At 43.6% G+C, this 144,179-nt stretch overlaps 2 protein-coding genes across 3 annotated transcripts in view; one reads left to right on the forward strand and one right to left on the reverse strand.

Moving 5' to 3' along the window:
* Nucleotides 1–5,071: 5,071 nt before the first annotated feature.
* BRMS1L (BRMS1 like transcriptional repressor) lies at nt 5,072–120,461 on the reverse strand. Its single transcript, XM_030214616.1, has 10 exons — nt 120,254–120,461; nt 92,467–92,557; nt 77,878–78,005; nt 63,169–63,248; nt 36,450–36,546; nt 23,842–23,928; nt 15,436–15,500; nt 11,997–12,036; nt 9,600–9,726; nt 5,072–5,803 (listed from the first exon to the last, which is right to left on the reverse strand). Exons 1-10 carry the CDS (start codon nt 120,387–120,389, stop codon nt 5,686–5,688), a joined length of 969 nt encoding a protein of 322 aa, XP_030070476.1. The 5' UTR covers nt 120,390–120,461; the 3' UTR covers nt 5,072–5,685.
* A 20,566-nt stretch (nt 120,462–141,027) lies between these two features.
* RALGAPA1 (Ral GTPase activating protein catalytic alpha subunit 1) overlaps nt 141,028–144,179 on the forward strand; it is an 882,008-nt gene continuing 878,856 nt past the window's right edge. For both annotated transcript variants that reach the window (XM_030214290.1, XM_030214291.1), the window contains exon 1: nt 141,028–141,401. In XM_030214290.1, the coding sequence (XP_030070150.1) occupies nt 141,296–141,401 (106 nt within the window). In that variant the 5' untranslated portion in view covers nt 141,028–141,295. The remainder of the gene's footprint in view (nt 141,402–144,179) is intronic.

Here is a 144,179-nt window from a genome sequence, read left to right on the forward strand (position 1 = left end):
CTCACAGCCAGCAGTTGAAAGCCTTTTTATTTATAATCAGCTTTTGCACTTTAATGTCCCATGTTTTGTTATTGTCCATTATGTGTTTGGTATATCATTTTATGTTTATTTGTGTATCTTTGTTTACTTTTTATGATTTTATTAGGTGACTGTACTACTCTTGCTATTCTCAGAACTGTAAAGACGGGTGGGTTATAAATGCTGTAATAAATAGAAAAATAAGGAGATCTATTACTCTTAAATGGAAATATATTATTAGAATTAGTTCTTTTTAGAGGGCCACCAGAGAAAAATAACATTTTTTTCATCAAGGGAAATTTGAAACTCTGCAAACCATTATCATCCTCTTATATAGAGGGCTTCTGATTTTAGATTTTAACTGAATACTAATAAACCACTTCCAAAAAGTAAAATAGGTGTAACCTCACTTTTCTAATGCTTCTGTATATTTGTCTTTTCCAGGCTGCTGATTTTTTTTTAACTGCATAAACATATACATGAGCTTCCACTGGAAAAGATTCAGCAATGGCACCTGTTACACAAAAAAAAAAACCCCAACAACAAACACACCACTGATTTCCTTCTGTACAAAGAACCATCAGTTAGCTGAAAAATAAACACTTTTTACCATTTATAAACACCGAAGAACAGAAGCCCTAATTATATAGAACCCATAAGAACAGCAGCACTTAAGGTGAAACTGTGCATTATCCCACTCTGTTATATCAAGTAGGGTGATAACTGGCACATGATTTCCATAGGGCACATTTCATACTGGCTGGTGATGCCTCCAACATTGGTCCCTGATGTTTAGTATTTATATTTTAGTGAGCTCTTCAAGCTACCTGCAATATTTTTAATGTTTTGTGCTGATGGTACAATTTTCCAGGATATTCTTAATCCATGTCAGCACTGGCAACTCAGTAGCCATTGCCAGCTTCCCTCACACACTGCCTACAAATGTGCCTCAGCCCTGCTCTGGAGGGAGCATCTCTAAAGGTGAGATTATTAACTGCTGGATTCTGTACAGGTCCGCTAAAGATGGGTGTGCAAATTTAAGCACGGATCACAGATATCCATGTAAACTAATTAACTACATAGGAATTAATAATCAATAATTGGGGTTAACAAGCACTTAATTGGCAGTAATTAGGAGCTAAACATGCAGAGCTGCCCTACGCCCTATTCTATAACATGTGCGCCTTAATTTCATAGCAAGCAACTCCATGGGCCTGCATGAGCAGGTCAGGGGCGTTCCCAGAATTTAAGTGCGATATTATAGAATACTGTGATTTACAAGCTTAACTGCCACTAGTTGGGCGCTAGCACTTAACATCAACCTCTGACAGGTGTAAATGCTCCCGCCCAAAGTTAGGTGCTAAATGCATGCTAAAAGTATTCTGTAAAGGTTTTTATCTGCAGGCGCCCTTTGCAGAATTCTAGCTTGGTGCACTCTCAAAGCCTGCTTAGCGTTCCAATTAGTACTAAAATGTGATGGTAGGATTATATAGCAGGCACCTGTCTACTGGGAAGAACTAATTGGACCATAACAAAATCCCATATAAAATGAATTACTTTCCTGAGGAGAGAAAAGGAATAGGGCAAATGAGAATATGACAGAAACATCAAAATATGTCAGTGGCACAAAGGAAGGCCTAAACCACGAGAATACATTAAGAGCTCCAAAATAGTAGACCTTCGTCATGGAAACGGTGGAGGACACATTGAACAGGCCCTCAGTGGAGAAGACAAAAAGAATTTAAAAAAAATATGGCCTAAGCAGAGGATGCCTAGCTCCAAATGAATCAATTGGGGACTCTCATGCTTGGATTTGGATTTTGTTCACACCTTTTCTGTAGTAGCTCAAGGTGAGTTACAATCAGGTACACTGTGTATTTTGTGTATTTCTCTGTCCCTGGAGGGCTCACAATCTAATGATATTAATAGGCAGTAAAACAGGATAGGACTGGTGACCCCCCCCCGTCCTTATCTGCCATCCTATTTGATGTTTCTGTAGCTATCCGATAGCTGATTTGGGCTTCTGATAAGCATGCTGACATCAGCCAAACTCACAAACACTTTTTTTTCTGAAAGCAGACCTGTCTGAAAATACCTCTTCCTTTTCATTCACAGTATAATGGTCACTTTTAAAAGCTGCAGCTGCCAGTTTCATTATTCTGTGTGTAGCTTTGTAAGTTTGATGCTGAGAAGCTCAGAGGGCTTCACTTCTAGCTGTTCTGGAGAAAATCAGCACCAGCTCACACCACTTACTCCCCGATGAGTTTAGGAATGTGGCCGGGGGTTAACTTCTTTGATTAAACAGTACTCTTTATACCTTATGGAAGTGTTCAGTCACCGTTTAAAAAAGAAAACATGGCTCTATTCAACTCTGCCCATCTGGGGAAGGTGTGATGGTACAGTGCAATATCATTTCTCCAGAGAACCCTTATCTAAAACACCCATCGTTGTGAAAAAGTATCTCCAGACAGTTCTTATCTTAGTTGCTCCTCTGTGTTTGAGCCACACCTGCTGCTCTAAAGATTTAATCTGTGGTGTGCCCCATAGTTCAAACCCTTGCTCTGTGCTGTAAATCATATGGGAAGGGAAAGTGCCAGCCAGAGGAGAAGGTAAGAAAAGAGCTGGACTAGAAGAGGGAGACAGAAGAGGCCTAGGCCTGGGGAACTGGAAAATATTAACCATAATAATCTTTGACCTGGGCACTCTGGATAAATAGTATCCAAATGTATGATTACTTAAGGGGTTTTCAATCCAGCCTTTGAGACATACACAGCCAGTCAGGTTTTCAGGATGTCCACAATGAATAAGTATGAGATAATTTGCATACAATGAAGGTATTGCATGCAAATCTGTTTCATGCATATTCATTGTGAGTATCCTGAAAACCTGAAGATTTCGCCCATTAATTCAGACCTATCCGGCAAAAACGCTACATCTAGGTCCATGCGATTCCCAGCCTTTCTAAAATATAATATTTGGCACAAAGATTTGGACTTACTTTAATCAGATAAGTCAAATATCTTCTAGAGTCTATTTTTGAGCAGTTATCCATTTTCACTGTGCAAGAGCTGTGGGCCAAAATATTAGCTTAGTGTACTGCCTGTGCCAGATGATCTAATCACTGGACCAGTCTCTAGATCGGCTGATACGAAAAAGTGTTTACCAGGTAAATTGACTTACATACTCTCTTACATACTCTCAATGTTTTATTCAATCAGACCCTAATGGGCCATTTTACTAAAGCTTAGTACGCACTAAATGCCAAGCAGCCCATAGATATAAAATGGACTTCTTAGCACTTAGTGCCCCCAGTGTTTAAAAGCTAGTAACCTCTAGTAAACTGTTCAGATACAACCAAGATGAATCATAAAACAGCTATGTAGTGACCTGAGAGTTAAAGCTTCATAAAAATGACACTATAATGAGGCATCGCGGCGTGGCATAGTCCAAGACTCAGGCGGGCTGAACTGCTACATACAAGCATCTAATGTGAAAACGATAGCACTATACAAGAGCAGGTGGTGACATAAGTTCAAAGCAAGGTCCACAAACCACAATTTGAGAAAGGGACAATGGAGAAGGGAAAAGGAGGCTCATCACAGAAGACATTAGATTAGCTGGAAGCTGTCTGGCCAGAATGTAAGCCCTTACAGTAATGCTTTGAATCCTGTTAGGGTACTGCACCTTTCTGTACTGACTTCCTGAGGGGATTGGCCAGAAGTCTGTGAGCAGGAGATGGGAAAGCTACAAAAAAACTTCCACTGGCAAGATCATTTTTAAAATGCAGCGTGTTGCAAATTGTCAAACATGTCTCTAAGTCACTGGGCTCACTTTTTCTCTCTCTCCATGGTGACCTTTGACAACAGCAAGGACAAAACCCTCTCTCTCTAAACAGCTTTCCATAATCAAATAAACACACAGTTGTCTAATGAAGAAAGGTATTTTTTCAGCTCTTAAAGCTATGTGTTCTGCTTCAGATAGCAGAGATATTAAGAGCTCTACTGCTAATGCACTGAAATGAAAAACTGCACAGCAGCTAAGGTCTACCCTTGTGTGCAAAAACCAGAGGAGCAACTTAGGCCAAACACAGCATGACTCTGTTTGAAGCAGCAACTGTTTCTGCCTAAATTTTCAGGTAAAGCCCTTGCATCCCTAAACAAAAATCATACTTCAAGTGGAGTCCAACTAGAACTTCAAAGTGAACAGTTATGTCTGAGATCATGTAATAAAATAAACCGGGGGTGTGTGTGTGTCTGTGTGTGTGTGTGTTGAATACTGCACTATGCAAAACTAAATATACTAAAAGATTAAATGAATTTAACTGCAGGATTTCCTAAATCTGTTTTGCAATTTTCAGCATATCTAGGTACCAATCCTGCCTGTAACACTGTAACATCACTTACTTAAGATTCAGCCAATAATACAGCTACCATAGCCATCTTGGGCTACATTAAGACATAGGATATTTTACGACTGTCCATCTACAGGCCTTAGCAATGTCTTATTTCAAAGAGCTTTGGCAGGATTTACTTCAGATTTCTAGAGAATGAGATGGAGCGTTAGGTGCCAGGAAGTTGCGTCTGTCAAATAGGGGGCCAAAGGCACAGGGCCACATGTGACAACTTTGAGCAAGGAATGATAAACCCTGATATTAGCTTTGAGGCTTATCAACATCACACATTTGTTTACAAGACAGAATGAAACATCAAGGTAATTGTTCACTGAAGATTATAAAGTTCTGTTTAACATACAGAACATAAGAGGGAATAAAACTTTACAAAGGCAAAAAGAACACTGAATCACCATGTGCTTATTTTCACTGGGGGAGAACACTGATATATGGAGATATGGTTTCTCTTCCACAAAATGTTCATAAAAATAACACATGTACACTTATATACATGAACAAATAATATCAAAGAGTATTTTTTTCTTTTTTTCTGCATATTTTACAAATAAAATGTTTTTAAATATAATCTAATTTGTTGTTTTTAAAGCAGCAGTGCTAGATTTCTTTTTACTCAAAAGTTAAAATAAAATCGAATAATGAAGTACTCTTATTTCTAGCTCCTATTTTATTCCTGAAATGAAGGACATATTGGGAAGTGGTTGCAACCTAATCACTTAAGATCAAGTGAACTGGAGATGCTGATGTGCTGTTTGTCATCAAGATACTGCACGTTACATCGCCCATGAACAACTAACACTGATTAGAGAGAAGAACACGGCCTAACGCCATGGGGTGAGAGCAAATGAAAGACACATCTGATTCCAAAAGATTTGAAAATATAAGAGGAAAAACCCTGATCCAAGAAAAGGATAGGAGAACTAGGAATAAGAGAAAAAGCAAAACCAAAAGACAGGCCAGCTGATCCTTTAAGGACATGATCTACTGCTGCTTTAAAAGCTATGCCTCATTAGGGAGGAACTGTACTCAGCTGACGAGTCAAAAGGCCTTTTGAAATCATGATTACTATTATCAGCTATATACATAACAATATACAACAATAATTTGTTTACAGTACCAGTTACTTACACAGGGCAGATAGCTCCATAAACATAACACAGTATCATACAAAAAGTGTTTTAAATATATTTTCCATCAGATGGCACATTTATCATAGTAACAGCTAGTAATCCCGCACTGATTAGCAGCTGGGGTCCGTGCTATATATGTTTTATTGTGTATTTTCCTTTCTGCAGCTGGGAAATGTAGAGTTTGGATTTGCTCCCATCCTGCCTCTTAAACCAAACTTCATCGTGGTTAATTGTTGTAATTATGGCACTAAAAAGTAAAAGCAAAACAAAGAAAACAAAACACACAGTTAAAAACAACCAAATTAGCCATGCAGAGGGATGAACAGTCTCGCTGTGTAATTTTAATTACACAGAATGGTTTTAGCCAAATTAAGTGTAGGAATGCACATAATTATGAAATTATCAGGACAGTGTTTATTAATAATTGCCAATATTCACATTCCTGCATTCCAAATCCCTTGCAAACACGTCCATCCCTCAAGCACCACAAGGGCTTTCCAGAACAGCTTTTCTTGTAACCTTAATTCAATGTTGTAGGTTTGGGGATCTATTTAGTCTAAATACAGATATCACACACACACACACACACCCAACTCCCCCCCCCCCCCCCCCATTGTAAATTGTGATCTTTCTGCTCACCTCAGTAAAGATCTTTGGTGGCAGGCAGTTTGTGGGTTGCAGCAACAAGAACCATGGCACCACTGATAAGTACAGTACATTTAGAAACTAGAACAGTACATTAAAGCCCTGTCTGCAGTGGGATTACAATATACATTTCAAATAAACCAAAGGAGGTTACAGCTGTGGGAGATAGAACCTAGGGCCCTTCAGGTCCAAATCCCATTCCTATATAATCCAGAGCCATAAACACTCAAAACTAGTAAAACAGGAATCCAAAAATTGCTTAACCAAAGGTTTCTAACTTTTGGTTGCACGGATTCCTTATTATCCTCCAAAAAGTACAAGGACTCTCAATTCATCCCCACCACTCTTCCTAGCCCCCTCTCCCTTTGGCATCAAATCTGTCTGTAGTAGCCCTCCATCTCCCTTCCCCTTTCTCTCTCAACCAGTCTCTCCCCCCCCCCCCCAAACAATCCCCATAGGTCTCTATTTCTTCAACTTCTGTCAATCTGTTCTCCCCCATCCATTCTCCCTCCCTCTTGCTCCACCTAACCAGTCTATTTCTCCTTCCCTCTAAGTCAGTCCTTACTTGTCTGTTCTTCTCTCCCTCCCCCAGACATTTTTCTTGAGGCTCTCTCCCTTGCCAGTAGCTACCAGTCTCTCTTTCTCCCCACTCAATAATAATAAGGGGTTAGGTCAAGATAGATCAGGAGTTAGGGACACCTTTTGTATTCAGGAAATATACAAAGTTTTATTAAGGAGTGTGGGAAAGGGAAGGTTTTCAATGGTGATTTAATTTGTTTTCATTAACATGTAGGTGGTATATAAAAACTTGTATAAATAACTTAAATAAATAAATCTAGGGCCGGATCAATGCATGGACCAGGTGAGGTACTGGCTCAGGGTGACAAGCATCAATGGCGCCAAAAGCATGCCTCATCTTCCCCCCTGCACCAGCCATAAACTTGCTCCTCTGACTAGTAGCAGTGCGTCCCACATCATCAGCATATTTCTCTGTCCCCAGGTCTGGCAAACCCCCACCTCAGGCCAGTCTTCCCCTCCATCTACCTTTGAAGGCATTCCCCCCCCCCCCCCCCCAGCACTGGCAGCGCTTCACCTAAAGCTACCCACACCAGCCCAAGTGACTTCCTTCTGCTGCGCTCCTGCAAAAACAGGAAGTTACATCAAAAAGGGGGCGGGCGAGGTGCCGGAGATGGAAGACACCAGGGCTGGTGTGAGTAGTGTCAGGTGAAATGCTGCTGGTGCTTGTGAGAAAACTGCCTTTAAAGAACAACTGGTGGGGGGGTGGCCTGAGAGATAGGGGGTGCACCGAACAAAAGTTGGCTCAGGGCTTCACAGTCTCTTGACCCAGCACTGAATAAATCTTACTTGCTTCTATTTAAAGTCAATCTCTTGCTGCATCCCAGGGTGAAGTACTTATGCCTCCTTTAAATCTGGCAAGCTTATGGGCAGCAAGAGTCCTTTTAGAGACAGCTTGTCCCAAAGAGTGAACTGTAAATGGCACAGGTACTGAATGGTGGAAATGCAGGGGTGGGTCACTATTTTCAAGAAACAGTTGTAAACCTGGTCTCTCTCCTGCTTTCCCTCCCATTGTTTCCTTCTTTTGTTCATTTCTTTGGTTTTCAATTTATAACTTTCTCTTTTATTCTCATCACTTCTATGATTTGAATTATACTCTCTACTTGACTTATCTTATTTCTTTCTGCTGTACTTTAAGGCCTTGGCCTTTGCTCAAAAGGCAGTATATCAACAAAATAATTTACCCCTTAGATGATACAGTAATAGAATGAAGGGAGTTGTTTCACAGTGCACAGAAGGTTATCAATAGAAATCAAACAAAATAAAACATGGAAAAGAAAATAAGATGATACCTTTTTCATTGGACATAACTTAATACATTTCTTGATTAGCTTTCGAAGGTTGCCCTTCTTCGTCAGATCGGAAAGTGCACAGAACAAATTGTTCCCAAGACAGAAGGAATTTTTGATAATATCTGTATTTTTTCACATTTATAAAGTCACTAGTAAGAAAGGCCCGTTTCTGAGGCCAATGAAACGGGCGCTAGCAAGGCGCTTTCGTTCCCATCCCCCTCCCCTTGTTGCTGGACTTACCCTCCGTGCTTCACGGTGGTCGTGGGCACCCTGCCCCGCCCGGTGACCCGCCCCGCGATGTAGAGAGTGGCTAGCTGGCTCCCTCGCTGCCTGTGACCTACAGCCTGCCTGGCTCACTCCCTCCGTTCGTCGTCGCGTGGTAGATCGATGTATGCCCCGCCCTCGCGTCAAACGTGATGACGTTCAGGGCTTAGCGATGCGATTGGTCAAGTGTCATAGCTCCGCTCTCGACGTCATCACGTTTGACGCGAGGGCGGGGCAAACAGTAATGGGGCTAAATTCCGATCTCTGGCACCTCACAAACCGGAAGTTGCAGCTTCATTAGAACGTTGAGGTAGCAAATTATGTGCGGAAGGGGCGTGGCTGTGGGTGGGTCTATCAGTGAGAGTGAGTGGTGCATGAGTGACAGTGAGTGGTGAGAGCCTAAGTGCAGGGCTCCAGGGTTTCCCTGCCATAGAGTGAGCTTCAGAATGTTTGAGGTGAGAATTATTAATATAGATAACTTAGCAAATTTCAGGTTTTTCTATCTTCACTACTGGCTTGAAAAATTAGCGTCTCAAATTTTCTCTTTTAGTGCCTGATGCTTTGAGGTCTCTTCCAATGTGGCACCGTAACATCCCCTGCAATGCAGTTTTCAAGAGCCTCAACCTCTCAAGATGCTATGGCTGCATTCATGTCCACTTCATTCCTATTAACTGCACCTTTTTTTTTGTCAAAGGTGCTATGAGAAAATTATCAAAATATCTCAGAAGCCTTAACCAGGTGGTAAAGGCCTACCCTTTGATATTCTGCTGCTGTGCTACAGTTATAAACAAATTTCAGATACTGCTGTCTGATAGCCCTATAACTTTTAACATTTTCATTATAAAAAAATCACGCCAATTTTTTTTTAGGAGTAATATAAAGAATCTAGTCCTTAGTGCCCAAATTTTTGGCAGCTAACTTTTGATGCATTTTCTTGATTTCACTCCTAAATGTAAAGCTCAACAAATTAAAATAAGAAGATAAAAACATTTCACAGAAAATAAATATTACTTATGTCTTCAAATTGTGATTTCTTTTTGGTCTTTTTTTTTTAATAATTAACAGTTACGTCTTATAAATTGCCTTGGGAGAATTTCTTCAAAAAAGTGATAAATAAATCCTAATCAATCAAGTGTAAATAAGGCATAAGAATGAGAATAGTAACAGTTTACAAGGATTTTCTTAAAGGATAGAGTTCCATAAGGATGTTTTATGGAGCAGCTTTCTCAGAACAGACCTTTCCAATATCTACAGTGCAGTCTTTACCTGGTAGGGTATTCATCTTTCTTGTCTATGCATATTGTCTGCCCCCGGCCGTACCACTCGCCATCATAGTGTAACCGCCCCTCTTCAGAACGTGCATTATGTGGATATTTCTCCAGTTTTATAGGTGCTGAAGGAATTAACAATGAAAGCATTTTATATTCAAATTAGAAAAAAAAAAAAAAAGATATTTCCCATTAGGGTTTCTTATCCCAGGTGTTCAGGTCATTAGTTAACACAGACTCAAAAGTTGCCCTCATGTGATAGGAGGCTTCACACTTAAGCGCATGATGGTCCTATCACTGGCAGAGGCTTGTCACAATACCACTTTGTGCATTCTCATTTACCTTTTGTTTGAAACTAAGTTCAATAGTACACTGAGTTCCTGGCTAAGATAACAGCCTTATATTTCAAATGCTGGCCAGGTGATTTCACTGTTAGCATTTCTTGGCTCTGCCTTTACTTTTGACCCAAAACTTTCCTCACACCAACTTCACCTGGCCTACAGTCTCATCAGCCTTTGTTCAGAACCTCCCAGGGTTTTCTCTCTACTTATATATATATCCCTCTCTTAGCTCAGTTAAGCCATTTTAGCAAAGTACTGAGCCAGACACCACAAACTATGGCTCTCTCTCTCTCTCTCTCTCTCTCTAGAACTTGGTTAACACTGATCCTAGGTAAAGCTGGTAGGTGTTACCCCTGAAGGATGGGATGACCTCCTTCCCTTCATGGGCCTTGAACACTGCCACCACAGCATCACCAGCCTCTACTGGCCTGGGGAACAGAAGCCTGAACTAGAAACTGAATCCAGATCCCCTCATGGCAGTATACAACTCTCTTGTGAACTAGCCCCTCTAGGCTCAGGCCCGGTAGGGTTACCATATGGCTCCAGAAAAAGGAGGACAGATTGAGCCAGTCTGGGTTTTACTTCCATTGGTTTCAATGGAAGCAAAACCCGGACTGGCTCAATGTGTCCTCCTTTTTCTGGAGCCATATTTTTATTTATTTATTACATTTGTACCCCGCGCTTTCCCATACAAGGCAGGCTAGCCTTGTAACCCTAGCAGGGTTCCGCTTCAGAAGAAGTGCAAGCTACTTCAGTCCTACTCTGAGTCACTTCGAACAGCAGAAGCCAGACCTCAAACACGTATTTGGGTTCTCCGTTAAGCAGTGATTACATAATAATTACTAGCAACACACAACTGGACATATACTGTTCTTTCATATTGTGCTTTGCCTCTTGTTTCTGCATATAAACCCTCCAATCCTAATCAGGACTCGCTCAAGTTTCACACACTGTCATTTCAACTGAAATCTGTCTTTCTATAATATTTGTTTGTCATAGAGCAGCAGGCCAAGGGTGGGGAAATGAGAGAATCTGTGTGTGGTTCTACTCTTCCAGTGCCTTTATGTAGAATCCTTGGGCTTTTCTTCCGTTAGCACCATCTCTCTTCTCTTAAATCTCTCACAAAGCTACCATGGCTTAGAAGCAGAATAAAGCTGTGTTACTCCATTGGTTTAATCAAGTATTGACAATGAATGTGACTATGTGGCATCAAAATTATAAAACCACTCTTCCATGGATTGTGTGACTGCCCCATTTGTGATGTCAGTATTTGATCATAACGGAGTATAAGTGGTAGTTGTTCTGGCCGCCTTATTGGGCAGACTAGATGGACCATGTGGGTCTTTATCTGCCACCATATACTATGTTACTTACACCACAAACCAGCTGCAAGTATTGTATCTATCTTGTATCTCTAAGGCTGCATCTGTAAGATGGACCAGAGAAGCAGGAATGGCAGCTTGGGTGGCTTTTATTCATCCTGCAATGCTATATCTAAACCAATGAATCACATTACTACCAATTTTTTGTTTGGTTTTTGTTTTGGGTGGGGGGGGGGGGGGGAATGGTCTGGAAATTTCCTCCTTCTTTCGGTTTCTAGTTCAATTGGAACTAGAACTGGGGAATTCTCCCTTGTTTCCCGCCATTTCCTAAATCAACTATTCCAGTCACTGTAGTAATAATCAGTGGGTTGAGAACCAGAAAATTCAGGGTTCAAAATTCAGTGTCTCCCACTGACATATCTTGTGATTTTGGCCAAGTGCTTTAACCCTCCATTACCTCAGGTACAAAACAATTGCAAGCCCTATTAAGTAGGGAACTACATATGGAACATGTATAACATGCCTTGACTTGGATTTGGAAAAGGCAAATCAAATTTAAAAATCAAAATCCTTATCCGGGACCGAAACCTGAAATCTTAGGGCCTAAATCTGATCACTAGGTGTTGCTGTTGCATGATAACTATGATCCCCTTTCTCTGTGAAGCTTAATGCATTTGACTTTCGAGTTGACAACATCATTCAACTACTAATCAACAAACAAACATGACTTACCTTCTGGCTTTACTCTATGTGGGCCTAGTGTAGCCATTGCCTGGAACAAATGCAAACAAAAGTCACACAAAGCTGTTAAAGAGAGCAAAGGACACCTATTCTCCTTCCATACATACAGAAGGTGTTCAAGAAGGTGGAACTAACTTACAACCTCAAGATCAGATTTATAAGGGTGCTTGGCTGATTTTGATTATTAATCTAATTTAATCTCAGCTTTATATTCCACCAACTACCTTAGGGTCCAAAGCAGATTGCTACCTAAAACTGCAGGATAATGAAGTAAGCCATTCAATTACTTGAGAGGCAGGATTAAGATAGAAAGGGCAACTATCTATGAAATAGAAAACAAATCAATGATAACACCTCTTTCACTTACAGAAAAAAATTGTTCTCATGATCTGTCAGATGGAATCTCACTCTGTTGTGAGACAAAAAGTAATCTCTTCCTACGAGTAAACTATTTGTTTACTTTTTTCTATTTTGTCTGAGAAATGCAGAGCTAAAGGCTGGATGGTGAGAAGTGGAGAAGACCCACAAAGTTGATTTAAATATGAAACTTGTGAGAACTTAAGAGGTAACGCATTCTCACATCTGTTTAAGTGAGGATAAAAACCATGTATTCTTTTAGGGCCCTGTTTACAAATGCAGGCTAGCATTTTTAGCGCATGCTAAAAATTAGCGTGTGCTAACCATATAGATACCCATAATATTTCTATGGGCATCTACATGGTTAGCATGCGCTAAAAATGCTAGTGCACCTTTATAAACAGGGCCATTAGTGTTTATTTGGATTGTTTTAATTGTTTATATTGTTTTGTTGACTGTTTTTAATTAAGGATGTTATGTTTGTAATCTGTTTAGTTTAAATACATGAATAATTAAAGAAATAAAGAGATAAATGATAACTGCTGGAGTGCTATACCAATGGTGGTAGAGGTGGAGGCCAGAGCTGTAATGAAATGTATCTATATCTGAGATAGATTAGAGAACAGTGGTAGAGTAATGTGCAATGTTTAAGTGGGCCACACAAAGAACAGGTATAACTTGAAATGTCTAATTTGAATTTTCCAAATTATATGTGTTTATCCAGCAGAGCTGCTTAAACAGATAGTTTCAAATTATACATGTAGTCAGTGGCGCTGTTTAAGTTAGGTGCTTCAAATTATAAATTATACATTAATTGTGTGGCTACTATATTGACCTTCTCATGTCCAGTGGAAATGAATTCCACAAAACTGTGCCTATACAAGAATAAGCTTTCTTGGGAGATGTTCTAACAGAAGGAACTGATCAGGGCTGTGGAATCGGAGTCAATTTTGGGTGGAGTTGGAGTCAGTCAGTCAATAAAAAATGTACCGACTCCAGATACTAAAAAAAAAAAAAATTATAATATATGGTAAAATTTATCATTTTATACTTTAATCTTTAAATAAATATATTTTGTGGTTTATAGTCCTAATTTTGTACATACAGAAATATCTTATCTTATGTTTCTATAAGTAATCAAATTTCTCTTACATGTACAGTGGTGGAAATAAGTATTTGATCCCTTGCTGATTTTGTAAGTTTGCCCACTGACAAAGACATGAGCAGCCCATAATTGAAGGGTAGGTTATTGGTAACAGTGAGAGATAGCACATCACAAATTAAATCCGGAAAATCACATTGTGGAAAGTATATGAATTTATTTGCATTCTGCAGAGGGAAATAAGTATTTGATCCCCCACCAACCAGTAAGAGATCTGGCCCCTACAGACCAGGTAGATGCTCCAAATCAACTCGTTACCTGCATGACAGACAGCTGTCGGCAATGGTCACCTGTATGAAAGACACCTGTCCACAGACTCAGTGAATCAGTCAGACTCTAACCTCTACAAAATGGCCAAGAGCAAGGAGCTGTCTAAGGATGTCAGGGACAAGATCATACACCTGCACAAGGCTGGAATGGGCTACAAAACCATCAGTAAGACGCTGGGCGAGAAGGAGACAACTGTTGGTGCCATAGTAAGAAAATGGAAGAAGTACAAAATGACTGTCAATCGACAAAGATCTGGGGCTCCACGCAAAATCTCACCTCGTGGGGTATCCTTGATCATGAGGAAGGTTAGAAATCAGCCTACAACTACAAGGGGGGAACTTGTCAATGATCTCAAGGCAGCTGGGACCACTGTCACCACGAAAACCATTGGTAACACATTACGACATAACGGATTGCAATCCTGCAGTGCCCGCAAGGTCCCCCTGCTCCGGAAGGCACATGTGACGGCCCGTCTGAAGTTTGCCAGTGAACACCTGGATGATGCCGAGAGTGATTGGGAGAAGGTGCTGTGGTCAGATGAGACAAAAATTGAGCTCTTTGGCATGAACTCAACTCGCCGTGTTTGGAGGAAGAGAAATGCTGCCTATGACCCAAAGAACACCGTCCCCACTGTCAAGCATGGAGGTGGAAATGTTATGTTTTGGGGGTGTTTCTCTGCTAAGGGTACAGGACTACTTCACCGCATCAATGGGAGAATGGATGGGGCCATGTACCGTACAATTCTGAGTGACAACCTCCTTCCCTCCGCCAGGGCCTTAAAAATGGGTCGTGGCTGGGTCTTCCAGCACGACAATGACCCAAAACATACAGCCAAGGCAACAAAGGAGTGGCTCAGGAAGAAGCACATTAGGGTCATGGAGTGGCCTAGCCAGTCACCAGACCTTAATTCCATTGAAAACTTATGGAGGGAGCTGAAGCTGCGAGTTGCCAAGCGACAGCCCAGAACTCTTAATGATTTAGAGATGATCTGCAAAGAGGAGTGGACCAAAATTCCTCCTGACATGTGTGCAAACCTCATCATCAACTACAGAAGACGTCTGACCGCTGTGCTTGCCAACAAGGGTTTTGCCACCAAGTATTAGGTCTTGTTTGCCAGAGGGATTAAATACTTATTTCCCTCTGCAGAATGCAAATAAATTCATATACTTTCCACAATGTGATTTTCCGGATTTAATTTGTGATGTGCTATCTCTCACTGTTACCAATAACCTACCCTTCAATTATGGGCTGCTCATGTCTTTGTCAGTGGGCAAACTTACAAAATCAGCAAGGGATCAAATACTTATGTCCACCACTGTATAATACATAGTAGGAATTGGAGTCAGAGTCAAAGGTTTGATGTACCGACTCCACAGCACTGGTACTAAGAAGGCTGCTCACTGGTTCATATGCATGAAATCAACATGTGAGATAGTCTGGGCCAACTGTTAAAGCTGCCATTTGGCTATACCTGAGACTTGCATTTACATAGTGCATAGGGGAATCTATTTCTTGCACCTTCTATAACTACTTAAAGCAGCCAAGGTATAGAAGAAACAATTCACCATTAGGATACAGCCTAACAGCAATGGGTCAATGACTACAAACTCATGAGTACCACTACTCCTACTTCAATCATACCTTTCTGATTGTAGTCCAGTCTTCAAGTATGTCCAGGTCTTGTAACATGTAAACTATATAGGGTCGTTAAACAGTTAAGGAAAAACTGATTTTACAATGAAGCAGCTACATTTTGACTATGTACTTTCAAAAGCAAACTTAAAGAGAAAGAAAACTCAGGACTTGAATGGGGGGAAAAAATGGTCAGCATTCAGCCTGTGGCAGCCAGAATGAGTTCATCTGCCTTAAGTAGACAAGAAATGTTGTCTTTGCTGCTTCCACTTGTAAACTGCCCACAAATAAGTTCAATTCAAAACAGTGAAGAAAACTGGGTGGTGAGAGGGGGGAGGGGAGTGACTGCGACTCCTCTGAGTAATTATCCATTTAAAAGTCTAAATTCTTTCCAACATAAATTTTTCTTTTTTTAATTTCAGACCCACGTGCAACTGGGGACCCAGTTCTCCAACTAGCCCAGCAGCTGGCTTCCTTGATGTTCAAGTTTGCCTGTCACATCTGATGGAGATAGAGAGATAATGAGGCGCTAACACTGCATGGTGCTCTTACAGGGCAAAGTGCTCAGGACTTTCTTTGTCTCCATCTGCTGGTTGACAGGCGTAATTTATGGACTAAACTGGTGAGGACGATAAGGAATGAGCTTTAATTAAATCTGGAAAATTATGTGGGCTCCCACTGGTGACTAATCTGAAGTTTTGTGGGCCTATTAACTGTCTACATAGCACTATAACACAAACACAGAAGAGACAGACTTTCCTCGATAGAGCTTACTGTCTAGCGCAAACCTGCAAAGAAGGCATGTACAGTAAAAGGAACTTTGTTTAACATAAAATGATTAAATCAAGGTGGCTATAATCAGGGAAAGCTGGTGTTTTAGTTTTTAAGAGTAGGCTCAGAAAGGTGATTTTTAAAATTTAAATACAGAATGTGAATATGGCAAGAAAGGAAGCATGGCATATTGATTCAGAAAGGCTATCTAAATGCCCTGGTCAACAGGGCTGAACCTGTGCCTCTAGGGAACTGAGGCTGGACAGCTCAGCAGAGCTATGGAGATTGTTGATCCAAGAAATCTGAGAATAGTTATCTAGTGAAAACTAACAGATGCAGATAAGCCTTTGGAAGTTCCTCTTTGGGGCAGCACAAGGTGTGCATTAAACTGAAACTAAGATACAAGAAAGTACAGGAAGACATCTCTGCTTGTCCAACAGTCTCTTTGGAGTTTGTGACATGGAAATTCTGTTCATCTGGCTTCTGCTCCTGACCAATGCTGGTTCTACACAAGTGTTTCCTGATTCTTGTCCAATGCCTGCTCTACATTGCTGTCTCCTGGCCCTTAGTCTCTCCGTGTACATAGTGCAAGAGTATTCTCTCACCAAGATATTCAATACAGCAAGGCAGAAAAGGCAAGGGGCACAGATGAAAGCATTCTGCATGAGGAATAAAGTGTGTGGAGCAGGAGGAAGAGTATCTGGGAGATAAAGGATAGACCATAAAAAAATTGCAGAGTGAATGCACTTGGAGGTGACTACCAGACCCTTGAATTGCATATGGAAGCTGAGAATAGGGGTTATATGGAAAATACATTGCACACCACAATTTTTAAAAGATACAATGCAAAAATGGCTCAGTGGCAGACCTAGGAGCAGCAGGCTGCAAAAGACTAAGAGGCAGTGGGTAAGGTTATTAGCAGCATATTCAGAAAGAATACGCCAGGCCCCCTCCCTGCCCTTCTTCAAATCCTTGCTCAAAGCCCACCTCTTCAATTTCGCCTTCGGCACCTAACCACTATACCTCTATTCAGGAAATCTAGACTGCCCCAACTTGACACTTCGTCCTTTAGATTGTAAGCTCCTATGAGCAGGGACTGTCTTTCTTTGTTAAACTGTACAGCGCTGCGTAACCCTAGTAGCGCTCTAGAAATGTTAAGTAGTAGTAGTAGAAATAATCTGATAATGTTACAGAGTAATGAACGGTATAATTTAGCAGTGTTTTGGATGTGTGCTGAGAATGAGAGAGTGAGGTGGTCTACTGATTAGAGCAGTATGCTGAAAACCAGAGAAGGCTAAGATTCAAATCCTGCTTCTCCAACTGATACTCTTTGTTACTCTGGGAAAATCAGTTTACCTTCACTTGCCTCAGGCACAAACTTAGATTGTAAGGACTCCGGGGTAGAGAAATACAGTGCCTGAAATGCAATTTGCCTTTAGATTGGAATTGGAAAAGGTAAGTAATTAAATCTAAAATCCAAATTCACAAAAGACAACTCAGACTGTAGGATGAAAGTCTTATCCAAAGACAGAAAAAGAGGGAAGTGTGGTAGTGGTGGTGGGACATCCAGGAGACAATATCAGACAAGAGGGCTGAAATTTAGAATTAGATTCTTTGAGCATATCAGATAGCATAAATAACATCTTGAAAAATATGAGTGGAGAGTCAATAAGAGGGCCAAAGCTTTTGCTGCAGACATAAAGGAAGTAAGTTTATAACCAAGACATTTTTCAGAATGAAAACATGCATATTACATTTTGAAAACCACCCTAGTGTGAACACAAATTCCTCACCAACTTCACTCTTGAGAACACTTCCACTCACTCAGTTTATGCATGTACTAGCTGTATACAGAATTTTATATGCCCCTATTTTGATATATAACACACCACTCTTTGCGAAGAAATGACTTTAAGGGTCCTGTTTATTAAGGTGTGCTAGCATTTTTAGAGTATGCTAAAAATTACCATGCGCTAACCGTGTAGACACCCAGGAATATTGTGGGCATCTACACAGTTAGAGTGCACTAAAAACGCTAGTGCACCTCTAGCACACTTTAGTAAACAGGGCCCTAAAAGTTTTCCTCAAAATGAGCAAGACCAATGAAAAGATCTTTCGACCCCTACATCTAACTCAAACCAGCCACACTCCCCAGCACCCACGGCCAAAATCTCTTAGCAGGTACAGGTTTAGATACAGCTTGAAGTATGATTTCAGAGGTACAGGCCCACTATTAAAAGAAAATGATCACCTTTTCCATAATCATCACATATGAAACTTCTTGTTCTATTTCAAATATGATTTTTTAAATCTAGCTATACATTTGTGTTTTTATTTTGTGGTAAGTTTATGATATGGTGAGGGCAATATTCAAAACAATTTGCCTAGGTCAAATTAACTGTCTGGAAATTCTCCTTCAATCTGGCAAAGATAATGTGTGATGTTTCTTAGTGCATGCACTTTCAGCTGCACTGAAGAGGTTCTCCAAAAAATGAGTTGAGTTTAGATCAGAAGGTAAAATTAGTCCTTACCCGATAATTTTCTTTCCATTATTCCTAACAGATCAATCCAGAGACTTGTGGGTTATGTCCCTCTGCCAGCAGCTGGCGATAGAGAGAACATCTGAGGTTTGCTTCATCAGGTCACGTGCAGCCTGCTTAACCTCAGTATTATTGATACCAAAGCAGTGGAACCACCAGAAAACCAACCGAGAAGATCTTTCCTGCCTCTACAATGATCATGCAAGTCCCTCATTACCGCATCGCAGACAGCATGCAATAATGAACATAGTACATACAGACTGTGGTTTTGTTTCTACTTCCTCTTCTAAACTCAAGACAAAGAAAACTCTAAATTAACGCTCCTCGATGCTCCAAGGGGCTTGGCATGCTCTTTTGGGCACGCCCTGTGGCCGTACATCGCAATAGTAGCAGCCTCTTATAGAGAGCAGGAAAACCCCCGTTGACATCAACAGGTATCCTCCACAGTACTTGCTGGAATTGGCACCAACGCTCTCCAACGAGAGAGCAGTGCTCAGTATAAGCTGGATGGTACCCCGAACAAGCAAGATCCCTGCAAAAGCAACCAGGTAATAACCTCTTCCCAGCTTTGATATTTTACCTACTTTCAGTTTGTTTTCATCAGTTAATTAAGATCAACAGAATATATGTAGGACATACTAAATGTATTAGCAATTTTCAATGATTAATTCAAGATCACAGAACCAAATATGCAATTCTATTGCTTAGGCATCAATTCATACATCAAAGTCAAGATACCATCTAGCTCTTATTTCTATAGTCTTCAGAAATGCATCCTAGGCTATGCACACTCCATTTACCCACAAACAGGAAAACTATTGGCCTCCTGTAATGAAATCATGACCTCTACCAACAATGAGCCTCTGTCTCTACACCCTCCCTTGTGGGTCAATATTTGCAACTATTAATAAGAACACAAGAATTGTCATACTGGGTCAGAACAGAAGTCCACCTAGCCTAACATCCTGTTTCACTGCCAATACAGGTCACAAGTACCTGGCAGGATCCCAAAAACTAGCAAGATTCCATGCTATGCAACCTGAAAAAGGTCAAGAGAAGGGCGACAAAGATGATACAGGGGATGGGACAACTTCCCTATGAGGAAAGGCTGAAGAGGCTGAAGAGGTGGGCTCTTCAGCTTGGAGAAAAGGCGGCTGAGGTGAGATATGATAGAGGTCTATAAGATGAGTGGAATGGAACGGGTAGATGTGGAGCGTCTGTTTACGCTTTCCAAAAACACTAGGACAAGGGGACATGCGATGAAGATGCAGTGTGGTAAATTTAAAACGAATCGGAGGAAAATTTTCTTCACTCAACGCGTAGTTAAACTTTGGAATTCACTGCCGGAAAAAGTGGTTAAGACGGTTAACTTAGCGGACTTCAAAAAAAGGTTGGACAGCTTCCTGGAGGAAAAGGCCATAAAATGTTACTGAATGGACAAGGGAATAATACACTATTTCTAGGATGGGTGGGACAAATTACTTGTTCTTTTGGCCACTGTCGGTGACAGGGTGCTGGGCTCGATGGACCCTTGGTCTGTCCCAGCATGGCGATGCTTAGGTGAACCTTCAGACATGCACCACTCCCCATCACAGGGTGGCTCAAGGCTCTCCTCTCCCACTTCCAATATCTCCCATTCCCTTCCCCACCATTCCACAGTGCAACATTACACTCATCTCCCCCTCCCCTTAAGACGTCCAGCATCTCTCTCCTTTCCTACCTCCATACTCTCCTCCCCCGTAGTCTCCAGCAGCTTTGTCCTTTCTTCCAACACCATGAAATCTAGCATCTCCCTCCTCTCTCCCCCCATGGTCTCTAGCATGTGTCCCTCCTTCTTTGCCTTCCTCAACCCTCATAAGGTGTTCAGGGGCTTACATCCCCTTCCTCCTGGGTGGCGATGCAGTAGTCACCATTTGTAGAATATTCACTGGGGTTAGCACAGGCCCTTGAACATCTGTGCATGCTCAAGGCCTGCCAGCTTCTGCCCCCTCCAAACAAGCCTTGAAAATGCGTAGATGCTCAAGGCCCCATGTCAGCCACAAAGATTTTCTATAGATGCTGTCACATTGGCGCTGGTGTTGCCCTCTAAATTGCGACACCTTAGGTGGATGCCTAGCTTAAGTGGAGGGGCATTTTCAATGACGTCTAAATCCAACTTTGGACGTTTTGCTGAACACATCCAAAAACCAAGTAGTGAAAATGACCATTTTCAAACCAGAAAAACGTCTATCTTTTTTTTTTTTTAAATGACTTATCTCCTAGATGATGTTGTGCTTAGTATGTCTATCTTTTCAGTCTATAAAAAAAAAAGATCTAAGTGAAAAACGCACAATATCAAGCCATTAGGACATTGGAGGAGCCAGCTTTCCTAGTAGACTGGCCACAAAGGCATCCCAGCAGAGCGGTGGGGAACCCTAGGTGGCACTGCAGTAGACTTCACATAAAAGATCCTAGGCATACATCTCACTATTACCCTCTTATATTGTAAGGTGAGCACTTCAAAACCCACAAAGAGCCTTCTGTACCCAACTATACACTACTAAAATAACCCTTATGGCTGAAGGTACCACCTATATGTGGGTACAGTAGGTTTTTTTTTTTTTGGGGGGGGGGGGAGGGCTGACACTTTCCACCACAACTGTAATAGTTAAGAGTGGATTATGGGCCTGGGTCACCTTCTGTACAGTGCACTGCACCAACCACTACGCTATTCCAGGAACTTGCTTGCTGCTCTAATAGAACTGGCCATAACATCTGAAGCAGTCATAAAGGCTGGTATGTACTGTTTCATTTACATCTTTGCAGGGTGGGAGGGGGTCAGTGAACACTGAAGGAGTAAGGTGGTGTCATTCCTTTATTCCTGCTTTGCTCATCTTGTCATTTAGGGCATTTAGGGCATTTTTGTTGTGGCTTATTCGTTAATAAAACAGGTATAGACAAAACTGTCCAAGTGTTAGGAACTCCCAGATCCCACCCCCCTTGTGATTTCTGATGGATTTCATAGAAAAATGTCTAAAAATTGGTTTTGAAGAAAAATGTCTAAATGCAGATTTATGCCACTTTTCGGACATTTTTCTCTTTTGAAAATGAGCCCCTTAGTGGACAGGCCATCTGGCCCTGTAGTTATCCCTAGGGCAGGGGTTCTTAACCAGTGGTGCCCACACCCCTAAGGATTACAGGAAAAGATCAAACAGGGTGCGGAGAAAGGTCTTGAAATCTGAGGCAATTTACTGAAACTTTTTGGAGAAAGTGAAGGTAATTATTAGGACAGTTACTGGTAATATAATTGTGTACTATCGTAATTTTAGAAATATGTCAGCAGCTAACAGTGACATATGTAGCTGTCATCAATCACTAGTGGACACGTGGTTTAGGAAAGAGGTGTGAGGGTTTAGGAAAGAGGTGTGAGGGTTTCACTTATCAGTTAAAGGGATGCGGGAACCAAAAAACATTAAGAACCCCTGCCCTAGGAATAAGCAATGGCTTTCCCCAGATCTATCTCAATAATGGTTTATGGAGGGTTTTTTTCAAAAGAATTTGTCCAAACCTTTTTTTTAAACCCAACTATGCAGCTCCTTTTACTACATCTGTTGGTAATGAATTGCAAAGCTGAACTATACATTGAAAGAAAAAATTCTCTTCAATTTGTTTTAAAGGTACTACCTTACACGTCCTTTTACTAAGATGTGTAAAACAGATTTGGTGTGCGTTAAGTGCCATGCAGCTCTATAGGTATACGAGTTGTACAGCATTTAGCTCACCCTAATTGTTAGTGTGCCCTAAATCCGTTAGCACGCCTTAGTAAAAGGACCCCTTAGCAACTTCATATTGTGTCCTCACATCTTAGTACTTTTTGAAACAGCAACCAATTGAGTCACATTTACCCATTCCATTTCACATGGAGGGGCATTTTCGATATGACGTCCAAATCGGACTTTGGACATTTTGTGCTAAACGTCCCAAATACGAATAGAAAACATGACCATTTTTGAAACCGCAAAAGTCTATCTTTTTTTTCAAAAATACCGTTTGTAACAAGTTTTTGTTATCTTTTCAGGCCATTTTCGGAAAAAGAAACCCATACAAGTGAAAAAAGTAGAAAATCAAGCCATTGGGATGTAGGAGGGACCAGCATTTTTAGCAGACTGGTCCCCCAGACATCCCAGGAGCGCAATGGAGCACCCCAGGGGACACTGCTGTGGACATCATATAAATGCTCCCGAGTACACATTTCACAGTTGCTGCCCTATCTTGTCTGCTGAGTCCTTCAACACCCAGCCAACTGTATACCACTACAGTAGACCTTATGGGTGAAGGGGGCACCTACATGAGGGTACACTGGGATTCTGGAGAGCTCACCGTTTCTTCAGAAGAGTAATAGGTAGGGATAGGTATGGGCCTGGGTCTATCTACAGTGCACTGCACAGACCAGTAGACTACTCCAGGGACCTGCATGCTGCTCTAATAGACCTAGCTATAATATCCAAGGCTGTCATAGAGGCTGGTAAGTAATATTTGTATTCACATTTTTGGGGGGTGGGAGGAGGATCATCCCAGATTCCCTCCAGTGGTCATCTGGTCATTTAGGGCACCTTTTTGTGCCTTATACATTCTAAAAACAGGTCTAGTCCAAGCATTTAGATTTTCACTCTGATGTTTTCATTTTGTTCCATTATGGCTGTAAAACATCCAAGTGTTAGGAACACCCTAAGCCCGTCCTAATCCTGCCTTCGAAACATCGCCTTGTGGTTTGGAAGCACTGGAGATGAATTGCATAGAATTGAAGAACCCCAAACTCCTTTGCCTTTCTTCACATAAGAGTCATTCCATTCCTTTAATCATTTTGGTTGTCCTTCTCTGTACCTTTTCTAATTCCATTATATCTTTCTTCTCAACCCACAGAGGTATCATATATGGTTCCATCTTGCTTTTCCTGTGACCTTGAATAATAGCAGTAATCCATAGAATATAAGACTAATTTAAACACAAAGCTTAACTAAGTCTTCAACCAACAAATTTTTGTACTGGGGCCAACATGGGTTATCATCAGACATGTGCAAACTTGCCGCATTGTTCCGTTGTGAGATCAACAAGAAAAGGATATCTGATACAACAACTGGCTTCTTCTTCTTATCTGGGCTGAAAGGATCCTTTCGCTTTTTTCTTGACTGTAGTTCATCATTCCATAGTTCTGAAACACAAACCAACCCAAACAGTACCATTATTAGGATAAATCATGTAGTGAGTCACAAATCCAAGACAAATATCTCTACTAGTACAGGCATAGAAGGTAGTGGTTTTCAGGGACACTGAATGAAACACTAACCAGCACATAGTCGGCTGCTGGGTTCATGGCCTTTGGCCAGGATGTCTACATTTGGTGCAACTAAATTATGGGTCTAGTACAAGACCAACTAGTAGGATACAAGGAAAGTACAGCAAAGTTGCTCACCTCTAACTAGGTGTTCCCACGGATGGCAGAATAAATCAGACACACAGGCATAGAAGCCAACTTTTCAAAATGATTGGAGGTGCTGAATTTTTTCACAGGTGGTGCATTCCCCCCTCCCTCCCCTCTGCTCCCCCCCCCTCTGAGTTCCAGGCCCCCCTCCTCCCTTGCCTCCAAGTTCCAGACCCCCCTCCCTCTCCTCCAAGTTCCAGGCCCTCCTCCCTACCTCTGAGTTCCAGGCCCCCCTCCCTCCCTCTCCTCCGAGTTCCAGCCCGACCTCTTCTCCCACAACAGTCCTTCGCCTGTCCCTCGCCTTCCTGCGTGCCGCACAGAATTAAAAAAAGTCATCTTACCTCTGGGTCCTGGTGGCAGCAGTGAAAGGCGAGCAGGCTCGGCACTTCAGCCTGCCTTCCTTCTCTCTCAGCTCTGCCTCTGGTCCCGCCCTCATTTACTGTTTTCCCAAGGGCAGGACCAGAGGCAGAGCTGAGAGAGAAGGGAAGGCAGGCTGAAGCGCCGCCCCGAGCCTGCTCGCCTTTCACTGCTGCCACCAGGACCCAGAAGTAAGATGACTTTTAAAGGAGTGGCTTAGTGGTTAGGGTGGTGGACTTTGGTCCTGGGGAACTGAGTTTGATTCCCACTTCAGGCACAGGCAGCTCCTTGTGACTCTGGGCAAGTCACTTAACCCTCCATTGCCCCAGGTACAAATAAGTACCTGTATACAATATGTAAGCCGCATTGAGCCTGTCATGAGTTGGAAAGCGCGGGGTACAAATGTAACAAAAACAAGTTCTGGGCAGAACGCAAAAAGGAAAGGGCAGGCGGAGGACTGTTTTGAGGGAGAAGAGGGCGGGCAGCGCAGGTCGGGCTGGCTCCTGGCTGTGAACTTCCGGTTCCAGCAGATCAAATATTGGGGGTGCTCCAGCTCCCACAGCACCCACGGAGTCGGCGCCTATGCACACAGGTGATCAGAGCTCAGAAATTACTAGAAAAGCTTCAGAGCATGCATGTCCCTTCTTGTGCATCACACTCCTGCAAAAATATCTTAGAATATAGTTTAATGCCAACTCTTACAGGCTGAAGGGATTATGTGTCCAATTTATCCTGCTCTCTAAGGAGAACACTTTCCATCGACAAGAAGTATGACTCAGCCATTCAAATTGGGTTCCCCCAAGCTGTATACTGCATAGGGCATCTCTATGCCTGACCAGGGTGTCTCTGCAGATTAAGAGGTTCTGCTTATGGACAGCATTCTTATTTCATGTTTTAAGGAAACCAGTTTGCTTGATGGTCCTAGAAGAGCTGATGCAACTTAGCTTGTCTTTCTTCACTGTAATGAGGCTCAAGTGGCAGCTTTGCAGATCTCTTGTAGAGAGGCGTTTCTTAAATAAGCTATAGATGCTGACATGGCTCTTCTTTGCTGGGCCTTTACTTTTATCTTAGACAGTAAAGAAGTAATTCTACAAAGAAGGCACCAACATTTATGTGGCACCTATATGAGTAAATGCCAAAGATCTGGCAACACATATGTAGTTTTTGATAATGGTATGCTATCGCTTGTCTTTTTATCTTTATCAATACAGATTTTCCCAGGAGATGGTCTGCAAGAGTTTAAGTATTATATATCGCTCTTTATTCAGGTGGATTGATGTCAAGTAACTTCTTTTTTGACAACTAGAAACTCTGTGTGCATTATGCAACCTATGCTGGAGGCATCTGTTCTCAGAACATACTGAGGTTGTATTGTGTTATACAGTTTATATTCGACCTTTAACCATAAGGATGCAAGGCAGACTACATATAAAGAGCAGCTTAACATGAGAAGGAATATAAAATAACCATACAAAAATATAATATCAAAAATGGACATTAATCTCCCACAATCTAAATAATTTGGGGGCTCATTTTCAAAGCACTTAGACTTACAAAGTTTGATAGGTTATTATGTAACTTTGTAAGACTAAGTGCTTTGAAAATACACCTCTTAATCTACAATCATTGTCTTGCAAACAAATGTTTTGAGTGCCTTATTAAAGTGAATCTGAACAGGAATATCATTCCATATTTTAGCACTTTGATAAGTAAATGAATGTTCCCAAATAGAATCATAATTTACATTTTTCATTGAAGGAAAATCAAGAGTTAATCTTTGAGCGCTTCTCAAATTTGACCTATTTACAGAAAATACCAGATGTTGTGTGGGAGGCGGGGCTAGTGCTGGGCAGACTTATATGGTCTGTGCCCTGAAAAAGACAGATACAAATCAAGGTAAGGTATACACAAAAAGTAGCACATATGAGTTATCTTGTTGGGCAGACTGGATGGACTGTGCAGGTCTTTTTCTGCCGTCATCTACTATGTTACTATATATATTTTCAGAGCACAATCCGTAAAAACATTGAAAAACCAAGCAGGCTATCTTAATATAAGGTTGAGGATAAAAAGTCCTTTCAGAAGCATGGATTGAATGGTCCATTAGCAAAATGACCAAAGAAGGCAATGAGAACAACTGACTTTTTAAGCAAGGTTGTGTAGACTGATTCAAATGGAAATTCAGGTCCCACTGAACTCTTCTCGTATAGCAACATCAGGGCCGGCTTAACCACTGGACCAGGTGAGGCTCTGGCCCAGGGAACCGGCAACTAAGGGCACCAAAATATCCAGCCTCTGGCCTCACCTGGACTACATAAGCCCTTTCTTCCCACCCCTCATCCTCGGTATGGTCTCTTTCCTTCTCTCTTCCCCCTCCCTGCAGATCTGCCATTGTTCCCTCACTTCTCTCAGTCCCCAGAGCTAAAAACGCTAGTGCACCTTAGTAAAAGACCTCTATAATTAGCTCTTGGAATCAAGCCTAAAATCCTCAACATATGTCAACTTGGGAGATTTTTTTTTTAAGAATATATTTATTGAATTTTATAATAACTAAAGTTACAAACCCAGATCCCATTTTATGCAGTGTGACCTATTTACTAATAACTGGAATTAACAATAAAATAACATGTTTTATGTTTCAATCATTTTGATTAATAGTAGGTAAATGAACGGTGTACAATGTTGCTCAGTTCTTTTAAGGAATTGACATATGAATAACTCTTCTAACAAAGAATGTGCTTCCAACATTTCTAACCCAACCCCCTTCCCATACCCCCTCTTCCCCCCCCCCCCCTCAAACCCTTTCTCCACCCCTCTCCCGCCCCTATAAACCTATTACACAAAACACAGGTATTCAAGTCTTCTCATCTTCCTACACAGTCTCTCAATTTAGAATTCTACTTCTTGCTGCTGGTTGTAAGGTATCCCAAAAATTCACCCAGGTTTTTTCCAGCTTTCTGCCCTCCATAGAGGAAAGATCTGTGATTCCACATCGTTCCAATTTCAAAAGCTCAATCATGTGTGTCCTCCAGGCCCCCAAGGAGGGGCCCCCGCTCTCTCTCCAGTTCAGCAGGATGGTCTTTTTTCCAACCAGCACTGCTCTATGAAGAAAGGAGTTTAGACCTGGAGGAGCAGACCCTGCACACTCATATCTTCCAAACAGCAGCAGTGGTTGTCTCTGTATAGTGCTGCAGCCCCAATACCGTTTGGTTTCAGCTAATATTTGAGACCAAAATCTCACAGCCCGAGGGCAAGACCAGAACATGTGCCCAAGTCCGGCTGAGGTCTTGTCTAACATGTTTTAATATAGTCCACACTGATGGCTTCCCTCTTGAATATCTGAAATTGTGCTATTAAGTTGCTTTACTTCAAGTGATTAATAGGGAATGAATGAGAACATCAAATAAATTTCATGAGATCATCAACCTCTCAAATCCTGATCTTCACATATAGCTTTGATAAAACTGATCTGAAGTTGGCTATTTAAGTTTTTTGGGCTTATTTGGTTTTCAATGTGTGTTATACAGGTGATACATACTGCCTTGCAAATACCACAGCAACACCTATTTTATGATGACATGTGGGTGGCCTACTGGTTACCTGATTTGACCTGGGTTCAAATCTTACTTTTGCCACTGACATTGGCAATGATTTTGGAGAAGTTGCTGGGAGGGCAATTTTCAAAAACAATATTTATCTGGGAAAGAGGCTGTCCAAAAATTGCTTACTTTTCCTTAGGTAAAAAGTATAAAAGTGAGGGGGGGGGGGGGGGGGAACAGCGAGTTTTTGTACTAGATTAGATGGCAATCTCTGTATTAAACAGTTTGCATTCAAGCAACAAACCAGTGGTTGAGAGATGTTACCAATATTGTACTATTCAAATTTTCAATAAAAACTTAAAGTACAAAAAAAAAAAGTATAAACGTGAATCAAGAGGCGGAATGAGAAGGCGGGCTCAGGGAAGCAATAGGTCAATGGAGGCAATAATGCATGTAGTTTTGCATTTTCTACACTACGCATATTATTTTTCACACAAAACAGACCCACAGAGAAAGCAGGTACAACTCTTTGTAGTTACTGTTTCCTGAGCAATTTTCAAATTGAAAGTTTTTCCTTTTGAAAATGGATGCAAATCTGCAGGGAAAATCTACCTGTAAACTTTGCAGTTCCCTGCAAAGATTTGAAAACTTCCCCCTTTATCTCAAATACTCGTGTGCAGGATAATTTTATAGAAGGCTGCTAACTTGTGTGGCGGATATGTGCATAAGTTACATCTAATTTATCAAGGGAGCTTACACCTGTATCTGCCTTCATAAAATTATCGCTCAGCAAGCTTTTGTACACCTCACCTTATGCATAAATTTTATAAAACGCGAAGATACTTACCTGTAGCAGGTATTCTCCGAGGACAGCAGGCTTCACATTCTCACAAGTGGGTAGACGCACCCCGCATCATCCAGGTTGGGAAAATGCCAAGAAAAAAAGAACAAGAGCTTTTGGAGTGTGAGGTGTGCTCCAATGCGAATGCTCAAGTGCCTTCCCGCCAGCAGCTTGGCCGCGCCTTTCAGTTTAATACAAAAGCAAAATACGAAATAAAATATGAAAGGGGGGGGGGGGCAGGATTGTGAGAATGTGAAGCCTGCTGTCCTCGGAGAATACCTGCTACAGGTAAGTATCTTTGCTTTCTTCGAGGACAAGCAGGCTTACCATTCTCACAAGTGGGGAATCCTTAGCATCCAGGCTCACCCAAAACAACAAACATTGGTCAATTGGGCCTTAACGCAGATTAACCTGAAAGCATATACAACTAGAGGAGTGTGCAGCCTGGAACAGAACAAAACGGGCCTAGCAGTTGGATTTTAGACTCCAAACAGATTCTGCAACACTGACTACCCAAACCGACTGTTGTGTCAGGTATCCTGCTCAAGGCAGTAGTGAGATGTAAAAGTGGGGACTGAAGACCACGTCGCAGACTTGCAAATATCTTCAATGGAAGCTGACTAAGTGGGCTACCAACACAGCCATGGCTCTAACATTTTGAGTCATGACATGACCCTCCAAAGTCAGCCCAGCCTGGGCATAAGCGAAGGAAATGCAATCTGACAGCCAAATGGATATGGTGAGTTTCCCCGATGGCGACCCCCCCCCCATGCTGTTGGGATCAAAAGAAACAAAGAACTGGGTGGACAGTCTGTGGGGCTTTGTCCGCTCCATGTAAAAGGCCAACGCTCTCTTGCAGTCCAAGATATGCAAGCTGCTTTTGCCAGGATGGGCATGAGGTTGGGGAAAGAACGTTGGCAAGACTGGTTTAGATGGAACTTTGACACCACCTTTGGCAGGAACTTAGGGTGTGTGCGGAGGACTACTCTGTTGTGATGAAACTTAGTGTAAGGTGCATCCACTACTAAGGCTTGAAGCTTGCTGATCCTACAAGCTGAAGTAACAGCCACCAAGAAAATGACCTTCCAGGTCAAGTACTTGAGATGGCAGGAATTCAGCGGCTCAAAAGGAGCATTCATCAGCTGAGTGAGAACGACGTTGAGATCCCATGACATGGTGGAGGTTTGGCAGGGGGGCTTTAACAAAAGCAAACCTCTCATGAAGCGAACAACTAAAGACTGTCCAGATATAGGCTTACTCTCTACACATTGATTATAAGCATTAATTGCACTAAGGTGAACCCTTATAGAGTTGGTCTTGAGACCAGACTCTGATAAGTGTAGAAGGTTTTCAAGCAGGGTCTGTGTAGGAAAAGAAAGGGGATCCATGGCCTTGCTGTCACACCAGATGGCAAACCTCCTCCATGTAAAAGAATAACACCTCTTAGTGGAATCTTTCCTGGAAGCAAGCAAGACCCAGGAGTCACCCTCTGAAAGACCCAAGGAAGCAAATTCTAGGCTCTGAACATCCAGGCTGTGAGAGCCTGAGAATGGAGGTTGGGATGTAGAAGAGACCCCTCGTTCTGAGTGATGAGGGTCAAAAAAACACTCCAATCCACGGTTCTTCGGAGGATAATTCCAGAAGAAGAGGGAACTATATCTCTCGCGACTAGTAGGGCGTGATCAGAATCATGGTTCCGCGGGTTTCCATGAGTTTCAATAAAGTCTTTCCTACTAGAGGTATCGGAGGATACACATACAGAAGGCCTGTACCCCAATGAAGAAGGAAGGCATCTGACGCTAGTCTGTCGTAGGCCTGAAGCCTGGAACAGAACTGAGGGACCTCGTGATTGACCTGAGTGGCAAAAAGATCCACAGAGGGGTGCCCCACGCTTGGAAGATCTTGCGGGCTATGCCCATATTTAGAGACCACTCGTGAGGTTGCATTATCCTGCTCAGTCTGCCAGCCAGGTAGTCGTTTACACCTGCCAGATAAGTGGCTTGGAGAAACATGCCGTGTTGGCAAGCCCAATGCCACATCTGGACGGCTTCCTGACACAGAGGGTGAGATCCGGTGTCCCCCTGCTTATTGGTGTAATACATTACAACCTGATTGTCTGTTTGAATGAGAATAATTTGATGGGACAGCCGATATCCAAAATCCTTTAGAGCGTTCCAGATCGCTCTGAGCTCCAGGAGATTGAGTGTGAAGGACATTTACATAATTTCCCCAACCTAGGAGAGATGCATCCATCGTCAGCACTTTTTGCAACTGAGGAATTTGGAATGGAAGTTCCAAGGTCAAATTGGACCAAATTGTCCACCATTGAAGAGGGCATGCAAGATCCATGGACACTTGGATGACATCTTCTAGACTTCCCGTGGCTTGATATCACTGGGAAGCCAGGGTCAATTGAGCAGATCTCATGTGCAGACGTGCCATGTGCATAACGTATACTGTGGAAGCTATGTGATTCAACAATCTCAACATGTGCCGAGCTGTGACCTGCTGTGATGTCTGTATCTTGGACACTAGTGAAAGAAGATTGTCCGCTCACACCTCTGGAAGGTAAGCTCGGACATTCTTCATATTGAGCAGGGCTCCTATGAACTCCAATTGTTGAACAGGATGGAGATGGGACTTGGGGTAGTTAATAATGAACCCTAGTAGTTCCAGCACCCAAATAGTCATCCGCACGGACTCCAGAACACCGTCCTCCGAGGTGCTCTTCACACAGCCAATCGTCAAGATAAGGGAACACATGAACTCCCAGTCTACGTAGCGATGCTGCAACTACCACTAGACAGTAAAGACCCTGGGAGCTGTCGCGAGGCCAAAAGGCAACACGCGGTACTGAAAGTGATGTGTTCCAAGTCAAAACTAAAGATACTTTCTGAGGGCTGGAAGTATCGGGATGTATGTATATGCATCCTTCAAGTGCAGAGAGTATAGCCAATCGTTTTCCTGAATCATGGAAAGAAGGGTTCCCAGGAAAACCATCCTGAACTTTTCTCGGACTAGGAATTTGTTCAGGGCCCTTAGGTCTAGGATGGGACGCATCCCCCTGTCTTTTTCTGCACATGGAAGTACCTGTAATAGAATCCCTGCCCTTCTTCCCCTGGTGGAACGGGTTCAATCACATCTGCCTGTATAAGGGCGGAGAGTTCCTCTGCAAGTACCTGACTGTGCTGAGAGCTGAAAGAATGAGATCTCGGTGGACAATTTGGAGGTTTGGAAAACAAACCAAGAGTGTATCCGAGCCGGACTATTTAAGAACCCACCGGTCAGAGGTTATGAGAGGCCACCTTTGGTGAAAAAACATCAACCACCACCAACTGGAGTCCGGGGCGGACACTTTTACTAAGGCTATGCTCTGCTGCAGCCAGTCAAAAGCTCATCCCTTGCTTTTGCTGGGGAGCAGCAGGGGCTTTGGGCGCACGCTGTTGACAAGAACGAGCGTGCTCCTGGGGCTGAGCCTGAGTAGGCTGGTGAGCCACAAGAGTGTACATACGCCTGGAAAAATAAAAAGGGGGCACTCCGCGACCTACCAAAATACCTCCTGGATGAGGAGGCAGTTGCAGAACACACCTGGCGGCAGAGAGAAGATATAGCATCAGTGTGCTTCTTGATTTGGACCACGACCTCCTCACCCTTCTCTCCAAAAAGATTATTCCCCCCAGCAAGGGACATCCGCCATTCTCTGCTGGACAGAGTGGTCCAGGTCAGAAACATGCAGTCATGAGATTCTACACATTGCTATACCTTGGGCAAAGATCATGGATGCCACATCATAAGTGTCGTAAGTGCCCATGGCCAGGAACTTGTGACATACCTTCTGCTGCTTGACCAACTGGCAAAATAGCTCAGCCTGCTCCGAAGGGAGTACATCAACCAAGTCTGACAGCTGCCACACCGAGTTCCACAAGTAGACGTTTGTGAAGAGCTGGTATGACTGAATACAGGCGATGAGCATAGAGGCCTGATACATTTTCCTCCCAAAAGAGTCCAGGATTCTAGCTTCTCCGTCTGGGGGAGCCAAGGCATATTCCCTAGTACTCCTGACTTTTTTGAGAGTGGCATCCATCACCATGGAATCGTGGGGTAACTGAGACCTCACTAACTCGGGTTCCCCATGGATCCAATACTGGGTTGTCAATTTTCTTGGGGCCCACAGGGACAGACAGAGGGAACACCCAGTTCCTAACGAGGACTGCCTTGAGTACCTCGTTGAGAGGAGCCATCACTGCCTCCTTAGGAGGGGAGGTGTAGGTTCAGAACCTCTAGCATCTTGGCCCTGGGCTCATCCTCCACTTATACGGGGAATGGAATGGCCTTAGCCATTTCCCACACAACAGCTGTGAAAGAGAGGCTGTCAGGTGGAGACAGTCTCCTCTCAGGTAGGGGGGAGGGCTCAGAAGGGATCCCATAGGACTTATCAGAGGAAAAGTACCTGGGATCCTCTTCTGATTCCCATGAGCGCTCCTCCTTGGTGTCGGATAGCACGTCCCTCAGGGATGTCCGAGACCAGTCCCGCCTCAATGTTGAGGAACCATGTCCTCAAGAGCAGCGTCGAGAAAACGGCTCACGTCTCGACTCCAGCAAAGCTTCCTCCACCAACGTTGAAGGGATACCGACCTGGTTTGCTGTTGACACCTGGGCCACAAGCAAAGCTGGCAGCGGAAGCTTCACTGTAAGCTGAGGGCCAGGTGGGGCCACAACAGAAGGGACGGCAGGCGCAAGCACCCCCAATGCTGAAACAAATCACTGCATTAGACTTTCCAGAAGCTCAGGGTGCAAGGCACAGATGCGCTCGTCGAGAGTCACTGTCGGTAAAGGCTGTGGAGTCGGTTGGAACTCAGGTTGCAGAACCTCCAAGGCCAGTGCGGGAGTAGGACCTCGGCTGCTAGGAAACGCACACATCAGCACTTCCTGGATGGAGGGGGAGTGGTCTTCCCAGAGTTGATGCTTTTCGAGTGCCGAATCCCTCGGCGCCCCGGAGCTCCTTGAACTGAGTGACGATGGAGATCGGCAATGGTGCTTCTTGGCCTTCGCCCGATGAACGTCACCAATGCTCCTCGATGCCGACGTTGAATCCTCACGTCTCCTCAGGGTCGGGTCCGAAGATGGGACAGTTCCGGGGGCATGCATAGCAGGAGGCCTCAAGACAGGTGGAGATCCACTCGATGCCTCACTGCTCCCAATGTCTCGAGGTCTCGTAGCAGCCATCCCTACCGTGACTCCTCATGCCAGTGCAGCACTCAATGTCAACGCTGCCGCCTCCAACCTCGATGCCAATGTCGAAGAACTGGACCTGACCCCAAAAATCTTCTCGCGTTGAGCCTCTTAGGAAATTTGCGTCCTTTTCTTCATACAACGACAAAGGACACAATTGGCTGGGCTATGGTCAGGCCCGAGGTACTGTAGACACCAAGAATGAGTGTCTTTTTCCAAGCACAGGCAGCTCCTTGTGACTCTGGGCAAGTCACTTAACCCTCCATTGCCTGCCGCATTGAGCCTGCCACGAGTGGGAAAGTGCGGGGTACAAATGTAACAAAAAAAAAAGAAAAAAGATGGTCTAATTGAAGCCACTGGGAGTCTTCGATGACATGGAAGGAAAAATGGCTTCGGCAAAATTTAAAGTCAGGATGGTGCCTAAAACAGAAAAGGCAGCACAAAAAAAGGAGACCCCACTGAGCAGGCCTGAACCCGGCCCGCATCAAAAAAGAACAGAAACTTAAACGTGGGCCACAAAACTAAGGACTATAAGGGACTTTTTTTTTTTTAGCAGATTAAATAAAATAACATAAAGGAAGCGGGTAGCGAAAAACTGCCAAAAGTCACAAAGATAGCTCTCTCCCGGACGTGTGAGGAACAAGCGAAAAAATCCACCACTCCTCATGTGGAGAAAATGAAACTGAACGGCGCAGCCACACTGCGGGCGGGAAGGCAATCGCGCATGCACATTGGAGCACTCCTCAAGCTCCAGAAAGCTCTCATTATTTTTTTCTTGGCATTTTGTCAACCCGGGTGACGCAGGTTTGTCTACCCACTTGTGAGAATAGTAAGCCTGTTTGTCCTTGGAGAAGGCATGTTTAAGAGCAGAACCTATCCCCATAAATGTCTCCGCTCGGGTAGGGAAAAGTTATGCGTACATAAATTGTATCTGTATAAATACATCAATATATATGGCCTGATTTTATAACAAGGTATCTATACGAGTTAAAAAAAAACATCTACTGGAAACCTATATTATAAAGTCAATATAGGGCCTGTGCACATTTATAAAAGAGGCTCCCAGAATCAACCTCTGTAGCACGTAAATGCCGAGGCACACGTGTGTGTTTTCTATGTGTATACTCATGTATTTTTCTAACATATACAGGTACATCAAAACTTTGTCCCTCTTTCGCCCAACTATACCCCCATGATGCCCACACGTACCATCAGGGGAATTCTATCTGGTATGCCAAAGTTCAATGCAATGAGAGTTAACAGATGTTAGGCACCAAATTGGGGCCAAAACAGCAGTTGGGCACCACAATGCACCTAAGCACTATTCTATAACATGGCACTTAGTGTGTAACTACAAAGGGGGCGTTCCCATGGGAGGTACATGAATGGGTCATGAGCGTTACAACTATTTCAGCACACGCTTTATAGAATAGTAATATTTACAGATTTTAGGTGCCAGCATCTACTCCAGCCAGTGGTTGTGCCTAAAGCTTGGCATGTAACTTCAGATCTGCTGCTACAGCACCCAGGTTTCTTTTCTCCTAACTTTAGGCACCATTTATAGAATTCTCCCCCTCCCCCATGTGTATAAGCACACATTCTCTTGTAACTACATGTATACCATGGGATAATTTTATAAAAGGCCTTTTTTGTGTGTAAGAACCTTATAAAATTACCCCCATACCCAAAGCCTGTAATCTGTTGAATTTATAATGCGGACATGCTGAAGCTTCCAGTTAAAGGGGTGGAGGAGGGGGGGGGTTGGTTTGTTTGTGGGATTGGGGGTTGGAGATTGGGGCAGGGGGTACTGGTAATCTGTGTGTTTGCATTTTGGGAGTCACTTTGCAAAGACCACATGTGTGACCCCACTTGCTGTTCATGGATAGCGCTATAGTGGCTGGAGATCGGGATTGCTGGTTCTGGAGTTTTGGAGTTTGGGGGAGTGGGGTAAGAATTGCAAAAGGTTAATCACTATATTGTTCCTGATTTATAGGCTGTACATGATACAGTTGTGTTCTTTTGATATCTGCTGTAACTGTACTGGTTGTTTCTAAATTAAAAAAATATAAATAATAATAAAAATAAATTACCCCCATAAATGCCATCCAGTTTGATAACTCACCATTTCTGTATTGTTTTATACACAGAAATGAGTTTATAAAAATTACTCCCCTAGCTTATAAATTCTTTACAATAGAGGCTCATTGTACCTCTCACTATGGATACTGTTCTACAGTATGATGGAAATCTGTAAGAGATTAAGGGATCAAAATATATTTTACCTGAGGTAATGTCAATGCTGTGACGGTCTTCTTCAAGTCTTCGGATCTTCTCCTCAAGCTCACTTTGTACAGTATCATATAACAGCAGCTTTTCACTCTGGAGAGGGAAAGGATTTACATTTAAAATCATGGTTAAGTGGGGAGAACGCATACAAATGTTGCCAACATTTATTGTGTGATATGAAAACCTATCATAAAATGTGCCACAATATGATTACAGGATCCAAGGCAGCATGGTTTTTCCAGAGGTAGGTCTTGTCAGAAGAATCTGAATAATTGCTTTGACTGGGCAATCAGAGAGTTGGAGTGGCACTAATCAATCGTTAGAGCCCTTCCCTTACCGATTCCCTTAGCAAATCGGTAAGGAACGGGCACGCATCAAGGAATAGGAATGCAAATGAGCTGCTCATTGTAGCTCACTTGCATTCTCTATTCCATCGTTAAACAGTCGGCCAATCGGCCGGTCGAGCATGCGCAGAGCAGCCAAGCGTTATGCTGGCTGCTCTGTGCATGCCAAGGACGTCCTTTATGGACGTCCTTCAGTATAAAAAAAAAAACCTCCCTCTAAAAAGACGTTCTTTTTACAGGCTACAAGCTAATGTACAGTTCAGAGGCAAGAGAATAAAAACTAACCTGATGATACGGAGGAGCCTTCCAGCCCAGAAAATCGGGACGTGAGAGGACACAAATCAAAACTTTTTGGATGTCCCTCCCTCCAGGTCTCTCTCAGCCAATCACAGAGCATTTAGCTGATACTGGTAACAGCTAAACGCACTGGGATTGGCTGAGAGAGACCTGGAGCTGATCAGTTATGCTATTACTTACTTGTTCTGGAGTGCTGTATTTTGTTATGCTGTTTTGATAAATGTTCAATAAAGACTTCATACAACTTAAAAAAGTGGAAAAAAAATCCAAGTGCTCGTCCTTTTTATTTTTTTAACAAAACTATTAGTGGGATTTGAACCCGCCACCTCTGGATTACAAGACCGGTGCTCTAACCACTCGGCCAGAACTCTACTTACTTGGATGTCCCTCCCTTACTCAGCTGAGTGAAGCATGGCCAAAAAGGACGTTTTTATTATTGCCGGGAGGGGGGGGGTGGGGGTTAAAACGAGTTGAGTAGGCAGTGATAAAAAGGTTGTAATAACTGGACTTCACTCCAAGGAAATGTTTGTTACTAGTGGTGTGCCACAGAAATTGATCCTTGGTTTGTTTCTTTTCAACATTTTGATAAGCGTTATTGTCAAAGGGCTACTAGGAAAGGTTTGTTGAGGATACTAAAATCTGCAAAAGGACAGACACCCCAGAAAGTGTGGAAAACAAGAGGAGATATCAAGCAAAGCTTGAAGAATGGTTGACAATTTTGCAGCTAAGACTTAATGCTAAAAAATACAAGGTCATGCATTTGGGCTACAGAAAACAGAAACAGATTTTACAATATAGGGGCAGAAGTTCTTCTGTGCACTAAACAAGAGCAGGATCTATGGGTGACTGTCTTAAGGTGGCCAAACAGATAAAGCAACAACAATAGCCGGAAGAATGCTTGGGTATACAGGGAGGGGAACAATCAGCAGGAAAAAAGAGGCAATACTGCCTCTATATAAGTTTCTGATGAGAAATATTTTGGAATACTATTAGCCTTATTTTCAAAGTGATGGGCGCCCATATTTCTACCCAAATCGGGAGATGGGCATCTATCTGGCAAAGGCACCCAAATCGGTATAATCGAAAGCCGATTTTGGGCGTCAACTGCAATCTGTCGCGGAAACGAGCAAAGTTGACGGGGGCGTGTCAGAGGCTTGGTGAAGGCGGGACTGGGGTGTGTCTATCGGCTGAGGAGAGATGGGCGCCTTCGGCCGATAATCGAAAAAAGGCGTTTTTAGCGCGAATTTGGGTCATTTTTTTGGACCCTTTTTTTTCACGAACAAGTCCCAAAAAAGTGCCCTAAATGACCAGCTAACCACCGGAGGGAATTGGGGATGACCACCCCTGACTCCCCCAGTGGTCACTAACCCCCTCCCACCATAAAAAAAACAACTTTAGGGGCGTTTCCAAGATGGCGGATTAGACTTGATGGTGGTCAGAGTGTGTTTGAAATCCTTTCGTCTTACCTGAATCCCAGAACGGTGATTGTTTCCAAAAAATGCCACATACTAAAAGAAAGGGCGTTGTGAAAAGCATACCGCCGGCAGCTCCAGGTACAACGCAGATTCAAACAACGCTGGACCGATACGCCACAAGAACCCCAAGCTTGACCGGCGAGAGCGTACCCGCAGTATGGGCAGTTGAAGGAGCATCTAGCCCACAGGGTTTGGAAACATCGTTGTCCTCGCCGGAAGTGAATCCTCCGCCGTGCCCCGCTGTAGCCTGGGCGTGTTTGGAGACCCAGGAGCACTCGGAAGTCGTTGCTCCAGGTTCTCCGGTCGGCGGTGACACCCCCAGGGAAGCGGGAGGTAACAGCAAGGGAGAAGTTGTATCTCCACCGGCGCCAACACTGGAATCTATTTGGTCCTCGATTCAGTCCTTAACATCTATGGTCTCACAAACTGCCCAGGAGACAACGTCAATAGTGAGTAAACTGGATTTGCTAACAAACGCGTTTGAAACATTGAAACAGGAATCTGTATTAAATAAAGCACAGGTTCGGCGGTCACGTGATGTCGTGCTGAAGGAGCAGACGTCGGTGAGTGAGGCTCCAGGTCCCAACCGCCAACCTCGCCTTATATACCGATCAAAAATAAGTGCCCCACGCACAAAAAGCGGAGGGAACAACAGAGGAACACCTAGTGCGCCTGGAGGGAGAGACGATCAGCGCTGATGACCGCACGAACGACTCGTAGAGAAAAAGACACGCTATCTAAGAGCGGATCCAAGATGGCGGCGGGCAATGGCGAAGGCCCGACTTCGGTGAGCTCCGCATGGGTGGCCGAGATTGTTGCGGAGGTCACCCATGCCATAGATGCTACGTTGGATAAAAAACTGCAAACCTTGTCCGCCAAGCTCGATAATGTAGATGGCAACGTAGAGGCGCTCAAAGGAGAGTTTACGGCATGCACGCAGCGGGTTTCCGACTTAGAAGACAAAATGAAACAGTTGGAGACGCTGATGGAGAAGCTGCAAAGTAAAATGCGAGACCTAGAAGACAAAGCAGATGATATGGAAAACCGATCCCGAAGGGGAAACCTGAGACTTGTAGGGTTACCCGAATCTCTCCCAGAAGCTGATCTGGGTAAGTTTTTGGAAGAATGGCTGACAAATACTTTAAGGCTATCACAGAACACGGGGCCCCTTCGAATTGAACGAGCACACAGGCTGGGGCCTCGTAGGGCACCAGAAGAAAGACCCAGGGTGGTCATTTGTAAAATTTTAAATTATGCGCACAAGGTGGATATCCTGCGGGCTATTAGGGCGAAGGGGCCTCTAAAATATGAAAACAAAACTATACTATGTTTTCAGGACTTTTCAACGCGAGTGTCAGGCATGCGGAAAGCATACGCGCCTATATGTACAGAGCTGCATAAGCGCCATATTCAATTCGCGTTAATGTACCCAGCCCGATTAAAGGTGTTCCAGGAGGGTAAAGTGCAGTTCCACGACACTCCAGAATCCGCCAGGATGTTTCTTCGGGGGCTGCCGGAGAGTGGTGCCAGTACAAGCCGTTTGCCATAATGCATCCAATTAAAGGTGAAAGATACTAGATGGAACTCTAAACTGAGAACTGAGGATGCTGAAAAGGAAGTAGGACTAAGACAGTGATGGTGTATTAGTTTGGGGAAACAATAATATTGTACATGGACTCTTGGACCAGGAATATAGAGCATGGAAGGATAAATACCTTTTTCGGGTGGAGTATGGAGGATTACAAAAAAACTGCAAGACAGACTTTATATATAATCATTGGATACCCGCGCAGGCATACATGGAGATACAGACTGTGGATGTACAAGTTTGAACGGAGTATTATGAAAACGGTGGCAGGAGGACCCAGTTGGAGAGAGAAGAGACAAAGCTAAATAGGAGGTCCTACATGGCAGATATGCATAATTCGGCTGGCATGGTTTAAGGTGGGAAGAACTGATTCTCATATAGAAATCTGAATAGAGGGCACTTACAGATAAATCCTGCCTTGCTCTTGATGGGCAGGCTGGGACTAGACAAGCAAAAAAAAAAAAAATGGGAGGGGGGGGGGGGAGAGGCGGGACTGGGAGCTCATTCACACGGGCCTTGTCCATTATACACAATGGATAGATGTGGGAGGGAGGGGAAGGATATAGGGGGGATCCAGGGGAGGGGAATGAGAGGGAGGGTAAAAATTGAACATGGCGCACCCGAAAGTGGAAGGGTTGGGAGGGGGAGGAAGGGAGGGAAGGAGGGGGGAGAAGTAAGTCGTCCGTCTTTTTGTAATGATGTGCTGTATGTTGTAGTGTTTTGTGTTTTCTGCTGCTGTGGGGGGATATGGGGGGAGGAATTGCGGAGGAGGAAGGGTTCGAGGGCTGCTGGCTGGGACGGCCCTAGACCAACCCTAATAATATGGGATGGAGACAAATTCACAATGGATGAGATAACATGAAGTTGCTAAAGTTTGTTTCCTGGAATATTAGTGGAGTGTCCTCACCAATTAAAAGGAAAAAAATAATGCGGGATCTGAACAGACATGGGGCAGATATTGCATTTTTACAAGAGACTCACCTATCGACAGTGGAACATCTCAAATTTGGTGGGTGGGTCAGGTAGCGGAGGTGTCAGCAATAGGAAAGAAGGCGGGGTTGCTGATATTAATACAGAAGGGTGTAGATGTAGTTATACAACAGACGTGGAAAGATCCGCAAGGCAGATATTTGATATTGCAAGTATTACTTAATAAATTACCTGTGTTGTTCTGCAATATATATGGGCCCAATACATACAACCAAAAATGGGTGAGGGGATTAATTGGTAAAATAACTGGTTTAGGGGAAATGCCACTGATAATGGGAGGAGATTTCAACATGGTGCATGATCTAACTCAGGATAAATCCAGGGAGCCCCTAAAAGCTAGTAATAATCCAGATAAAGGTATTGCATTGCTCTGTACTAGATTAGAACCGATAGATGTATGGAGGATTTTACATCCAACTGAACGGGACTACACACATTTATCTAGCGCCAATGGTACACAGTCTAGAATAGACTATTGGCTGATATCTAGAGAGATGTTTTCGCGGGTAGGGGAGGCGGGGATTGGGCCATATAGCATATCGGACCATGCATTTGTATGGTATACATTAGAGTTTGGAGAGCGCAAAGATCAGCAATATGTATGGCGCTTCCCACTGAAATTATATCGAGACCCCCATTTTACAGAACATATTTTGAAAAAGTGGGAAGAATATCAATACCACAATGAAGAACATAAACAACAACCGATACTATATTGGGAAGCAGCAAAAGCGGTATTGAGGGGGGAGACAATAGCGTACTGCTCTTTCCAAAAGAAAATGCGAGATAGGGAAATCATACGTCTAGAAAAGCAGGTGAGAGCCACTAGAATTCAATATGGGAGACATCCTACCCCCAGGAATCGTGCTCTCCTACTGACACTCCAGACTAGCTTAAATGAGCTCCTTCACGAAAGGACAATGAAGTCCATAAAATATTATCAATATCAGCTCTTTCTACATAGTAATAAGGCGGGCAAACGTATGTCGAGGTTGATAAGACAGGCAGGAGGCTCAAGAATTATTACCCAAATAGAGAAAGCAAAAGGGGAATTGGTGAGAACTGATAAGGAAATAGCTGAAGTGTTCAGTAGATATTACCAGCAATTGTATGGTAGGACCCTAGAGGAACCTATGGATGGAGACATGTATTTGGATAATTTAACCCTGCCGAAGTTAGGAGAGAGGGAAGCGAGCAAACTGAATAGAGATATCACAGTAGAAGAAGTAGAATTGGCCGTTAAGCAAAGTGCGCTCTACAAGGCACCAGGGCCAGACGGTTTTAGAGCGGAATTTTATAAATTGCTATCTCCCTTGATTTTGCAGACATTACAAGCATATTTCAAACAATTTGTAATAGAGGGCAATATACCGCAATCATTTCAGTTGGCTCAGATAGTGCTGCTACTAAAATCAGGGAGAGACTCCAAAAAACCATCATCCTATAGGCCAATTTCGTTGCTAAACGTTGAAATGAAATTATATGCGAAGATTTTGGCCAACAGACTGGCTAAGGTGCTGCCTCAGCTGATCTTAGAGCAGCAAGTGGGGTTTGTGGCAGGCCGCACTGTAGCACATAATATGAGACAAATAATGCTGTCCATGGACTATGTGGAAACAACGAAAACGCCATCTTTACTGGTCAGTTTTGACGCTGAAAAAGCGTTTGACCGTGTACATTGGAGATTTATGTTTACGATTCTTAAGAGGTATGGCTTTTCGGGATTCTTTTTGGACGCCCTGAAAGTGCTATATAGATCTCCCAGAGCTAGGATTCAGGTGAATGGAATACTGTCGCCTGAATTTAATATATACCGTGGGACTAGACAGGGGTGTCCCTTGTCACCTATGCTCTTTATATTAACGATGGACCCTCTGATTAGAGAAATTATGAGCAATGCAGAAATTAAAGGAGTAGAGATAGGGAAGCAGGTGTTTAAAATCTCTAATTTGCTGACGACTTATTAGTACATGTGGTGGACCCTCAGGTGTCCTTTCCGACGCTGATGGAGTGTTTCGAGGAATATGGTGAATACTTTGGATTTAAATTGAATTTAGATAAATCTATTGCTATGCCTACGGAACACTCCATGAGAGCGGGTTGGCTAGGATCTTTTCCAGTAAAGTGGGAATATAACTCGTTTAGATATTTGGGAATTCAACTATCGAGGTGCACTTGGAATTTATATAGAATAAATATAGATACCTTATTAGAACACTGCAGAAGGACTTTAGCATCTTGGCAGCAGCTACCTATTTCATTATATGGCAGAGTTCAGTTGTTCAATATGGTGCTGTTTCCGAAATGGCTCTATGTTATACAATTGTTACCTTTTAAAATACTGAAGAAGGATCTAAGGAAATTCCAGATGCTGATCTCTTGGTTCTGTTGGGCGGGGGAAAAACCACGCATGCAGTTTAAATATTTGATAGGAGCGTGGAAATACGGGGGAGCAGGCATTCCAGATCTATCCCTATATAACTATGCATGCTTATTTAGACATCTGGGAGATTGGATCTTGGGAGAGGAAAAATACACGCCTAGGGAATTTGAGGCTGCATACTATTCCCCATGGCATATCAACTCGCTATTACACTGCTCGCAAGCATCCCTGCCAGAAAGGCTAAGACAAAGTAGAATACTCAGAGCAATGAGAGAGACGTGGAAATTTTTGACAACACTGCTGGGGGGATGAGGAGATGTATCAGATCAACTCCCGATAAGGGGAAATGTAAATTTCATGCCGGGGAATGATAATGTCAGCTTTGCGCGATGGGCAGTCAAAGGACTCACCCTAGTACAGCATGTGATAGATGAGGAAGGTAAATTATATACATGGGGTGCTTTGCTGGAAGCTGGGAGAGTCGAGCATAAAGATCTGATGGCATATCTGCAATTAAGACACTATATAAAGACTTTGGAGAGAGGGGCCTTGGTCCCGTCCTTGGGAACAAAAATACGGGGGTTCTTTGATAAATTTCAAGAGGGTGAACTTTCGATATCAGGGCTACATAAGGCAATACAGAGGGATTCTAAGGAGAGGACATTTGGGGACCTTGTTGCCAGATGGACTCCAGAAATAGCAGGGAGACTGAGCCCTTTGAAGCTATTAAAGAGAATCCCAGAGATTTCGATTAATGCAACCTTGAGGGAATGTCAATTTCGTATTATTCATAGGGCATATTTCACACAGGAGAGATTGTTTAAAATAGGGGCAGTAGATTCGCCCATATGCCAAAAATGTAAACAAGGGACTAATTCTTTTCTTCACTTCTTATGGGACTGCTCTCAAACTAAGATTTTTTGGAAGGAGATATTTGGATATCTAGCAAAGTTAACTGGGTGTGTGGTTGTGCTTTCACCAAGGGCCATACTGTTAGATTACTATGAAGATTATCAACTAGAGAGCAGGAAATACATGCTACTGTTACGAAAGGCAGGGGTTGTGGGGAAGAAAGTGATCTTAGGAGTGTGAGTGGGAGATGAAACACCGTCTTTTTGGGTGTGGAGAAATAAATTTCATGCCCTAATGACTTTTGAGCATAGATATGCTAAACGCACGCCCAAGAGGCTGAAGCAATTCCATGAAGTATGGGGAGTGTACGTGGACTCTCTTCCACACAAAGCGAGAAGTCTGCTGCTAAATGCGGGTTGAGAACCGTAGGGTTAGAGAGAGGACACTCCAGGGAGATCAGTGATTTATGCAGGATGGGGGGATGGGGTCCCCCTTTGTTTTAGGATCATTGTTTTCCTCTTCTCCCCCCCTCACGCTGGATATATTTATATATAAATACCTGCAAGGGTTTGTTTTTTTTTGTTTTTTGTGTGTATATGTGTCTTGGATTTGTATTTGTCTGTGGTCTGGTTTCAGATGAAGATTGTTGTTGAGAGATGGCGACTGGGTGGGATTGGGAGGGAGGGAGGGGGAATAATTGAGAATGCAGAGGATGCTCAGTTGAAATTTCATCGGACATATCACAAAATAGAGACGTATGGATGGGAGCTTTAAGCACATATTCATATTGTTTTAATTCTCCCCTAGAACCCACAATATGCTCACTAATTGTTCAGCTTCTGGGTGATTGATAAGGTGGGGTGGGAGTTGGGAGATTAAAGATAGGACCGGGTTGAGTGCACGTGTTACCGTATAGTTATGATTGTTGACATGTTTTGGTTGACTGAATTGTTCAATATACAGTGTTTCAAATGGGAAAAAAAGGGGGAGGATGGGGGGAGGGAGGAGAAGGGAAAAGTTTGATGACTGTGAGTAATAAGATGTATAATGGGATAAGCATTTATGCTTAAAGTCATGTATATTCGAACCCTGCAATGTGTGTTTTCTTTGATCAGGTCATCAATAAAGGAAAAGGGGAAAAAAGGGTTGCAACAAATAGTTGGAAGGGGGGGGGGGGTTTAATACACAAATTTGATGACCATTACTATGGATGTATACCAGTGATGTTTCTGTTACAACTGTTCTTTATGTGCTGTAGTGAAGTTGTATTTTTGGATTTTGTCATCAATAAAAAATTGTTGAAATTTAAATAAAGCACAGGTTCAACAGGATATTTCTTCTTTGACTAAAAAAACAGACTCATTGATTAAAGATAAAATGATAATTCATTGAAAATTGGAGAACTTTGAAAACTATAATAGATGCTTGAACCTACGGATTCTTAATTTCCCCCATTCTTCGGAAATAAATGCAACTGAGATGTTCAAAAAATACCTAACTGAAAACCTGTTTCTCCAAACTTAATACCTCCTATTAATAAAATATTTTATATACCTATTCCTAAAAAGAGATCAGATGGGAATCAAGAATTTCAGGATTTGACTGATTTTTTGGAAAACTCCAATGATGGGATATTTGAGAGGCGAACTCTTCTTGTCTCAATGGTTTTCGAACAAGATGTAAATATAATTAAAAAATTTATTTTCGTAATCTAGCAAAACCATTTTATGGTGAAAAACTTTGGATCTTTCCTGACGTTGCGAAGATCACCCAGGAGAGACGTCGGTCTTTCCTCGCAAAGAGAGACGAAGTTAGGGCTTTAGGAGCTAGTTTCATACTGTCCTATCCTTGTAAATGTCAGTTAAAATACTTGGATAACAAATATCATTTTTTTGATCCTGGACATTTGAGGAGTTTTATAGATATGAAGAAAGTGAACAGATAGATCTGGTGTTAGTTTAAGACCTGGTAATTCACAATGTGTGTGTTTGATGGGGTGATCCAGGCCATATTCTTGTTTAAAAATTTATTCTGATTAACTCCTTTTAAATTTCTAGCCCCCTTGTCTTAATTTTGTGGTCTAAAAAAGAAGTTTAATTGAAATGGGGGACTATATATATTGAAGTAGAATTTTTCTGTTTCTGTTTTTTCCTAAACAAGATGTAATGCTTGTGTTATGTTCAGTGCTTTTTTTGTGCCGGTACGCAACGGTACGGCGTACCGGCACCTTTTTTTTTTCCTCCCCCCGCCCCGTGAGTCCATGTCCCACACGCAGTGCCAGCCCCCATTTCCGGCCGCTGCTGCTTCTCCTGTTGAGCAGCAGCGGCCGCTACACAAAGAAAAAGATTTTTTTTTAAACTTCAAACCTGGCTGAAACGCGGCACCCCGGCACTGTAGACTGCCATTAGGCATTGGCTGTTGCCCCGCAGCCGCTCCTCCTCTTGCCTCTACGTCACTGCGCTCCTCCGGGGTCTTCCTCCAGGGGCAGTGACGTAGAGGCAAGAGGAGGAGCGGCTGCAGGGCAACAGCCAATGCCTAATGGCTGTCTACAGTGCCGGGGTGCCGCGTTTCAGCCAGGTTTGAAGTTTTTTTTTTTTTAATCTTCTTTTTCTTTGTGTAGCGGCCGCTGCTGCTCAACAGGAGAAGCAGCAGCGGCCGGAAATAGGGGCTGGTGCCGCGTGCATCGCGACTTTGCGCCGTTCGCGCCAAACTTGGCAGGGAGAGGGAATCCAACAGAGGGAAGGATTGGGGAGAGAGAGAGAGGGAAAACAACAGAGGGAAGGATTGGGGAGAGAGAGAGAGGGAAAACAACAGAGGGAAGGATTGGGGAGAGAGAGAGAGAGAGAGGGAAACCAACAGAGGGAAGGATTGGGGAGAGAGAGAAAGAGGGAAAACAACAGATGGAAGGATTGGGGAGAGAGAGAGAGAGAGGGAAAACAACAGAGGGAAGGATTGGGGAGAGAGAGAAAGAGGGAAACCAACAGAGGGAAGGATTGGGGAGAGAGAGAAAGAGGGAAAACAATAGAGGGAAGGATTGGGGAGAGAGAGGGGAAAACAGATGGATGGGGGGAGAGAGGGAAAAAACAGATGGAAGGATGGGGAGAGAGGGAAAAACAGATGGAAGGATTGGGGAGAGAGGGGAAAAACAGATGGAAGGATGGGGAGAGACAGAAAGAGGGAAAACAACAGAGGGAAGGATTGGGGAGAGAGAGGGGAAAACAGATGGAAGGATGGGGAGAGAGAAGGAAAAACAGATGGAAGGATGGGGAGAGACAGAAAGAGGGAAAACAACAGAGGGAAGGATTGGGGAGAGAGAGGGGAAAACAGATGGAAGGATGGGGAGAGAGAAGGAAAAACAGATGGAAGGATGGGGAGAGAGAGGGAAAAACAGATGGAAGGATTGGGGAGAGAGGGGAAAAACAGATGGAAGGATGGGGAGAGAGAGAGGGAAAAACACAGATGGATTGGGGAGAGAGGGAAAAACAGATGGAAGGATGGGGAAAGAGAGGGAAAACAGATGGAAGGATGGGGAGAGAGAGGGGGAAAAACAGATGGAAGGATGGGGAGAGAGAGGGAAAAACAGATGGAAAGATGGGGAGAGAGTGAGGGAAAACGGAAGGATAGGGAGAGAAAGAGGGAAGACGCTGGATGGAAGAATGCAGAAAGAAATAGGGGAGACACTGGAAGGATGGGGAGAGAAAGCAGAGCTGCTGGATGGAAAAGGGGAATAGAGAAAGACTGGAGAATAAGAGGAAGGGGCATGGGGAGAACAAGGGTGAGGAAAAGATGAAAAGCCACAGGTAGATGAAGGAAATTAAAGAATGGATAGTAAGAATGAATTAAATCTGGATAGAGAGAGAGCCTGAAAAATATTGAAAAAAGCAAAGAAAAAGGAGACAAAAAATGACAAATGGCACAGAAGAGTTAAGCGAAAACAAAGGAAAGCAGAATCACAGACTGGGACCAATATGGAAAGAAAAACAGTCACCAGACAACAAAGGTAGAAAAAAATCATTTTATTTTCATTTTAGTGTTTGTAATATGTCCAATTTGAGAATTTACATTGGCTGTCTTATTTTGAAATGGGTATACTGGAGCTGTAAGAGCTTACAGAGATTATTTATAATGAAAAAAAAATCACGTTATTTTTTTCTCCTATAGTACTATAATATTTTCAATGATGTCCGTTTATATGCGCCATGGCTGGTATAGGGGGTGTGGTTAATGTGGGTGTGGCTATCATAGGGGTGGAGCCATATGTGGTGACCCCGCCCATAATGAGTACCGGCACCTTTTTTTCTACAAAAAAAGCACTGGTTATGTTTAAAAAATTTAAAAATAAAAAAAAACAACAACTTTAACAACTTTTTTTTCCAGCCTGTATGCCTGCCTCAAATGCCATACCCAGCTCCATCACAGAAGTATGCAGGTCCCTGGAGCAGTTGTTAGTGGGTGCAGTGCACTTCAACCAGGTGGACCCAGCCCCCCCCCCCCCCCCCCACCTGTTACACTTATGTTGGTAAACGGGAGCCCTCCAAATCGTCCCCAAAATCCACTGTACCCACATGTAGGTGCCCCCCTTCAGCCATAAGGGCTATGGTAATGGTGTAGAGTTGTGGGCAGTGGGTTTTGGGGGGGGATTTGAGGGGCTGAGCACCCAAGGGATGGAAGCTATGGACTTGGGAGGTATTTAACTTTTTTTTTTTTTTTAATTGTTACAAGTGCCCCTAGGGTGCCCGGTTGGTGTCCTAGCATGTGAGGGGGACCACTGTACTACGAATTCTGGCCCCTCCCACGACCCAATGCCTTGGATTTGTTCATTTTTGAGCTGGGCGCCTTCGATTTCCATTATCGCTGAAAAACGAAAACGCCCAGCTCAAATCCACACAAATCCGATGCATTTGCCGGCCACAAACCGTATTATCGAAAAAAAGATAGGCACCCATTTTGTTTCGAAAATACGGTCTGTCTCGCCCCTTCACGAACCTGTTCTCGGACATAGACGCCCATGGAGATAGGCGTTCGCGTTCAATTATGCCCCTCTATGGAGCTCATTTTCAAAAGAGAAAACGTCCAAAAAGTGGAATAAAACTGCATTTGGACGTTTTTCTCACACTTCGACAGTTTTCAGCCATAATGGAATAAATCAAAAGTGTCCAGGACTAAAACTAAGAAGTTTTGAGCTAGACCTGTTTTTATAATGAATAAGGCACAAAAGGGTGCCCTAAATGAACAGATGACCACTGGAGGGAATCAGCGGTGACCCCCCCCCCCCAATAGTCACTGATTCCCTCCCACCCCCCCACAAATGTGAATACAAATATGATTTAGCAGGCCTCTATGACAGTCTCATATGTTAGAGCCAGGTCTATTACAGCAGCATGAAGGTCCATGGAGTAATGTAGTGGTCAATGAGGTGCACCATGGAGTGAGGGACTCTGGTCCCTATCTGCCTCTACCTGTCACATTTGTGGAGGAAACTGTGAGCCCTCCAAATCTCACCCATATATAGGTACCCCCCTTCAACCACAAGGGCTATTGTAGTGATGTACAGTTGATGGCAAGGGGTTTTGGGGAGCTCATCATAGTAACATAGTAGATGACAGCAGAAAAAGACCTGCACGGTCCATCCAGTCTGCCCAACAAGACAAACTCATATGTGCTACTTTTTGTGTATATTTTATCTTGATTTGTAACTGTCATTTTCAGGGCACAGACCGTACAAGTCTGCCCAGCACTATCCCTGCCTCCCAACCACCAGCCCCGCCTCCCACCACCGGCTCTGGCACAGACAAGATAAGGGAGCAATGGTGAGATGTGCACCTGGGAGCACGTTTTTGAAATCCACTGCAGTGCCCTCTAGGATGCCCCATTTTTCTCCTGGGATGTTTGAGAGACAAGTCTACTAAAAATGCTGGCCCCTCCCACATCCCAATGGGTTGATTTTCTATCTTTTTCACTTGTACTTTTTTTTTTAATGGACCAAAAAACAAATCGTCCAAAACACAAAACCTTTTTAGAAACAGTATTTTCGAAAACAAAAGATAGAGGTTTTTCTTTTTAGAAAATGACCTTCTTTCCTATTCAGATTTTGGAATTTTTTTTGCAAAACTTCTAAAGTCGGACTTAGACATCATATCAAAAATGCCCCTCTATGTGTAACTCTATATGACATTGGAAAGGACTGAGTCAGTTCAGTGGGTGGCTACTAGAACAGTCAGTCTTACTCAAAGCATATGGGGACAATGAGCTAATTAAGTACACCCCGGAGGACAGGGGAATATAAGAGACACATTTCAGTACTTTCAAGGTATAAATGCAAGGAGACGAGCCTCTTAACAGAAATGAGGCTCTGAAAAAGGAGTCCATAGCATCAGGGCTAATGGGGCAGATTCAGTAACCTAAGAAAATATTTCTGGATGCGTTTAAGAGCCTCCCAAGCAGTTGGTGATCAAAGCAAATAGGCCATTACCATCTTATTCTGCTGCCATGTAGTAAAGATATTTATTTGTAGCAGGTATTCTCCGAGGACAGCAGGCTTTTTTTTCTCACAAGCAGGTAGACATCATCCCACGTCGACTGGTTTGGTAAAATTGCCAGGGGAAACATATAGAGCTTTCAGGAAGGCGAGCCGTGTTCCAGCACGTAAGCGCAAGTGCCTTCCCGCCCACAGCATGAATGCACCGCTTCAGTTTAAGACAAAAGCAAAAACCAAATAAAAACATAGAATACACAACTCCAAGGGGAGATGGGTGGGATTGTGAGAATAAGAAGCCTGCTGTCCTCAGAGAATACCTGCTGGTAAGTATCTTGGCTTTCTCCGAGGCTTGCTTCTTCTCACAAGTGGGGAATCCCTAGTATCCAGGCTCACCCAAAATAACAAACACTGGTCAACTGGGCCTCGCAACGGCGAGGACTTAATGCAGATTAACCTGAAAGCATATACAAACTAGATGAGGGTGCAGCCTGGAACAGAATAAAACAAGCCTAGGAGGGTGGAGTTGGATTCTAGACTCCAAACAGATTCTGCAACACTGACTGCCCAAACTGATTGTCGCGTCAAGGCAGTAGAGAGATGTGAATGTGTGGACTGAAGACCATATCCTAGCCTTACAAATCTCTTCAATGGAAACTGACTTCAAGTAGGCTACCGACACAGCCTTGGCTCTAACATTATAAGCCGTAACATGACCCTCCAAAGTCAGCCCAACCGGGGCATAAGCGAAGGAAATGCAATCTGCATGCTAAGTGGATATGGTGTGTTTCCCGATGGCAACCCCCATCTTGTTGGGATCAAAAGAAACAAAAAGCTGGGCGGACAGTATGAAGGGCTTTGTCCGCTCCATGTAAAAGGCCAACACTCTCTTGCAGTCCAAGGTGTGCAAGCTGCTTTTGCCAGGATGGGCATGAGGTCGGGGAAAAAATGTTGGCAAGACAATCGAATAGTTCAAATGTAACTCCGACACCACCTTCAGCAGGAACTTAGGGTGCGTGCAGAAGACTACTCTGAAGTGATGAAATGTAGCATAAAGTGCATCCATCACTAAGGCCTGAAGCTAACTGACCCTACAAGTGGAAGTAACAGCCACCAAGAAAATGATCTTCCAGGTCAAGTACTTCAGATGGCAGGAATTCAGTGGCTCAAAAGGAGCATTCATCAGCTGAGTGAGAACGACGTTGAGATCCCATGACATGGTGGAGGTTTGACAGGGGGCTTTTGACAAAAGCAAACTCTCATGAAGCGAACAACTAAAGGCTGTCCAGAGATAGGCTTACCTTCTACATGCTGATAAGCACTAATTGCACTAAGGTGAACCCTTACAGAGTTGGTCTTGATACCAGACTCTGACAAATGTAGAAGGTATTCAAGTAAGGTCTGTGTAGGACAAGAAAGGGGCTATATGGCCTTGCTGTCACACCAGATGGCAAACCTCCTCCATTTAAAAGAATAACACCTCATAGTGGAATCTTTCCTGGAAGACCCCCTCCGAAAGACCCAAAGGAAGCAAATTCTAGACTCTCAACATCCAAGCCATGAGAGCCAGAGAATGCAGGCTAGGATGCAGAAGCGACTCCTCGTTCTGAGTGATGGGGGGTCTGAAAACATTCCAATCTCCATGGTTCCTGGAGGACAATTCCAGAAGAGGGAACCATATTGGATACAGCCAGTAGGGATGACCAGAATCATGGTTCCGCGGTCTTCCTTGAGTTTCAACAAAGTCTTTCCCACCAGAGGCATCGGAGGATATGCATACAGAAGGCTTGTCCCCCAATGTAAAAGGAAGGCATCTGACGCTAGTCTGTCATGGGCCTGAAGCCTGGAACAGAACTGAGAGATCTTGTGGTTGATCTGAGTGGCAAAAAGATCCATGCTCGGAAGACCTTGATGGCTCGCCTATATTTAGAGACCACTTGTGTGGTTGCATTATCCTGCTCAGACTGTCGGCCAGGTCATTGTTTACGCCCACTAAGTAAGTGGTTTGGAGAAACATGCCATGTTGGCAAGCTGAATGCCACATCTGGATGGCTTCCTGACACAGAGGGCGAGATCCGGTGCCCCCATGCTTGTTGATGTAATACATTAGAACCCGATTGTCTGTTTCAATTAGAATAATTTGGTGGGACAGCCGATCTCTGAAATCCATTAGAGCGTTCCAGATCCCTCTGAGCTCCAGGAGACTGATCTGAAGATTCTTTTCCTGGAGGGACCAAGCTCCTTCAGTGTGAAGCCCATCCACATGAGCTCCCCATCCTGGGAGATATGCATCTCTAGTCAGCACCTTTTGCGGCTGAGGAATTTGGAATGGAAGTCCCAAGGTCAATTTGGACCAAATTGTCCACCATTGAAAAGAGAGTACCAGCTCTGTGAACACTTAGATGACATCCTCTAGATTCCCCATGGTTTGGTACCACTGGGAAGCTAGGGTCCATCGAGCAGATCTCATGTAAAGGTGTGCCATGAGTGTAACATACACATGGGTGGAAGCAATGTGGTCCAACAACCTCAACATCTGGGAGGTAGGCTTGAACAGTCCTCTCGTAGAGCAGGGCTTCTATGAACTCCAATTGTTGAACAGGATGGAAATGGGACTTGGGGTAGTTAATAATGAACCCTAGTAGCTCCACCACCCAAATAGTCATCCACATGGACACCCAAGCACCATCCTCTGAGGTGCACTTCACTAGCCCATCGTCAAGATTAAGGGAACACATGAACTCCCTGTCTGCGTAGCGACGCTGCAACTACTGCTAGATACTTGGTAAAGACCCTGGGTGCTGACGCGAGGCCAAAGGGCAACAGGCAGTACTGAAAGTGATGTGTTACCAGCTAAAATCAAAGATACTTCTGGTGGGATGGAAGGGATGTGTGTATATCCATCCTTCAAGTCCAGAGAGCATAGCCAATCGTTTTCCTGAATCATGGGAAGAAGGATGCCCGCGTAAACCATCCGGAACTTTCCGAGAAAAGTTCCGGATGGTTTACGTGGGCCCTGAACAAATTCCTAGTCCCTCAAGACTATGATGAGACACATCCCCCCTGACTTTTTCTGCACAAGGAAGTACCTGAAATAGAATCCCTGCCCTTCTTCCCCTGGTGGGACGGGTTTGACTGCATGGGCCTTGAGAAGGGCGGAGAGTTCCTCTGCAAATACCTACCTGTGCTGAGAGCTGAATGAGTTCTCGGTGGACAATTTGGAGGCTTGGAAAGCAAACTGAGGGTGCATCCGAGCTGGACTATTTGAAGACCCCATCGGTTGAAGGTTATGAGAGGCCCCCTTTGGTGGAAAAACTTTAACCTTCCCCCAACTGGCAAGTCGTCCGGGACAGTCACTTGGACTGTGGCCAGTCAAAAGCTCATCCCTTACTTTTGCTGGGTTGCGGCAGAGGCCTTAGGCACACACTGTTGACAAGAACGAGCACGCTGGGGTTGAGCCTGAGAAGGTTGGCAGGCCACAGGTGTGTACCTACGTTTAGAGTAGTAATAGGGAGCACTCCGTGACTTGCCAAAATACCTCCTGGATGAGGAGACAGTTGCAGAAGACGCCCAGCGGGAGAGAGAAGACATAGCATCAGTATGCTTCTTGTTTTGGACCGTGACCTCCTCAACTTCTCTCCAACAAGGTTATCCCCGGTAAGGGGCATCTGCCAACCTCTGCTGAACAGAATGTTACAGGTCAGAAACATGCAGCATGACAGTCTGTGTATTGCTATACCTTGGGCAGAGATCCTGGATGACATGTCAAAAGTGTCGTAAGTGCCCATGGCCAAGAACTTGCGACACACCTTCTGCTGCTTGACCAACTGGTGAAACAGCTCGGCCTGCTCCGGAGGGAGTGCATTGACCAAGTCTGACAGCTGCCGCACCAAGTTCCGCTGGTACGACTGGAAACAGGCGATGAGCATAGATGCCTGATACATCTTTCTCCCAAAAGAGTCCAGGATCGTAGCTTCTCTGCCTGGGGGAGCCGAGGCATAGTTCCTAGTACTCCTGGCTCTCTGAGAGCGGCATCCACCACCATGGAATCGTGAGGTAGCTGAAACCTCACCAAGCCAGGTTCCCTGTGGATCTGACACTGGATGTTAATTTTTTTGGAGACCACAGGGACAGACAGAGGGGAAGCCCAGTTCCCTCAGAGGACTGCCTTGAGTACCTCGTGGAGAGGAGCCATCACTGCCTCCTTAGGAAGGAAGGTGTAGTCCAGGACCTCAAACATCTTGGCCTGGGCTCATCCTCCACTTCTACGGGGAATGGAATGGCCTCAGCCATTTCCCGCACAAAAGCTGTGAAAGAGAGGCTCTCAGGTGGAGACAGTCTTTTCTCAGGTAGAGGGGAGGGCTCAGAAGGGATCCCAGATCCCTCTTCTGATTCCCATGAGCGCTCCTCCTCGGTGTTGGATAGCACCACCCTCAGGGATGTCCAAGACCAGGCCCGTCTCGATGTTGAGGAACCATGTCCTCGAGAACGGCGTCGAGAAACCTGCTCATGTCTCTCCACAGATGTCGAGAGGGTGCAGGCCTAGGTGGCTGTCGACACCGTGACCTCAAGTGGTGCCGGCGTCAGAGGCCGCACTGCGGGCTGAGGGCCAGACAGGGCCACAAAGGAAGGTATGGCAGGTGCAAGCACCCCCGATACTGACACGCATCGCTGTAGGAGGCCGTCCAGAAGCTCAGGGAGCATGGCCTGGATGTGCTCATCGAGGACCACCATCGGGAAAGGCTGTGGGGCAGACTGCAGAACCGCCGGGGACGGTGTGGGAGCAGGATCTCGGCTGCTAAAATACACACGCATCGGCACCTCCTGGATGGAGGGGGTGCGGTCCTCCCAGGGTTGACACTTCTCGGATGCTGAATCCCTTGGCGTCCTGGACCTCCCAGCACCAAGTGTCAGTGGAGATCGGTGACGGTGCTTTTTGGCCCTCGCCTGATGCACGTCACCCATGCTCCTCAGTGCCAACGAGAAAGACGTCAAATCCTCCTGTCACCTTAGGGTCGGGTAATGGACGGTCCTGGGGGGCCTGCATAGCAGGAGGCCTTGAGACAGGTGGAGACCCACTCGATGCCTCACTGCTCCCAGTGTCTCGGGGTCTTGAAGCAGTCACCCCTATGATGCCACTGCAACACTTGACGTCGACACCTCTGACCTCAATGCCGATGCCAATGTCGAAGAACCTGACCAGGCTCCAAAAATCTCACATTGAGCCTCCCGGGAAACCTGGGTCCTCTTCTTCATACGAAGACAAAGGACATAGTTGGCAAGGCTATGGTCGGGACCAAGGCACTGAAGACACCAAAAATGGGTGTCTTTTCTCGAGATGGTCCAGTTGAACCGGGTGCAACACTTGAAGCCACTGGGAGACTTCATGGACATGGCAAGAAAAACAGCTATGGTGAAACTAAAAGTCATGACAGTGCCTAAAGGGGAAAGGCACAGAAAAAGAGACCCGACCTTGCAGACCTAAAAACGGCCTGTGTCGAAAACAAAAGGAAACTTAGATGTGGAGCAAAGAACTAGAAAATAAAGGAAAACATATATATATATATATATATATATATATATATATACATATCAATAACACAATGAAAAGAAAGAGAAAAAGAAGGCAACATAGGCACATTTATCCCATTATTAAACAGGTTCCCAGATTCAGCCCCCATGGTACACAAATTTATAGCTGCTTCAAAAGAAGGTATATATTTAGATATGCACTCTATGTGAAGAATACTGTATAGGTTGCCCTTCAAACTTGCAGCACCAAATGCACAGCTGGCAGGGATACTCAAGCCCCGCCAGCTGAAGAGCTAGAGCACTCGCCAGCTTTATCGCGCACAGACGGGGGCTCTGGCAGCTAATCTCTTCAGCTGGTGGGGCTTCAGCATCCTTTCCAGCAAAGGCATGATGCAGATGTGGTGGTTGGGGGGGGGGGGGGGGAGCGGGGGTTCTTGTTGAGATCTTTTCCCTCCATTTAGTTATCTTTATATATTTGAGAATCTTTTCTCACTGAGTAGTTAAATCATTTTTTCAAGTCTTGATTGTGTCATTTGGTTTTATTACAAGCCCAAGTGTTGGTGTACTATTGTAAGCTTCCTAGACATCTCTTCTACATTTGGCACATTAAACAATACTATCTTTCTGGTTCATCATAGATCTATATGCCTCAGGGATTCCATGCTGAGGTGGTTCCAGTCTTTTTTGACTGGAAGATGTCAGCAGATAAATTATGAAAAAAGAAGACCCTAGAGTTTGGGGTGCTTTAGGGGTCTATCCTTTTGGCTGTACTGTTTAAACATTTTCTGGAATCAATGGCAAAGCTGGTGCAAACATCTGGCACACAATGCAGCATATCGTTTATTGTTTATTTATTTACTATACCGTTACTTCTTACATAGCAAATCAGAATGGTTTACGTCTTTAAAATATAAATTACATATAATAACATCTTTAAAATACAAATAAAAATACAACAATATTCTAACATAAAAGAAATCCATTTATGATAGGACAGCTCTAACAAAACTTCCATACCAGAGAAAGCAAACCAATTACATATATCACTCATACATTCACATTCAAAGAATGCTGTTACCTTAATATAATATATTCCCTGTTCAAATGAACCATATTTCATTTCCAGAAGTCATTACCTCAAGAAGATTTTATTTCATAATAGGCTTTAATTATTCAGTGCCTATCTGCACTGATCAGCTAGATGGTGAAGAACAAACTAGCATGAACCTCATGGTGACTTGCCTGCCTGGGGCGAAGGTGGCAGACCTCACGCATCACCTAGACAGGATCTTAGATAGTGCTGGGGAGGAGCCGGCTGTCTTGGTACATGTAGGTACCAATGACATAGGGAAATGTGGGAGGGCGGCTCAGGAAGCCAAATTTAGGCTCTTAGGTAGAAAGCTGAAGTCCAGATCCTCCAAGGCAGCATTTTCAGAGATGCTCCTCATTCCACGCACGGGACCCAAAAGGCAGTCTGAGCGCCAAAGTTTTAATGCGTGGTTGAGATGATGGTGCAGGGATGAGGGATTTAGATTTGTTAGGAACTGGGTGACATTCTGGGAAAGGGGGAGACAATTCTGAAAGGATGGGCTCCACCTTAACCGGAATGGAACTAGGCTGCTGACGCTAACTTTTAAAAAGGAGATACAGCTGCTTTTAAACTAGAATGGAGAAGCCAAAAGTCACCCAGGAGCGCATGGTTCAGTATGGAGTATCCTTGAAGGATACTATTGAAACAGGAAATTTAGGGAATCCCAGTATAGAGGTTTCAACAATGCTGAAAGCCAGGTGTGCTTAATGAGAGAGCAGGATAAAGGATGCACATTATCCTCTTCAACTTCTAAGCAGCTTGTAGATCAAAGGAAAAAACACAATTTGAAGTCCTGTATACAAATGCTAGAAGCCTAAAAAAAATAAGATGGGAGAGTTAGAATATATAGCACTAAATGATGAGGTAGATACAATAGGCATCTCAGAGACTTGGTGGAAAGAGGACAATCAATGGGACACTGTGTTAACAGGGTACAAATTGTATCGCAATGATAGAGAGGAACAAATTGGAAGGGGGGTTGCGCTATATGTTAAAGAGGGAGCTGAGTCAATAAAATAAACATTTCACATGACACAGATATCATTATGGATAGAAATTCCATGTGTGAAGAGAAGGAGTATTCTTGTAGGGCTGTACTACCGTCCACCAGGACAAAATGAACAGATGGATGAAGAAACGTTTACAGAAAATAGGAAAGCTGGCAAACTGGGCAACGCTACAATAATGACTGATTTCAATTACCCAGATATTGACTGGATAAATGTTACATCAGGGAGTGCTAGGGAGATAAAATTTCTAGATGTAATAAACGACTGCTTCTTGGAGCAGCAGGTCCAGGAACTGACAAGAGGGGAAACCATTTTGGATCTGGTCCTTGGTGGTGTGCAAGGCATAATGCAAGAGGTGGCAGTGTTGAGTTCCCTGGGAAACAGTGATCATAACATGATAAAGTTTGAGCTACTATCTGGGATAAACCCGCAAAGGAAATAAACTGTAGATGCATTTAATTTTCGAAAGGGTGACTATAATAAAATGAGGAAAATGGTTAAAAAGAAATTAAAAGGACAGCTGCTAAGCTTAGGACACTAAATCAGGTGTGGACGTTATTCAAAAATACCATCTTGGAAGCCTAGTCCAGATGCATTCCACGTATTTGCAAAGGTGGAAAGAAAAGAAAACGTCAGCCAGCATGGTTAAAAGGTGAAGTAAAAGAGGCCATTACAGCCAAAAGATTGTCCTTAAAAGAATGGAAAAAGGACCCAAATAAAGAAAATAAGAAGCAACATAAGCACTGGCAAGTCAGATGCAAAGCATTAATAAAGAAAGCTAAAACAGAATATGAAGAAAAACTTGCTGCAGAGGCTAAAACTCACAGTAACAACTTTTTCAGATACATCAGAAGCAGAAAGCCTGCGAGGGAATCTGTGGGACCGTTAGATCACGAAGGAGCAAAAGGAGCACTCAGGGAGGACAAAGCCATAGCAGAGAAACTGAATGAATTCTTTGCTTCTGTCTTTAAGGAAGAAGATGTACCAGAAATGGTTTTCAAGTGTGATGATGTGGAAGAACTGAAAGAAATCTTGGTGAACCTGAAGATGTACTGAGCCAAACTGACAAATTAAAGAGTAGTAAATCACCTGGACTGGATGGCATACATCCAAGGGTACTCAAAGAACTCAAGCATGAAAATTGCTGATCTGCTGTTAGTAATAGGTAACCTGTCGTTAAAATTGTTCGTAGTACCCAAAGATTGGAAGGTGGCCAATGTGATGCCGATTTTTTAAAAGGGTTGTAGGGGTGATCCAGGACATTATAGACCGGTAAGCCTGACATCGGTGCTGGGAAAAATAGTGGAAACTATTATAAAGAATAAAATTGCAGAAAATTTAGACAAACAAGGTTTAATGGGACAGAGTCAGCATGGGTTCAGCCAAGGGAAGTCTTGTCTCACCAGTTTGCTTCATTTCTTTGAAAGTGTGAATAAACATGTGGATAAAGGTGAGCAGGTTGATGTAGTGTATCTAGATTTTCAGAAAGCTTTTGATAAAATTCCTCAGGAGAGACTCTTGAGAAAATTAACGAGTCATGGGATAGGAGGCAAGGTTCTGGTGTGGATTAGGAATTGGTTATTGGACAAAAAAACAGAGGATAGGGTTAAATGGTCATTTCTCTCAATGGAGGAGGGTGAACAGTGGAGTGCCGCAGGGACTGGTACTATTTAACATATTTATAAATGATATGAAAATCAGAATGATGAATGAGGTGAGCAAATTTGCAGATGACACAAAACTATTCAAGGTTGTTAAAATATGTGTGAACTGTGAAATTGTCACGATGGTGACTATATTCCATGCCTACACTCACCTTGCCTCCGGGTGACTGGGTCCTATGGTTGCGGTGGACTGTTTTTTCAGTTTCCCAGATGGCTTCCGGGTTCAATTCAGGGCCTGATGTTCCAGCTCTCCCGACTTGCCTTGGTAGTTCTGCTGCCAAGCCTCACTGGTAACATCATCTGTAATTACCTTTATTAGCACCTGGGAACTTTCAGGCTTTGCCTTTGCAACAGAGGTCTTCAGAGGTGCTTTCTTCTGTGATTACTTGTTGCTGTTCTAGCTTTGCTAGTTCTTGTTCTCTGTGTCTTTTAGCTTTAGTTCCTAACTGTTTGTATCTGCCTTGCTTGTCCTTAGCTTTAGTTTCTAACTGTTCGTATCTGCCTTGTTGTCCTTAGCTTTAGTTCTTGTTTGGATCTGCCTGGCTTGTTTGTAGTTTTTCTTCCTTACGGTTGATTCTACCCTGCGTGTGCCCAGCTCCTGTTCCTTTGTGTGTCTCTGCCCTGTCTTCAGCTTTAGTTTCCCTCCTGCCTGCTTCACCCTGTTTCTAGCTGCTGCTTCACCCTGCTTGGCTTGCTTGCCAGTCCAGCCAAGTCAAGTTGGTTCCAGTCCAGCCAAGCCAAGCCTGCTCCAGCTTTTGGTTCCAGTCCAGCAGAGCCCGCTCCAGCTTTTGGTTCCAGTCCAGTCAAGCCAAGCCCGCTCCAGCTTTTGGTTCCAGTCCAGTCAAGCCAAGCCCGCTCCAGCTTTTGGTTCCAGTCCAGCCAAGTCAAGTCTGCTCCAGCTTTGGTTCCAGTCCAGTCAAGCCAAGTCAAGCCCGCTCCAGCTTTTGGTTCCAGTCCAGCCAAGCCAAGTCCGCTCCAGCTTCTGGTTTCAGTCCAGCCAAACCCAGTCCGTTCCAGCTTTTGGTTCCAGTCCAGCCTGTTGGTGTTTGCCCGCGCTTCCCTGTTGGGTGGTCTTCCTGCTGTTGCCGGTCTCTGGCAGCAGCCCAAGGGCTTACTACTCGGGATCGTTTGTAGCGACGTGACAGAAATACAGCAGGAAGACCTTAGGAAATTGGAAGACTGGCCATCCAAATGACAGACGAAATTTAATGTGGACAAATGCAAGGTGATGCACATTGGAAAGAATAATCCAAATCGTACTTACCTGATGCTAGGGTCCACCTTGGGGGTCAGCGCTCAAGAAAAAGATCTGGGTGTCGTTGTAGATAATAGGCTGAAATCTTCTGCTCAGTGTGCGGTGGTGGCCAAAAAAGCAAACAGGATGCTAGGCATTAATAGGAAAGGGATTGTGAATAAGACCGAAAATAATATAATGCCTTTGAATTGCTCCATGGTGCGTCCGCACCTTGAGTATCATGTTCAGTTCTGGTCGCCGAATCAAAAAAGATAAAGCAGAATTAGAATATGTTCAAAAAAGAGCAACCAAAATCATACAGTGACTGGAATTTCTCTCGTATGAGGAAAGGCTAAAGAGGTTAGGGCTCTTCAGCTTGGAAAAGAGACTGATGAGGGGAGATATGACTGAGGTCTACAAAATCCTGAGTGGTGTAGAATGAATAGAAGTAAATCGATTTTTTAGTCGTTCCAAAAGTACAAAGACTAGGGGACACTAGAGGAAGTTACATGGAAATATTTTTAAAACAAATAGGAGGAATATTTTTTCACTCAATGAATAGTTAAGCTCTGGAACTCTTTGCCGGAGGATGTGGTAACAGCAGTTAGCGTATCTGGGTTTAAAACAGGTTTGGACAAATTCCTGGAGAAAAAGTCCAAAGTCTTCTATTGAGACAGATATGGGAAGCAACTGCTTGCCCTGGGATTTGTAGTACGGAGCGTTGCCACGATTTGGGTTTCTGCCAGGCACTTGTGACCTGGCTCGGCCACTGTTTGGCAAACAGGATACTGGGCTAGATGGATCATTGGTCTGACTCAGTATGACTACTCTTATTTTCTCATGTTATGTTCAGTGACAGTGACAGCAGATAAAAACCTGAACTGTTCAGACTGCCCAACAGTCACACTCATTATCAATTCATAATTAAATCAACAATGAATGTGATATATACTTGATTATGGTCTTTCTTTGGCGTTTCTAGGACATAGACCATAGAAGTCCGCCCAGCCCTATCCTTATGTTCCAACTGACGGAGTCGTCGTTGAAGCCCAGTCCAGCCTTCTCAGTTGCGGGAAACAGACCGTAAAAGTCTGTCCAGCACTGTCCTCGTGTTCCAGCCACTAAAATTGCTTTCCCAGCTCTTTCCAGTCCATCCTAAACCAGATTGTCATATATGTGGACACAGACCATACAAGTCTTACCGGTATCGGCCCTAGTTCATCTCAGCTGGAGTCACCATCTAAGCGTCACTCGACACATCCACACACATGCAGATATTTCATTTTAGGTTTTTTATAACTTCCATTTTCTAATTAGAGATCCTTTGTGTTCATCCCATGTCTTTTTGAATTCTGTCACCATTTGTGTCTCTACCATCTCCTTAATGGAGACTTTACACATCTGTGCTGTTAAAGCAAGGAGAAGGAGAGAGCACTCAAAGAACTTGGTACTCGGTGAGAGGCTGGCAGAAGTGCAGTATACACTTCCAACCAGAATCCCGCAGGAATTGTTTCCGTCCCCACAAGAATCCCGCAGAAATTGTTTCCGTCCCCACGGGAACCCCGCTGGAATTGTTTCTGTCCCAACGGGAGCCCCACAGAACTGCGCTCCCGTGCAAGTCTCTAATGGAAAGAAGATGCTTCCAAGGCATGTACTCATCCCTTCTTTACCATTCCAAGAGCCAGGAACAAGCCAAGCAGTTTCAAACACACCATCACATTCTCCAAGATCCCCCTGAATGACAGACAGTATACCCTGGGGAAAGTCTTGGTTCATATTACCTCACAGTGTTGGCGTGCAGCTTGAATTTCACATTCGTATTTGTTCTTCACAGATTCTAAACACAGCTCCCTATAGATTCCTGCCACCAAATGAAAAAAAAAAAAAAGAATTGTTAAATCAGCACAAATATTTATAGCTATTTTATCTTAAGCATTTTTAATACAAAAGTATAAAGATCAAAGTGTAGAGCACAGTCCTGCATACATACAACTCTGGTAGTTACTAAGCTGCAGAAAAATAGTGTGTTTTATCAAGTTAGTAAAATATGCAGTAAACTTTATTTTGCATTGCTGCAGCTGGGAACATCGGAAATTCCTGGCCCAAGCAACACAAAGATAGCAGACCCTAAAGGGACTGGTGATGTAGGTCAGAAGCTTTGCACCCTAACCCCTCTCGACAAGATGCACTCCTCCAGAACAGGCTCCTCCCTGCAGTTATTTGGTAACTTGATCCCCAGTGGTAGTACCACAGGACTACTTTTAGGGATCAAGAGACACCATTCTGAAGCTGACAGACTAGAGCACCGAAGATTACTCCTACCCTTCCCCCTCCTCCACAACATATACCAGGGAAGTTCCCTAGCAGATTCTTTACTAGACCACCAATCCCTTTATGAAGTCCCCTGGGAAAACTAGGCCACCCATTAGCAACTCAGTGTTCCTTGGAAGCAAAGAATGGCAGTTCAAAAGTGGCATTCTTTCAATGAATGACACGCCTGCAAATTTAAGCACATGCTGCATTATTCAATCTGCATATTAATGAGGTGTCTTGCAAACATTTGCATTCTTTGCATCTCATTATTATTTAGCTCATGTCACACTACTAAAACATGTGCTAAGGATAAGAAAGGAATGATTTGCCATTTAATGTACATTATTTGGCCAAAATTGTGTGTTATTTCCCTCTAAATTGGTTTGAGATCTGAAGGTTTCTTTCTCAGATGTGACCATAGAGCAGGGATCCACAAACTTTTCATCTGAAATGCACTCTCAGGCACTCCACTGAGATAGCCTGACTGGGGGGAGGGAGGGTGGGTCCCCCTTCAAATTGAAAAGCAGAGGGAATTAGGGTCCCCCCCTTCGGAGTTTGCTGAATGAATGTAGAGAACGGGAAGAGGCCAGCAGCGTAACTACCATTGAGCGAGCCCGTAAAAAAAGGCCAGGGCCATCCAATGGTATGGGCACTTTGTGTTTGACAGCAGGTGACCTCTAACTCTTCGTCCTCTCTGTTCCCGCTGTCTGGCATCAATCTCCTTTCTTTCTACTTCCTCCCCCCTTTCTCTGTGGGTCCAGCATGTCTTTCTAGCTCCTGCCCTGCCCCCCCCCCCCGCAGTCCTCCAAATTCACACTGAAAACAACAATGTCAACAGGTAGTCTGACTGGCCCCTGGTGGGGCTGGCCAGAGGCTACCTGTTTGAAGGACCGGGGGGAGGGGGCCTAGACCTGAGATGGGGAGAGTTAGAGAGGGAGGGGGCGAGATCTGGACCAAAACTGAGAGGGTGGGAGGGACAGAGAGGCTGGCTCTGGGGTGGGGGGTGGAGGAAGATGAGAATATAGAGGGGAGAAGCTGGACATGGGAAGGGAAAGAGATACAAAGAAGAGAAAGTGAGCACGGAGGGTGCCCAGGAACAGGGACACAAGGGAGATACCAGACAGAGTAAGACAGGGACACTGAGGAGAGATGCTGAATATGATGGGGGGGAGGAGATAGGGACACAGAGAGTAGATGCTGAACATGGGAGAGGACAGGGACACATAGGGAAGATGCTAGACAGGATGGATAAACGACATGATGAATCCAGAAACTGGTGGGTTGTATGTCTACCAGCAGGTAGAGATAGAGAACACTGAACTGAAGGCACTGCTACCTGACAGCCAGTTCCTCCATCTGATAGTATAGTCACATCACAAAGTAGGAATAAAGAAACAAACTCATGGTAGAATCTCCTTCACAAACACCAAACCACAACTGAGCTGCACTGTTCTCATGTTTATTATCAGCTCAATTGTGGTTTGGTGTTTGTGAAGGAGATTCTACCATGAGTTTGTTTCTTTATTCCTACTTTGTGATGTGACTATACTATCAGATGGAGGAACTGGCTGTCAGGTAGCAGTGCCTTCAGTTCAGTGTTCTCTATCTCTACCTGCTGGTAGACATACAACCCACCAGTTTCTGGATTCATCATGTCGTTTATCCATCCTGTCTAGCATCTTCCCTATGTGTCCCTGTCCTCTCCCATGTTCAGCATCTACTCTCTGTGTCCCTATCTCCTCCCCCCCATCATATTCAGCATCTCTCCTCAGTGTCCCTGTCTTACTCTGTCTGGTATCTCCCTTGTGTCCCTGTTCCTGGGCACCCTCCGTGCTCACTTTCTCTTCTTTGTATCCCTTTCCCTTCCCATGTCCAGCTTCTCCCCTCTATATTCTCATCTTCCTCCACCCCCCACCCCAGAGCCAGCCTCTCTGTCCCTCCCACCCTCTCAATTTTGGTCCAGATCTCGCCCCCTCCCTCTCTAACTCTCCCCATCTCAGGTCTTGGACATAGTTGCAGTCACAGAGACATGGCTCAATGGTTTCCATGAATGGGATGTAAACATACCAGGCTATAATCTTTTTAGGAAGGACAGAGAGGGGCGTAAAGGTGGAGGAGTAGCTCTGTATGCGAGAAATGATATCGCAGCGACTGAAATGACAGGAAACTGGGGAAAGGAAGAAGCGATATGGATCACCCTAAAAAGAGAGAATGGAACCTCTGTCCACGTGGGCGTTGTGTACAGACCCCCGACACAATTGGAGGAACTAGATAAAGATCTGATCGCTGATATTCATAAGTTGGCGAAGAAAAGAGAGGTGCTGTTGTTGGGAGATTTTAATCTGCCAGATGTAGATTGGAAGGTTCCATCTGCCAAATCTGAAAGAAGTAGACAGATTGTGGATGCTTTCCAAAGTGCTCTGCTCAGACAAATGGTGACGGAACCCACGAGGGAGGGAGCAACGTTGGATCTGGTGCTCACAAATGGGAATAGTGTGTCAAATGTCAGAGTGGGTGCACACCTGGAAAGCAGTGACCATCAAACGATTTGGTTTGATATGACGGCTGAAGTGCAGGGCGGACACTGTAAACTCAAAGTCCTGGATTTCAAGCGTGCTGACTTTAGTAAAATGGGCGAATACCTGAGGAAGGAGCTGATGGGCTGGGAGGACGTACGAGAAGTGGAAGGACAGTGGTCCAGGCTGAAAGAAGTAATAAATAGGGCCACAGACCTTTATGTAAGGAGAGTAACTAAAAGCAAAAGAAAAAGGAAACCGATATGGTTCTCCAAGCAAGTGGCTGAGAAAATAAAGGCTAAAGAGTTGGCGTTCCAGAAATATAGAAAATCTCAAGAACAGGAACACGGGGAGGAATACCGGATGAAACTGAAAGAAGCCAAGAGAGAGGTACGTCTGGCGAACACGCAAGCGGAAGAACAAATGGCTAGAAATGTAAGAAGGGGAGACAAAAACTTCTTCAGGTATATTAGTGAAAGGTGAAAGACTAAAAACGGAATTGTGAGACTAAAAGATACAACAAAACGCTATGTAGAAAATGATGAAGAAAAAGCCAATTTGCTAAATAGATACTTTTGCTCTGTTTTCACAGAAGAAAATCCTGGAGAAGGACCGCTAGGGACTGGCAAAAGTACACCTGAGAATGGAGCGGATAGAGCACCGTTCACGGAAGAGAGTGTTTATCAACAACTTGGAAAGCTAAAGGTGGACAAAGCCATGGGACCGGACGGGATCCACCCCAGGATATTGAGGGAGCTCAGAGAGGTTCTGGCGGGTCCTCTTAAAGATTTGTTTAATAAATCCTTGGAGACGGGAGAGGTGGTCCCTCTTCACAAAAGTGGTGATAGGGAAGAGGCTGGAAACTACAGGCCGGTAAGCCTCACTTCGGTTATTGGTAAAGTAATGGAAGCGATGCTGAAGGAAAGGATAGTGAATTTCCTGGAAGCAAATAAGTTGCAAGATCCGAGACAACATGGTTTCACCAAAGGGAAATCGTGCCAAACGAATCTCATTGAATTCTTTGACTGGGTGACGGGAGAATTAAATCAAGGACGTGCTATGGACGTAATCTATTTAGATTTCAGCAAAGCTTTCGACACGGTTCCCCACAGGAGGCTCTTGAATAAACTAGATGGGCTGAAGATAGGACCCGAAGTGGTGAACTGGATTAGGAACTGGTTGACGGGCAGACGCCAGAGGGTGGTGGTGAATGGAGTTTGCTCGGAGGAGGGAAAGGTGAGTAGTGGAGTGCCTCAGGGATCGGTGCTGGGGCCGATTCTGTTCAATATATTTGTGAGTGACATTGCCAAAGGGTTACGAGGTAAAGTTTGCCTTTTTGCGGATGACACCAAGATTTGCAACAGAGTGGACACCCCGGAGGGAGTGGAAAACATGAAAAAAGATCTGAAGAAGCTAGAAGAATGGTCTAACGTTTGGCAATTAAAATTCAATGCGAAGAAATGCAAAGTGATGCACTTAGGGAGTAGAAATCCAAGGGAGACGTATGTGTTAGGCGGGGAGAGTCTGATTGGCACGGACGGGGAGAGGGATCTTGGGGTGATAGTATCCGAGGACCTGAAGGCGACGAAACAGTGTGACAAGGCGGTGGCCGTAGCTAGAAGATTGCTAGGCTGTATAGGGAGAGGTGTGACCAGCAGAAGAAGGGAGGTTTTAATGCCCCTGTATAAGACGTTGGTGAGGCCCCACCTGGAGTACTGTGTTCAGTTTTGGAGGCCGTACCTTGCGAAGGATGTCAAAAAAATGGAAGCGGTGCAAAGAAAAGCTACGAGGATGGTATGGGATTTGCGTTCCAAAACGTATGAAGAGAGACTTGCTGACCTGAACATGTATACTCTGGAGGAAAGGAGGAACAGGGGTGATATGATACAGACGTTCAAATATTTGAAAGGTATTAATCCGCAAACGAATCTTTTCCGGAGATGGGAAGGCGGTAGAACGAGAGGACATGAAATGAGATTGAAGGGGGGCAGACTCAGGAAAGATGTCAGGAAGTATTTTTTCACGGAGAGGGTGGTGGATGCTTGGAATGCCCTCCCACGGGAGGTGGTGGCGATGAAAACGGTAACGGAATTCAAACATGCGTGGGATGTGCATAAAGGAATCCTGTGCAGAAGGAATGGATCCTCAGAAGCTTAGCTACAATTGGGTGGCAGAGCAGGTGGGGGGAAGAGGGGTTGGTGGTTGGGAGGCGAGGATAGGGGAGGGCAGACTTATACGGTCTGTGCCAGAGCCGGTGATGGAAGGCGGGACAGGTGGTTGGGAGGCATGAAAAACTACTGGGCAGACTTATACGGTCTGTGCCCTGAGAAAGACAGGTACAAATCAAGGTAAGGTATACACATGAGTTTATCTTGGGCAGACTGGATGGACCGTGCAGGTCTTTTTCTGCCGTCATCTACTATGTTAAGAGCACTTAAACCTAAGAGCACTTATCTTAAGAGCACTTAACTTAAGAGTACTTAAACCTAAGAGCACTTAACAAGAGTACTTAACTGCACTTAACTGGTCCACTTGGTAAAAGATCTCTATAAAGTCAGCTGTCTATATGTCTTGAGACTTCTTGATCCCAAATTTGTGGACTAACTTAAGAGCGCTTAAACCTAAGAGCTCTTAATTTTAAGAGCACTTATCTTAAGAGCACTTTACTTAATAGCACTTAGACCTAAGAGCACTTAACTTAAGAGTGCTAAACCTAAGAGCACTTAACTTAAGGGCTTCACTTCACTTCAGTTAACTTAACTGCACTTAACTACACTTAACAACACTTAAGTATACTTAAATACACTTGTTGGGCAGACTAGATGGACCGTGCAGGTCTTTTTCTGCCGTCATCTACTATGTTACTATGTAAGAAAAAAACATTGAGGTTGTTCCTCCTTTTTCTTTCTTTCTTTCTTTCTTTCTTTCTTTCTTTCTTTCTTTCTTTCTTTCACAAATTGCACCTGAAAAAGAGCTAAAGCTTCATCTATCTGAATAATATATATACAAACATGTGGCCGTCAAAAGGAAGAGATCCTGGATTCATCTGCTACCACTAAAGGAAAGAAAATTATCAGATAAGGCATAATTTTACTTTCTTTAGCCTCTGCAGCAGATGAATTCAGAAACTGGTGGGATATACCCAAGCATTCCTTAAGTAGGGTGGGAAGCCGCTGCTCCTCTGTAATGCTTCGAAAAGGTATGCTAAGACGCTCAAGTAGCCACTCAGCAAATCTCCTCCAGCGGAAGAACTGCTGTCTGTACCCACGAGGTGGACTAGGCCTTAGTGGAGTAAGCTCACAAGGCCTCTAACAGTGCCTAACCATCCAAAATATACACCGAAGTAATCACCTCCTTAAGACATCATGAAATTGTGGCCTTGGATGCTACACTGCCCCATTGAGGCTCTGAAAGAAGAACAAAAAGATGATCTGACCATCGAAACTCATTCGACATCTTCAAGTACAGAATGAGAACCTGCTTCATGTCCAAAAGGCGGAGTTTTGTGAGCTCCTCTGGAAAATCTTCCTTGCGAAAGGAAGGAAGAAAAAGTGGCTGATTGAGATGAAAAGCCGACAGGACTTTCAGTAGAAAAGATGGAACTGTACGCAGCGTCATACCCGCCTCTGAAAATTGTAGAAAAGGATGCCGACACAACAAGGCTTGAAACTCCGAAACCTGCTCCGCTGAAGCTATCTCCACCAAAAATACTGTCTTCAAAGTAAGGTTCTTATCCAACGCCAAGCACAAAGGCTCAAAAGGTGATTTCTGCAGAGCCCGAAGCACCAGATTGAGGTGCCAGGGTGGACCAGCTGACAAAGAGGGGGATAAAGATGAAGAGCCCCCTTCAAGAAACGAACCACATCCAGATGAACCGCTATGGAAGCCCATCAATGCGGCTCCTAAAGTAAGCAAGGGCTGCCACCTGCACCCAGAGTGAATTATAGGCCAACCCCTTGTGTAATTCATCTTGCAGAAAAGCCAACATGTGGGCAACGGACGCCGTCAAAGGCAACCATGAGCAGATCACACACCGCTCCTGAAAGGTTCACCATACCCGAGCTTACACCGTAGTGGTTGAACACTTTCTGGCCTGAAGCAAAGTAGCTATAACTGCATCCAAGTATCCAATTTCTCTCAATCTCATCCTCTCAATGGTCAAGCTGTAAGACTAAAGCGGGAGAGATCTTCCATCCGAACTGGGCATTGATGCAGTAGATCTAGAGTCACCGTAAATCGCATGGGCTTGTCCACTAGGATATGGACTAAGTGCACATATCAAGGATGGCGTGGCAAGTCTGGAGCCACCAGCACCACCAGCCTCCATGATGACTGATACAGTGTAGAACACGGCCTATCAAGGGCCAAGGCGGCCATGGCTGCATCAGGGTATCCAACCCTGCAGACCCAAGCTGTCGTCTTCTGCTGAAGAACTTGCTCACCTTGGCATTCTCCAGAGTCGCCATCAGGTCCATCTCCGGCATGCCTCAGGAAAGGCTGGAATCCATGACCACCACAATCCACTGCGGGGAGGCCAACAGCGCCCCCTGTTGCAAGTTGGAATCACGGAGCCACCAGGTCATGCTGCGCCTCGCCTGAGGCAACCACGGAAGCTGTCGCTGATACTCCTGTATATATATTACTGGGGATAAATATTTAAACTAGAAGAACAGATCCCAAAACTATATCACAAAAAACGTTCTTCCTTTAAAATATTTAATTTCTTTTATTACAATACATATATCACATAAAACCACTTATGCTGTGTAAGTTCCGGAACTTGCCCAGTCACACCCTTCACTTCACCACCCATTCACATAAACCTTGTGTGGGCACATTTCTATATATCCATAATCTGTGTACATGCTCCCCAATTGTTGTTTCCTCAATTTCAAATCTTCCACTTGTGTCTTAGATATCGTCCTTAAAGGTTCAAATTATAGTCCTTATAAATCATAAAAATCTTCTAAATCACATCAAGCAGGAGCACAGTGTTCACAACAAAGTCTCTCCAGCACTCTTCTTGGAGTAGTGTTAGTTCAGCAGAGTGAATCAGTGCAGTGTGTCAAGGGCTTCCTGGAATTTACATACTGTTTCCAGACTTTAAACACCTTCTAACTCTTCACACCTTCTCTCTTTTGTTCCTGTGACACTGGGGACCATTTGGACAGAAGAGAGCATTGTAAAGGGCACATGTGAGCCCTCACCCTCATTACCACTTCCAAGGTGGCCACCATAGACCCCAATACCTGAACATAATCCCAGGCTCGAGGCCTGGACAAATGCATTAGGCTGCACACCTAACAGTGCAGCTTGGCCCTCCTGCCATCCAGTAAGAACACTTGATCCTGAAAGGTGTCGAATTGAACCCCCTTGAACCCCCCAGATACTCCAGAGACTGAGAGGGAACCAGGTTACTTTTCGCAAAGTTGATCACCCAGCCCAAGAACTGTAAAACAGCGATGACTCGGTCAGTGACCAGTCATCGCGCAGATCAACCATTCTTCGAAATAGGGACACACCCGATTCACCTCCTTCTGCAGAGACGCCACCACTACTACCATGACCTTGGAAAAGGTCCGAGGTGCCGTAGCCGGACCGAAAGGAATGGCCCGAAATTGAAAGTGATGCCCCAGCACTGAAACCACAAAAAACACTGGTGTGTACACCTCCTTGAGATCTAGCGCCATGAGAAACTCCTCTGGTTGGACTGCAGCAATCACTAACTTCAGGGTTTTCATGCGGAAATGCTGCACCTTCAAGAACGGATGCAGCTTCCTGAGATCGAGTAATGGACAGAAGGAGCCATCTTTCTGGGCCACCACAAAATAAATGGAGTACCGACCTGTATGAACCTCTAGGGGAGGAACAGGAATGACCACCCCCATGTCCAGCAGAGAATGCAACGTGTCCTCTATGGCCTCTCATCTTGATGCTGTGGCACAGCGAAAACTCCAAGAAAATTTCTGCGACAGGCAAGCAGAGTTGCAACTTGTAACCGTCTCTGACAATATGTAGAACCCACTGGTCTGAAGTAATTTTGGCCCACTCATGGTAAAAGAGAGTCAACTCCAGGCCTTGAACCGGCCGTTGCGGAGCGTTTGTCCGAGCGAAAGGAGTTCCTCTGCTGAAAACGGGCACGTGAAGTAAACCCAGCAGAACGCCCCGGGCGGTACCTTCTAGCTTCACAGAAGCGAGGTCTGGAAGAGGAGGGAACCGCCTGACCCTTGGAAGAAGGCTGCGGCCTATCCTCGGGTAACCACTGGGGTTTAGCATCCCCCAGGCCCTTGACAATTTTCTCCAATTCCTCACCAAATAGGAGAAGGCCCTGGAAGGGCAACTTCACCAACCTTTGCTTAGAGGCCATGTCAGCCACCCAATGCCATAGCCATAGAAGGCGGCGAGCTGCCACCGCCACAGACATCTGATTAGCCGAGGCTCTGACCAGATCATAAAGGGCGTCAGCCAAAAATGACAAGGCCGACTCCATCCGCAGTGCCACCTCCACAAGGGGCTCCGCACCATCCCCGGGCTGTTCCACTGCCTGTTGCAACCAAGCGAGGCAGGCTCGAGCAGCATAACAACTGCACACAGACGCCCGTAAGGCTAGGCCTGAAATTTCAAAGGACTATTTCATTGCTGATTTTTTTTTTTTTTTGTTACATTTGTACCCCGCGCTTTTCCCACTCATGGCAGGCTCAATGCGGCTTACATGGGGCAATGGAGGGTTAAGTGACTTGCCCAGAGTCACAAGGAGCTGCCTGTGCCTGAAGTGGGAATCGAACTCAGTTCCTCAGGACCAAAGTCCACCACCCTACCCACTAGGCCACTCCTCCACTCCAGCTGTCGGTCCTGCATGTCCTTCAGGGCGACCCCTCCCTCTATTGGGAGGGTAGTCTTCTTTGTCACAGCCGTGACTAGGGCATCTACTTTAGGCACGGCCAAGCGTGCCAAGTACTCCTCGCTAAGTGCCCCATTGCCCTGGCAACTTTCAAAGGCCCCTCGGGGTCAACCCATTGAGCCGAAATAAGCTCTTGGATGGAGTCATGCAAAGGAAAGGCTCGAGCAGGCTTCTTAGTACTTGCCATCCTCGGATTACCAGAGGAGGCCTCGCCAAGCACAAGATCTTCAATAGAGAGGGCCTGCAAGGCGTCAGAAATAAGCGCTGGCAGCTCGAGGCAGGAAATCCTAACCGCGGTGGGATCATCTGGATCCAGTGGCAATCCGGCACCTTTCTCTGGATCCTCAGACCACGAAGGCCTGCCAGACCCCTCAGAATCCCCACAGCCCGACCACGGGGGGGGGGGGGGGGGGGGGGGGGGGGGGGGGGGGAAGGGAGGTGCGCCACTCTCTGAAGGGGAATTTACCTTTCTACGCTTGTCCTGCGGAAAACTGTCTGGGGAAAAAACACCTGACAGCAATCCCGAGCCAGCCTCCACCGGAGGGGAACCAGGTAGCAACGCAGAGTCAGACACCTGCAACACAGCCCTCTTTAACATGAACGCTTTATGTAAATGCAACACAAACTCAGGGGAGAAAGGCTCACCCTGGTCTCCCAGTTCCAATCCAGGGCAAGCAGCTCCTCTGGTAGCCTCCATCCGAGACTCCCCTCTGGCCTCAGACCCCTCCGCTCCTGCGGGGGTCGGACCATGCAGCACATCCAAGATGGCGCCCGCTGCCAGCTCCACCGAGCGGGAAGAGACATCGCTCGCCATGCTCTTACCGGGCCTGACGTCTGAAGAGCACGATTTACAGAGCCCCGCTGCTGATCTGCGCTTGCCACAACGTGAACAGTGCTTAATAACCTCCGCAGCCATCGCCGAAAACAGCAGAAAATTTCAAAATGGCGGATTCGCGCCAAAAACGCCCCGATCACGGGCCCTCCCCGGAGGAGCTACAAGACGCTCTTACCTCAACAGACTGAGTCCCAGAGCTCCGGTCACGCTGCACAGACAGAAGATAGCCTCAGAATCGCAGCGCTAACAAGCGCGTCGTTTTTTGGTTTGTTTTTTTTTTACTCTGTGAGGAAAGTTAGAGGCAATAGCTACAGAGGCACTCCGGAGGTCCAGAAGCGTGGGAAAGGCAGGGAAAGGACGAACCAATGTGCCTGCATCCACACAGAAGAGAGTGGGAAAGGAAGAGACGGGGAAAACCTATATGCCTGCATCCACATAGGGGGAAGGGTAAGGCAGGGAAAAGGCTAACCTATGTGCCTTTAAAGTGAAGCTGCAATAGCCACAACACCCCTGCTACAACTGGCAAAAGCACAGGAGCCACCCCCAGCAGATTCTTGAAGGAGCTGAATAAGCTGCGTCCAACCCTGCTGGGAGATAGAGAATACTGAGAGGCAGATGGAGCTAGCCGTCCAGGAGGCACTATGGTTTTCAGTATTCTCTATCTCCCCCTGCTGGTAGGTGGACACAACCCATTCGTAATGGATTCATCTGCTGCTGATGACAAGGAAGTAGCCCTTCTGGATCAAGGCATTACACACTAAAGGGTAAGTTGTCTTTCACTAATGTCTGCATCTAATCACAAGGTTGGAGAAACATATGCATCCATAAGACTGAAAAATAATGGCCTGAACCAAGGTATTTGCTTAGCTCTTTATCAAACAGCATCCCTACATACATTACAACTATAGCCCTCTCCTAGAAGGGAACAGAAATTCAGTGATTTAAACATCTGGATGCCATCTAATAACTTCCAAAGAGAAGAAAAAATATTATTAACCATACATAAATGCTTTTCTGTTGTTCCATGGTTTAAAATTACACCATTAACATTGAACAGCTCACTGCTGTATGTGGGAAAGAGCGGGAAACAAATGTAATAAATAAATAAATAGAACAACAGCAAAACTGCATCCTCAGTACATAGTATCAGTTTTGAAGTCTAAACTGTTGGTGTAACAAAGAATGCAGATCCCAGTGCTGCTGATACTTCTGCCACAAAATATATTTCATCTGCAAACTGCAAATAACAAAATTAAAAAAAATAAATAAATCACGGCTACTTTAAGGACAGTAGCGGGTGGCAAGTGCAAATTAATTTCTGATTATTTACTACAGTGCACATTATCTCCTAGTCGTAAGTAGTGCATCATTTAAATGTCACCTCCTATGACATACCTATGTCTCTCATACAGGAAATGTAGTGTCACGATTTCTAAATATGCTTTCCAAATGTATTTGTTTTTAAAGATAATGAAAGAATTTTTTGTTGCACAAGTGTGACTTTGAATGAAACAATCTGATGAGTGAGTCAGTTTCTTCATATCCATATACCACATTCCCTCACTTCCTTAAACAAATAAAAGTCTGCTAAGTGGCCTAGCTTAAAAGGAGGAGTAGCCTAGTGGTTAGTGCAGTGGACTTTGATCCTGGGGAACTGAGTTCAGATTCCCAATGCAGCTCCTTGTGACTCTGGGCAAGTCACTTAACCCTCCATTGCCCCTGGTACAAACTAAGTACCTGAATATATGTAAACCGCTTTGAATGCAGTTGCAAAAACCTCAGAAAGGCGGTATATCAAGTCCCATTTCCCTTCCCTCTTTGCACCCAAGACTCAGGTGCACTATTCCAGGGACATATCTAATCTCTGGAAGTGACACTCTGGGTCCTGAATGCAGGCAGAAGAGACACATGCAACTTTCCTAAACACTTCATAATTCAAGCTAATATTTAAAGCTTCCTGCAGTTCATCCCGCACAGAGGCTCAGCCTCTTCATTTTTTGTCCTAAATGTTTATCTGTATTTTTAAGGCTGAAGTTCAATTACAGTTTTCATCACGATTCATCACGCAATTAAAAGTATGTTATTTATTTTTTCCACAGGAGCTCCTTGTGACTCTGGGCAAGTTACTTGACCCTCCATTGACCATAGTCACAAGGAGCTGCGGTGGGGAGGAGTGGCCTAGTGGTTAGGGTGGTGGACTTTGGTCCTGGGGAACTGAGTTTGATTCCCACTTCAGGCACAGGCAGCTCCTTGTGACTCTGGGCAAGTCACTTAACCCTCCATTGCCCCATGTAAGCCGCATTGAGCCTGCCATGAGTGGGAAAGCGCAGGGTACAAATGTAACAAAATAAATAAATAATTTGGCGCATTAATCATGATTACAAATTTTAGTTGAAATGCAGCTCTAAAAAAATTAAAGATAAAAAAATACACAATACAAATTGAAAAGTTACAAATTAAAGAATCTAAAACAGCATGCAGAATAGGTATAAACAGCCTTACAGTTTTCACAGCCTACTTCAGAAAAGCAAACCTAATCTTTATTTTTAAATTATGAAGCCTGAAAGAGGTAATTTTATAAAGTATTTTCCATATAAAAAGCCTGTTTTATATATGGAAACGGGCACTTATGAAACTACATGGTGGTATACATGTGTGCACTTTTAAAAGAACCACATGTAAGCATTCTGGGGGGGGGGGGGGGGGGGGAGGGTAATTGGACAGAGCAGAGACAGAGTTGTGATGCGTGTTCATATTTTTTTTTTGTTACATTTGTACCCCACGCTTTTCCCACTCATGGCAGGCTCAATACGGCTTACATGGGGCAATGGAGAGTTAAGTGACTTGCCCAGAGTCACAAGGAGCTGCCTGTGCCTGAAGTGGGAATCAAACTCAGTTCCTCAGTTCCCCAGGACCAAAGTCCACCACCCTAACCACTAGACAGGTACTTGCACACATTTACATCATCTTTGGAGGAGGTTTAAAATTTAATGAGTTTGTGAACTACTGATGAAAGGTGCATAAGCCAGTGGCAGTCCGCCCCAGGTGCACGCCACTGGGGGGAGTGCCGCGCGCCTATTGGCCAAGTCCGCTCGTTCCCTCCCTGCTGCTCCCTCTGCACGGAACAGATTACTTCCTGTTCTGGGACAGAGGAAGCAGCAGGGAACGAACGAGCGGACTCGGAGCCGACAGGCGCGCGGCACCCCCCCCCCCCCCAAGCAGGTAAAAATGCACCCGGGGGGGAAGGTGTAATTTCGCTGGGGGGGGGGGGGGGGGCCCATCGGCGATCCGCCCCGGGTGTCAGGCAGCCTAGGAACACCACTGGCATAAGCGCCTATGTTTCCTTTATAAAACAGGTGCATTGACTCTTAACATAGACAGCTGCTGAAAAGAAATTACTCCCCAAGAATTAAATTTTCAAAGCTACTTGGCTAAATAGCAACTCACTTAGGTAAATGGATTTGTATGCAAACAACCCTTCTCAGAGCAGCTAAAATGCACTTGGCTGTAGTGGGATTACAGAGACTCTTTTCTGGAGGTGTGTTCAGGACAAGAATAAAACAAAACATGTAAGTATGCTAAATCCACCATGCCTTCCTCCAACTGGTCAGCACAAGTAAGAAGTGCAAGTACAATGGCACATTTAGCACATACACTTACTGCAAATTTTCAAAATACTTTTTCTTTGAAAATTAGTTTCAACATCTGTATGGTAAAATTACTTGAGTTTGCAACTATGTGGGCTATTTGAAAATTGCTCCCAAGCATTTTTCTACAATGTAGTCCTTCATGGGCTAAGTTTCTTTTCTGAGCAATACAGCAAGGCACATCCCATCATCATTAAAACACCAGTTATATACAGTTATACATATTTCCTCAAAACCATGCATGCTGTTAATTCACAAGATTGCTTTTCTTTTCCTACCTGCCACTTTTGTTCGAATTTGCATATTTTCTTGTAAGGTTGCCAGTGGTTCCAGGTATTCTGGTGCCTTTCCTGCTATGACCTCCTGCAGTTTTGCATCTACTTGACTTAATCGTTCCTTGTACAGTCTTTAAATATAGACAGAATCAAAAAGTGGAATACTTAAAACAACTCATAAACAGTACTAAAATACTACAGTAACAGTGAGTAGAGAGGTTTCGCCACCTTTTATGATGAGCACCCAATGTTAGCTGGATGCTTTTGGCAAATAGCACAGGTTATTAATAAATATACATTGTGCTTCTTAATACTGTAGGGATCTACTGTATGCTATATCTGACAAAGCACCTTAGGATATGGTCAAAAGAGGGGAAAAAATTCAAATGCATACAGGCTAGACCAAGGGTGGATTGTATCAAGACCGTTAAATAGCAATACATAAATTAATATCTTATGGATTAGCCAAGACTGTTTGCCTAAATTAAATTTTAGTGTCCGACAGATCCACCAACTATAGCGCTAATATTCAAAACCATTTATGTGGCTAGCAGTGGGTTTGAACTGCATAAATGGTTTTCTTCATAAATTCCTGGTACTTATACAAATACAACATGGCCATTTAAGTTACCTATGCAAAGAAGGGCAGGATTTGGGATGGGACCAAAAGTTAGATTATAGCAGCCATATTTAGCTATTATTTTTTTTTTCTGTAGTGCCAGAGTGTACCCGGTGGTAATCGGGCAGTGCTGCCCGCTGCTCGGTTACTGTCGGGTTAACATGGGAGCCCTTACCACCACCTCAATGGGTGGCAGTAAGGGCTCCCCCCCCCTAAAATGGCCACACGGCAAGTGCTTTACTCGCTGCACAGCCATTTCCTGTAAGAAAGCGAGACTTCCCTTTTAAAGCTGCAGTAAAAGGGAGCCTCGGCGCGTGTAAAACACTTGCTGATGCCAACGCTGGACCTGTTTTGCCGCAGCTTGGTAAAAGGGGCCCTTAATCTTCTGTTGCCCCTACTTAGACTGTGAGCCCACTAGGGACCCATTACCTGTGAAATGAAAACTGTAAACCGTAAACCGCTTAGGCCTTAGCGGTATACAAATATTTAAATGAATGGATGTTAGAATGAATGTTATTTTAATTCATTTTATTTTGTACACCGCCTAGATATCCTTAGATCATCTGGCAGTATAACAAATGCTGAAATAAATAAATATATAACTTCATGTATTTGGCAGCCAGCTGAATACTTATCTCACTATAAGTTAAATTTGGTAATCTAGATGAGAAAATTGTCATATAGGAGCTTCTTTATAAAGCTCTGCTGTCTGGAATCGTCAGATGAAAAACATCTCTCACTTTCTAGCTTGAACAAATCTTGCTCTAAAGTCAAACTATTTTCAAAATTCAAGGCAGTGCATAGTCCACAGATGTGAAAGTATCTTTCTAACTGAACAAGCTAATTTATCTTACTTAAATAGCCATTAAGTCCATTAAAACAGGCGAGATTTGTGTTTTGCAAAATGTAATAATTCTCACCTCCATCCATCCATGTCCTGCAAACCTTCTCTCTCCCCTGCTCTCCCCTCCCCATGTCCAGTAGCCCTCCTGTATCCCCTGGCCTCCCCGTCCACCAACCATCCTCTCTCCCCTGCCCTCCCCCCATATCCAGCAACCCTCCTCTTTCCCTTGACCTCTCCCCCGTCCACCCCCCAACCCTGCTCTCTCCCCTGCCCTCCCCCCATGTCCAGCAACCCTCCTCTCTCCCCTGACCTCCCCTCCATCGATCCATGTCCAGCAACCCTGCCCTCTCCCCATGTCCAGCAGCCCTCCTCTCTTCCCTGGCCTCACCCCGTCCACCGACACTCCTTTCTCCCCTGCCCTCCCCCCATATCCAGCAACCCTCCTCTTTCCCTTGGCCTCCCTCCCTCTCCCTCCTCCGTCCAGCAACCCTGCTCTCTCCCCTGCCCTCCCCCCATGTCCAGCAACCCTCCTCTCTGCCCTGCTCTCTCTCCATGTCCAGCAACCCTCCTCTCTCCCCCCTGCCCTCCCCCCATGCCCAGCTACCCGCCTGGCCACCGCTCCCTCCCCCCTCCGTGCTGGGCCCCCTGCACTGACATGAGAGCGCCTCTCACCTCCGTGTGAAAGTGCTGCAGGCAGCAGCAGATCGCTCTGCTGCTGCCTGCAGCGCTTCCACATGGAGGTGAGAGGCGCTCTCATGTCAGTGCAGCGGGCCCAATACGGAGGGGGGCAGTAGCGGCGGGGATGAGGAGGGGGGTGGAGGTTGGTGCGCCAGCGATGTTGCTTCGTCTCTAGGTTCCGCAGCGGTAGTGTCCGTGTCCCTCTCTGTTCCGCCCTCTGACATCATCACGTCTTGACGCGAGGGCGAGACAGAGAGGGAAGTCTGTACTGCGTATTTGCGGGTGAGTCGGTCACTTGTCATTTATATGTTTGATGTTCTTTACTACTGTATAGATGAGCAGAGAAGTCAATGATTGTGTAAGGGCCCTATACTTCCTACTAGGAAGATGGCTCTCTGACTTTATTTCTCTGCAGCTGCTACATTTATTTATTTTATTTATTTATTGTTCACTTATATCCCACATTTTCCCACTCATGCAGGCACAATGTGGCTTACAAACATTAAATAAAATACAGAATAGGAAAACTTACAAGAATATACAAGGAGTATGCAGGGGAGAAGCATCTAACAGGGTGAACTAGCAGGGTAGGAGCCAGGGAGGGTGCATCAAGCAGCGGTATAAAGTGAGGAGTAGGTCTTGGTAAAGAAGTAGGTCTTCAACAACTTCTTGAAGAGGGCGTAGTCCGCTTGAGTTTTAAGGTGTTGCGGGAGAGAATTCCAGTGCTTAGGACTCCAATAGCGGAAAGATGAGGCGAAGATCCTCTTGTACTTGACACCCTTACAGTTTGGGAAGTGAAGGTGGAGGAAGGAACGAGCAGCAGGGTTGGCATTCCTGGGCGGGAGGTCGATCAAGGGGTGCATATACTCCGGGGCAAACCCATAGATAATTTTATGGGTCAAGGAGCAGAGTTTAAAGGCAATGCACTCCTGAACAGGCAGCCAGTGTAATTTGAACCGTAAGGGTTCGGCATGTGCAAAGCGTTGCTCTCTCAGGATGAGTCTCGCAGCAGTGTTCTGAACTATTTGGAACTTTTTCAACAGAGAGGCCTGGCAGCCCGCGTAAATTCCGCTGCAGCAGTCCAAGTGGGAAAGGACAAGCCAGTGGACAAGTGTGCGGAACAAATCTCTAGGAAGGAAGTATCTGATACGCCGAAGCCTCCACATGGCGTGAAACATTTTTTTGGTGACCAAGTGCACATGATTGTCCAGCTGGAGGTGTGTGTCCAGTTGCACTCCTAAAAGCCGCAGGCTTGTGGCAATCGGAAGGACAGAGCCCAATACTGGGAGCATCGTGTCAGTTACTGGAGTGTGGATGGACGAGAGAATGAGACACTGTGTTTTGTCCTTGTTTAATTTGAAAAGGATCTTTCAAAAGCATCTTCAAAGGAAAGCTACTTGGGATTGGCAATCAGTAGCCTCAAAATTTTGATTATGGAGCTCTTATTTCATATTACTTGTCTTGTTTCATATGACTTGTCTTGTTTGCCTTGCACAGCTTTATATAGGTGAACATTTAATTTTTCAAGGAAAGACAAAGTTAGACTACTGAGGTCTAAAGCAGAAGCCAAAGTTACACAGACAGTGCCAAGTACATTTAATGTACATCACTTAACTTCACCAAGGGAACTGTGGTCAACTGTACTGCCAATCTGTCCCACCCTAAAATAGAACCCTGTATTCACTCCAAGAATGGTAATCACACTTATTTGTTTAAAGCGGTTAATAATACCAAATACAGTACTTGAAAACATTCACAACTGAAAAACAGAAATTCTTTAAAAGTGAATTTTGATGGCAATGGAAAATCAAGAAACAACAAAAATAACTTGTGTTAGAATCCAAATGCACTTTATAAACACAACTTCTAAAGAAGGAAACGTAGTCAAAAGTTCACTCTGTTTTACCAATATACCAATGTGATAGTCAAAGGGAGTTGCTAAAAATATATCTATCAATAAGGAGACTAAATGTGGGTTTGCTGATGGCTGATATGAGGATGAGCCTTCACAATAACACAGATGGACAAGGTTGTAAACATGAAATAAATACTTTATTGAACTTCAATCTGAAGCCTGTTACTTCACAGGCCCAGGAACAAAAGTTTAAAGTCTCTTTACTTCAGAGAACAAAGCCATGGTTGACAGGGCCCAAAACACAGTGTGTAGCTTGTGACTGCCATGCCCCAAACACAGTCTGTAAGTTGTTTTTTTTTTTCCCTCTCTCTCTCTCTCTGACTTTTATACTACCATGTCAAAGGGCACATACTTGACCTTATCACACACAAACTGACCACAGACCAGAACCTAATACTATCGAATACCAAATGGACAGATGCACCATGGTCAGACCATTACAAACTAAACCTATCCCTACAATGGCAGAAAAGAGGTCCATACCGAACACAAGAACACACAACATACACCAAGAGAGGACAAATAAACCCTGTAACATTCTGGCAACAGATTTACAATAAGGAATGGTCAGCACAAATGAACTCGATATATTACCTCCTAGACTGGGATAAAAGATGCACAAGCATACTAGACGAAATAGCACCACTACAAACAAGAACCTCACGTAGGCATAAATCGATACCACGGTACAACAAAGAACTGAAAAAACTAAAAACACAAACCAGGAAACTCGAACATGAATGGAGAAAATAAAAGATGTACACACACTCAACGCATGGAAACAAACTGAAAGAAAATACAAATATGCAATAAGGCAAACCAAAAGATCATATTACAAAACCAAAATAGGGCCTGACTATAAAGACACGAACAAACTATATCAACTCGTGAACAAATTACTAGACACCACAGTGGTTACCTCTACTAACACAGACACCCCCCGTCTGCAGATAAACTGGCCAAGTACTTCAACGAGAAAATTGTAAACTTACGCAACACGTTACCACAGAGCACCACCGACGTCAAAAAATTCATTGAGTGTTTGGACCCAATCCTTGGTGAATACCCAGCAGACCGAATCTGGACAGACTTCGCCCCCCTCATCAATGAAACTGTTAGCCAAGCGATTAACAGGTTCGCCAAGTCTCACTGTAAATTGGACCCTTGCCCCAGCTACCTATTAAAATCTGCCCCATAACCCTTCATAAGAGACCTCACAGCCTACCTAAACTACATGTTACAACATGGACCCTTCCCCAAGGAAAAAGGCAACATCCTACTCACCCCAGTACCCAAAGATACAAAGAAAAAAGCAAATGAAATCACCAACTAACGCCCAGTAGCATCCATCCCTCTGGTAGTCAAACTGATGGAAACCATGGTAACCAAGCAACTTACCGACTATTTAAACAAATTCTCAATACTACACCAATCACAATCAGGATTCCGCTCCAACCATAGTACCGAAACAGTACTAATCACTCTCCTAAACAAATTCAGACAAGAAATCACATACTTCTCCTACAATTCGACATGTCCAGTGTGTTCGACATGGTAAAAACCACAAAATACTATTAAACATCCTAGAATACTTCGGGATTAGTGAAAATGTACTTAGTTGGATCAAGGGTTTCCTAACCACAAGAACATACCAAGTGATATCAAATTCGAACATATCACCATGGAAAACAGATTGTGGGGTACCCCAGGGATCACCACTATCACCAACCCTGTTCAACCTAATGATGACCCCACTAGCCAAATCCTTATCCAACCAAGGCCTTAATCCTTACATCTACGCAGATGATGTCACGATATATATCCCGTATAAACACGATCTAACAGAAATCACCAACAAAATCAAACTCAGCCTGCAAATCATGAACTCATGGGCGGATGCATTTCAACTAAAACTCAACGCAGAAAAAACACACAGTCTCATCCCACTACAAACCCACCAACTTAAACACCCCAGAATACATCCTTCCTGTTTCTGGCAGCCTGAAAATTCTCGGAGTTACAACAATCGACCGAAACCTCACACTAGAAACCCAAGCGAAATCGACAACAAAGAAAATGTTCCACTCAATGTGGAAACTCAAACGAGTAAAACCTTTCTTCCCGAGAGAAATATTCTGCAATTTGGTTCAATCAATGGTACAAAGAGGCATATTTTGAAAATATGCCTCTAAGTCACATTGGGGCTCATTTTCAAAGCACTTAGCCTCCCAAAGTTCCATAGAAACCTATGGAACTTAGCCTCCCAAAGTGCTTTGAAAATATGCCTCCTAGACTACTGCAATGGAATCTATGCAGGATGCAAAGAACACATCATAAAGAAACTCCAAACTGCCCAAAACACCGCAGTTAGACTTATATTTGTAAAAACGAGATTCGAAAGCGCCAAACCCCTACAAGAAAAGCTGCACTGGCTCCCAATCAAAGAACATACTGTGTTCAAAATCTGCACTCTGGTCCATAAAATAATCTACGGCGAGGCCATGGGATATATGGCAAACCTCATAGACTTACCAACCAGAAACACAAAACTATTAACACGCACATACCTAAATCTCCACTACCCAAGCTGCAAAGGACTCAAATACAAATCAACCTATGCATCCAGCTTCTCCTATATAAGCACGAAACTATGGAACGCATTACCAAATGTCATGAAAATAATGCACAACCCATAAAACTTCCGGAAATCATTAAAAACCAACTTGTTCAAAAAGGCATACCCTAATGATCCAACTTAAGTGCCTGAACCCTGCAACACAACGAAATTAATACTTGAACTGGACATAACTCTTCCTCCTGGATTCCCTAATATGTTTGTCACTTTTGAACTTTTACCATAATATCATTCTGTATTTGTTATACCGGAATTGGCGATCACCATCACGGTACTATGTAAGCCACATTCAGCCTGCAAATAGATGGGAAAATGTGGGATATAAATGCAACAAATAATAATAATAATAATACTTCCTGGTTCCTGTCCTTTCGGCTCCACTCCTCCTGTCTCACTTCCTTCCCCTCTTTGCCTGTTGTTATAGGAGGAAAAGGCCAACTCCCCCACCCAACCATGCTCTGGGGATGTAAGATGTGTCTCCTGTACCATCAAAATATCTAACCTGAGGTGCTTGAAATTTTTTTGTGCTTAAATCGATGAGTGAATGCTGTCTACGTTCAAGGAGGCTACATGCAAACTACCCATCCCAGCATTCACTCCAGCTTTCTATACATTTGCAAGTTAAAAGCACACCTCCGTGATCCAAGATGGCGGCGCCCTGTTAAGACGCTGTGCTTCGCGTTCCTTTGGAAAAAAAAAAAAAAAATGCCTAAACGAAGAGGAAGAGTAGTGGCTAGAGCCTCCCCGCTACCTTCCCCATTACCTGGTCCTATCGATCGTTTTTTGCGACCACAGGGAGTTGGTTTAAACGGCGGAATGCCTCCAGTAGGGAACGCCGGCGAAAGGGAGAATTCGGCTTCCCCTGGTTTCGACATCACTTTGAGCCCCGCAGCACGCACCCCTCCTCCCCAACCGATTGGCGCTAGCTCCTTCCTCTCAGAATCGACAGGGTCGCCCCAAGTGGGATTCATGGGCCCAGAAGAGCGTCGACAGGAGGTTCTTGTTACAGCAGAGGAAGGAGCGGAGGGCATTTTGCCCATAGAATCGCCACGGATAGAAGGTCGAGAGACTGAGGGAATGGGCGAGACTCGTGGGCATTTTTCTGAAAGGTATGAACTTCCAGCAGCATTAGTGGTCAAACCAAGAGAAGTAACACTGGATGCATTATGGGACTTGGTTTCAACCCTGGGACAAACTTTTATAGCACAGATTAATGAAGTTAAACCGAGAGTAAAATCTCTGGAAAATGACTTTAAAAAAAAAGAGGAAGAAATTAAGGCTCTGAATGATAAAATTGGAAATATTGATCAAAGAATTGTGAATTGCGAAACAATGCAACCAGCAATGGTAAAAGACTTGACAAGCCTCAGGCAGAGAATGGAGATATTTGATAATTACACCAAAAATCATAACCTGAGATTTGTTAACTTTCCAAGAGTGTTAAATGTCGCTCCTCTTGAGATGCTGAAACGTTATTTACGTGATATTTTGAATATTCCTGACCAGAATCTGCCACCATTTTCACATGCATATTATATACCAGGGAAGGACTTAAATCCAATTACTGAAAATCCAATAGATGTTTCTCTCATGCTTGAGACTTCTGATACTGAGCTAGCAACGGCAGCCACTTTAGTGGTTGCGGTTGCCTTATTACCGGACAAAAATTGGATATTCCGTTTGTTTTTCCGTAATAAAGATAAACCTTTTTTAGGTTTTAAGATATTGCTTTTTCCTGATGTCTCTAAGGAGACAAGACGACGGAGGAAACAATTTTTGATCCTCAGGCCTGAAGTATTGCACTTGGGGGGTACCTTCTTTTTAAGATACCCCTGCAAGTGCATAATAAGACTTGGGGAAAAGAAATATATATTTACAGAACCTGCCCATCTGTCGGCGCTTTTAGCCTCAGTGAAAATGGAAAAGCGTCATAGATAAATAAGACACTAACTTCACTTAACAGAGTTGTTTAATCCTGAATGTTTATCCTTCTTTATATTGTTCTCCATATTTTCTGAATTCTTGGATCTCATTTTATGGACTTGAGTGTTAATTTTCCCTAAAATGAATGTATTTCAATTCCTTTTTGTTTTATAAGTAATCTCCTAAGTAACAAACACTTTTCCAAGCAAGTTGTTTCTTGTAAAATTTCAAATGAATAATTAATAAATATAAATAAAAAAAAAAAAAAAAAAAAAAAAAAAAAAAAAAAAAGCACACCTCCCAGGAGCGGCGTCCCAGCTAGACAGCCCCCCAATGGGAATAAAGTTCGGTTGCCAATGTACATGCATCATCCAGTGAGCAAGGTCAATCCCAAAGACGTCCAGCCTCTTCCTCCTCGAGTTCCCCCCTCCCCAATATAGTACCCAGTTGCCTCCTCCCAACCACATGAGAACTCCTCCACATTCATTTCTGTCCCTGCCCCCCTCTACTTTCTGATTCCCCCCCGCCCCCCATGCATATCATCATCCACACTGCAATCCATCCACCACCACCATTCCATACCACCCCTGACTATTAAGCACTTTCCATCCCAAACCCTAACCCTACACAGATGAACCCAATGTCCATTCACCCAACCCCCTCCCCCCAACACCCCCCCTCAGTTCGCTCAAAACAATTATCCATCATTTCCAACATAACGCATGCACATAAATTTCCCCAAACATAAATAAACTTCATATGTATGCAGGATAACCAGCAAGCCCAGTCCCGCAGTCCGCGCCACCAAATGGGGGTAATCAACTCTCTTTCCTTTGAGATCACGCGACGTTCCCTCTCTGCATCCCTCCAGAGTGTCCGCACTTCCAACAGCAATTACGCTCTCTCTCTCCTCCGCTTTCCTTGCCAAGCTGTCGTTCAGGGCCGCTGCCATCCAAATAAGTAGCAAAAGCCATAGGGGTTAGAAACATCCTAAGGGCTCGATGTGTGTCTAAATCCGTGTTTGTCCTCTTTTTTCCATGCCAACCTTTCGCTAGCAGGTTAGAGTCCAGTTGTCTCACCAGTCAAAACTCAGTAATACCTCCCAAGCCCAAGGCCTTGGGTGCAACTCTACGCAGAGGGTAGTTTCGATAGAAAATTCTTTAGCTCATTCACTGTAGTGAAGCTGAAGGTTTGGTTCTCATGGGTAACCCTCACTTTAGCGGGATACTGGAATGCAAACCTGATACCCTTCGTGTATAATTGGGAGCAGAATAGAGCCAGAAGTTTCCTCTGCTCCGTGACTCTCAAAGAAAAGTCCTGAAACAGCATTACTCTACTACCCTTGTACTCCAGCGTGCGTTGTTTCTTGTAGAGTTCCAGTAGCTTAGCTTTGCCTAAATAGTTCGGGAAGCAAGCAATGACCGGGCGCGGCCTTCCAGAATCTTCTCTGCACACCCCCACTCTATGGACACGCTCAACAATCACTGGGCCTCTTTCTGATGGCAGGCCCAGGGAACGGGGAAGCCACTGTTCAGTCAGTTCTTTCAGCTCACCCTAAGGAACCGCTTCGGGTACGCCTATGATGCGCAAGTTGTTTCTGCGCCCGCGATTTTCCTGATCTTTGACTCTGTCTGTAAGAATGCACACTTGATCTTCCAGTTTGTGAAGCCTATTTTCCGCTGCAGCCACAAGATCTTCCTGGGCGGAGATACGCTCTTCCACGTGTTGAAGCCACGCCGCATGGCCCGCTATGCTTTCTCTGATCTCATCCATACTCTCATGCAATTTAGTGAGTTTGTCATCCAGCAGTTGCGAAAGGTTCCTCATGGATATCTGCATTGTATCATCCAATAGCGCCAGGGCCAGAGTCGCCGATGGCTGGGACGCGGAAGGCGACACCATTTTCTTTGGAGCAGCACTTACTCTCTCCCTTCCAGCCCGCGGCGTCATCACTGGTATGCCCCCAGAGCCTACGGAAAACGCGATCGCTTTGTCAGAAAACTGCACAAGATCTCCGTGAGTTCCAATCAGCCAAAGAAGATGGAAGGTCTAACTTAGAACATCAATTGGTCGGGGTTTAAGAGGCGCAGGGAGAGGAGCCAAGCCAGCAGGCATCCGCTTAGGCTGGAGTCATCACGTGACCCCTTTCCTCAATTCTTCTAATACAGCCAGAGCACTGAAAAGGGGCTCTTATCACCATTCCTGCCAGGGTGGAAATTTGTCATCTTTCAAGGGCTCTTCGGTTGCAGATCCTGTCTTGCCACTTTATACTGCAGATGGATCTCAGGGAATGCTAATGAAATTGTTCAAGTAGTCTGAGCTTCCTACAGTATAGTGTTCAGGATTCACATCAGTACAACAGCATGGACAACATCACTTGTAATATGCAATTTCTGCTTTCCAGGTGGAAAGCGTCTACAAAATTAGTCATGTGTGGTTACCATATTCACATCTATTGCATCTTCAGTTAGCTCTTAGCACTCCCTAGCTAAATGACCTCTTTCCCCACACCTGAAACAGGTGGGGGAGTAAGCATCCCTCCTTCTTAACCCACAGATAATCAGATTATGTACTTTATAGCCTTTGGCAAACACATTATCATTATCACCTTTGAAAGAACAAAAAATGTGTCAGTTGCATTGAATATCCACGATAAAAACTATACACTTGACATGGGCTTTAGAGAGAGTTGCCTAGTAGATTTCTATTTTGCTCATGCTGACAGTGATATTGAAAATATCTGGTCACCCAGGTGCACTGGTCTATAATGATCTGGATGTCCTTCAGTAAATAGGCTATTAGTACAAAAACATTTGCAAAACAAGATGCTATCCATCTGAGAGAAAGACTGCAGATACCTTAAATTCAACAGCCCTGCAATCATGCATGCATGTCTAATTGAAGGTATCCTGTTCCATGCTCTGGAAGACATGAAGAAAACAGAAGAGTGCTGGTGCCAGTACACACCACTATTTTGTGTCATTTGAGACTGACAAGACGTCAGACATTTCGCCACATTTCTTCATCTTGGCCATCATCCTTTCGTGAAAAGATCCGATGGGTAGTCACATTTATGGAGGCTCTGTTAGAGGTCATTACAGTTGACTGTACCAAAGGCCTTTTTCAAGTAAACCTATAAATCCATAGAGGGCAACTTTCAGACTGCCCATGCAGTTTACAACTGAAAACAATCAACCAATACGCACACTGCAGGTACTAAAAGTACCCATGGGCTTAATATGCACCAGAAAGTAAACATGTGGATATCAAAATTAAATTATGGGAGAAGGAACAGATGTTGGCGGTCCAGAAACGAGTATGAGGGAAGCTATGCAAGAGAGCTATTTTTGGGTGTCTTGTGCACATGATGGTTCCTGCTGTACTGAGGAAGAGCTGACCTGAACTGGTCTGCTAGTACCGCCCTCCTTCTAATTTCATTAAATTTTGTTCAACTGTCCTGATCAAAACAGTGTGTAGTCCTTTCAGAGTCACTGAGAAACCTCAAGGAGGCCTTCAAATTTTTTGTTTTATCATTTTTGTAGGATGACCAAAAGGAACAGGAAGGTAAGAAAACCAGAAGTTGAGATGCCACCTATCTCAGGCCCCAAGAACTCTTGTGATATTTGGAGGTAGACAGGAGTTGGTTAGAGATAGCTTTTCCTCTGAAGGAATGGCCATGGTCTTTGAATTAGATCTTACCAAGTCCCATCTCTTGCTCATCACCTCTTCTTCCAAGAAATAAGGTGAGTTTGTCCTCTCTTATGTCCACATTTCGAATCATGGAACAAGTGAAGATGTTGAAGAACAATGCCAGGGTTTTGTTATCATAAAAAGAACAAAGTTCTTATATCTCAATCTGTCCTGGAGACCAGCATTGATGGAGCTGAAGATAAGGATAAAACTACCCTGGTGAGGACTCTTGGTGGGTAGAGATTTTCACCTCTGGCAGTAAAGAGTTTTGCTTTGCTAGTGTTGTTTCCTGGCAGACTGGCTGGACAGGGAGAACACCCCTCAATTCCTTATTTAGATGTCTTCCATCTGGAGATTTGAAGATTGACCTCCAGGATAAAAAACTACCCTTTACAACTGTTTCTTTCAATTGTGTAGATTTTCTGAAGAGACAGTATCCATTTCCAGCTTTGGATGGGCTTATTGAGAAATGCTGGTCTAATTTACAGGATCAGAATAAGAAGATTAAAGCACTAGAAGCTTCTAATAGTGAAGTGGCTACAGGTAATCTAGTATTACAAAACAAGGTTGAGAGTATGGAAAATGTAATGCAGTATAAATATTTATGATTTCTTAATTTCCCTGTATCTAAATTAAACTAAAATGTCCATTCGTGAAATGTTGAAAGGCTTTTCTTGTTGAGGAGATCTTACATTTTACTTTAAACTCACTACCACTGCTCTCATAAGCCTATTATGTTCCTAGCTCTGCAAGACCTACTGGTAACGAGGATGTGGAGATGGATCATTTTGTTACCAAGCTCTTTCAGAACTCTACTCAAACGGTCACCAATTGTACTATATTGGTAGCCTTAAAAAAAAATCAAGTCTCTAATAAAGACAAGGATCTAAAATGATAGTTTAAATGTAGAATGGTGATGTTTTATGGCCGATGTCTCCCCTACAACTAAAATTGATGAGGAAATTCTAAATATGCATTTCCAGGCCATTGCCCTGAATAGTTTTAATTTTGGGGGTTTTAATACTCTAGGAGTATGTTATCAAGTATTAGGGAAGGGTATGTGTGTTTATTGAGCCACCTCATCTAAAAACAAAATCTAAAAAGAATAAAGATACTTCTTAATGAGTAAGTATATGTCATGATTACTTTGTCTGTCCAAATTGTGTTAAAAGGAAATAGATATATTAGGTGGTTCCTTCTTGAGACATTCCTTCTCCATTCTTAGTATATTTGTGGGCACACATTATTATGTATCTGCTTTATTTATGATTGATGCAGTGACTTATACTGATATATACTTAATTTCTTCTTTTCATTTGATTTGTTTTTGTTTAAGAAGAAACACTGAATAAAAATTCAATTATATAATAAAATCACTGTACACACATTCCTTCTGAATAAATTTTATCTTTAAGGAAGCTGTGTGTGAAACACTTCACCTATATCCTACTCCCCACCCCCCCCAAGAGTTAAAATATATGCATTGTGAAACAGTGTGCATAATATGGCTTGCACTGGAGGAAGGGACACTGGGCTTGCTTGCTTAAAATCTTTTGAAAATTTTCCTCAAACATCTTGGTTTTGCTCAAAGACTAGAATTGGTGGTGTTCTGGACATAAGAAGCACTTCTCCTAAACTTGCCTGCAAACACAATCATTTCTAGTTTTCCAGCTTTTTCTGAATTACTACTGTGATTCTAAGAAAATGCTGTCTACAGGTTGTCTTATTGAGAATTACTTTTGGTAGCACTTTCACAATAAAGACAAGAGAATTCTCATCATGGTTATCACGACGATCTGTCAAATTTCCTTTCATACAGGTAGATGACTGATCCATCTTTGAAATCCTGGGGCAAAGCCATGCTTCTAAACACATTAAAAGAGTTATGCAAGTTTCATCTCCTTGTTTGAAAATCTCAGGTTATATTTCATACTGAACCAAGTTTACCCTATTCAGATAAAATTGTGGGTGACATCAGAAAGAACATGTTAGAGGCAAAAGGGAAGGACAAGAACAGTCAATCGTGTAACTTAAACATTCATAATCCAATTGTAAAAATGACTATTGCATTTTCAGATCAAGTAATTCAAATAGCTGACATGATTTTCCCCTCTTATGAAAGTCCCAACCAGTTCTATGCTCCTGCAGTTCATAGATTTAAATGTACTCTGTATCTGTCAAACATTACTTGGGATTATAAGAAAAGTGATTTTAAGGAATGAGTTTTCTGTAACTCTGGCAAGAAAGAAGATAAGAAGTAAGATCAAAAAAGTAAGTTAGCAACTTACTGATCTTTAAGATCTGTAAACTGTTTTTCAAGATTTGACATTTCATCTAAGCACTCCATGCGTCGTCTTTCACAGTCCTCATCATCCATTTCTATACAAGAAATAGTTAAAAGTCAGTAGGAACATCACAGCAACAAAGGCACTTGTTATTCTCTATAGGTTGTAAACATTCAGAAGGAAGTATTTTAGGCACATAAAGTATCAGTTTGTGCATGGGCTTGCCACTTTTATATTTCTGCAATTCTCAACCTGTTCATTTGCTTCAATCACGTCAATACATCTTATAAAATATTTACACCAGAATAAAATTAAGCTTTACCTGATAATTGTTCCTTTAGTCCTGCCAGACCAGTGGGATTTGCCCTCCTCCCAGAAGGTAGAGACAGAGAAAATTTATTCCTCTTCCCTATACATACTGGTGTAGCCAGGAAACCAAGCACATTGCTATTAATACAGATTCTTTTAACTTAATACAATAAATCATTCTCCTTATTATCTTAATCAGTATTTCTGCCCCCCCCCCTTTCATATCCACAAATTATCTCATGCTATTGACAAACCAATTGAATTGGACTCTGCGTTGCATGCTTTGGTGGGGACCTGGCTCAGTCTGGCAAGACTTACAAATCATACAAGGCACGATTTTACTTTTCTTTTCATCTTTGCCAGACAAGTGGAATATACCAAAGCTTCCCCTCCCAAGTCAGGCAAGAGAAAGTCATAAGTGCCTTTTATAGTACTACATAAAGAGTAGCTTTCTCTGTTGCTTGACAGACATCTAAGTTGGCATCTTCTCTGTTCAACAGTGTGTTTATGATGAATCATCTCAGTATTTATCAGAATGTCTTCATTGGTATCAACCAAAGTGAGCACTTCGCTCCGAGAACTCTTGTACATTGGAGGTACCTGATTTCCAACTTTCTCGATTGGAATGTACAAAGAGAAGGGTTTATTCTTTTTTTTTATTATTGAGTTTTTCAAAAAATACAGCAAACAAAAGAGAAAAAAAAAAACAACTTATACTATACAAGACAATGTTATACATTAAGCTGAGATCAAACATTAGGCAATACAGTTACTATCATGTTTTATCATTATCATGTAACCCAAGATCCTTCTGTAATACCATATGTCAATTCTCTACACACTTCAACCATTCATGATGTATTGTAAGCCACATTGAGCCTGCAAAGAGGTGGAAAAATGTGGGATACAAATGCAATGCAATAAAATAAAAGAAAGAGGTCGAAAGTTTTCCATTTCTGAGAACCATAATTAGACCCAGGGATATCATTCACTGACAGTTGCTCATATTTCTTGTACAATAAGACCCAATTCCACCAAAGAATGACATTGACTGGAGAGTTATCTTTCCAATGCGATATTATTAATTTCAACGCAATAGAGACCAAGAAGTCAAAAAGCAGTTTATCGCTCTCTGCAAATATAAATGGACTCTACCAGCAAATATTGGTTTAAAAAAAAAAGACTTCTTGACAGACATCTAAGTTGGCATCTTCTCTGTTCAACAGTGTGTTTATGATGAATCATCTCAGTATTTATCAGACTGTCTTCATTGGTATCAGCCAAAGTGGGCACTTCGATCCGAGAACTCTTGTACATTGGTGGTACCTGATTTCCAACTTTCTTGATTGGAATGTACAAGGAGAAGGGTTTATTCTATAGTGGGTTCAATGGAATGGAATAAACTACCTGTCTCCATCCGAAGCCAGGAGAATTTAGGTTCAATTAGGCCACTTAAAACAGCACTTTCTGAAGCGGGTTAGGATCCGAGTTCAATATCATAGGGACACAGCGCTGTGATGAGGGTGACTGAATTTTTTATTTGTAGGTTTGTAATTGATGTGATTTTTATTATGTGTGTTTATTTGTACCCCGCTCTGGATAACAGCGGTATATCAAAGATAATAAATGAAATGAAGTCTCCTATCACTTGGTGATCTCTGATAAATGCAGACTCAATAATTACCCTGGTAGCTCCAGAAATGGGGATTGGTGTCACTGTCTCTCCCTTCTGCAGCAAGGAGCACCTGCTTAGCCCATCAAGGGAAGAGGTATTAACTCTCTACTTCTATGATCTTCAGCCCAAATGGAACATCCTCAGCAGCAGCCACCGCTCCCTCCAAGCAAGAGCAAAACAAGCTACATGGAATGATAAAAAACCCATTGCAAGAAAAAGAAATGAAAACAGACTCAGGATGGCCTCTTTTGAGACTCCTTACAAAGGTATATATACACTGTCCCAGATCAAGGGACCTAGTGAAGAAGCTTATACACCAGACTTCCTTACAATACCACAAGGGATGCGATGAGCCCCATAACCACTCGAATCCAAACTCTATGATGCCTTTGCCAATACAAAAGTGTAGTATACTGGATTTATTTGTGAGGAGACAAAAAATATATATGAACCCCTCCAGATGAAATGCTATATTTCATCAACTATATTCCAAAAAGATGGGTAGAGGATGAACTGATTCAACCAACTATAAATATTCAATAAAATCCTCAATAAATATTCAAGTCTGTGAAGTAAATCTATAGATTTAAAAAGTAACATGGGTGGGAAAAGCCTCAAAGCTCCAGGTAAAATACCTTCAGAGCTAATAATTCTTCATCATTGGCAAAAAAAAACACACCACAATTTACATAAGTGCAACAGTACCACCCTTTCATTTCTTATAATATTTTTTAACAAAGTGAAATGCACTTATCTAGTGTTCTCCAGCAGAATAAAGTAGTCCCCAGATCGATGTTGGCCAGCGTTTTGCACTGCTGTCTACAAATGGGCATAATAAACATGAAGAACAAAAAAATATATACACAGATTTCAAATAACAGAATACATACTTCTTATCTTGCGCCAACACGCTTAGATGCTAGAAATCAGCATATTTTATGCCATCGGGTCTTGGACAGTCTATGGGCCTGCCCCAGGCTGCAATGGTTTGCACTCCCTGCTCCCAGAAAAGGGTGCTACTGTTCAGCTTCATGCTGGGGAGAACTTGCTGCTCTTGAATGGCAAAGCCACAATGATGGGACTTAGGGAACACATAGACCCCAGGGCTACAAGATTGCCTGCAGATCTATAGATTACTTTCCACATCTGTGAAAGATATCTGGGTTCAAAAGAGCCCACAGAGGGAACACTGTGGGATGAAAGAGCAGATGATCCTATGCCTGATGCCTACTGAAGGAGCTAGTGCCAGATCTGATGATCCTAAAGTCACCAAAGGCAAGAATTCTCTTTCAAGATGGCCAAGCAGGATCCAAAGGGAAGGCTGCAGAGAGTACTTCATGCCAGTCAGGTCCCAGAAAAAAAGGCTTCTTGCATGCATAAAATTGTTAGCCCCAGTGATTAAGCCATATTTACCCTGTGTAGGCTGCATCTTGAGGCTTCTCCTGCAGAGATAATAAGCACTACTCTCAGTAGTACTGCCCTTATCAATAAGCATCAATGTTCACCCAACTCTCTTATCTAGCACTGCTATCAGCATACTTAACAGCAAAATGCACTGGCTTTAAGGAAGCACACTCATCACCCCTGGATATTGACCTCTATCAGCTTCCTCAAATGTCACCATGCTTTTGTATCTCGCACAATCTTCACTGGAACCTACATCAATAAACATTTGTGCTCATCTGCCGAGAGGCCTCAATAGGTGGTAAGCCTATCAACTAATTTGCCTCTCTAAGCAATGATCTCACTTAGTGAGCCATATCACCAGGCACTGGCCAATATGCAGCGTGACTCTCGGCACATGATGGGTATTGGTCAGTATTCAGAATGGATCCTTACACTGCCAGGATTGATGAACACTGAACCTTTATCAAGCATGGTCATCAGCAAAGCCATCATCAGTAAGTACTGCTGGTAATACACCTTGACACCAGTGAGCAGATGCTATTACAGAGTGTAGTCACCATCAGAACCGACTGATATACTTCACAGTGCTTTCTGAAGATGGTTAGTATAAACAGGAATCAATATCCCTAGTCTATAGAGGCAGTGATGTATGCTATCTACCCACACTGTTATAAACAATTGATAGACACTGAACTGTTCCTAGGGAAACCAGGATCACTAAGCACTGAACTCCCCCTACTTCCTCAACATTGATTAACAGTATCCAGTCAATGATTGCTGGCCTATGCCTAGCACAGTAAAAGGCTCTGGTTCTACCTGGCATCGATATACAGTTGTCCTCATCTGATGTGGCATGGTGTGATGAGCATGGGATATAACCTAGCGCAGAAAGCTAAAATGAGTGCTGGTCTTCAACTAGCATAGCCAGAAGCAATGAGCGCTGGCCTTTGATGAGCAATTGCCTAGGCTAGAACTGCCAGGAGTGATGGAACACTGGCCTTAACCTCCCACAGACAGCAGAGATGAGCATCAAACTTAATTCAACCATCAACTAAAGAGGCGTACAATGAACTTCAATTTCAGCCTTGAAGAGTGATGGATTATACCTAGTGCAAACAGACAGGCGTTGGCTAACATCTAGTAAGGACAGCATTGGTGAGTGTTAGCTCATGCCTAATACTGACAATGATGATGAGCTCTTGTTCCAGAGCTAACTGCAATGATGAGTTATGATTTCATTTTAGCCCAGCCAGCAGTGAAGAGTGCTGGCCTACCTGTAGTGCATACTGGTATCCACCCAGAACATCTACCTTTTAAATCTACTAATTTTGGCACCCACTGTAGTCAACAGCCCCTCTGTTGCCAAGTTCCACACCCCCCCTAAAGAACCCAGATCAACTGTTTAGAAGGCACTTCTGCTTTCTGTCATAGCACAAGCAAAGGCTTTATAGCAGGATGGAAAACACTTATTGTAACAGTGAGTTTTTAAGCCTATAAAACTGCCTTAATTAATTTTTAAAGTATATTTCTCTTATTGGCCAGCAGGTGGTGTTTCCTTAAAGTGTTACAGAGTAATGACTGTGTTTTCTTTAGTCTGTCACAGATAGGACATAAGATGCAGTATACTTTTGAAAACTTGCTGTTCTGGAGCTCTGATTGGCGCAGGAGTTCAATTCATCTATGCTGTCTTTTGCCCCAGATCTCTTTGCTGAGGCCCTGTGAACAGTTATATTTGATAACCTGTGGGCACCTATATGTGCTAACCCCCCCCCCCCCAGGTACTATTTAGATAGTAAACAAATGTCTGTTGGTGTGCTGTGTGGTGCACTTCTGTTTTGTTGGTGCTGTTAGGAGCACTTCTGCCTTGTTTTGGTTCATGTCTGTATGCCTTGTCTTGTTCCCTCTAGTGTTTGTCTGCCTTGTCTGTCTTGGGCTGCTTGGCAGCTTTCAGTCCTTGCCCTTTAGTCTGTCTGTGTATCTTGCCTAGTGGCTGCTTGGCAGCCTTCAGTCCTTGTTCTTGAGCCTGTCTGCTTTCTACCTAGTGTAGTATTGTTTGCCAGAGAGTCCTAGTCTAGTATTCTGCCTAGCCTCCCTTACGTTTTCTAGACCCTGTGTGTATCCTGTTGGTATCCAGTTCCTGCCCTGTCCAGTAAGTCTTGCCGGCCGCCTGCACCCAGGGGCTCAACCCCTGGGGAATGGTGGTCAAGCGCAGGTGAAGTCTAGCTGTTCTTGCTCTGCCTGTTCCAGCTTTGCCTCGGCTGCAACTCCAGTCCGGGGTTCCAGTCCTGTTCTGCTGTTGTTTGGGGGTGGTTTTGCCTGCCACTGCCGCTCCTCGGCAGAGGTCCAAGGGCTCACAAATCCAGTTCTGCCTTGAAAGCCTGACACTCTGCTTGTCTGGACGGACTAAGAATCCTGGTGGTTTGTGTGTTAGGTCTGTGAGTGCTTTCTAGGAGTGTGGCCCCAGTAACCTAGAAATCACTGGGGAACACCATGAGAGTGGGAGACTCGCCCAGAGGCGGTTGGGACCCAGTTGGTGGGAGGAGGGTGCTAGTTTAGAGCACAAGCGGCACATGCAGATGGACCTGAGCTGTGCTGGGGATAAACAACGCTCTAAGTGGCTGCAGGGTATCCCCAGGTAGGTGGTTAGGCATTTCATGACAATATTGCTATCATTTTTATATTTGTTTCTTTGTACCATGTCTTGAGTGTTAAGGGGAGGCATATAATCAAGTTTAATAAATGAAAATTAAAAGAAAAAAATATGAGAGCAGATCACTACACCATAGCTATAGACCAAGACCAGGTTTTATGCTGAGCCAGGTTCCATCCCTTTGCAATGTCCAAGTGAACTACTGAAGCACCTGGAGCCAATCTAGAGATCTGCTCTGGAGGCCAGCCTGGCTGAGCATTGAGGCAATAGTTAAGGTGTGTCACCCTACAACTTTCCTGCCTGAAGGGACATTTTAAAAAATATATGTTTATTAATGATCCTTAACAACAAACACAAACACAAATGGTTAATAAGCTATGAGACATGTCATAAGAATCAAACAGACAAATGTCTCCCATTAACAAGATGGAACATTCTGAAATCCAGTCAGCCTGGAAGAATGGAGGCATGTGGAGAGAAAAATCCTGAGTCACAGTAAGATAACCATTAAAAAAAAAAAACCAACATACCTGCTACTCTTAACCACTTGGCTTCCCTTTTTAATTGTGTTTTTAACCCCAAAGGCAGTATAGGTTTACCTCCAAACTTCCAAGAAGGGCTACTGCTGCTGCAATTGCTTCTCTGGAAGCAGTGCTGCCAGGAGGCGTAACTGACAAGCTCCTGAGTCCCTTGCAAATCAAAGGGGATCTCAATGCTGCAGGAGAGAACACAGGCCTCATTCAGGCATGGTCCTTGATCTTTGCAGTAATTCTGCACTGGCTATGGCTGGCACAGTGATAATATACTTCTGTGGCCCTTCAAGAGGGAAGTGAATGCTCCTGGCCTCTGGGGTCTTCCAGGGCCTGCAACAGCACCACAATGTGCCTGTTACCGCCTTTCTTTTTAATTTTATTTTTTTACTTTAAATAATCCAGTCAAGCAGCTCCAGTCCAAGAAATCCCTGCTTGGCCTCAAGGGATTCCTCCAGAGAGGTGAAGGGGTGGGGGGGGAGAGGGAGAAGCAGCTGCTTACTGCCATCTGAAATAAACAGAACTTCACTAAGGCCCCAGAATCTCAAAAACTGACATGAAAGACTGCCTGCCCTGCCAGAACCTCTTCAGCCTTGTTGCACCAGTAAATGTCTCCCACCTGCCTGAGACAGAGCAGTATCGATTGTCTTTCTGGCTGTACCAGCATACATAGGAAAGATGAGCAAATTAATTTGGTCTCCACCTGCTGGAAAAAGAGAAAATCTCATTGGTCTGGATTAGTCTGGCAAAGAAATGCGTTTGTTTTTTTATCCCAAAGAATTATAAATCTTAACTACATAATACAACTGTATTCAGGAAATGATTAGTCTTGACATTTATAAACAGGGTTGATATTCAGTGTTGTGTAAGCGGGCAGGAGACACCAGTGCAGAGAGATGGCCCAGCATTGAATACCCAGGCTTGATTCTGCCCACATAGAATAGCATAGCATTCTAGCATGACACAGCATGTAAATGCAAAAGGGTATTCACATGGGTGGAGCATGGGTGGTGCTGCCACTTCAGCATGTCAACTACACAATACTGTAAAAGTTACACATGTGCCTGCTACATTAAGATTGCAACAGTTATGTCAGGCCTATATCTGGTGTAACTGTGGGTATCTACATTTTAAGCACCTTGATACTGGTTCTGCTAGTATTCTATAATGGAATCCAAGTGCCCAGATGCTATACGGTGAGAGCCTATTCTATAGCAGCATCAAGGTGCCTAAAAGGAGGCACTCACTTATACAATTGCCCCCTAGTGACTGAACCATGTAATTTGCTACCGACTGCTGTGTTTACTACCATCTAGTGATGGAAGAAGCACAATAATACCTGTTTCCCATTAGAGTGGCACACTGGGGCTCAAATAAAATACATTATTTGAAATTTGACAGTGACAGCCAATTGTTTGGTGTATTATCTTACTTGATTTCGTGTTATTCTTTTCAAACAAACCACAATCTCTTGGTACTACTCCATTCAAACTGCCCCACCTCTCCCCTTCTCAGACAGAAAGACACACACACAAAGGGGTATGAAAGAATTTTGTGAGCCATGCTCTTCATTGCATTACCCCACTTAAATATTCAACATTTGCTGTGTGAAATTCACTCCTACTTTCAAGGTTTTTGAATTGTATTTTTTAGACAGTACAATGTGAGAAATGTAAAGGTCTTCACACCATTGCATTGTAGAAGACACTGTAGGTCTCATGTTACATATCTAGTATCCTGACCCAATTGAATAACTGAAATATTTGGTAGTGCTGGACAATAAACCAGGCCCCAAATCTCAAGCAAGAAAAATTTAGGAAAAAGGGACCAACAGCCATAGGGCAAAATTCTGGAATGAAGTTACACAGAAAGCATAGCTCCCCAAACAGCTCCAATACAAGTTTACCATTTACAACACTTAGGGCCCTGTTTACTAAGGTGCGTTAACGTTTTTAGCGCACGCTAATGCTAGAGACACCCACGGGAATATATGGGTGTCTCTAGCATTAGTGCACACTAATTTTTAGTGTGCGGTGAAAACGATAGCACACCTACAGTGCAGCTTAGTAAACAGGGTCCTTATATTTTCACAGCCTTATAGCAAATGAGCAACTAATATTTCGCCAAAGTCGTTATGACCATATCAGCCCTCTCCTGAAGTCACTTCACTGGCTCCCTATCCGTTTCCGTATAAAATTCAAGCTCCTCTTATTGACTTATAAGTGCATTCACTCTGCAGCCCCTCACTACCTCTCCACCCTCATCTCTCCGTACACTCCTTCCCAGGAACTCCGTTCACTAAGCAAATCTCTCCTAATTGCACCCTTCTCCTCCATCACTAACTCCAGACTCCGATCCTTTTGTCTCGCCACACCTTATGCCTGGAATGAGCTTCCTGAGCCATTATGTCTAGCTCCATCCCTGGCCGCCTTCAAATCCGGGCTAAAGGCCTACCTATTTGTTGCTGCTTTTGACTCCTAACTTGTCACTTGCTCGTAACCTTTATCTTGTCTTCCTCTCTTCAATAGTCCCTTTCCCTATGTGTCCTTCTGTCTATCCTACCCTTATCGTTATTGGTCCTGTCTGTCTGTCCTGATTTAGATTGTAAGCTCTTTTGAGCAGAGACTATCTTTTCTTCATGTTCAATTGTAAAGCGCTGCGTACAACTGGTAGCACTATATAAATGCTTTATAGTAGTAGTAGTAATTATTGATTCACAAGCCCAATTACCCTCCTTTCCTCTACCAAAACCCACTTTGTAAAAGCAATTTTATTAACTACAGAAACCCAAATTATCCAGAGAAAATAATATATCCACTGTAAGGTAAGGTACTTGGGCTGGCAGAAAATTACTAAATAGCAATTATTCTGGACACATTTCTAGGGAACGAGTGTACCTCTTATTTGTTCCTTAGGTTTTTGCCAGACTGACTTTCAATGAAAGAAGCATGCCAAGATTAAATATATTATTATAGATATAAAAACAATATGGCAAATGCAAAGCAAGTTATAAATATATATCTGTGCACTACAAAAATATAGATTATCACCAAAGCATGCAGTGCATTTTCACCAGTTTGGGATGAGGTCTTGGGAAGAATGTTGGCAGGAGAACTATTCTGTTGTGGTGAAATTTGGTGTAAGGTGGATCAGTTACTACGTCCTAAAGCTTGCTGACCCTGTGCGCTGAAATGACTACAATAACAAGGTTAGGTACTTCAGATGGCAAGAGTTGAATGGCTCAAAAGGAGATTTCATTAGCTGGATAAGAACAACGTTGAGGTCCCATGACCCTGTTGGAGGTTTCACTGGGGGTTTTGTTAAAAGCAAACCTCTCATAAAGCAAACAACTAGAAGCTGTACAGAGATGTGCTTACCTCCACATGGTGATGATAAGTGCCAGTTACACTGAGGTGAACCCTTATAGGGTTGGTCTTCAGACTAGACTCAGAAAGGGGTAGAATGTATTCAAGCAATTTTTGTTTAGGGCAAGAGAAGGGATCTAGGGCTTGACCCTCATACCAGACAGCAAACTTTCTCCACTTAAAAAGTATAACACCTCTTACTGGAATCTTTATTGAAAGCCAGCAGAATCTTGGAGGTACCCTCAGGCAGTCGAAAGGAAGCAAATTGTATACTCTCAACATCCAAGCCGTGAGGGACAGAGATTGAAGTTTGGGATGCAGAAGAGACCCCTCGTTCTGAGTGATGAGAATCAGAAACCGTCCAATCTCCAGAAGTAGAGGAAAACATATCTGTCTCGGCCAATACAGGTCAATTAGGATCATGGTTCCCTGGTCCTACTCGAGTTTCAGCAAGTCTTCTCCGCTAGAGGTATGGGAGTATACTCATGCTAAAGACCCTTTCCTCAACTGAGGAGAAATGCATCCGATAATTGTCTGCTGTTTGATCTCAGTTTGGAGCAGGACTGACAAATTTTGTTGTTGAGATGAGGAGTGGTGAAGTGATTCATAGAAGGAGTGCCCTACTCTCGGATGATCTCCTGGTACCATGCTTCGAGAAAGCTGCTTTTTCATCAGGATTCCTTGGTGCCAATAAGGATGTTTTCTCCATCACTAGAGTTGGCTCCATGGCCACCTTTGTTGCTCTTGGCAGAGAAGGCACAAATTAAGTCAGGGCCTCAATGTGGACAGTATCTTTACTGGCACAAGTCTTGCCCTGATTCTTGAGAAATATTTCAGGCCATATCCCCAGAATTTTCAGCTGGAACAGGCTATTTGGCTTCCTAGCAGGCGAGTTCTAATTTGATGCTCTGTTGCAGGAGCAGCAGCAGGGAATAGAGAAGAGGAATTTATAAGGACCGCAAGAGCAGCTGCAAGCATGAAGGTGCTTGAAGCGCAGAAGACCTGAAGTATAGCTCACTGCACCACATTATCTGCTGCATTAAAAATTAATGTGCGCTAATGACTTCCACGTTAACTGTAAAATGCACAATCAGCACCACCTAATAGCAATTTCTGAGTTAGAGTGTGTTAATTTCCACATTAAACTGTCACTTAATGCTTCATATTCATGCAACGTGAAAATTCTCATGTCCAACAGAAAATGCAGCTCAGCAAAAGGCCTCTAAATGTTGTCCATGATTATGCTTCCTCAGTGCCTCATTTCATTACCACATGTTCTACAACTTCACTTTCAGTAAAAACAGGTTTGCTACTTCTGCACTATTGATACCTTTCGGATATCTGAAAGTCTCTAGGATATCTTATGTCTTGCTTCTTCCTCAATTGCTAAAACAATTTTTATTTCTTCTAAAATTACTCAATAAAAATCTAAGGGCCCTGTTTACTAAGGTGCACTAGTGTTTTTAGACATCCCCATATATTCCTATGGGTATCTCTAGCATTAGCGCGGCTTAGTAAACAGGGCCCTAAATTGATGCTTAATTCTCAAATTATTCTGATTTAGATTGTAAGCTCTTTTGAGCAGGGCCTGTCTTTTCTTCATGTTCAATTGTGAAGTGCTGCGTACGACTGGTAGCGCTATAGAAATGATTTATAGTAGTACATAAGTAATGCCATACTGGGAAAAGACCAAGGGTCCATCGAGCCCAGCATCCTGTCCACAACAGCGGCCAACCCAGGCCAAGGGCACCTGGCAAGCTTCCCAAACGTACAAACATTCTATACATGTTGTTCCTGGAATTGTGGATTTTTCCCAAGTCCATTTAGTAGCGATTTATGGACTTGTCCTTTAGGAAACTGTCCAACCCCTTTTTAAACTCTGCTAAGCTAACCGCCTTCACCACGTTCTCCGGCAACGAATTCCAGAGTTTAATTATACGTTGGGTGAAGAAAACTTTTCTCCGATTTGTTTTAAATTTAGTACACTGTAGTTTCATCGCATGCCCCCTAGTCCTAGTATTTTTGGAAAGCGTGAACAGACGCTTCACATCCACCTGTTCCACTCCACTCATTATTTTATATACCTCTATCATGTCTCCCCTCAGCCGTCTCTTCTCCAAGCTGAAAAGCCCTAGTCTCCTTAATCTTTCTTCATAGGGAAGTCGTCCCATCCCCACTATCATTTTAGTCGCCCTTCGCTGCACCTTTTCCAATTATACTATATCCTTCTTGAGATGCGGCGAATAGAATTGAACACAATACTCAAGGTGCGGTCGCACCATGGAGCGATACAACGGCATTATAACATCCTCACACCTGTTTTCCATACCTTTCCTAATAATACCCAACATTCTATTCACTTTCCTAGCCGCAGCAGCACACTGAGCAGAAGGTTTCAGCGTATTATCGACGACGACACCCAGATCCCTTTCTTGGTCCGTAACTCCTAACGTGGAACCTTGCATGACGTAGCTATAATTCGGGTTCTTTTTTCCCACATGCATCACCTTCCACTTGCTCACATTAAACGTCATCTGCCATTTAGCCGCCCAGTCTCCCAGTCTCGTAAGGTCCTCTTGTAATTTTTCACAATCCTGTCGTGATTTAACAACTTTGAATAACTTTGTGTCATCAGCAAATTTAATTATCTCGCTAGTTACTCCCATCTCTAAATCATTTATAAATATATTAAAAAGCAGCGGTCCTAGCACAGACCCCTGAGGAACCCCACTAACTACCCTTCTCCATTGTGAATACTGCCCATTTAACCCCACTCTCTGTTTCCTATCCTTCAACCAGTTTTTAATCCACAATAGGACATTTCCTCCTATCCCATGACCCTCCAATTTCCTCTGTAGCCTTTCATGAGGTACCTTGTCAAATGCCTTTTGAAAATCCAGATACACAATATCAACCGGTTCCCCTTTGTCCACATGTTCGTTTACTCCTTCAAAGAATTAAAGTAAATTGGTCAGGCAAGATTTCCCCACACAAAAGCTGTAATAAAAAGGAAACAACTTGATTTCAAAAGACACCCAATTATAAAAATCTATATTTGAATCTGACTTAAGTAGTCTGCGAAGCTGAAAAATTCCTAGGCACCAGGTCCAGGGTTCCTAAAATTAAGCACCCTGTATCCGATAGAACAGTGGTTCTCAACCTTTCTTTTGTTGTGACACACCTGACAGGCAACATTCATGCACGTTACACATTGAACACTAAAATTCACTGCTAAACAAAACATGCATAAATATTTAATTAACTGTAAGTTTAATATGAATTTGCCTATCCCATATTAAAAAGCTGCATGCAACACATCAGTCCCAGATGTCTCAAATTCTAGTGTTACCGAGGATATGTCTCCAAGTGCTGCCCGGGAGGGATGGGTTAGGATAGCTGTTGTAGTTGGTGATTCGATCATTGGGCATATAGATAGCTGGGTGGCTGGTGGACATGAGAATCATCTGGTGACTTGCCTGCCTGGTGTGAAGGTGGCGGAACTCAAGCATCACCTAGATAGGATTTTAGATAGTGCTGGGAAGGAGTCGGCTGTCTTGGTACATGTGGGTACCAATGACATAGGAAAATGTGGGAAAGAGATTCTGGAAGCCAAGTTTAGACTCTTAGGTATCAAACAAAATAAAACATGGAAAAGAAAATAAGATAATACCTTTTTTATTGGACATAACTTAATACATTTCTTGATTAGCTTTCGAAGGTTGCCCTTCTTCCTCAGATCGGAAATAAGCAAATGTGCTAGCTGACAGGGTATATAAGTGAAAACATTCAAGCATTACTATGACAGTCTGACAGGGTGGGAGGAGAGGGGTGGGTAGGAAGTATGCATGGGGACATCAAAGCATATCATTGATATTCTAACAGGGTGGGTGTGGATAGGTGAGGGGTGGGTGATCAACAGAGACATACAGCTTTATGGTTTATAATGGGCTAGGAATCCCAGATCCTTGTTAAGTCCTTTCTGTTGGGTGTTAAAATATTCAATCATTCTGACTTCAAAGGTCTTACGTTCTTGTATGGTTTTAAAGTTACCTTTCAGGATTCTCACTGTGAAGTCACTGGTACAGTGTCCTGGTCCTGTAAAATGTTGACCAACAGGCGTGGGAACCCTGCTGGCACCAGTATTGTTCATGTGATGTCTATGTAAATTGAATCTTGTCTTAAGCATCTGGCCTGTTTCTCCAATATAGCATCCTTCGTTACATTTTTTACACTGAATGATATATACCACATTGGAAGATGAGCAAGTGAAAGATCCCTTTATGTTGAATATCTTTCCTTTGTGGATGACTTTGGGGTCCTGTGAAATATTTTGGCATAGTTTGCAACTGGATAAATTACAGGGATGGATAAACTTCCATCACAGACTGAAAAGGAACAGAAGGGCACACTTCCCTGTAAAAAAAAAATTGCGTTGGAGGCCAAAACACATATTAAAATTTTTTTTAGGTATATTAAAAGCAGGAAGCCGGCAAAAGAATCGGTTGGACAGCTAGATGACCAAGGAGTAAAAGGGGGTGATCATGGAAGACAAAGCCATATTGGAGAGATTAAATTAATTCTTTGCTTCGGTCTTCACCAAGAAAGATTTGGGTGGGATGCCAGTGCCAGAAATGGTATTCCAAGCTGACAAGTCGAAGAAACTTAATGAATTCTCTGTAAACCTGGAGGATGTAATGGGACAGTTCTACAAACTGAAGAGTAGCAAATCTCCTGGACCGGATGGTATTCACCCCAGAGTACCGACAGAACTGAAAAATTAACTTGCAGAGTTACTGTTAGCAATATGCAATTTATCCTTAAAATCGAGCGTGGTACCGGAAGATTGGAGGGTGGCCAATGTAATGATTTTTTTAAAAGGTTCCAGAGGAGATCCGGGAAATTATAGACCGGTGAGTCTGATGTCAGTGCTGGGCAAAATTGTAGAGTCTACTATAAAGAACAAAATCACAGAGGATCAGTGGCGTAGCCAGAAAGCAATTTTTGGGTGGGCCAACAAGTCAGATGGGTGGGCACCAGGGTTGCCAACTTTTTTGAAATTGAAAAACTTGCCACCTGATACCCCACCCCATGCTCCAGCTCTACTCCACTCCCAATAACTTCAATAAGGGTAGCAGTGCAGGCTTCAGGGGGAAGTACAAGAGATTGCACTCTTCCGCCTCCATTGAGCCTCGGGTCCCTAACACACATACTTAGCCTGTATAGCAAGACCAAACACTTTTCAACATATCTTTCCAGTTACACGCTATAGAAATGATCCCAGAAAGTATAGTCTAGTATTAAAGGCAAATAAATTCTGCATCCACAGAACCCCCTGTCCCTCCCCCAATGGGTACAGAGCAGATTTAGGACATTTCCCCATAAAACTCACCGTAATCTCAACAGCCGCCATATAGTAAATTAAACAATCTTTAAAACAAAATGTCACTCGTAACCTAATGCAAATCTACAATGCCAGCACTAACTTCCAAAAGAAGGATCCTATCTATGAAAAAGGCATTGCCCTACATATTACAGTGGGGCCGTAAAATATCAATACATCTATTGGGAAAACTAAACAAACCAAACTTACTACAGAAGGCTACATAGAAAATTCATGCTAACGGAATACCTCAATCACACACACGGAATAAAAATGCCAAATATAGAATAATTGACTAAAATGTATAAACATAAATATAACCAAAACCCCAAAAAGCCAAAACTTGCATGTAATACAATACCAGAGATACAGAAAGAAATGCATTTCCTCCTGTGCAAAATATAAACATAGTACGTGCCAGGGATGGTATTGGAGTGCAACTAGAGCAATTGCTCTTGGTCCCCTGGCGGCCTGGCCAGAGAGAGCCACAAGCATGATGGAAGCTGAAGGCAGTGCAGTCTGGTGATGGGCTTTGGGGTTCCCTCCCAAATTTATGGCCTGGGCTCCAGCCATGTCTAACACCAGCTCTGGCAAGATGTACATTCCAAATGTGACACATTTTAATCACAAAATTGAAAACAAAAATGATTTTTTTCTACCTTTTGATGTCTGGTTATTTTATTTTTCAAATCAGCTTGGTTCTAGTCTCTGGTTTCTGCTTTCTTCTGTCTTAATTCACTTACCAGGGTCTCCTGTCTATTTGTCATTTCTTCTCTCTCCATGTCCACCATCCATCTCCCATTTCTGTGTCCCAATAGTTCCTTGTCCAGTATCTCCAGTATGTTCAAATTCCTGCATCCATCACCACCCTTCTATCCCCTACCCCTGTGTCCAGCATCACCCCTTGTGTCCCTATGCCCTCACATGCCCAGTATCTCCCTTTTGAGTTCCTATTGTCCCCTATGTCTAGTATCTCTCCCCTGTGACCATATACCCCTCCCTCCAAGTGTCCAGCATAGCCGCTCTATTCTCACATTCCCCCCTCTCTGTCAGGCATTACCCCTCTGTGTTCATATGTTATTCCAATACAGCATCTCACGTCTGTTTCTGTATCTCCCCTTTCTTCCTCACTCACACCAATGTCTCTCTCTGCTCTCCGTCCCACCTATCCAGCTACTCTGCTTCTCTCTTCCAGCTTTTGGCTCTTTCTCCCACTGTGGGTTAAACAATTTGTCTCCCTCTTCCTTCATCCCCTTGATCTGCCATCTCTCTCCCTTCCCTCTAATCTCTCCTCCTGGTACAGCACCTCTCTCCCTTCCCTCAAGCCTCCCCTGCAGGCCTTCCCTCCAGCCTCTAGCCCCCTCCCCACAGGTCCAGCACCTCTCTCCCTTCCTTCCAGCCTGCCCCCCTTGCAGGTCTAACAACTCTCTTCCTTTCCTCCAGCCCCCAGCCTCTCTCCCTTGCAGGTCCAGCACCTCTCATCCTTCCCTCCATCTTCCTCCCCCCCTTTCAGGTCCAGCATCTCTCTCCCTTGCCTCCAGCCAGCCAGCCACCCCCCATTGCAGGTCCAGAACTTCCCTTCCTTCCAGCTAGCCACCACCCCCCTTTGCAGATCCAAAACTCTCTCCCTACCCTCCAAGCAGCAACCTCTCCCCTTGCAGGTCCCAAACCTCTCTCCCTTTTCTCCAGCCAACCCCCCCCCCCTTTTGAAGGTCCAGAACCTCTCTCCAATCCCTTCCCTATGCCTCAAGCCCCCCCCCACCTCCAGGCAGGTGAAGCCACTGTCTCCCAGCCTGTCCCTCTCCCACCCTACAGGTATAGCCACTCACTCCGTTTTCCTCCCTCACTATCGCTGATCACAGATGAAGAGACCTGCTCCAGAGCCTTCCCTGCCACGATCAGCTCTCTTCAGCGCAACTTCCTGTTTCCCAGAGGGCAGATCGTGGCAGAGGGAAGGCTCTGGAGTGCTCAGCGAATCACTGCTGGCCCCGCCCTTAATTTAAACGGATGCTTACGGCAGGGGTGAGGGAGGGGAAAGAGAAAAGAAGACTCAAGTGAAGCTGCGATTGCAATCGCGGTTTTGATCCATTATTTTTGGGTGGAAATGGGTGGTCCTCCCTGCAGAGGATATTCAAAAGCATGGCTTAATGAGACGTGTTAACATGGATTTAGTGAAGGGAAATCTTGCCTCACCAATCTACTACATTTCTTTGACGGGGGGAAAAACATGTGGATAAAGGTGAGCTGGTTGATATTTTGTATCTGGATTTTCAGAAGGCGTTTGACAAAGTACCTCATGAAAGACTCCAGAGGAAACTGGAGAGTCATGGGATAGGAGGTAGGGTTCTATTGTGGATTAAAAACTGGTTAAAAGATAGAAAACAGAGAGTAGGGTTAAATGGTCAGTATTCTCAATGGAGAAGGGTAGTTAGTGGGGTTCCCCAGGGGTCTGTGCTGGGACCGCTGATTTTAAAATATTTATAAATGACCTAGAGATGGGAGTAACTAGTGAGGTAATTAAATTTGCTGATGACACAAAGTTATTCAAAGTTTTTAAATTGCGGGAGCATTGTGAAAAATTACAAGAGGACCTTATGAGACTGGGAGACTGGGCGTCTAAATGGGTGGAGGGAGGAAGACAATGGGAATGGTGCAACCCAGTGGGAGAGGCCAAGAGGGGGAGGAGGGGGTGGCAAGGAAATGAATGAGAGATAGTGATTACAGAGGGTAGAAATATGGTAATGGGGAGTAGATTAAAGAAGCCATGGACGTCAATGTATAAGGCAGTGCGACTTGCCTACAGTTACTTGGCCCCCTGAGGAAGCTAATCGTAGTAGTGAAACAGTGAGCCCAATTGGGTATAATAGCAAAAGCTAAGTAACATTATTGATCAACCAATTGCCTAATACCACGTTTGAATTTATTATTTCTCAATGGGATAAATATAACCCTCTTACTCACATGCAAGTGGAGTTTTCAGACCAGTGATAAGAACGGAGTCATTTCAATGCTGGCACTGAGTGCTATTATGACACTGCTGCCATGTTTTGACTACTGAGGTCGTTTTTCTCCACTTTAAATAAGAAAAAAGTGAAACTTATTTCATTGGTTTTGCACATTTTTGAACAAGACTGGGATAGTCAAACACTTTTCAGCTTGCTATTAGTATTTTACTTTTTTCGCTGAAAATTGGATCTAGCTTTATCTCTATTAATGGAGGCACCATTTCTCTCCTTCACCCTGCCCCCCCCCCCCCCCCCAGCAGAAGCACCATTGCTCTCCTTCACCTCCCCTCTCTGTGATGACTGGATCTCTCTTCTTACCTCTTATAGCAATTCTGGCACTGGGCTGGTACGGAGCCTGGATCATCTGCACATGGAGGAGTGACCTAGTGGTTAGAGCACGGGTCTTGCAATACAGAGGTGGCTGATTCAAATCCCACTGCTGCTCCTTGTGATCTTGGGCAAGTCACTTAACCCTCCATTGCCTCGGGTACAAACTTAGATTGTGAGCCCTCCTGGGACAGAGACATATCCAGTGTACCTGAATGTAACTCACCTTGAGCTACTACTGAAAAAGGTGTGAGCAAAATCTAAATAAATAAAATGCTCAAGGCCCCGCACTGGCCCAGTGTCAGAACCATTATAAGAGGTAAGAAGAGAGATCCAATCACAGGAGGGTTGGGGAGAGCAATCCTGGTTACTGCATATTCCAGGGGGCTGGGCTATTATTAGAAGAATATAAATTTGGCTTTAAGATTAAATTTACAGGGTTTTTCAATGCCGAAACAGGACAGTGGACCATTATTAGAAACAATATGGTATTGAAACAAAATTAAATTTCCCTGGATCCTAGAAAATTTTTGGCTGACACCCAAAGTTTTCTAAAATTTTTTGCATTCTTCAGGATAATCTGGCTTGATGCTCTACATGAAAATCATGAAGTCTCAGTCTTTCCATCTCATTAACAATAATAAAGTTTGCATTAAATAATGTGTGTTAATTCACAGTGGCCTAATGGTTAGTGCTGCAGGCTTTGATCCTGGCATCCTGGGTTTAATTCCCATTGCAGCTCCTTGTGACACTGGGCAAGTCACTTAATCCTCCATCGTCTCAGGTACAAAACCCAAGATTGGGAACCCTCAAGGGACAGAGAAAGTACCTGCTTATAATGTGTGATTGTCCTCCACCTTGAACATGGTTAAGTAGATTATAAATGCCAAAATTAAATTAAAATTAAAATTAGCCCAGGGTAATGCTCTTTAGTGCTCATTAGTAAATCTAACCTTAGATCCCTACGAAAACTGATCAGGCTAAAGCATCTGACATAAATGATTTTCTTGTACTCCCAGATGTGATCAACTCTTTATCCAAATCTGATTTAGAACACTTCTTTTTTTTTTTTTTCGATATAGGACTTCTTTTCCTAAGTTTTGATCTATAACAAATTAAGTTAAAAAAAATGTCCAAGTATTAGAGAATGACATGGAGATGAGGATATGTGCAGTAATCCGCTGTAAACTTGCAGTAAAAGAAAACATCTGTCTGTTTACCGCGGAAGTGGGAACAAAACTTTTTACCACCTCACGGGAGCAGTAAACAGCTTTGCTCCCGTGGTTAAAAAAAAGAACAGTTGCAGTTACCGTTCCCACTCCAGCATCTCCATGCTTGCCTTCCTCCCTCCTTAAGTAGCTCTACCTTATGCAGCCAGGCAGTGGTGTACTGGAGCCAGCTCGCACGAGCTGTTTAATTTTTTTTTAATTTTGGGAGACAGCTGTTAAACTTTAACAACTCGCTTCCAAACTTTGGCCTCAGGTCCCGTCTCAGCATCGTCCTCCTCCTCTTCCCCTGTGGCTTGTTCTAGTGGCGTATCTAAAGGGGGCCTCAGAGGCCCAGGCCCCCACATTTCTATCTCAGCCCCCCTCAACAATAGTGGCCAGCCAGGTAGTTTTTTGCTTCCTTAGGCTCCCAGTCCCCAAAGTCAGGAAGCTGAGCTCTCCCTCCCTTCCTTCGGGTCCGGCTGGCTATCTCCCCTCCCTGTTTCCAGCAGTGAGCCACAGGGTGGAAGTGCTCAAGACAGCTGCTTCTGGCTGCCCTGGTCCCATCGCTGCTTCATCCCACCTTTTCAACTTCCTGTAAGTGGGGTGAAGCAGCGACACAGACCAGGGGAGCCGTAAGAAGCTGTCTTCAGCGCTGCCCGCACAACGGCTCACTACACTGCTGCAAACAGGGAGGAGAGATAGCTGGCCAGACCCCAAGGAAGGAAGGGAGAGCTCAGATACCTGACTACGGAGACAGGGAGCCTCAAAACAAAATAACCAAATGTGAGCTACTTCTTCCATGTTCTCGTTCTTTATTGTTGGTACCATTTTTATTTGATCCCACTTATATTTTCAAACATGCCGGCTTGTGCAGTATATGGATGTAAACACAGAAGAAGTATAATAACGGAATAATTTGTCACAGGTAGAGTAGTAATTTGCTATAAATTGTAATCAGTGTGTCATCTGGTGTCATTTGGAGGGACTGGTTATAGGGACCCACAGAGAGGGGGCACTGGCAATGCGGGAGGGGAGTTGCTGGAGTGGACCCACGGAAAGGGAGGGGGCTGCTGGACCCAAAGGGCGAGCTGGAGAGAAGGGAGAAAGGATCTGGACCATCAGGAGGGAGGGCTGGCTGGAGGGAAGGGAGACAGAGTCGCTGGACCCATGGGGGGGTAGGGAAGGGAAGGGAGAGAGGTGCTGGACTTGAAAGGAAAGGAAGAGAGGGAAGGGGACACAAAGAGGGTACACATGGACACAGAGAGAAGATGCTAGACATTGGGGCGAACAGGAATGCAGAAGGAAAATGCTTGATAGACTTTGTGGGGGGGGAGGCAAAGGGATACCGATTAATGCCAGGCATAAATGGAGGGGTTAGGTATAGGCTTAGAGCCCTCTCTGGCCAGCAGGCAGATGTCCTAGTTTCCCCCCCTAACACCATCTCTGGAATGTGTGATCTTTATATTTTGCACCGTATAGGAGGAAATGCATATCTTTCTATTTCTGTGGTGTGGGTTCTTGTGGTTTTAGGTTAATATATTTTAATCATTTTTGGCCAGCTATTATATATTTGGCATTTGTGTTGTGTGTGTGTGGGTGACCGACGTATTCTGTTAGCATGAATTTTCTATGTAGCATTCTGTAGTAATTTGGCTTGTTCAGTTTTCCTGATAGTGGAGGGGATATTTGTTAGGGGAGACAAAAAAATTATTTAAATATAAAATCAGAACGAGGCTTATGCAGATGGGATCCGAGAGAGCTTGTGGGGATGGGATGGGACAAATTAAAATTTGTCCCCACATCATTCTCTATGTATTTTCACTTGCCCCTAATTCTATCAAATTGGGCACCCAACTTTATGCTTACTGCACAAACCTGGGCACCCAATTTATAGAATCAGGTCAGCTGAACACATCGTAATTTAATACTTATCTGTTATTTGGAGTTAAGTCAATTATTGGCTTAAGTTGGTGTTAACTGGATCCACTTGGCAGTTGTGCGTAACCTTAGTCGCTATTCTAGAAGCTGTATGCATAATTTCTACCATGTGCTTCTAGGGGGTGTGGTCGTGGGAAGGGCATGGGTGGGTCTGGAGCATTTCCAGGAGTTATGCGCACAGATTATAGAATACTAGGGGTTATGCGCCTAACTGCAAACAGTTGGGCACAAGCACTTACACCAGCTTTTGACATGACTTAATGTTCGCACCTAAGGTTAAGTGTGAAATTACAAACTTACACTGATATTCTATAACAGCAGTTCTGCGTGGAGCTATCGTTACAGACTTTGCACTCAGCACGCATCATCCCAGTGCCTACATTTTGGCACTATTTATTGAATTTACCCCTTGATTCTATCCATGTTTACTTCTTTGTTTCCATTTTAAGATGTCTCATGAAAATATAACAAACCAATTTTTCTAGTTTGTGCAAAACTGCCATCTCTAATTTGGATTAATTTGATTTCCTTTCAAACTGGTAGACTTTTATAAGAAGTAAAGTCTTTGCAATGCAATTCTTTTAAATGTCTTTCCTGGTACTATATCTCTTGGCGTAAAAGCTGTTTCTTTGTAAATTAAATTTGGCGTCACATTTTGACTTTCCCGTAGGAAGACAGTACAAAGTGGAGAACAAACCAAAGCAGTACAAATAACAAAAACGGCACAATTTAAAATAACACAAGAATAAGACAGTAAGCTGGCCCAAAGCCAACACTTTTGCCAAAATCAAGACATTGAACTTGTTCAAATAACCAAGTTCTGGATTTACACCTAAATAAATAATCATCCTAAAAAGGACCAAGTCTTAGTTAGAGACTGTTTTATTAAAATGTTTACAAATTTGCTGCTACCAGGTTGTTTAAATTAAAACACAGCAACTGCAGTGTTCACATACAGGTTATAGAATAGTGCCAGTTATGTACGGAACTTAATTGATAAATTAGGTCATAACTGGCACAAACTAGCAATAATCAGCTATAACTGCAATTAATTGGTGCTAACGCGCTAATTTGCAGTTATGCAACTGCACTTAGTCATAATTCTATAATCTTAGTGCAGAAATCCCTTAACTCATAACTGCAAGGGTACATGAGAGGAGAATGGGTGGGTCAGAGGCATGCCCAGCACTTACGCACTACAGTTACAGAATACTGCCAGTTATGCGCACAACTGCAACATTTACACCAGCCAATGACATAGTGCAAACATATGTGCCTAAATGCTGGCATGCAAATATCCTACTTAAAGAATCAACATTTCAAAAGGTGGGGGAAAATATATAGCCAAACGACAAGCCCAACACTCAAAAAATAGATATGGGAACAAATTCTCAATGCAACTTCACATCCAACTTGAAAAAAATGGAGATTAAATGTAATTATTCATACAAAACTTTTCATAGCTTAACACGGTCCATGTTTCAGAAACCTGCATCAGGGCATAGGTCCTCACTGTACCTGAGTGTTGGGCTTGTTGTTTGGGCATGCAAACAACAACTAGTATTCTGCATCAGTAATTATGTGCATAATTATCAGGATAGAATTTGCACTTAGCATGCAGCATCCCAGCACCTAATTGATGAAATTACACAGATGCAATTACCACTACCCATAACAGGTAGGGAATGGTGTTAAGTGATCTGCGCTATCTGCTGTAAGTGCCCGGTCCTCACCCATTTCCTGCCCCATTTCACACATGAATTAGTACCTAAGTGTCATGCCAATGTGGTAGCCATTAGCATGGCTAAGCTATACGCTACTAAAAGGCCCCCCTTAGATCTTTCCATCTGTGTAGTCCCATCCCTTGCCCCTGGGGAGGGGAAACCACTTCAGCCCTAGTGGCTGGAATAAGAGAGACGATCAGATTTAGCACAACCAATAAAAATCTTTTTTGCTATTTCACTAAGCCAATACAAAATAATTGTTCTCTCTGGAGCAGGTTGTCACACAGAAAAAAAAGCCAGACGCAAAGACTGAATAACAAAATCTGCTCAGCAAAACTTTCTCAGTTTTCATTTATATACTAAGTTTCATTTCTCCTAAATCATGTGTTTTCTCCTAATCTAATTTGTGTTCATATATGGATTTTCCTGTTTCCTTCCATTACACAATATAGTAATATTCTGTTTTATATATATACTAGGAAAAAATGCCCGTTTCTGAGTGGAATGAAACGGGCGCTAGCAAGGGGCCCCCTCCCTCCGAGCTACTTGCCTTGTTCGCTGTGGCGTTTCCGTTTCGGCCCTCGAGTGTCATAGCTCCGCCCTCGACGTCATGACATTTTGACGCGAGGGCGGTGCAGACACTCCAGGGCACACCGGATATCTCGGGCGCCTCAACTTCCGTGGAGGCTTCAGAATGTTGGGGTTGCCTTTTATATAGATAGATATATATATATATATATATATATACACACACATACAAAAATGGCAATTTTCTCTATTCTATCATCCTCTCCTGCTTGTGTTCACATGCACACTTTGTGGCCATTGGCTAATCCCTTATCAGTAAAGCATGATCCCAGCGTGAAAAACCAGCAAACAAGTAGTATGAAACACCTGCAGGCTCATTTTCGAAACAGAAGGACGCCCATCTTTCGACACAAATTGGAAGATGGATGTCCTTCTCACAGGGTTGCCCAAATTGGCATAATCGAAAGCCGATTTTGGGCGTCACCAACTGCTTTCCGTCGCGGGGATGACCAAAATTCATGGGGGCGTGTCGGAGGTGTAGCAAAGGTGGGACTTGGGCGTGCCTAACACATGGGCGTCCTCGACCCATAATGGAGAAAAAAAGGGCGTCCCTGATGAGCATTTGGACGGCTTTACCTGGTCCTGTTTTTCTTACAACCAAGCCACAAAATGGTGCCCAAACTGACCAGATGACCACCAGAGAGAATCGGGGATCACCTCCCCTTACTCCCCCAGTGGTCACTAATCCCCTCCCACCCTAAAAAAACATCTTTAAAAATATTTTGTGCCAGCCTCAAATGTCATACTCAGGTCCATCACAGCAGTATACAGGTCCCTGGAGCAGTTTTAGTGGTTTTACGGGTTTCCCCGCCCCTCCACCGGGACATTTTGCAAGGACATCCTCAGCAAACCTTGGGCGTCCCTTTTGATTATGCCCCTCCTGGTGTCCTCTCTGAACACATATTTCCGGTGGAACATCATGGACTTTGCAGGGTCCTCAGTATCTCTTCACCATCAAGGTTATATCCATGTGTATCTGCCATATATAGGCCGCATAGCCTCAGTTCCTCTTGAGTTTCCTTGACATGTAAAGTGTACTTTCCCTTTACTGGTCAAGCAACTCTGCTTACATGTAGCTGCAGGAAGAATTATGCTGATGACAACAAAACTAGGAAATCTGAGGGCTAGCAGGGCCATCTTACAAGCCTAGTATAGGAAGGAATATACGCATCCTAAAGGATTCACCTACAGGTAGTGCCACTTTCTGTTAGTGGCTCCAGCATAGGATGGCATATATTTTTAGAACACATTTTTTTTTCACATGTGTAAGTCAGCATTTTTCAACCAGTGTGCTGTGGCTACTCCCCAGGTGTAGTATTCTCCAATTTCAGAAGTAGCTGCCTGAATGTCTGTAGTATCAAGCATTTTAAAAGTCTTTGCTGCTCCTTACATTTCATTAACAGATCTGATTATTTTTTTTTCTCTGTAAGGCAGCCAATATTTGGTAACACAGCTAGTGTGAAATGAAACATTACTTTATTTCTACATGAGATAGCAATCCTCAAAAGGCCTTGCTGCAAATTACACTCAGTTGGAACTGACTCATTGTTCTGCAATTATTTAATAAGTAGTAGTCTGTACCATAGAACACTATTATACAGAGACCACCACTCACTGTCAAATTTGCCAATACTGTATCTCCTACCTAGATTATAAAACTCTGGGATTTGTAGTTCCAATTCCAGACTAACATTTATTTATTTTCAGTATTTATATACCACCTAGACATACATTAAGAGGAAGAAATATAACACAAATCAAAATAAACTTTTCTTTTCACTAACTAATGCACTTCCCCCATCCTGGAGTTACCTCTAAAGTAATTGTAACTATTGAATCAAAAGAAAAGAGAAGGCTCTGTGTGCACACACCCATGTAAATAGTAGGCCCCTTTTACTAAGCCGCATAAGCGTCTATGCACGCCCAAAGTGCGCCAAAATGGAGTTACCGTGTGGCTACTACTTACTACTACTTAACATTTCTAGAGCGCTACTAGGGTTACGCAGCGCTCTACAAATTAACAATTAAGGACGGTCCCTGCTCGGAAGAGCTTACAATCTAAAGGATGAAATGTCAAGTTGGGGTAGATAAGTTTTCCTGAGAAGAGGTGTAGTGATTAGGTGCCGAAGGCGACATTGAAGAGGTGGGCTTTGAGCATTGATTTGAAGATGGGTAGGGAGGGGGCACGGCGTATGGGCTCAGGGAGTTTGTTCCAGGCATGGGGTGAGGCGAGACAGAAGGGGCGGAGCCTGGAGTTGGAGGTGGTGGAGAAGGGTACTGAAAGGAGGGATTTGTCTTGAGAGCGGTGGTTACGGGTAGGGACGTAAGGGGAGATGGCTCTTGCGGTACTTTCATTTTTGGCGTGTGTCTGATACACACGGACAAAACATAATTTTTATTATCAGACGTGCACCAAATGGCATCTGAAGTACATAGGTCATTACTACCTGGTTACCACATGAGACTTTACTGTTAGGTCAATGGCTGGCGGTAAGGTCGCGAACCCAAAATGAACATGCGGCAATTTTGATTTTTGCCACACGTCCATTTTCGGCAAAAATTTTAAAAGGCCTTTTTCACAGGCATGCTGAAAAATGGATTGGAGCGCACCCAAAATCCACAAGCCATTTTTCAGCGCACCTTAGTAAAAGGACCCCTTTCATTCCATTTTGTTTTGTGTTGATTAGTAATAGGGTGCACTAATGAGTACACACTAAAAGAAATAGCACAAATTATTATAAAACAAAAAGGAACAAACACATACATAGGATAATAGCAGGCAACCTTATACCAGAAGCTAAATAACTCTGGTGTCCTTTTACAATGGCGCACTAGCGTTTTTAAAACAAGAGAGAGTAATCCACCTAAGTGGATGAACACTAACTCCCACGTAAAAATAACAGCACAGAAAAAGAGTGGGAAATGGACCAATGACTCCAGGAGAACAGGAGATAAAATTCCAAAGAACCACTTTATTCAATGACTCATTGAATAAAGTGGTTCTTTGGAATTTTATCTCCCGATCTCCTGGAGTCATTGGTCCATTTCCCACTCTTTTTCTGTGCTGCACTAGCGTTTTTAGCATACGTTAAAAATAAGCATGCGCTAAATACTAGAGACGCACGGTAAAAACGTTAGTGCACCTTTGTAAAAGACCCACTCTAAGTCTAAAGAGAGGGAAGAGACCTACAAGTCAGTTGCTACTCTCATTTGGAGAAGAGAGAAGAACCATACACACATTCTTCCTCCCTTTTCTTTACAGAAATGAGACATGGAAAGTGATCTAGTACAAGGACCCAGTTGGAAACTGATCCATTTTTCAGGGTTCTGAAGGGAAAGGTGGAAAGAAGATCATGGCATGCTTCTTTCAGAGCTCAAGGGGGCGTAGAGACTGTTGCATGCCCCTCCCCTCTCTCCTCCTCTTGCAGGGTTCAGTGGGCGTGCCACCTTCTACACCTCCTCCCCCTTTCAGGGAGAGGGGTTCAGTGGAAGCTCCACCTTTCCTCTCTAAGAACCACAATGAAGTGGGGTTCCGTGCGTACACTAAACCCCCTTTTCCCACCCATACTATAAGACTCTGTACGCGCTCACTACAGATCACATGCAAGGGAGAAGACTGCACGCTTTTCTACTGCCTCAGGCAGAAGCAGAGCGAAGGGGTAAAGGGCGACTGCAGCTATTTACCTGAGGTGTCTCCATCCTCGGACACAGATGAGCTTTCCGTGTCTTCGTCGTCGGAGCTGCTTCCCTCGTTCTCCTGATAATCCACCTCCATGTCATCGTGGTTATTCTCCTTTTTATCACGTGAATGCACTGGCATTTTAGCAAAAAGAAGAGAGATAGGGTGGGGGAGAACCCCCACAGTAAATAGAGGATACGCGCCAACACGTTCTCTCGCTGCCCCACCAAACCGGGGGAGGGGTGCACCCCGCCGCTTCAATGAAACGGCGCGGCCGCTATCCCGCAACCTAGCCTGCCACCCCGTATCTCTTCGCTGTTTCTGATTGGTTTAGCTTACCCAGCTTCTTGTTCTTGATAGGTTGGAGACCTTTTCCTCGGGTCTACCCCATACACCTTCATGTTAATGAGACCTATTTCCCAATGCTTCTCGGGAAATGTAGTCATTTTGTTCGGTTTATGGTTTTGTTCGTGTGGTGCATTTTCCTAGTCTCACAACGATTCCCGAAATGCATTGTGGCGCAACCTGTTCTTCGCCGTTTATAAACAGAGGTCTTGAAGCCCAGACTGAAATAATCGGTTACCTAACAGAGGTGGGGCTGGATATTTTTAGGAGTCACTTAGTTCGTTTTTTAATGGAAAAAGCATAGAATCATTTATGACTTCAAACATAATTCAGAAATATAGATAAATTATATTTTAAGAATGGAGAAAATGTAGTCCTGACGATTATAGCATACGAATATAAATTTTGTTAAGGTACATAACTTTTCAGTACATTGTACTAAACATCGCAAACTATTAGCTGGATAGATACTATTGTCAAGTGTTGTGTAGAGGCTGCTCGCCCGAATTACCATAAATCACTACTAAAAATATTCAGTTTGAATTGTTCAGTTATAGAGAACAGCATAAATTCATCAAATACCTTTGATAAAAATAAATGGGTTGTGGATGGTTGGTGTATAAAATACTTTACAACAAGCTCCTCCTCCTTTTTTTTTTTTTTTTTACTGTGGAGTCTTGTTTATTCAAATTAAAGCTGCTCTTCAGGATTTACCCAGAATTTAAGGCAGCAACCGCGTTTAGCAAAAGTTGTATCCTATATTGTAGACCTAGTACTGCTGGATTTCCCCTATTCTTTCTTTGTCAATAAAACGGTGTAGGGCGTAGCCAGACAACAGATAGTGGGTGGGCACCAAGTGTTGGCAGTCGGAAGGGTGGAGCCCAATACTGGAGAAACAGGCATCAATGAGGTTGGCAACTTCTGATATGGTGGAGTGGAATGGGATGTAGACTGTAATATCATCCGCATAAATGAAAGGATTGAAGTCCCGTTTTGCAAGTGCAGAGGCTAAAGGCATCATCATAATGTTAGATAAGGTAGGTGAAAGGGGAGACCCCTGTGGAACCCCATAGGAGGCCTTCCACGGTTCAGACGTGTTGGAGCTCACCATGATCTGGTAGGACCTGGAAGTCAAGAAACCCTTGAACCAGTGCAATACCGGTCCTCTTATACCAAAATAGTCCAGTAGGTGAAGCAGGAGTTCATGGTCCACCATGTCAAAAACGCTAGACATGTCAAACTGCAGCAGAAGAATCTTCCATCCAACAGCTAGCTCTCGACAGAAGTTAGATAGGAGGGTGACCAGGACAGTCTCTGTGCTATATTGAACTCGGAAACCTGATTGTGAATGGTGGAGGATATCAAATTCAGCCAGGAAATCGTTGAACTGAACATTGACCAGACTCTCCATCAGCTTGATAACTAGAGGTATCGAGGCCACTGGGCGATAGTTAGAGATGACATCTGGCTTGATCTTTATATTCTTTGGAATGGGAGTGAGGAGGATGTTACCATGACCCAGCGGAAAAGATCCAGCGCTTAACATAAAGTTGAGGTAACAAGTTAGATCTTCAACATAACATTTCGGTGCGACTTTTAGGAGATGGGTCGGACAAACATCTAATCTGCAGCTTTTGTTGGAGAATTTACGTAGAGCTGCAGCCACATTGTCAAGTGACTGGCGGTTGAATTCGATCCAGATGCGGTCAGCAGGGCAAGCACCCGAGGGCACGGCCATGGATACTAAGAAGTCGTCGACGTCAGAGAGGCAGCTTACGGTTGTAGACTGCAGGGTAAGAACTTTCTCCTTGAAGGAGGAGTAACACTGGAGAGTTCTAGTTTACGGGTATCTAGGAAGGAGTTTAGCAGATATATCTGTCTGATATCCCGGCCAACCGCCTGCATCTTAGATGAAAAGTAGGTGCGCTTTACGTGACGGATGGTGTACTTATACTTGCGGTGACTGCCTTTCCAGGCCTCCCGAGCCAGAGCAGATTTGCATTTACGCCAGGCTCTTTCCTGCCATCGAGCCTCACATTTCAAGGCTCTCAGATCTGCAGAGAACCAGGGTGATGATTTACGAATGAACGAGGATTTGAGACACAGTGGCGCAATTGTATCCAGCACAGCTTTGCATGTGTGGTCCCAGTCAGAGAGGTAGGTAGGCGAGAATGGTTGCAGTTCCGAGCCATGGCTATAGAGAGACCTCCAGAACAGGCTGGGATCGATGACACCTCTGGTGTAAAATTGACGAGTCTGACGAAGCCGGGGGAGACCTGAGGTTTGCCAACGCAGAGTGAACTGCAGCTTAAAGTGGTCCGACCAAGCCGTTTCCAGCCAGCCAATATCATGAAGAGAAAAGTTCTGATCATCTGAACATGTAAATGAGAGGAGATCCAGCGAATGACCTTTATAATGAGTTGGACCAGTGGTAGGGCATTCAAGGTCACAAAATAGTCCAGTAGGTGAAGCAGGAGTTCATGGTCCACCATGTCGAAAGCGCTAGACATGTCAAATTGCCTTTTGTACCTTTTGTTTGGTTGACATGCGGTCCCAGCTTACATGGTTGAAGTGCTTTTAGAGGAGGAGTTGGGAAAGCTTGATGTTAAATTATTTTAAAATTCTCTCATCCGTTCATCACGGCTTGGAGAAATTTCAAATAATTTATCACGGCTTGGAGTAGATGTTGCAACTGCAAATGTTGAATCCTGGATATGTAGGGGCAAAGAATGTGAAGAAATTTGCCCCACTTCATGTGAGCTAAGTGATGCTGAAATTATCGAGTTGGTAAATTCACGTCAACTTGTGGACAATGCTTCAGATGAAGACGAGGCATTCGAGTTATACACTTCTCCTTTCTTCCTCAAAATGTACCACCTGTTCCTCTGATCCCATTCCCACCCACCTTCTTAATGCCATCTCTCCTGCTCTTATTCCTTTTATCTGTCACATTCTCAACCTCTCACTTTCCACTGCGACTGTCCCTGCTGCCTTTAAACATGCTGTGGTCACACCTCTCCTTAAGAAGCCTTCACTCGACCCTACTTGTCCCTCTAATTACCGACCCATCTCCCTCCTTCCTTTTCTCTCCAAATTACTTGAGCGTGCTGTTCACCGCCGCTGCCTTGATTTTCTCTCCTCACATGCTATTCTTGACCCACTACAATCTGGTTTTCGCTCTCTCCACTCAACCGAAACTGCGCTTACAAAAGTCTCCAATGACCTATTACTGGCTAAATCCAGAGGTCAATATTCCATCCTCATTCTTCTTGATCTTTCCGCTGCTTTTGACACTGTCGATCACAGCATACTTCTCGATACCCTGTCCTCACTTGGATTCCAGGGCTCTGTCCTTTCCTGGTTCTCTTCCTACCTCTCCCTCCGCACCTTTAGTGTTCACTCTGGTGGATCCTCCTCTACTTATATCCCTCTTGCCTGTCGGCGTACCTCAGGGTTCTGTTCTTGGTCCCCTCCTCTTTTCTATCTACACTTCTTCGCTTGGTTCATTAATCTCATCCCATGGCTTTTCCTACCATCTGTATGCTGATGACTCCCAAATCTACCTTTCTACCCCTGATATCTCACCTTGCATCCAAACCAAAGTTTCAGCGTGCTTGTCTGACATTGCTGTCTGGATGTCTCAACGCCACCTGAAATTAAATATGACCAAAACCGAGCTTTTCATTTTCCCCCCCAAACCCACCTGCCCGCTCCCCCCGTTTTCTATTTCTGTTGATGGCTCTCTCATTCTCCCTGTCTCCTCAGCTCGAAACCTTGGGGTCATCTTTGACTCTTCTCTCTCCTTCTCTGCTCATATCCAGCAGATTGCCAAGACCTGTCGTTTCTTTCTTTACAACATCCGTAAAATCCGCCCCTTTCTTTCCGAGCACTCTACCAAAACCCTCATCCACACCCTTGTCACCTCTTGTTTAGACTACTGCAATCTGCTTTTTGCTGGCCTCCCACTTAGTCACCTCTCCCCTCTCCAGTCAGTTCAAAACTCTGCTGCCTGTCTCATCTTCCGCCAGGGTCGCTTTACTCATACTACCCCTCTCCTCAAGACCCTTCACTGGCTCCCTATCCGTTTTCGCATCCTGTTCAAACTTCTTCTACTAACCTATAAATGTACTCATTCTGCTGCTCCCCAGTATCTCTCCACACTCGTCCTTCCCTACACCCCTTCCCGTGCACTCTGCTCCATGGATAAATCCTTCTTATCTGTTCCCTTCTCCACTACTGCCAACTCCAGACTTCGCGCCTTCTGTCTCACTGCACCCTACGCCTGGAATAAACTTCCTGAGCCCCTACGTCTTGCCCCATCCTTGACCACCTTTAAATCTAGACTGAAAGCCCACCTCTTTAACATTGCTTTTGACTCGTAACCACTTGTAACCACTCGCCTCCACCTAACCTCCTCTCTTTCTTCCCGTTCACATTAATTGATTTGATTTGCTTACTTTATTTATTTTTTGTCTATTAGATTGTAAGCTCTTTGAGCAGGGACTGTCTTTCTTCTATGTTTGTGCAGCGCTGCGTATGCCTTGTAGCGCTATAGAAATGCTAAATAGTAGTAGTAGTAGTTATATGAAGAAGTGGATGATTTTGCTTCAAGTTCATCTGAGGCAGTACATGCACTAGAAACCGCTCTAAAATGGATTGAAACTCAGGATTTAGAATCTGTCAAAGTTATGCAGCTAAGAAGCATTCTACAATTTGCTAAGCGGCATATGCCTTGAAGACCCAGTTGCAAATTACAGACGTTTTAATTGAATGTGTACTGAATTTACATTATACAGTAATTTGATTGTATTCTTAAAAATATTCTTTATTTGCTATAGTACAGGGGTTATGTAATAATAAAACCCACCATCATTTATTGTAAGTTTGATTTGCAGTCAGGAAAAGGATCTTATTGGACCTGTATTGCCATTGTAAATTCAATTTGCATTCATTAAAAATTATTTCAAAAATTAAAAATGTTCTTTTTTTATGTGGTACTAGCCGTTGAGCCCGTGAAAACGGGCTACTTTTGGAATGGGGGGGGTTTCTGAGCCCCCCCCTGAGGTCGGTCCCGCCCCGCCTCCCCCGGAGTTGCCGCCGCCCCTCCACCCAGCCCGAGCAGCACTGCGAACTTACATCACCACGCAGCAGCAGGCACATCAGCAAAGCTGCCGTCAGGGCAGACTTCCTTCTCTGCCTGTGTCCCGCCCTCGTGTGATGTAACGTCGGTGAGGGCGGGACAAAGGCAGAGAAGGAAGCCCGACAGCAGCTTTGCTGATGTGCCTGCTGCTGCATGGTGATGGAAGTTCACAGTGCTCGGGCCAGATGGAGGGGCGGCGGCGATTCCGGGGGAGGGGGAGCGGTTCCGACGTCTGCAGCATGCCAGTAGAGACTTCCCTCTCTGTCCCACCCCCGTCATCACGTATTGATGCGGGGGCGGGGCAGAGAGGGAAGTCTCTGCTGCGCATTTGCGAGTGAGTACGGTCACTTGCAGTTTATATGTTTGATTGGCAAGCTAATACATACATGTATGCACATGCCTCTCATTTTAATGCAGCCTTAGTTATTAGGCAGTACTGGTTATAGTTCCAAAGTAGTGCATTATACCGAGGGAGCAAGAGAAGCAAGGTTACCGGTCCCTTCTGGCCTCGATACATCATTTGATGTTCTTAAAGTGACTCAACTTATTGAAACAAAGGAAAAGGTGGCTCCTCCATCCACCTTGGTTGCTCATTTTGTATTGAAACCAGACAGATACTTGATCCTAAAGTTCTTTTTATGTAATTGTCAGGTTCCTGTTTTGTTTTTTTTAATTGCAGGTTTCAGGTATTTTCAGATGTATCTAGATCCACCCAAAAAAGGTGACTGAAATTTATTTTGTTGGGACCTCAAGTACTGTAGATTGTGGTTTATTCTGGTTGAACTATTCCTGTAAATGTGTTATAAAATACCAATCTGTGAAATATATTTTCTATTATCCACCTCAGCTGACCACCTGTTTGGTTTCCAAGGGAGGAGAGATTCTTTCTGCAGCTCCAGATCCATCAAGTATATCCACTCCATAGAAAAACTGACAATGCCTAGGTATCTTTATTTTTTGCATTACTGTTGTCCTGGTATAGATCCTTACTCTCTTGATAATGCATTGTTTGTGGAGGGGATAATTGGGTAAGTTTAAAATCTTGTCTTTTTCTTAATTATATAGACCTGTGTTTTTACAAAGGCACATGTTAATGTTGATGCACATCAAACACTAATGCGCCTATAGGAATGTATTGGCACGTTAGCATTTAACACGCCTTAAATTTAAAGGCACATTACAAATGTTAATGCGCTTTAGTAAACATACCCTATGTAGTAACTTGAGTTATTATTTCATGTAACAGAAAAGGAGAAGATCAATAATAACTACACGATGTTTATCTTGGACTGTAAATATAAAGAACTAATAAAAAAATTAATTGACAATAAAGGATTAATTAGCCACCATTATGAAGATATTCAGCCAAGGTGGTGTACAGCTTGGCATAAAACGTTCAATTTTGTTTACAACATAATAGCAGTGATATAATCAAACAGAAGCATTAATATAATCCATGAGGTAAACTTAGAGAAGGCAAATTGAACCCTAGATATAGTAGTAACATAACATAGTACGTGATAGTCTAGCTCCTTCAATATAAATAATAGAATAATTATAATATATACAATTTAATATGTTTAAATTAAGGAATATCCAAAAGTGTCTTGTCAACTGAATGTAGGCTCCACATAGTCCTATTAATTTTAAGAGAGGAAGCAATAGCCAAAAGGGGCTTCATTGTTCATGGTCTTATGAATAAGACAGAGAGCTTTAAACTTAACACACCATGGGATGGGGAGCCAGTGTAGGTTCTTCAAAACAGGCATAATATGCTCAAATCTGGACACTCCTGCCACAAGGTAAGCAGAGGCATTTTGAACTAGCTGTAAAGCATGCAACATATAGTTAGGAGGCCAAGGTATAAAGAATTACAATAGTCCAAAATAGAAGTAATCTTTGCTTGTGTAACAGTTCTAAAATTAACATCAGATACAAAAATTTATTCTAATGTTTAATCAGTCAATTTATAACAAGTTTTTAAATTGTACTCATTATCTGTAACTTAAAGGAAAGAGAAGTGTCCACCAAGATACCTACAATAAATAATAGGTATTGTAATATTAACACAGACAACCGAAGTTGTACTTTCAGTCAAATTATTACATGCCAAAAAACAGCACTTGAGTCTTAGCAAGATTTATATTAAGGCAGTTAGCCTTCATCCAACTGTGCACCATCTGCAAGCACATATAACAAGGAAATGCAAAGCATCATCAATAGAACCACTAATAGTAAAATAGAATTGAATATCGTCTGCATAAAGACGAGACTGCAGGCCAAGACAAGACAAAACTCAACAGGTTGAAGTAATGTACAAGTTAAATAAGACAGCAGATCATGCTGATCCTTGGGGTACACCAGCAGAAACAGACTTCCAGTCAGATAGCTCCTCACCTGCGTGAACACAGAAACAATGATTTGAAAAAAAAAAAACGACTTAAACCAATAACATACTTTGAAGTATATTTTGAAAGCACTTTGACTTACAAAGTTCCCATAGTAACCTACAGGACTTTGCAAGTCTTAAGTGCTTTCAAAATTAGTCCCTTTTTCTTACATACTCATAGCATGGAGATGGTTTAACAGTAGACCATGGTGAATAGTATCAAAAGCAGCGGTAATGTCTAATATGACCATGAAATAGTGCTTACTACTGTTAAAATATGCCATAATCTGATCAAAATCAGAAGCGTTTCAGTGGAATGTTTTGGGTAGAAACCATATCGCGTAACATCCAAAATATTATTAAGATCAAGGAAATCCTGCAGCTACAGTAACACAGCTGTCTCAAGAATCTTGGCAAAGAACATCGATGAAGAAACAGGGTGGTAATTACTTGCATTACTAGGGCCAAGTTTGTCATGTTTCTAAAGGAGATGAATAGATGTTCTCTTTAAAATATCAGGGACCAAGCCATCAGTGAATTTATTAATGTTTAGTTATAACAGGCAAAAGATAATCTTTAAAGATATTTGGAGGCATATTTTCAAAGCACTTAGACTTAGTAACCTATGGAACTTTGTAAGCCTAAGTACTTTGAAACTGAGCCTCAAAATCAGATTTGGAGAACAGCTGTCCAAAGGGCAAAAAAATGTATTAAAGACTGTTCATGATAGATTTAACTTGACTCACAGATAACAAGGAAAATTCCGTCCAAACAGCTGTCCAGAAGTAGGAATACTTTCAAAAGGTAAAGGGAGATCAGTAAAAGAAGAGGTAGTAGCATCTACTTTCTTAAAAAAAAAGTGTCGGCAAATACATGACTAGATGAAGACAGAGACAAAGTATCAGTCGAAGCTGAAGCGAGTTTTCTCACTACCTTGAACAGTTCACTAGAACTACTACTACTAATAGCATTTATATAGCGCTACCAGACGCATGCAGCGCTGAACATTTTACATAGAGAGACAGTCCCTGCTCAAAGAGCTTACAATCTAGGTAAAACAGACAGACAAGACATTACGGGCAAGGGAATTACAGGGTAAAGTGGAACAGGGGAGGAGGAGGGCAATGAGTAGCGGCTAGGAGCCAAAGGCAGCAGTGAAAAGGTGAGCCTTCAGCATACATTTAAAAACAGGTAGAGATGGAGCTAGACTAGAAGATGAAGAAGTATTGAAATTTATCATAAAAATCACATTTAGCTGCTAGTGTCTTTTCTTAGTACACATTCAATTGACATTTATAATCAGCCAAAGTACAATAATCAGGATATTTATCACTGGTTTTTACTTTTTAAATAAATACAGCTTTAAGCTATAGAGGTAAGTCTGTCACAAAAAATATCCTTTACAGATTGCTCAATTCTTTACTGACTCTTGACAGTGGTCAGAGAGGAGGAGCATGTTTCAGTACAGTAATGCCCATGGAGAAATATGTTCCTGGTGCTCAAGTTGAGTGCTTTCAGATATCCAGGAGAAAGTGTTTCAAAGAGAAGACTCGGAGACTAAGACGACCAGAGTTGTGAAAGGGAGAGTAGGTTTTACATTCCTGTTTAATTTAAGAGTTACCTCAAGTATCTGATTTAATTACTGAAGTCAGGAGAGAGGACTTTCAGAGTGGTGAAGCTGCTACAGATCTGCTGCCTAATAGAGGAGAAAGAAGAGGAACAAAAATCCTTAAAGAATCAAAATCAGCAAACGAGCAAAAATAATTGACTAAAGCACAGTTATAGCAATAAATACAGACAATTACTTCAGCAATCATAAACATCTTAAAACTTCACACAGGAATAGTTAAGGATGAGAGATACACAGTTGTAGCACAGAGCAGTGCACAGTGAACAAGGTGGTTCACAGCATGTATAGTAAATGGTAATGTAACCCTATGGGTTAAATGTTAAAAGATTACCTGTCTCATTGTGGATCTGGTATGGAGACAGTGAGCAGTGCAGTGAAACTGAGTGGTCTATGTGCATGCGCTGAGTGTTCCGCATGCTGATGGAACTCGCAGGAGAGTGACAAATAGCTCAGGCTGGCAGTTGGGAGAGAGCTGTATTGGTGAGAACATGTTACTAGGGAAAGACTGGAAGAAAGTTGATGCTGGAGATCATCACCTGAAAGAAAAGGCGCCCACCGTAGAGAGCCAGAGAGAGAAAACAAATAGAGAAGCTAAGTGACTGAAACTATTTAAAAAAGTGCACATAAGAGAAAATAGTAAAGGAAACCTGAACAATAAGTGAGAGATAACTAAAAGAAGGTAAAAAAAATAAGAGTAGAGGAAAACATACATGTTGAGATCCTTGAAGGTCTCCGGAAATCTGAAAGACAGGAGAAAAGAAACTTTAAAGAATCTAGTGTGTTGTAAAATTGAATGTACTTAAATGATTTATGTAACTAATATTTATACTTATCTGAAAATGCTCTCAACAGTTGCAAACCTGTAATTGAAATACATATGTTAAATTTGCAAGTTGGTAAGATTTCATTAGCATTTAAATATAATTCAAATAAAAAAATATTTTCTTTTTATTGTTAAACTCCCTGGTTGGTGTTGAGTCATTTTGGGGAAACACTGTGACATATTTGGTACCATCATTGTTATACCTTGCTCTGCCACCAGGGGGTTTACAGTAAAATAGATAATTATAGATGCTATACAAAAAAAACCCCAAACTAGTAATGGCTATACATGTCATTGCTAATTTTGGTGTGCCGACATCAGAAGGCCTGTATACCAAAAGGCACAACAAGGTAGCATAATTCATTAATTGTGTACTAGAACATTGTTGTGATTATGACCCTAAGAGAACTGTGGAGAAGGAAGAGGTTCTGATCAGCTGGGACTTTTAATTCAAAATGATACAAAAAAAACTTGGTGCAAGAAAACTGGAAAGAGGTAAAGAATAAAAAACACAAGAATGGCATTGCTAATAGAAGTGTCGCTGCCAAGAGACTATTCTATATGTGGAAAGACAGAAGATCCTCAAGTATTAGAAAATGCAATCAGAGACTAAGAAAATAGAGGCCGATTTTCAGACTGCAGGAGTTAGACTGGGCCATTTCTTGTGACTGGCATTGTATGTCCAGTTTAATTTTGGATGCATGTATAATGTTTTTTTCCAGTCGGGTATAGAACTGACAGGGTTGGAAGCCAATAAGTTGCAAGATCCGAGACAACATGGTTTTACCAAAGGGAAATCGTGCCAAACGAATCTCATTGAATTCTTTGATTGGGTGACAGGAGAATTGAATCAGGGAAGAGCTATGGACGTAATCTACTTAGATTTCAGCAAAGCTTTTGACACGGTTCCCCACAGGAGGCTCTGAAATAAACTGGATGGGTTGAAGATAGGACCCGAAGTGGTGAACTGGATTAGGAACTGGTTGACGGACAGACGCCAGAGGGTGGTGGTGAATGGAATTCGCTCGGAGGAGGGAAAAGTGAGTAGTGGAGTGCCTCAAGGATCGGTGCTGGGGCCAATTCTGTTCAAGATATTTGTGAGTGACATTCCCGAAGGGTTAGAAGGTAAAGTTTGCCTATTTGCGGATGGACACCCCGGAGGGAGTGGAAGACATGAAAAAGGACCTACGGAAGCTAGAAGAATGGTCTAAGGTTTGGCAATTAAAATTCAATGCGAAGAAATGCAAAGTGATGCACTTAGGGAATAGAAATCCATGGGAGACGTATGTGTTAGGTGGGGAGAGTCTGATAAGTACAGATGGGGAGAAGGATCTTGGGGTGATAGGATCTACGAGAATGGTATGGAATTTGTGTTACAAGATGTATGAGAAGAGACTTGCTGACCTGAACATTGTGAAGATGAGGCTATTGTGAAGATGAAGCTCCCACCTCAGGATCCCAGGTCCCTCTTTCACTCAGGATGAGCTGGTTCTCAGTATGCAGATTGTATGCAAATTAGTCTACTACCCCTTTCTACTCGGGGTGACCTGGTTCTCAAAAAGGCAAACATAGTCAGGTCTCATCAACAGGATTTTCTCATACAAATCTTTATTCCAGCCTCTGGGGCACACTTCTTTTAGCTTAAAACACTTTCTCAAGCTTAAACAGTTCTTCCAGCTTAACCATTTCTTCCTACTCAGTGCAATCTTCCAGCTTAAACATTTCTTCTTGCACAGTTCAATACCCAACAGATTTCTTCCCCCCTGAGCCCTCCCACACAGGCATCTGGGCTCAGTACTAACTCAGTCCTGGATACACAGTCCTTCCTTGTAGCACACAGTTCTTATACTCGATACTCTAGGGCCTCCTTACCCCAGCCGTATTAACTCAGTCCTTCTTTGTAACACACAGTTCACCACCAGGCCATAGGGCTCAGCCAGTACTTTCCATGGGGATCTTCCTGCTTCAGCTACCAGCTCTCTTCTGCAGCAGCTAGCTCTCCTCTCTCCCTCACAACTCAGGTGGGGTATTAAGTGGTTAATGGCCAAACAGGACCCAGCCCATAACCTGCTGCACCTGTTTCCACCCCCAGGACTCTCCCCGGTCCTAGCGACCTCCAGCTATACATCCCCTTACTGGCTCCCTTTAGTGACTCACCCAGCCCTTCTCCCTGGACATTTTAGGGGAACAGCGCCCTCTAGGGGCCTAACCAGGGTAGGATAGCCTCTTCCTTATCACAACATGTATACTCTGGAGGAAAGGAGAAACAGGGGTGATATGATACAGACGTTCAAATATTTGAAAGGTATTAATCCGCAAACGAACCTTTTCCGGAGATGCGAAGGCGGTAGAACGAGAGGACATGAAATGAGATTGAAGGGGGGCAGACTCAAGAAAAATGTCAGGAAGTAGTTTTTCACGGAGAGAGTAGTGGATGCTTGGAATGCCCTCCCGCGAGAGGTGGTGGAAATGAAAACTGTAACGGAATTCAAACATGCGTGGGATAAACATGAAGGAATGGATCCTAAGGAGCTTAGCCGAGATTGGGTGGCAGAGCCGGTGGCAGGAGGCGGGGATGGTGCTGGACAGACTTATACGGTCTGTGCCAGAGCCGGTGGTGGGAGGCGGGACTGGTGGTTAGGAAGCGGGGATAGTGCTGGGCAGACTTATACGGTCTGTGCCAAAACCGGTGGTGGGAGACTGGGCTGGTGGTTGGGAGGCGGGGATAGTGCTGGGCAGACTTATACGGTCTGTGCCCTGAAAAGGACAGGTACAAATCAAGGTAAGGTATACACAAAAAGTAGCACATATGAGTTTATCTTGTTGGGCAGACTGGATGGACTGTGCAGGTCTTTTTCTGCCGTCATCTACTATGTTACTATGTTACTATGTTTATTCTGGCAGACTGGAGGTACAATTTTCAGGAAATAACTCTGATTTGAAGGGCTATTCTCATGAGAATATATATTTTGGGTCCAGTTCAGTACTGGTATACTGGGTGACCTCTCGCTTAAATCCTTTAAGGTTAATTTGAAGACCTGTCTTTTTAGGCAGGCTTTCAGGTACTGATGTCCCTGGTGTGCAATGGTTGAGACCGTTAAATGCATCTTGGTTTTAACCTTCTGCTTCCTCATCCTCTTATTTTATTGGTGTGAATGTGTGCCTTTCATGTCATTAATGGTAATGATGTTTCTTTCCTTTCTGTAATTTTAGATTGTATACCACTCTGTTCTGCCATGGCAACTACAATGGTATAGCCAGTGCATTTTTCCTAGTAAAAAGGGTGCCGGTACTCTAATGCTAGGCCACTCTTCAGGGGTGGGGTAATCACTGAGGGACCCATCCCACAATAGCCAAGCCCCCTGCAACTGGTCAAAGAACGTATGACAAGGCAGAATTGGTGTGTAGAGCCTCAGCTCTTTCATTAAAACTTGGGGTCCATGGGTCAATTTTAGCAAGCAACAGAAAAGGTGCCGGTACTCAGTACCCCCAAGTACCCCCTCAAAAAAAGCCCTGGGATAGCAAATTCTAATAAACCATTCAATAATCCTTACTCTCCACTGACACTCAATAACTCCACCCAGGGCAGAACTGGGGTTGTGAACCAAAAGAGTTTACTGAAGAACATTCTTCAGGCAGAAAGGAAAAAAATCACAATAATAACGGCAGAAAGCAAAAATAACATAAGGCAATTAAGCCCCCTTTTACAAAGCTGTGTGGCAATGCCAGCCCATTCAAAGTAAATGGGCTGTGTCTGCATTACCGCATCAACAGCCGCTAATGCAGCTTTGTGAAAGGGAGGGTTAATCATTTAACTCTCCCAGGACTCTCCAACTCCCAAGAGATTCTTCTCTCTCTACTACTTACTACTACTTAACATTTCTAAAGCGCTACTAGGGTTACGCAGCGCTGTACAGTTTAACAAAGAAGGATAGTCCCTGCTCAAAGGAGCTTACAATCTAAAGGACGAAATGTAAAGTTGGGGCAGTCTAGATATCCTGAATGGAGGTATAATGGTTATGTGCCGAAGGCGACATTGAAGAGGTGGGCTTTGAGTAAGGATTTGAAGATGGGCAGCGAGGAGGCTTGGCGTATGGGCTCAGGGAGTTTATTCCACGCATAGGGTGAGGCGAGGCAGAAAGGGCGGAGTCTGGAGTTAGCGGTGGTGGAAAAGGGTACTGAGAGGAGGGATTTGTCCTGTGAGCGGAGGTCTCTCTCCCCCATGTGCCTTCAGAGCTGGCTTGAACTCAGGGATGGGCATAGATCTAGTTCTGATTAGCTGCTTGGCCCTCCTTGTTTAGGCCCAAAGGTCATTTGCTGTATCCAGGGATGGCTTTAAGAAGGTACAAACAGGGCATGCCACAGGGGACCCCAAAGCCTGCCTAAAGGTGAAGATGACATAACATGTTAGCAGGCTTTGAGGCCTTCTTCCAAATTTCTACCTTAGGCCTCAGCATATCTAACACCAACCTTGGCTGTATCACATTTCATCTTTATTTAATTGACTGGAAATTTAAAAAATATATCTAAGCAGTTATTACATCAAAAGAAGCAGGGGAAAACATGTAAGGTAGAATAGATTACAATATAGCCATTAAAATAAGAAATATACAATTTAAAAGTGATGCATTATAAATAAAAATGTAAGACACGATAGGAGGGGAAGGGAGTGAGAAGAAAGACATAACAGGTGAGCTGTTGTCTTATGGCCACAGTGACAACAGTCGTAATTATAATAAATTACATCAGGCACAAGAAAATGCTAATAAAAAATAATGTGTTTTGAGTAGAGATTTAGGGCCCTGTTTACTAAACCACGCTGTTTTAGCACGTGCTAATGCTAGAGACATCCATATATTCCTATGGGTGTCTTTAGTGTTAGCGCGTGCTAAAAAGTTAGCACACCTACAATGCAGCTTAGTAAAGAGGTCCATTAAACCTTTTTTAAAGAGAGGGTTCTGACCTTAGTTCTAAGGGATTAGAATTCCACTCATTCTGTTCCAGGGCAAGTGGACCCTACTGCTCTTTTACTTCAAAATGCTTAACTCCTCTTTCTTTCTCCAGAGAAGCATCATCATATTTTGAAGTAAGAGCAGAAGTCTGTGCAAACTCTTGTAGCTATATATTGCAAATATTTAAGTGGCAATATTCAGTTACTAAACATGTATAGGTCGCCTAAAAAAAATGCAACTATAAGCTAAAACTTAAAAAATATATAGTAGATGACGGCAGAAAAAGACCTGCATGGTCCATCCAGTCTGCCCAACAAGATAAACTCATATGTGCTACTTTTTGTGTGTACCTTGATTTGTACCTGTCCTCTTCAGTGCACAGACCGTATAAGTGTGCCCAGCACTATCCCTGTCTCCCAACCACCAGCCCCGCCTCCCACCACTGGCTCTGGCACAGACCGTATAAGTGTGCCCAGCACTATCCCCGCCTCCCAACCACCAGTCCCGCCTCCCACCACCGGCTGTAGCACAGATCGTATAAGTCTGCCCAGCACTATCCCCGCCTCCCAACCACCAGCCCTGCCTCCCATCACCAGCTCTGGCACAGACCGTATAAGTCTGCCCAGCACTATCCCCGCCTCCAAACCACCAGTCCCGCCTCTCCGTGAAAAAATACTTCCTGACATTTTTCTTGAGTCTGCCCCCCTTCAATCTCATTTCATGTCCTCTCGTTCTACCGCCTTCGCATCTCCGGAAAAGGTTCGTTTGTGGATTAATACCAAAGATGTGATAAGGAAGTAGCATGTAGTTATTGTAAAATTGTGTTCTTATTGTTAAGTTGAATATGTTAGTTACCTTACAGCTGCATCAGATTGATTTTTTTACATCCTAGATCTATTTGGTTCTAGCTTCTTAGTTGTAATCCGCTATGAACTGTTTTATCGGCGTTAGTGGGCTATAAATGAACTAACTGTAACTTAGGGGTCCTTTACTAAGCTGCGGTAAAATGGCATACCATGGGACACACTCAAGTGTCCTGTGGTAGGGGGTGTGTCAGGGGGGGCAGAGAGTGGGTGTTCCTGTGCTAACTGGCACGGCTACATTACTGCACACTAACTAGTTAGTACAGGATTACCGCGTGAACCCCATCCGCCTACAAAATAGGTGTTGGCAAGTGCTCATGCAGTAATTGTTTTTAATGGATGCATGCTTATGGAAAATGTAGTGCATGACCATTAAATTATAAAAATGGGAAAGCTGTCATTTGACTACTGCAGGGAAAAAGGATGCTAAGGTAACTTTTTACCATAGCTTAGTAAAAGGACCTCTTAGATAGGACAGTTTCAGCCTATAATTCAGTGGCACTAAAGTTAGATACATCACATTATGTGTCCTCCTTCCGTGTGGCTGAATATCAACTGTTCACCTCCCCTTACTCCCCAGTGGTCAACAACCCCCCCCCCCCCCAAAAAAAAAAAATGTTAAAAACATATTTTTGCCAGCCTGAAATGTCATACCCAGCTCCCTGACAGCAGTATGTAGGTACCTGGAGCATTTTTTTGTGGGTGCAGTGCACTTCAGGCAGGTGGACCCAGGCCCATCCCCCCCTACCTGTTACATTTGTGGTGGTAAATGGGAGCCCTCCAAACCCCCCAAAAACCCACTGTATCCACATGTAGGTGCCCCCTTCACCCCTTAAGGCTATAGTAGTGGTGTAAAGTTGTGGGGAGTGGGTTTTGGGGGGATTTGGGGGGCTCAGCACCCAAGGTAAGGGAGCTATGCACCTGGGAGCTATTTTTGAAGTCCACTGCAGTGCCCCCTAGAGTGCCTGGTTGGTGTCCTGGCATGTCAGGGGGGCCAGTGCACTACAAATGCTGGCTCCTTCCACGACCAAATACCTTGCATTTCGCCGGGTTTGAGATGACCGGGCCCGGTTTCCATTATGGCCGAAAACCGAAGCCGGCCGTCTCTAAACCCGGCAATCTCAACGTTTGACCTAAATGTTGAGATTTAGCCGGCACCAACCGTATTGTGGAAAGAAAAGATGGCCGGCCATCTTTTTAAACAATACGGTTTGCTCCGCCGCTTTGTGGAGCCGGCCCTGAAGATGGCCGGCACCGTTCGATTATGCCCCTCCATATATGCTAGCTCTATATGGAGTAGATTCACAAATGACATTTCAGCTATCTCTTAGTCCAGGGTCAGTAAACTTGGTCCTTGAGGGCCACAACCCAGCTGCGTTTTCAGGGTTTCCCAAATGAATATGCATGAGATCTATTTACATGCACTTCCTCCATTGTGTATCGGGGAAATCCTGAAAAACCTGACAAGGGTGGTAGACCTCCAGGACTCTGCCTCCTCCTCAGGCATGTGTGCAGGCTCTGTGCTGAATCTTATGTTGCCAAGAGCTTTATTATACAAATCACCCAATATGGCCTGGTGTCGGCAGTATTGCCTACATCAGGGATCCCAATACTTTGCAATATCTGATTGAAGTACTGATAACATAATGAGAAGTTTATTTGCTACATAAACAAAGGATGTGGTGCCCCTGCCTTGGCGCTATCAGTTTCACTACATACTGCCGAAACCTGGCAGAGTTGAGTAATTTCAACAGTAAAGCTCTTGGCAATGATTGGTTGTTGTGATATCACTTCTTCTGACCATCTCTGTATCCTGTTTCTACTTTACTCATTATAGTGTATTTGATTCCTGTACATTGTAAGCCACTTTGAGGTCGCTTTCTTTTCTGTGGGGTTTTAATTTTTACATAATATATTTGGTGATGCTATTGCAGCAGCCACTGCTCCAGAACCCATCCAAAGCCGGCTTGATTAAAAAATGAGATGAAGGAAGCTATTAGAGCTAAAAGAAAATCCTTCACAAAATGGAAGAAGGAACCGACTGAAAATAATAAGAAACAGCATAAGGAATGTCAAGTCAAATGCAAAGCGCAGATAAGGAAGGCAAAGAGGGACTTAGAAAAAAAGATTGTGTTGGAGGCAAAAACACATAGTACATTTTTTTTTTAGGTATATTAAAAGCAGGAAGCCGGCAAAAGAATCGGTTGGACCGCTAGATGGCCAAGGAGTAAAAGGGGTGATCAGGGAAGACAAAGCCGTAGCGGAGAGATTAAATTAATTATTTGCTTCGGTCTTCACCGAGGAAGATTTGGCAGTGATACCAGTGCCGGAAATGGTATTGGAAGCTGACGAGTCGGAGAAACTTAATGAATTCTCTGTAAACCTGGAGAATGTAATGGGGCAGTTCTACAAACTGAAGAGTAGCAAATCTCCTGGACCGGATGGTATTCATCCCAGAGTACTTCTAGAACTGAAAAATGAGCTTGTGGAGCTATTGATAGAAATATGTAATTTATCCTTAAAATTGAGTGTGGTACCGGAAGACTGGAGGGTGGCCAATGTAACACCGATTTTTAAAAAAGGTTCCAGAGGAGTTTCAGGAAATTATAGACCGGTGAGTCTAACGTTGGTGCCGGGCAAAATGGTAGAAACTATTATTAAGAACAAAATGACAGAGCATATTCAAAAGCATGGATTAATGAGACAAAGTCAACATGCATTTAGTGAAGGGAAATCTTGCCTCACCAATCTACTACATTTCTTTGAGGGGGTGAACAAACATGTGGATAAAGATGAGCCGGTTGATATTGTGTATCTGGATTTTCAGAAGGCGTTTGACAAAGTACCTCAGGAAAGACTCCAGAGGAAATTGGAGAGTCATGGGATAGGAGGTAGTGTTCTATTGTGGATTAAATCTTGATAAAAGATAGAAAACAGAGAGTAGGGTTAAATGGTCAGTATTCTCAATGGAGAAGGGTAGTTAGTGGGGTTCCCCAGGGGTCAGTGCTGGGACTGCTGCTTTTTAACATATTTTTAAATGACCTAGAGATGGGAGTAACTAGTGAGGTAATTAAATTTGCTGATGACACAAAGTTATTAAAAGTGGTTAAATAGCGGGAGGATTGTGAAAAATGACAAGAGGACCTTATGAGACTGGGAGTCTGGGCGTCTAAATGGCAGATGACGTTTAATGTGAGCAAGTGCAAAGTGATGCATGTGGGAAAGAGGAACCCAAATTATAGCTACATCATGCAAGGTTCCACGTTAGGAGTCATGAACCAAAAAGGGATCTAGGTGTCGTCGTTGATGATACGTTGAAACCTTCTGCTCAGTGTGCTGCTGCGGCTAAGATAGCAAATAGAATGTTCGGTATTATTAGGAAAGGAATGGAAAACAAAAATGAGGATGTTATAATTCCTTTGTATCGCTCCATGGTGTGACCGCACCTCGAATATTGTCGATTCTGGTCGCTGTATCTCAAAAAAAGATATAGTGGAATTAGAAAAGGTGCAGAGAAAGGCGACGAAAATGATAAAGGGGATGGGACAACTTCCCTATGAGGAAAGGCTAAAGCGGCTAGGGCTCTTCAGCTTGGAGAAAAGGCGGCTGAGGGGAGATATGATAGAGGTCTATAAAATAATGAGTGTGTTCACACTTTCCAAAAATACTAGGACTAAGGGCATGCGATGAAGCTACAATGTAGTAAATTTAAAACGAATCGGAGAAACGTTTTCTTCACTCAACATGTAATTAAACTCTGGAATTCGTTGCCAGAGAATGTGGTAATGGCGGTTAGCTTAGCGGAGTTTAAAAAAGGTTTGGACAGCTTCCTAAAGGAAAAGTCCATAGACCGTTATTAAATGGACTTGGGGAAAATGCACTGGGATAAGCAGTATAAAATGTTTTGTACTTTTTTGAGATCTTGCCAGGTATTTGTGATCTGGATTGGCCACTGTTGGAAATAGGATGCTGGGTTTGATGGACCTTTGGTCTTTTTCAGTATGGCAATACTTATGTACTTATGGGGAGGGGGGGGGGGGGTGTACAGCAGCGCATCTTCCTTTCTTCCTCCCCCTCCCGACCTTAATTGCCAGAGGGCAGACAGCAAAGCTTATGTAGAGCAACTTCTCACCCCCCTATTTCCTGTGGGCTCTCAGGAAATGAATTCGGCGCAGAGGTAGGCTATGAGAAGTTTTATTTTCAAGAAGTGTAGAAAGAAAGGTGTAGAACGAAAAACAAAACGCATAACAGAATATAAGGTAATAGTCCAGTGTGCATGGAGCTATACTCCCCGGAAATCTAGTAACATAAATGTATTTAGTCCAGTAAAAACGTTTCCCCTTTTATTTTATTTTTATTTCTGTAGTTCGAATGGGACTAAGTCACACATCGACCCGCCCCGAGACAGCACCGGGGTAACGGAACTGGGAAGAAGCAAGAAGCAACCCAGCCAGCCTTAGTTGGCAGGAACTTTGCGGCGACTTTGGCTCCTCCCCCAGACTGAAAGGCTAGCGAGGGGCCGACGTCGCGTCTCCTCCCGCTCCGGCGGCCGGGGTCAGTGGGCGGGCCGGCGCAGCTGCCCTGCAGTTCAGTAGCTCTGCGCTCCATTGGTTTGTTTTGCCTAGAGACTAGGAGTAGTCCGCCATGTTTGAGGTGTCTGATGAGAGCCTCCTCTTTGCATTGCTGCAGTAGCAGTTTCAGTAACCTGGAAGTGCTGCTTGGTTCCCGTTTCATTTGACTTACAGAGAGGGGAGGTCAGTGCGGCCCTTCTTTCGCCTACTATGTAAGGTGCACGAATGTCTCTCTTTTCTCCCCCGCGCCTCCGGATATGAAGCAGAACTAGCTGAGGAAACCCAACTCAGGAGCCGCAAGTTGGGGGGCGGGGGGGAAGCGTCCGGGAGCGGAATGTTCTCTAAAAAAACTCATGGAGATGTCAAGAAATCAACGCAGAAAGTGCTGGATACCAAGAAGGATGTCCTGACCCGCCTCAAACATCTCCGGATTGTCATAGGTGAGGGGGAGCTTCATCTCCCTAGAATTTGGGATGAAGGCGAATTTGGCATGTGGTGTGCAAACCTGTCAGCTATTGTTAAAAATCTGGGAGAGTGGAGGTAATGGTAAAAAAAAAAAAAAGACCCGGAGCTATGCAACAAAGGGAAGCCCTCATAAAGTAGTTTAGCAATAACATGTTTGTTTTATTTTTTTAGCAAATTACTCAAATATGCCTTACAGTGCAGGGTGAGGAAGACTGGGAATATTACTCGTAATGAAGCATTCCCCCTCCCCCCAGCAGTTGGACCTGTGAAAGTGTTTGGTGCTGCGATTTCGAAACGCAAGTCCCAAAGCTTTCCTGCTTGAGTTTGTACTTGTTTGAAAAGAATCTGTTTTGTGAAAGCAGCACAGACTGGAGGCTCTTCTGTTTTGGTCGGGCATAGGTCAAACTGATAGGGTTATTTTGGAAGAACTTTGTCTAGACTAGGGGCTGACGTTAGGCAGATTTTCACTACGCGCTTTTACGTTTTTAATAATGCAGTTTGTTTTATTTCCACATTCTCTTATTATTTTACCTTTGAGATGCATTACATACAATAGTTAAAATTATGCATTGAGTCCAAAGTAAAGTGTGCTTTGAAGTTAAGTTCCATTTAAACCTTAATGGTTAGAGGAGGAAGTTAAATACTTAACTAACTTATTTTTATTTGTTGCATTTGTATCCCACATTTTCCCACCTATTTGCAGGCTCAATGTGGCGTATATAGTACCGTCAAGGCATTTGCCCAGTCGGTTGATAGCAAATACAAGGTTTGTATAGTGATGGTTTCTACTTCCTCCAGTGTATCCACTCTGTTGGTTATTTTCGTGTCATCCGCAAAAAAGGCAAACTGTTCCTTCTTAGCAGTGTCTCACAGAAATATATTAAACAGAATCAGCCCCAGCACAGACCCCTGAGACACTCCACTCACCTTCCTTTCCTCCGAGTGGATTCCATTTTCCACCACCCTCCGCTGCCTGTTGGTCAACCAGTTTCCAGTCCAGTTCACCACTTTGGGTCCTAAGTTCAGCCCTCTCAGCTTATTCATGAGTCTTCTATGAGGGACTATATCAAAGGCTTTGCTGAAATCAAAGTAGATTACATCTAGGGCATGTCCTTCATCCAGTTCATTGGTTACCCAGTCAAAGAAGTAAATCAGATTAATTTGTCAAGATTTTCCTTTGGTTAAGCCATGTTGTCTCAGATCTTATAACCTGTTGGGTTCTAGAAAGTCCACTATCCTTTATCAGCAATTCCATTATTCTTCCTACCACCAGTGTGAGGCTAACCAGCCTGTAGTTTCCCATTTCTTCCCTGTCTCCACTTTTGTGAAGAGGGACCACATCAGCTTGTCTCCAATTCCTCGGTACCTCTCCCATCTCTAAAGATCTATTAAATCCTTAAGAGGTCCTACCAGGACTTCTCTGAACTCCCTCAGTAACCTGGGAGGTATCTCATCCGGCCCCATAGCTTTGACAAATTTCAGATTTTCAACCCATTTATAAACACTTTCTTCCATGAATGGTGAGCATTGCAATATGCACTCCATTCCCAGATATACCTACTGCCACGGACCTCAGTCCTTCTCAAGGATGTTCTTCCGTGAACACCAAAAAGAAGTATTTGTTTAGCATGTTCACTTTATCCTCGTCACTTTCCACATAGCTATTATAGGTATCTTTCAGTCTTGCAATTCCATTCCTATTTTTCTTCTTTTCCCAATATATCTAAAAAAGGTCTTACCATGTCTCTTTACCCCTTAGCTATTTCTCTTCTGCCTGTGCTTTCACTAGCCATATTTCCCTCTTTGTTTCTTTGAGCTTAATCTGGTAATCTTTTCTGTGATTTTCTCATTGAGTTGTTTTTGTATTTCTGGAGCGTCTCTTGCCCTTGTTTTTCAGGCACTTGTTTGGAAAACCATATAGGCTTCCTGTTTCTCATGTTTTTGTTTACTTTCTTTGTGTAAAGATCGGTTGCCATATTTATAGCAGTTTTAAACATGGACCATTGCACTTCTGCGTCTCCATTTCCTACCCCTGCTCCTTCTTCAAGTATTCCCCCAATTTACCAAAATCCAGTACTTTGAGTTTTGTGCGTCCACACTCCGCTTTTGCTCTTACATGAAACTATTGTGTGGTGATCACATTACCTAGGTGGGCACCTACATGGACATTAGAAACACTTCCACCATTTGTGAGTTCTAAATCCTACATCGACCCTTCCCTCATGGGTTCCATCACCAGTTGTTTGAGCAAGGCACTTTGACAGGCATCCATGATCTCTCTACTTCGGACAATCCACATCAGGCAAGCTGAAATCTCCCAACAATAGCACCTCCCCTTTCATACCAAGCTTTTGAATAGTTATCAGGTCCTTGTCTGGTTTCTCTATTTGTGCTGGAGGTTTGTAGATAATACCCGTGTGGATTCAGGTTCCTTCTTCTGTTTCCAGGACGATCCATACAGCTTCTTGCTTTCCCAGATACCCTGTATTTCAGCCACTTTGATATTGTTTTTCACATACAAAGCCACTCTTTCGGCCCTCCCTATCCCTTCTAAAAAGATTATAGCCCGGTTTGGTCGCATCCCATTCACGGAAGTCATTGATCCATGTCTCTGTAATAGCAACAATATCCAAATGTTCCACAAACATCAGTGCTTGCAGATCTTGAACCTCTACTTAGACTGTGAGCATTTTATTCCTTTCCATGTGCTAATTGAGTTAGGATAGTTTTATTTGTTTACATGACTTTCCCTC

Source organism: Microcaecilia unicolor, chromosome 9 (genome assembly GCF_901765095.1).
Source record: "Microcaecilia unicolor chromosome 9, aMicUni1.1, whole genome shotgun sequence".
NCBI lineage: Eukaryota > Metazoa > Chordata > Amphibia > Gymnophiona > Siphonopidae > Microcaecilia > Microcaecilia unicolor.

Coding starts and splice junctions, on each gene's coding strand:
- BRMS1L (XM_030214616.1), bottom strand. CDS start 120,389: ATGCCAGTGCATTCACGTGATAAAAAGGAGAATAACCACGATGACATG. Junction 9,727..11,996: donor ACATAGAGTAAAGCCAGAAG/GTAAGTCATGTT, acceptor TAATTCCTTCAG/CACCTATAAAACTGGAGAAA. Junction 5,804..9,599: donor AAAGATGAATACCCTACCAG/GTAAAGACTGCA, acceptor TTTACTTTTTAG/TGCCATAATTACAACAATTA.